This window comes from Saccostrea echinata, unplaced genomic scaffold (genome assembly GCF_033153115.1).
Source record: "Saccostrea echinata isolate AGI-Se365-2 ecotype Australia unplaced genomic scaffold, CSIRO_AGI_Sech_v1 ptg000056l, whole genome shotgun sequence".
NCBI lineage: Eukaryota > Metazoa > Mollusca > Bivalvia > Ostreida > Ostreidae > Saccostrea > Saccostrea echinata.
The window spans coordinates 15,443,439-15,562,737 of NW_026889805.1; the positions used below are offsets into that span (position 1 = coordinate 15,443,439).

The window sequence follows — 119,299 nt, forward strand, 5'->3', positions numbered from 1 at the left end:
ATTTCACCAATGCATTATAATATGCATGTATATTTAATAAAATGAATTTTGAAAATTAACTTGTCCAACCCAACTGAAGATGAAGTTGATAATTTAGACAAAAATTCTTACTGCCCTTCACTTTTTTTTTAGTTATGGTCAAAGACTAATATATAAAACCATAACGCTACAGTTCTGCAGCTAATTTTACAATGGACAAATTAATTTGAATCTAAAACAACGAAATATAAGAAGCTATGATAAAAACCAAATTTTTCCAAGACTTTGGGTATCTTATGACCTTAAGACACGTCACCAAATTTGGTCTTGTGCCTGGAAGTCGATAGGCTCTTCTCTGCAGTCTTCTTTCAGAAGGGCGGGGTAGTGTCCATTTTCAACGGTAAAATTTCTCACTCCAAAAATGATTTGAAATATAGTGAAAATCGCCGAACACGGAAAAAAAACTATTTTTTAAGAAGGGGGTCTAGCTGCGGGGGGGGGGGGGGGGGTAATTCTCTTCCCTATTTTTAAGATCTTGGAATAATTCGCCTTTTCTAGGGGGAGAAGCATCCATGGTCATTTTTAGCCTATGTTAATTTAATAACCCGCAAAATCCAGCGAAAGGGTGTCCAAATCCAACCCCATGGTAGTTAAATATTGACAAACTTGAAACCTTTTAATACCGAATAGACTTCACTCTGCTAATTTCACTCTGCAAATTCAGTTCACTACTTCTTCGGTTAATTTCTGTAGAAAAGTTTAATTAATAAAGTGTTGTATGTCCACAACATTGATCCAGTTGCAGGCATAAATTTGAAATTTGTTTTGATAATTCTTATCAATCGGATCAATGTGTACATGTTCCTGCAGAAGTGGACAGCGCCAACCCCCAACCCCCCCTCTCTCTCTCGCCGGGACTTTCGGAGTCATAAATTCATAGAGTAAAATAACCAAAAAATAACCCCGACTTCCCTTGGATAAAAGAATTTCATGTTAAGATGGTAACACAAGATGAAGGGATGAAAAAAACTGAGAATCCCCCCCCCCCCCGGCCCTTTTCGCACAGAATAGTTTTGTTTTTTTTTTAATTTATTTTATTTAATTATTTATTGTTTTGGGCTCCCTAGGACTATCATCAAAGTTATTAAATATATATATAGTAAAGTAACAAAAATGACTTTGATCCCCCCTTGAAAAGTGCATGAGAAACCCCCAACCCATTCCACGAAATAAGGTTTTAGCCTTAGGTCAGAGGTAGAGAGCTATTGAACGTATTTTTTTTAAATCTACTTATTTTACTATGCTTTATTTTATTTTATTTATTTTTTTATTTTATTTTTTCCGCTTGTCATGGAAATTTTTGTTGGTATAGGTCCCCCTTTCATAGATCCGCCGTTGTCCTGTCACTCATTTATGATCTAAGAGGGATAAGCCTTGTGCATGACTGTCCAAATACAAAATTTCAATTTATTCGCGCTTTAGCTTTATTAATTACAACAAATTTCATATTTCTACTATAACATCGCCAAATTGTCTGTAAAGAGGTACTTATCATTTGGGCAGATTATGACTTCATTTGGGCGTATTTTGTTTGTTTTCTTTTTTCATTTGAGCAGATTTTTATTTTCTCGAGGGCAAAAAGATTGGATATCCTGTAAAAACCATAGAAAAAGAATCAGTAATTTTAAAAAGAAAACTATTTAAGGACTGTACATGAATACGTGATATAGTGTACAAGAGGCAGTTATAAAATACTTTTTTATTAATGTATGTTCGTAAAACATATAAACATTGTACATGAAATACGTAATACAGTGAAAAAGTACAGAAAACTATACACGAATTCAAATACATGTATTAGTTTTGGGCTGGATATTTTTGTAGTCCACAACTTTTACGAGGGTTGTTCGAAAAGTTCGTGGACGATGTCAATCTTTGTTATACTACTTCCAAGAAATTTAAAATAAGCAAATATCATGTGTAAAAATATTTGTTTTGTTGATCTGTGAAATTTCATTCCATTCGATTTGATAGAAATTAATTTACTTCATTTTAAAATCAACATGTTTTGTAACCACGGCGCACACTTAAAAACAATGTAACGTCAAAAACATTGCGTCAAGAGTTTCTTAAAAATTCTATCCCTATACATTCACACAGTTTAGTCCAATACCCACGTATTAAAAACTTTTTTCAATCACTTGACATTTATTTTTCTAACAATTATTCTCGTTTTATAATTTCCTTTGTTAATGTTTAATTTCTTTTACCAGCTGTTTACCGCTTAATTGTGCTTTCACAAGATCAGCAACTCTGAAGCGCCTGCGTCTTTCCATGACGTCCCAACTTTTAAAAGTTTTCGTTCAGAATTTTACAGTTAAACCGTTTCTTCACAGATTGTCCTCGTCCGATACAGAGTCTCTGTCACTCAAATACAGCCTCTACCATTTACACACATGCACTTCTCGCTTGTGGCATATTTTCTGATTCCTCTGACATTTTTAGCGTTTATTCAAGATTTTCCCCGAATATAACACAAAACTGCATCGTTATCTGCTGCGCCGTGACGTTCTACAACGTCATCGTTTTTGTCGTTTTCAATGAGGAATACCTGTCTTCTCAAATTGATTTCTTTTTACCGAAGCAAAATATTAAGCCATAATTTGGAATAAGAATTGATGTAACAGTTCTTATTTTAACCGTCTAGGATTTTTCGTTTTTGCTCCATTTTACAGAGAAGATGACTACAGACATTATTTAGTGTATTGTTTCTAAATTACTAAATTTTGACATGCGCCGCGATCCGATTTTTGCTGTTTTTAATTCTGGATAAGTTTTAAATAAATCATAACATTTTTGAAAAATTTAATACAAATTATTTAAATTTTTTGTTGAAATATTTCTACCAAATTTGGATAACATATGACGTTAAATAAAAAAGATATGACAGAAGTCCACGAACTTTCCGAACAACCCTCGTATTTATTTCATGATACCGCATCTGATGTTGTTTAATAAGGTTCGAACTTTCTCTCTATCCACACGTCCTCATGTTAACACACCTTCATAGGAACGATAAGTCGTAATACAGGAAGAACGTTACTCTATGTGCTTTATGTAGTTGTGTGTTGATTTATTACCTATAAAATATTTTGCCCAAATGATGGTTTGTGTTTATATTTAAAAAAGCGGGGGGATAAAATACATGTATTTAGATTATATTCATGCTTCATATTTCTTAATTACAAAAAATCTGAATTCATATTTTCTCATATGCCAAATTGCCACGGGAGGCACAGACTAGGAGTACAAGTATTGGTTTTACAGTGAACCATTAAATTGACAAATATTCAACCCAAGTTGACTGTTTCCCAGTATGAAGTATCAATAAAGGCAACAATTTTTTGTTGTTGTTTTTTTTTTTAAGTCGATTAAATTTATGGTTTTATCTACACATTTAATCTTTCAAATGAAAAAAAAATATCTTCAATCATTTTGAAACCCAACTTGTTAGTAAAAACATTTCGTCATTCTGTTGTTAAACAAAACTTGAAGATCGCTATTTATGGCTAGCGGAAATATTTTCCAACAGTTAATGTACAAGCAAAACATAAAAACAAACTTGTTATGCCTTTAAAAATTAGTTCCTATATAAATCTATACTTTAAAAAAAGTCTAACATTTCTAATGTTTTACTGAGCGGTCATTAAAAAATCGATGTTTGACCGCAGAGTGAGATATTGGCCCTATGCACGAGATATTGGACCGCTTACGTCACACTGTGGGCGGGACCAGCTAAATCTTATTTGCCATCGTTATTATGGAAGCCAGCAATAGATACATGTATAACAATAAATAATTAAATAAAAGGTATAACGAAACATTTACTGACTGGATTCTAGGGCAAAATGCGTTTTGTCGACCCCTCGAACCAAACTGTTTGCCTTCGGCCTAATGGCCTAAAAAAAAATGTTTATCTTCCTTAAATCCAGACACGTTATCACCTTGTTTCACTCCTCTATTTGCTAAAAATTCTTCGCTCATTTGATTGTCTTTTTTACAGGAGTAATACGTTTTTGTATACATATTGTATAAAAGTTTTTAAAATTTGCCACCTATGCCTTTTTTAAATTAATTTTATATAAAAGTGCAGATCTCCAAACAGTGTCAAAGGCTTTGGAAAAGTCTACAATGCAGGTAAATAGTTTCTTTTTCTTTTTAAATTCATATTTGTTAAGTGTTCTTAAAACATAGACATTGTCTGTAGTTCTATGGTTTTTTCTACAACCCTACTGATATTGACTGAGAAAATTATTAGATTCAAGATAGTAATTTAAACTCCAGTAAAGAGTTTCCAAAGACAACTTGTAACACTAAGACCTCTGTTATTGTTTATTTATAAGAGACCCAAATTCTTGTCCAATATCAACGCAGAAAGAGCACAGGTACTATAGAACATTTATTTATTTCTAATTAAGAGTACTTGAAATAGGGGTACCTTACTCTTCCGCAATTAGACCATTCCAAGTTTTTTCTTTGTTTAGCGTCCACCCTAAATTCGAAAACCCATCTTTCTATCCGGAGAAAAACACACAAACCAAAAGAGAAAAACACAACATTTTAAGCACAATTCTAGAATTTTTCATCATCATTTGAGAATTCTCCTCGCATTGTAACTTAAGTAAAATTCTAGTTTATCGAAAACAAAAATTAATGCACCGCTTGAAAAAACAGAGATGCCGATCCCAAAAGAGTAAATTGCGTTTCAAAGATTTGTATTTGTTGATTTTAATTTGTGTTTGTTTTTAACTTCATAACCTCAAAACCAATCCGTCCGCGGACGCTAAACATAGGAAAAAAAATTGGAATGGCCTTACATGTATATATATCTGAAAGAAATTCTCAGGGCCTTCGCCAAGTTTCTGGAAAGGGGGTGAGAACGAGGGTCTGGGAGGGGTATCCCCTCTCAGCCAGAAATTTTTAAAGAACTGGTGATCACTTCGTTGTATTCTGATGCATTCGTAGTCTTTTTTCAAATATCTAATAAGCAACATTTTAAAGCATTACTTTTAAAAGATATATAATGAATTTATTTCGCCTTGATTCTCCTAGAGAATTTCTTTAGATTGATAATTCTGCATTTCATTTTCCTGAGTTATGTGTCATCAGTCCTCCCGAACAGAAGGATTTGTTCCAGCGAAGAACAAGTAGATAAGTATAGCTCTTGTAGTTATATGATAATAAACAACTTAATATTATCAAAATGCAAACATCGTCAGAACTTTTTATATGTGTACAGAGGTCTTAAGTGATGGATCACTATGATCTAAAAGTCTGTGACAAAGCTAAACAAAATACAAACTTATAAATAAGTACTCCAATACTTGAAAAAAATGCAAATCGCTAAATATGTACAACTGAGTTAGTGTTGATGTTATATTCGAGCATTAATCTATAGTCTTTAAGAGGGGAGCACCTTCGTGACGTTCCGAACTACACGTATAAATATATACACGTCTGACTTTTAGAATTGGAGAAAATGACAGCTATTGTAGGATGCCTCGAAGTCAGGAAAAAGACGTCACGTATATTCCGAATGTCAACCTTTTTTTTTTTTTTTTGGAGAGAAAATGAGGTATTTTAGGTCGATTTTTTGATTGGGAAATATCGAGAACTAGTCTCAGCCTTTATCTATTAATTTCATAATGTGTAGAATGACTATATGTCAATGAAACAAGGACAGAACTGCGCTCGATGAGATTAAGAAAAAAATGGAGAAATACAAAATTATACTTCTTTACAACATACACAATTATATGTTCGACACCATATAATTGCCATTTCAAACGATTTTTAGATCTCAGGAGCCGAAGGCTCAAGTGAGCCTTTCTTATCAAAATTTGTCCGTGGTCTGTCGCCGTCGTTGTCGTAAATTTTTTTTATAATTTTTATCTTCTTCTCCAGAACCAGTGGGCTAATTTCAACCAAACTTAGCACAAAGCATCCTTCAGTAAGGGCCACATTCTCTTTCAAGAGGAGACATATTAAGAATCAAGAATTAATGAAAAATGGCATCTTTCAAAAATCTTCTTCTCAAGAATCAATGGACAAGAGAAGATAAAACTAAAGTAAAAGCTTTATTACTTGTACATAATGTAGATTCAAATTCAAATCATGACCTCCTGTGTTAGTGTGAGGCCACAATGGGCGATGAAATTATTACATAGGATATATAGGACAAAAATCTTTCAAAATCTTCTCATCCATGACAGCAAAGTAATGATTAGTCATATTTATATGGAACTACTATATGACTACTATATGGGACCACTTATACATTGAAACTTTCCAATACTGAACTGATTTCAACTTTCTCTAACCAAAGTGCTCAGGTAAACGATGTGGTCCATGGGCCTCCCATTTTAAAATTATGAGCCATGGGGTTAGTATTAGGTCCAAAATTGTGCTGAGCAGAACAACACTTAGGGGTCACTTTACCAGGTGTCTGTCTGTCACACTTTATACATACATGTATCTCTCGAGAACTGTAAGAGGTATTTTTGTTTATTGTTTAACGTCCCTCTCGAGAATTTTTCACTAATGTGGAGACGCCACCACTTGCCGGTAGAGAGCTACAAATTTTAATCTATACTCGGCACTCAGGGCCATTGAGCAGTGAGGGATCTTTTTCGTGCCATGCAGCACCTACTGCGACACGACCTCGGTTTATACGGTCTAATCCGAAGGACCGGTCTCCACCACAGGTACTTGTGGACAGGACCCCCCCCCCCCCCCGCAGCAATTCAACCCCGAGGTTTGTTGGACTTTCTTTTCACAAATTATATTTATTACACTTATTCATCATGTATACCATAGGAAAAAATCGTGAAAACCCCAAAATAATCGTTCCATACAAAAATACCCCACTATTTCTGTATAGTGGGGTATAAAGTACAGAGAACAGGTCACGATTTACCTGTCTAAAGTTCTGCAAAATGGGGGAAGCTGGATGGAAAGAATTGACCGATGTGAGGAAAAAACTAGGTTGGCTACATGAAAGTTACTCGAAATTTCAGATCTCATTTATAAACAATGCAAATGGCTATATAAACCTTTCCAACAACTGAAGTTCTCAAACTTTTGCCACTGGCTGGGATGGGTCGTGAAATTCAGTATGATTGACTTCTTTCAGTAAAACTTCATCCACTGTTTCGTTTGCATCCATAATAGTTTCTTTGTTTTTGCGGTACTGCTTTACTATTCGAGAAATTTCCTCAGCAGGCGGCGCTACTATGACAACAATTGCCATGACAACAGCCCATGCCTGAGTGAACCAGACCCAAGCTGAGAATTGTCCTTCACTCATCACTGAGTAGCTGGCCATGATGATCCCTGGTATCACGAGTGCCATTAAAACTATACTACTCCCGCCGCCAATATACGCTACCATCTTTGCTTTACGAAATTGAGCAGACATTTGTTCAAAAGTTGGTTTTGTATCAAAATGAAGATCCTTCAGTTCTTCTTTGTAATTTAACTCCCATGGATTTAGTGGATTGTCAATGTCGTACAGTTTTTGCCATTCTTCATTTGCATCTTCAGGACATCGAATTTGATGCGTAATTAACGAACTGATAATACATCCTAACAAACTGCCACCAAAACTAGCACAAGTTCCCGCTAAAATAGCATGATCCTGGACTGTGTTGATCAGGAAATTATTGAGACCTCCCTCATACATAGTTGCTGCTGACAACGTTGCGGTAATACCACATATCAGTCCAAATATCCCTCCTGTAATAAAAAAAAAATGAAACTTCTGATTATATAGATATGTTTATATTAAACAGTTTTCAGTAGAATCAATTAAACCTGAAAATTGCACATGTATCTAAGCAAACTATCCTATCCTCTATACCTGTAATAAGGCCCCTTGAAGTGGCTTTCACCCACATGATGGAGAGAAGAACTGGTGGAAAACAAGGAATCGTAACGATGGCACCGACATAGAAAATCCAATTCAGATCAATCCCAGACTCAAAAACCAACATTCCCAGAGGAATAATGGCGATAGTGACTAGCACAATACACCAGTTTTTGAATTGGATAAGATTGTCCTGATACTGTCGGTATTGCCCGTGGATTGGACACTCGTAACGAGGCTTGATGCAATTCTCAGTGACCTGGTTTCTTCGAACTATATCTTCTGCGCAGCCATGACAGCGTACGACACTGGTGCATTGACAGTGAAGATCATTTCGACTCTCGTAAGTGACAACCAGAGTCCTTTTCTTATTTTTTCCACATAAAACACACTGCCTTCTCTTCATTCCGTCTCTGCAATGAAATTGGAATTGAATTGCAAATTAGCACACTTTTTCATCGCCACACACTAGCATTCACTGCACTAGCTGCAGAACTGTAGCGTTACGGTTTTATATATTAATCTTTGACCATAACGTAATGGCATACTCCATACAGTGTCAATTCTCCGGGACTATTTTCCCTACGAATAATGGAATTGTAGCGTAACGTCGTAACGGAATACTGAGCTGTCTGGAGCTTGACGTTATGGTCAAAGACTAATATATAAAACCATAACGCTACAGTTCTGCAGCTATCACTGCACTTTTTTGAAAACTAAAAAAAAGCACCCTAACCAATTTTTTTCAATGGAAGAAGCTGTATCTACGAGTATTATTAAACAACTTATTACTAGTAAGTCGTCTAATTCACATCGTTACGCTGAAATAATCAAACGTTTGGTTCATGGAACAGAAACTTAATTCAGACAACTTTGATGAAACATTAAATTTAGAAGTTCGATCTTCACTCAAAAATATCAATATTCGTTCTTTCTTTATTCAAAAAGAAAAGTCGGGGGATACCAGAATTTATACTTGTTGGAGAATCTGCTATATGTGCTGGGTACCAATTGAACCAGCAAACAGTATACCTGAACGGTCTGACGTAGGTCTGGTAGATGTCATAGACAATGATGGAGGATATCGCCATTACCTCCCCCGAACCTGTTGACATCAGCGCCATAGCACCCATAGTCAGAATCAATATGCCACCCGAGGAACCCAAAACCTTCTCAGCGATAAGTGGTGTTACCAAACCTACAAAACGTTCAGCCCAAAGTACTCGGCATTGACATATTAAAACAATGTTTTACTTTTAATATTTCCCTATGTTAATTGATGATTACCTTCATCAATCTGACCTGGTGTCAACAGATGTGTTCCGTTTTCCATGCTTAAGGCAAGATATGCCATACCGGTTGTGGTTGCCATTGTGGCAGGAATAGCGAACCACATGAAACCCGCCAAAATGAACCCCCAGACTCCCTGTATTGGCTTTGCAGCAATGCGGCTCTGCCATGAAGCTTGGTCACAATACGTGACCGCTGAAGAAACAAAAACCTCAATGACCCCGTAAAGAATTGCTACACCAGAACGAAAGGTTAAAAAGCTGTAGTTTTCGTTTTCAGGAGGCCCTTTGACGCATGAAATGTATTCATACATCTTGGAGACATCGCCAATGGAATCAAAGGCGATTGAATCATTGTGAAGGATCTTAACAACGAATACTATTAAAAGTATGAATACAAGACAAGCATTAAAGTAAGACACGTAAAATGTCGTCCCAATTCCTCCGACCAGAGAATAAGACCCAAACAGAACCGCCATTACAAACAAGGAGAATTCGTCCGAGGTGTCTTTAGTAAGGGACTTAATGGTAGCTCGACCCGCAAGCAACAACCCAATCATTATAACCAGGTTAGTGACCAAGGCAAACACACAAAATACCACGTGAGCAGACTTGCCGAAACGAGCGTGAATAATCTGAAATGAAAAAAAAAATTATAAGTGAATTGAACTTTAAAATTTTATACATTTTATTTTCATTCTTTGTAAGAAAGTTTAGTTCATCATAATTCAAATTCTTAAATGTGGCACGTGATTATTTTGCTGAATAATCCATCATAAAAAAGACAGTAAAATTACATTAAGATAATCACAATTGCAGATTGTACAGGAAACAAAATAGATAGAATATGGCAGTAAAGAAAGATAGTATAATGCAGTGATCATGATTTCAACACATATAATTCGCCTTGTTTATACAGTTATATCTTTAATGTACCTGTAAATAAGTTTTAGCTCCAGGTGCCCGAGTTTTAAATTGCACTGAAAATATTGGGAAAATAAAGATGTTAATCATGATCCCTACTGCGTACCAAAATGGGCCTGCGACTCCATTCTGTAACAGAAAAATATAAATCACTGAGGTGAGAGGTTAATTGTTTCAAACTCAATAGGTAGAAAGAGTCATCACTTTAAGTTTCATTGCAAATGCTCAAAGAACATTGTATCAAATGGAAACCATTTAATGCATTATATGAAATTCTGACCTTGTTCTTTGACCTTTTGACCCCAAAGTCAAAGAAGTCTTCTTAAAATCACAGAGTTATGATATAAAATTTTATTGCAAAAGCTGAAGCACTTTTGGAGATGTCGTACGTAGAGTGTTACAGACAAAAGGAGGGACTGGCGAACAGACCAAAATTAATGTCATCCACTTTACCAAAAGCTACGAAATTTTTTTTTTGACGATCAACCCTGGGCTTTCAGCAAATCTGAGGTACATGAAACAGGAAAAATTGTTTACCGAAGATAAATTCTCCAATAGCTGCACTGTACGATAAGAACAATACACACCCTAGTGTAAGTTTGTCACACCTTCTAATTTATTTACAAGAATGTCACAACATAAATTTTTAGTCGATTTCTTTTTTAAAGGAAAGATTAAAATGGATTTCAAATATACGTCTAAATAGTGCAGCAATATTGGATAAGTTACAACTTGTTGCAAATACAGTGTATATCAAATGTTCTTAATACTCACAATTAATTATCCAGTTTTAAAACATCTAAAATGAATAGCTTTTACGAATAATTAATAAAAGCTTTTTTTCCGACACTCGATATTTTCTGGAGGATATGATCGTTCTAATTATCGAGAACTCGCTCTGCTACTCGGATGTTAAATTTGTAAAAGAATTTTGATTCCATAAACGACAGAAGGGGTGACGAATTCTTCGACATTTTTACCAATAATGGTTAGACTTTTATCAATCAAATTCGACTTATTTCTTAAGATTTTTTTGTTTCTGATCTTCATTGCTAGAAACACAAAGAACTGCGAACGCTAACTCACGATTCCTGCCTACATTTCACACACACATATATTTCAACATGTTGATAAATTTGCTTTATATAAAAGTTCTTGGAATACAAAGGAAATTTAATTAGTATTTGATTGATAACTCTGATATCAGCTTCAATCAATTAATTGCCCTTAAAAACAACTCTTTTTGACGAGGGGGTGTACAATTTCATTCACTGAAATCAGACTTTAAAATGTGCCCACATTTTAAAATACTCAAGGATATGGATAAATGACCACTCCAGAATGATTAACTTATATAAAATTAACTATATCCGATTCATTTATTAAAATCTTATAGTTATACATCATGTGAAGTTTGTCATAAAATGAACATTTTTGTTGTAATTGATCCGCAAACATTTGCTCCCCTCCCCGTAAAACAATGAAAGTTTTGGTATGAATTTGCTAAATAGCAATTTTTAATACCTGTAAAAACGGAATTTTTGTTTCACCTGGGGAAGGGGGGGGGGGGTATTTTCCGTTTTCCATTGATTTCTTCATGTTTTGTGAAATTCATGAACCAAAATATTATCTCCCTTTCTTTTGATGAGTAATTCACATGAAAATTGACATACATATCTACCAGGTATGTCATATTGTAAATTTTGAATTCACCGGGTGGTAGTAAATACAAAAATTACAATATGACATCTATATGATTTAAAAAAAATATATTGGAATATAACTTTTGAAAATTTTTACCTGGAGGTAGCAATGTTATTGCTCTTCGCTCATTGTTGGTCTGTACCTTTAGTTAGTTTACGTTAAAATATTTTTTTTTCTTCGGCAGCACAAACTGTCTTGGTTAGTATTTATTTTTTAAAGCTAGTGTCTGAATGCGACATGTTGCAGGTGAAGTCCAGGAAGGGTGTACTGTACCGGAAATGAAGCTTTTGAAAACTTAATTAATAGAGAGATAGACTAACAACGTTTGTATACATTTGATTCATGTCCCTATTTTTTAAGGAAAAGCCCATCAATGATGTATGATACAGTCGGAGTTACTAACGATATATCACGTGACAGGCCAGGGTGTCTCACATCACTCAAAGTTTCGGTCTTTAGCAAATCGATCGCGTCCTTATTCGACAGTGTCATCCTCCCAAAAAATCTCGGTTCACTAAGTGTTTAATGTCTGTAATTGGATTACAAAATAACGATATAAAGTGTGAATCAGATAATCAATACAATAGGTCCACTGTTATTCGTGTTATTTTGCTATAAATCTGACGGCTTAACTGTCCCGTAGACCTAGATTCCATGAGTCTTTTAATTACATTACGTACTAATGATAAAAGTTCATTATTCGTTCGCATTTCGTGTGATATTTTATGAATCTTTTTCCCCAATAAAACGTTTTCAATAACATCTATGGACTCTTCACGACAGAAGTTCATAATGGATTTAAGCTCTAATTATTCCTTGGACATGAAACAACTTACGTTATGTGAAATAGCGCTTTTTATATGTCTAAAAACATGTTCTGATATCCCTCTCTTCTCTCTTGTTATAAAAACTGCAAATCATATGGTGTGACTTTAGTAATATCATCCAATTCATTTCTCTCTTACACCGTTTAATGTTTCACCTTACAAATTTGACTGTCCAATTTGAAATTGCTTTCCTACTTTCCAACAAATATAAGGCGAACTTTTTATCATCTAGCGAAGATATATTGACACTTCGTGGCATAATTCCCTAATTTTCTCAAATAACTCTTTTTCTATTTGATTTTCTATTGAAAGTGGGGAAATAATGAAAATCCAACATAAGAGCAAGGTCCTGATTGCGCGCCGATGCAAGAACCTTATCTGGACGAAACAAACCAAGACAGCAGTGATATAGGGACCTAATCTTATTATAACGGGTGGTCAACTTGCAGTGAATTCTAAAATAAATATTCACTTTGGTACAAAACATGTGTCTATTAGAAAAGTTCTTTGCCTCTCGGTTCAATTATGGCGCTCTCAATCTCGGAGGAACTGGACGAAATGAGAGCTTAACGTCAACTTAGCTTAGCATTGTACATTAAACGTGTGCTCAAGTGTCCTCCGTTTTCTATTCTCGACATCTTTATCCTTGGGACACAGTATACAAGAAATATTATCTGACACCTTCTGTCAATACAAATAAAGGAAAATCAATGTTTCCGTACCGCGTGAAATGACGAGGTAGACATCGCCACTCTTGCATTTATAGAGCAGGTAATCGTACATATTTTTGTGCAAATTCAAATATAGAGCGCCAAGCAATCACTAAAAACCCAAACTTATTCACCGCTTTTAATCCAGATCTGATATGCTGCTTAAGGCAAATTAAAAATGATTCCATTTGTGGTGTCGAAAATGGTAGCTATATAATTTCTTTTTCAGCAAATGACCACAGTAACCTTGATCTGTAAAGTTTACGTCAATTCCACAATGTCCTGATCTTTAAGAACCTTGAGTCAAGGTCACTGAGAAAAAAATCTTTGTTCAATATTTTCTCACTTGGATCGGAAATTCTAGTGAATGAACTTACATAATCTTGACCTTTAAAAGATGTGTACGTGTCAAGATCATGTATGATTTCTTGGGATAGGCAAACATAAATTGCAGGCAAGACGATGAACTGACAGACTATCGACAAAGGAAATCCTGTATAGCCCCAGTTAACTTGGAGTGTCCATATTCAGTAGTGTACTATAGTATATTCAAAATCTAAATGTTGAATAACCTTTGTTGAGATGCTATTAAACTATGGTATCCTAAGCCCGATGTCTTTATGGTGTTTTAAACCTTTCTTTCTAACAAGTGGTAGTGCTTGAACATCTGATTTCAAGCACCTTCCAGTATAAATTTGATGAAGCAGGCCCGTAATACGTGTTTTGTTACTAAATTTTGTTTGAAATGGCTGTAATACCTTTGTTGTAAGGGTAGCACTGTGGAGAATGTCCCCGGGCCAGAACAGCTGGGAGGCGACCGTCACAGCCGTAAGACTCAAACTGACGTTACCGCCGGCGTCAAATGTAGTATCTAGATTATGCTCGTCATGGAAGACGTATTTCCGAACAGCATTATGGAGCACTGCTAGCAGTATAGAAAATCCACCAAATCCAAGGATCATAAGTAACGCTGATTCGTATCGCTCAAGAACAGGTTTAACTCTACAATGAAAGATTCCTAGGCAGTTAGACGTATTAGATATTAACACATGATACAAGATATTTTTATTTACCGCACATTATTTTCTTTTTCCTCTTAGAGTCAAATTATTTGTGACAACTTTACTTTCCATGTTATTTTTTTATTATCTTTTAACGAGAAATCAGTATTTTTGTAGATATCGCCATAAAAAGGAGTGTTCCGTAGAATCTGCTTGACATACATGTATATCACCTCGGCTCTCGATTACTTCAAAGGGGAAAGATGTATTGAGTGATAAAACAACTTTCTACTATAATTTAAAGAAGATGGGTGGACAAGCAGAGAAAATGCCCACGGTTCGAAATAAGAATGGACCCTTGGAAACGCCAGAAGTATGATCAAATTCCTAGGTCAGGAGGAAGCATCCCCTGTCGACCAGTCACATCTACCGTGTGCCCTCTGTACTGATTAGGAGTAACCCTTAGTCAAAATCAGTATAAAAACAGTGCTCTAATGATTGGTATGAAACAAGCAAGTCAAAATAAGAGTTTGTATTTCAAATAAGTCATTACATCGACATAGAATTTGCAAAATACTAATCTTTACTAATAGCCAAATGCTTCTGATCCGCTTCCTTGGCCATCGTGTTATACGTCACAGTTTAATTGTGTCATTGACAGAAATAAAGAGCGATTTTAAAAATTGAAGTACATGTATTTAAAGAATATTTAACAAGCGGGTATCGAGCAATGTTTATTTGTTATTTAGGATGCAAGTCTATATCTGCAACATAGATTCAAGATTACATTGGGCATAACTATTTATAGAATAACATGTCATCTTATGTTTGTTTTTCTCTTGACCTCTTGATCAAGTGGTCCATAAAGTCAAAAATCTGGTAAAAATACCCTTGCTTATTAAACCTTTGTACTCTGTTCCCCCTAGATGCCCAGAAGCAGAGAAAAAAGAAATAATGCATTTTTCAACACAGCCCGGCCCACCCTAACACTAGAACACCTGACCCAGGGGCCATGAAATTCACAATTTTTGAAGAGACACACTTGCAAACCATAAGGAGTAGAGAAAAGTTTCAAAGAAAGGATTCATTTTCACTATTTAATCAATAAATTAAACCCCTACCAGAGCCCCATAACCATGGGCCACAAATTTCACAATTTTGAAAAGGGCACCCTTGCTCATCATAACCATGCACTTAGTTTATTTGCTATATACCCAGGAACAGAAAAGAAGATTTTCAAAGAATAAATGCATTTCACTGTACATGTGTATATCAATAGAGACCCATCCTAACACAAGAACCCCTGACCAAGGGGCCATGAAATTCACAAGTTGGGAAGAGACACTCTTGTTCATGATAACGATGCACTTAATTTGTTTGCTTAATACCCAGGAGCAGAGAAGATTTTCAAAGAAATAATGCATTTTCAGTATATAATCTATAGAACCTCATCCAGAACCCTTCACCCTGACGCCACAAATTTCAAAGTTTTGCTAGAGACACCCTTGCTCATCATAAACATGCACCTAGTTTACCTGTTAAAGAATTACATATACATGTATATATTTACATTCAACATGTATTTTGCTTATAAAGAATGAGGAAAGCTACGGCATTCAAAACACCATAACACGGACAGGGGGTCAAAAGGTTAAAGTATGCGTTTTATTTCGACGTCACAAACGTTTATCGCCGTGGGAGTGAAACGTCATAACCGAAAATTAAATTTCACGCTCACATTGAACAGAAGCTGTTGTAATGGCTCTTCCGTTAAATGTAATTTACCCGAAGGATAATACAGGAATTTTGAAATAAAGAACACCTTTGCAGTCAAGGCAAGGAGTTAAACATGTAAATATAAGCATTGAATTATTATTTTTGGAAAGATATAGTCTCATAACTGCAACGGTGTGTGCAAACAAATTGAGTAACGCGCGTTACTCAATTTGTTTGCACACACCGTTGCAGTTATGAGACTATATCTTTCCAAAAATAATAATTCAATGCTTAAATGTCATTAGAGCCTCGCCCTTATTCCAGAACCTATGACACTGGGGCCATGAATTTCACAATTTTGGTAGAGGGTTCAGTGCTTATTACAATCATGCCAACAGTTAGACTGCTTGGTATTCATGAGTAAAGAAGAAGATTTTTAAAGATAGCAATAATTTTGATTTTTTTAAGCCCCACCCCTAAGGCCCAAAGAGGGCACAGACCATGAAATTCATGATTTTTATACCCCTTCACCTATTAATGATATATGCCAAATTGGTTCAGAGCACGTGGTTCAAGAGAAGCTGAAAATGTTCAAAAATTTACGATCGACGTACGTCGCACGATCAATTTTGGACGAAAACAGATAGCAGGGGTCAACCTGAGTGACTCAAATTGTTTCTCTAAAAGTTTTATGATTAACATTTCTGTCTCAATTTCAATTTTTTGAAAAAGTATGCTACAATTCATAGTAATTCGGTTTGGTATACTAAAACACAGTCTATTCTCAGACAATTCATAGTAAAAGCTTTTTATAAGTATGTATTGTAAAGATTGGTGTTGATACTAAGAGTACATTACTGCTTTGGCAGTACTCCTAGAATGCTTGTTTTTAATGCATTTTTAATTTATTTTATTCATTAAGTACATATATTAACGGTGGAGAAAAAAATTTAAGAGAATTCACGTGGAAAACAGATTTCCTTTTACGGTCTACATGAACTACAAATAATGTTTTGTACCTTTTTATAGGTACAATAGGTATACATACACATAATCTATTACTTTGTCTTGTGATCGATAGAAGATTGCAAAAAAGTGCAATTCTTTTTTGAAAATGAAGCTTATGGTTAATCCTATGTTATCTATCTTCCTCCATGCAGAAGCTGTGAGCGCTGTGGTTCATGAACCTAGATTCATGTGAAATTTTCTTAAAGTACACGAATTTTAAACAAAACTGTTCAAATTATACAATTCTCTTAGATTTTTGACCCACTTCTGTTAAAACCCTAAGAAGATGGGGGTGAAGACATGATAAGAAATACAATAGTACAAACAATGTTTGGGGACATGAAAAAGATATGAGGTCAGAGTGCAGGGTGCATTATCAAGTCTGGCATAAGATTTCTTTTGCAGACCAAGGGTAAATGCCTAATAAATAGCTACCAGTTTATTGTTTCACATGATAAAATCAAAAAGAAAAAGGGAAGGACAAAAAGAAACAGACAATAACGCTACTTTAAGATGTCCATTTTTTTTTTAAATATATCTATATATATATATATAGTTAGTTTCGGTGGAATTTTTTAATATATCTATATATATATATATATAGTTAGTTTCGGTGGAATTTTTGTAAAAACTTTCTACTCATAAACATTTCAACCTTTGTTTTCTATATCCCTAATACAATACAGTCCATGACTTGCAATAATAACGATGTATTCACGAGAGAAAAGATTGCATGACTGTCGTTACCTTACTGAAATTAAAAAAAAAACGAGAGAGACTTACCCCGTGGTGCCGGGTGCTGGAGTAAGGGTTGCTGGACATGCTGACCTGTTGAAACCTCCTACAGTGGTCACAAAAAGTCCCAAGAGAACGAAAATTTGACTTCTTACCATATCGCAAGTTAGGCGGTAAAAACAACCACCTGAAGAGGGTCACACGAGGTCGGCAGGTAACGGGAAGTTATCACGGTGCTGGATTCCTGCGCGGGGAATGAAGCTGGTCGTGCCTGTAGAATCTATTATATACGCTCTCATACAAAACACATTACCCTTTCAATAGTCGATAGACCTGGCATAAAGAGGGCATCAACGAACCACCCAAGAATTTATCCTTTCTCAAATTACAAAAAAGTGTATATTGATACCAATAATTCATCACTAGAATGAATAAAATATTAGTTTTTCGCTATACTGTATAGTATAGCATATAGTATAATATGTATATTACATTGAGATATAAAGCATTCAATTTTTTGCTATACTGTATAGTATGTATATTACATTGAGATATAAAACATTCAATGTTTTGCTCTATACTATATTGTATGTATATCACCGTACACTGAGATATAAATCGTTCAATGTTTTCAACAGTTTTGTTTTAGCTCATACCATATATATATATATATATATATATATATATATATATATATATATATATATATATATATATATATATATATATATATATATATATATATTGCTTGCAATAATTTCCTTCGAAAGTTATCTCTTATCAGAGGGACATTAAAACTTAAACAGCATTAACCTCACAAACTGACTAATTACCCCCACAATGTCAATTCGGAGAGTCTTAATTATCTCTGAATAAACTTAAATAGTTAAGAGAAAATGCTAACATTCAGAAATTTTTTTATTTTTATCTAATTGAATTTTCCAGAAAAATTGCGGTCAAAGAATGGAGGCGTACAAGGTGCCGAAAATTCCCCGCTCTGAGACAAAATATTTCTCAATTCCAAAAGTTCATATATAAGTTATAATTTTCAAAAAATGCGTTGTCAGTAATATCATTTACACATTTAATTTCTTTATTTTATTGAATAATGTGTATTTCACACAGGCACTTATTTCGGTAATAAATTTATTAACCTATGGTATAATAAAAAATTATTTTATGGTGTGATTCGACCGACTTTTCCACTCTGCGAGCAGAGTTCTGACGCTGTTTACGGAGATAAAGGAAAGTAAAAACAAACATGCCATATATGGTTGCGTAGATAAATTATCGTAGAAGACAATGGTAAGAAACAGTTTTCCAATACATTTTTTTCTGAAAGTGTAAATGAGTGCGATTCTGGGGAAGGGGGGACTTCGGAGCTGGATACCTTGTGTTATTATTATACTATGGTTTAAATAATTATTACCGAAACAAATGCCTGTGTCATTGTCTACTAAATAAGCTTAACTGTCAACTTCAAACAAATTATCTATCAATAAGTTATTCAATAGAATAAATGAATCAAATTTGTTAAAGATTGATAACATAATTTCTGAAAAAATATAACTTATAATTTTTTGATAACTTTGAAAATTTAGAAATACACAAAAGTATCTAGTCTAAGAGAGGGGGATTGTGATTGTGGTCGTCTTGTACGCCCTCATTCTTTACACATATTTTATTTTTTCCTTCTCTTGCCGATTACCATCTAATTCTGGATGACCGTGTAGTGTAGGGCGGCGCCGCTAGAATTCCATCGGCATCGAAAGCAAGTTTTTTGACTTGCCTAGATGGCCGAGCGGTCTTGCAAGCTGTTCCTGTACTGCTAAGAGACATATTCCATAGGCCGAAAGTTCAACCCCTGGATGGAGCGGAAGTTCCTTAAAAGTTAATTCCTATGTGCTTTCTTTATTAATAATTCTTCACTTAGTGCAGTTATGTTAGTTTTAGAGTTATTGTAAATTAAATGCGCTTTAAGAAATAAAATTAACTTCATTGCAATGTGTTATGGTAGCGATCCTGTAATAAGACTAATGTCCAAATAACTATCTCACTTCCATTCTCAATGACCATGTGGTGTAGGGCGGTCCGCGAGAATTCCACCCCCATCGAAAGCAAGTTTCATTTTACTTACATAAACATGGCTAAAGCTATTTTTGTGATTTTTGAAAAAAAGTTTGTATCATATGTCCTTAAAGTAAGTAAAAGTATCTTTTATGGCTAATATTATAATTCCCACACTTTGGGGTACAAATTCTCTCAATATCTATGACCCATCATGGAAAATATACGAAAATTCAAACTCAAATCGACAGAAATACTAGTGATCATTCAATATGAACTTGTTTTCAGATAAAATTGAACTTCAGTGTCTCGAACACCCTTACCTCGAATACCATGGATATGTCTAATTGATTTGAAAGTCCCAACCACTTAATCTTTAAGTGTTTTACCCTTGATATCTCGAATCCTTGGATATCTTTTTTTTTCTCGGTCCCATCGAGTTTATAGATAACGGGGTTTGACTGTATATAACAATGAATAACTCCGCAAAATGTTTTATAGTATGTTTTAATTTTAATTTGCTGTTTCTTTTCTTGATGATAATGGCTGTTTTTTTTTTTATCTACATTTGAATAAAAGAGAAAACAGATTATTTTGTGTGTACATCAACAATTTATAAAGATAAAAAATTCTTTGGTGATACTTAAAATATCACATTAAATAAACAAGAATAAATATACATAAGGTTGCAGCCACCCAATGCTGCACTAAAACAAAGAGTATTTTTATGTATAACATTTTTAACTTCTCAGGTCTTTCAGGGTATTCTGGCAAGTTATAAAAAAAAATATTTCAAATGCATTAAGACAAGCAGATTTTAGAATATCATAAAAAAATAGATGGATCATCGTGAAGTTACTTCCAGACTGTGGATCAGCTAGTGCAAAATGTGATTTGTTTGCTTAATTTCAGGTTTTCTAGTTGAACCACTTAAAAAATTCAACTTGCATTCAGACAAATAATTTTTTCTTAGTAAGTTCTTTTGTAAACAAGTAAAAGGGGTCATCTATGAAAATCACCAACGTATACATTTAAGGTGGTTTTTCTGCCCAAGATGTGGTAGGACGGTATAACGTGTACAGTAAAACCTGGTTATAGTGAAGTCCTTGGGACCTGCAAATTAACTTCGCTGTATCCGTAATTTGTCCATATAACAAATTTGTTTAAGTATATATATAGCGAACTTGCAGTGTAGATTTTTGTCCCTTTTGTATGACTACCAAATGTATTTAGGGAAGTATTATATACAAAAGTTACCTTGAAGTTCTCAACTTTTCGGATGAATTGAATTTTAAATATGAATACTTACAAAAACAATGTAGTTTAGTATTTAAAAAATTGAGTTCTTTGAAAAAAATATTATAAAAGATGTAAATACATTATTTTTAATCTCTAGGGAACACAAAATCAGTTCACTACATCCGTAAATTCGATATATATCCAAGTTCATTAATAATACCTGTGAAATTTTACAAGAATTCTTACGAATTTTGCCAGGGATTCCAAGAAACTTCACTATATCCGAAAATTTGCTATATACATGTTTGTACTATGTGAGTTTTACTGTAATATGTAATTGGTATAACATGTAATTTGCAACTGGTATAACATGTAATTTGTAACTGGATAACATGTAATTTGTTACTGGTGAAACACTGAAGATGATACACTGATTAACACATGTGTACAATGAGATATGTCAAAAAATCTAAAAATGGAATGCTAAGAAGGAGTATCTGGTTTACTATCATCTTGGTCTTGTCTATGCACATCTACCATAGTTTTCTGTCCAGATAAATCATTCTGATTAGTTAATTCAGAAAGGTCATTCTGATTGGTCGATCCAGTATGAACATTTTCATTGGTCAATGTTCTACCAGTTTGATTGGTCTCTGCAGTGACTTTACCAGCACCCTGATCACTGTTCTGTGTCTCTGTTGTGTTATCCCCTGTTTGTGTGTCTGTCCTGTCCACTTCCTGGTCACTCTCCTCATCCTCAAGGACCACGTAGTTACTCATGCTCGGTGTGGCCTGAGTGACCTGTGGGAAAGGTCGTTCACTGTTCTCCAGGGATGTTGCATCCCAGTCTGCACTGCTCTGGGATCCCAGTAGATCCCTGTGGGAAGAGGAAGGGGGATTCTCCCCTGCTAAGAGAGGAGTTCGTTCATTGTCAGATTTCATCTTTGACTTGCTGATGGTTTTTTTCATTGTTTTGCCTGTGAAAAAATAAATTTTTCTTTGATCTAAAGTTCAATTTTGTTAAGAATAAAAATATGTATGAAGTTGCAGATCAAATAAAAAGGAGGCTTTGAGTCAGATAAGAGTTCCATACTTATTTTCTGAATTATGAGTAAAACTTAAGTTTTTTATGAACTTACATGAACTTTTTACACACTGATTTCATGAATACATTTTTACACAATTTATTGATACAGTCATCTGGTATTTCCAAAACTGGAAGAACTTGAGAGTGTTTTTTGCAACATTTTGTAAAAAGAATATGGCAGGTCTAAAGTTTTCTTATCTATTACCCCAATTACCTTCAGTTGGCATTATCTGATAACCCACTGCAGCTTTACATAATAATTCTTTTCATTTTTTTTTATTTACAAACAAGTTAAACATGTATTTAATAAAACTACTAAAATTTAATTTTTCCATCATCCAAATTAATCCTTGACCTTCACAAATGTATACTTACTAATGACCTTGACATGTTCTATGACATCATCTTTCATATCTGACACATCCCACATAGACAAGAATGAGGAAAAACAGCTGACATTCTCATTTTCACTGCTGATGAAAGGTTTGTGGGAAAATGAATAGTAATGAGCAATGGCTGCCAGGAACATCTCGATGCAGATCAGGAAATCCTGTATTTTGTTTTTAAAAAATCAAGCGTATACCATTTTGCCAGTTAAGCTTCTCAAACAACGGTAGTTGAGCTTTGATTTCTGTTTGTAGTTAAAATATACAAGTCTAAACATCTGATGGCAAATACCTGTAATCCTGTTGCAACATCTTGAATAGAATGGTAAAAGACCCAGGTACCATCCTCAGGAATCCAGCCCAGTTTGACCATTATAGCAATGGCCACTGACTGCCTAGACACACAAAAGAGGCATTTACCTATGTATCTTGTCAAGAATTAGATGTCTACTGAGTAATCTACCTGGTCTACCATTATTGTTATATTTACATCTTGATGATAGCACTTACCAGAATGAGAAGAAGACAACAAATTTAACACAGAGGAACTTTGGTACTGGGTTAATGGGAGCTAACTCTTCCTTCATTGCTTTATAAAACAACACCAGGCAGTACATAGCCCACTGAAAATAATATCTTAATTGTCAAACTTTACGTATATACAAAATGCTGGAAAAAATTTAAATCTGCCATCACTATGATAACATATGTACTAGTTTTAAAATAAATGTAAAGTTTCACAGAGGGGAAATGGTACCTACAATCTGTGAGATGTTGTTGATAATCACTAAATAGGACCAGGCTGATTTAAAATCAAAGTCCCCTTCATTATAAACATCATTTAGCTGACAAATTCTGAAAAATAAATAAATAAATAAAAAGATTTTCAAATGATATTACAAAATCCATAGGAAGTACCTTAACAAAGTTGCAGTATCTTTCCTACTAAAAGTGAACTTGAAAAGTATTACAAAATTAAAATGTACATGTATTTCAATCTGATAGATATAATATTCATGTTCAGTGTAGAATTTATAAATACTCGTACTTTTAAGTGTATATTTTCTGTCTTCTATTTAACTCATCTTGTTCTCTTGGTGTAAAATAAGGAAACAAAATAAATAAGTTTACTTAAAAAAGGCAAAGCATTTAAAAAATTGATTTATTTTAGGTAATTTCTACAGAATAATTATCTCAGATAGCTATTGTGTCAGTATTTGATTACCTGGTAAATATGTGTATATTAGTTTAGTTTAAACTTTATTTCATTTGAATAAGTCAACATATATAGACTATACACTCAAATAGTAATACACACAGGATTCGGAAACAAGTCGTTACAACTTAAATTAATCCATTTCCTTGAATTAACTTTGAATTATAAATGTACATTTGCCCTAGTTGCATGACAAATATGATAAATGAAATAGTATAGAAAAATTACAGAAAAAATGTAACGGTAAATGAACAAATATTTGAAGAGATGTTATAACATAAGTTGATAAACTACATATTCACAATATAAATATACAGACACATACCAGGGTAATATAATGTTCTGAAAATATGTGTATATTGAATAAAGTAAATTCTTTGGTTTATTATCATCTATAACTTACAAAGCTATAATTGTTGTCACTGGTCTAACAATGGTATACTGTAATGCCCCATGTTTACATCTGTTGATGAAGGAGCTGAAAAAAAAAAAACAACATGAATACACTGTATCATTACCCAGCATCTACAAAGAAACAAAAGTATACCCATATAAATTATTTTATAAAAGAAACTAAATACTATTACTTGACATGAAATGATGCTTTAAACCATCAACTGTTAAGTCAGAAAGAAAGTGGTTTATATGCTGTATAGGGGGATTTATTCCACGGATAGTAATTTTCATTTTCCTCTCTTTTGACATGATAGCAGTTTGATGAATTCATGGAATTTGTATGAAATAAGTTTTCTCCCATATTTTGCATAAATACATTGTCTAACAAGAAGGACAACGCTGTATTTAATGTTTTATGAACTATCTGAACAATCACATTGTGTACATTCTAGATCATCATAAACTAATAAGTTTAAATCAGGCTTAGTAGGTTAAAGTGTGGAAAAATTACTTTCAAACCCCCCCCCCCCCCCCTCCCCGGTGATCATGTTAAAACAAAACGAGGCAGACTGTGTGTTTTCTGTAGCAAACAATGAAATAAACCATGGATGAAATTGAACATTTGCTGTGTAAGTTTATAATATTAATAAATATAATTATTTAAATTGAATTACACATAATGCCAATGAGAAAACATAAGCATCAGTGTCCTAATTGGCTATGTTTGTCATGCACAGGTTAATAAAAGTCTACGACCCTTCAAAGATTCTGTAGTAGATCAGAGTCGGTGTTTAACATTAAGTACAGATCATTATCTGCTTATATGAACTTAAAGAAAAAGAGGTAATTGAATTAATTAAATGACAATTACTAATCATCATTACTGATCATGAATGACTCTGTAATACCTAGTATATAACTGCTGGTAGTCTGGACCTCATATTTAAATAAAAAAAAATAATAAGAGGACTTCTATTGAAAACTTCTTCACTGTTTCCTGAATACACAGATTAAGTAACACTGTGAATATAGTGAATATTTACAAAGTGAATTATTTTCCTCCTATACAGTCCATGTCTTGCAATTGGTTATCTAGATAAACAGTAACAGATAAATTCAAGGAAAACTTACTACTTCATTTGCCAGGAAGGAAAACAACAGAATGGACAGATATGTTTGACAGGTTCCTTGTTTCTCAATGTTATTTCAAGGTTAGGGTTTTCTATCCATAAGTAATTTAACAGGTAAGCCATGAAGTTGTATATGACATAAGCTTCATAGCATTCTCTGAGTGTGTCTAAGTAAATGGCAGCTTCTGGAAATCGTAAGGCAAACCACTGAAAAATAACGAAACTTCACATCTAATTAAATGAAGAGGAAAATTCAAACTAAGCTAGTCTTATCTCACATTTGGAAATAAATTATTTATCATAAAAATATCTAACTAAGAAAAATTGTGTACTCACTGCATTGACTGCATATATTGGAACCATCCATAATATTCTGCAAATATAAATTTTCAATCAAATATACAAGATTCATAAATAATTCATTTTAATTCATTGTACACAATATTGTACATATATTTTAAGAAGGTATAACCTACTTGATAAAACTATAATGAATGGAAAATACTGGGTAATAGATGATAAACTGTCAGTATTACTATAAAAAACTTACAAGAACACAGGGGAATAAAACATAAGAAATGCTTAAAGCTTCAATCACTAATAGAATATGAAATCAAATACAGTTCATGAACATGTTAAGTGTTTAAAACATTTTTTTTATTGTTAAAATAAAAGAAATTATGCCAAACAATTCGTTTCTAAAGAAAAATCACTGAACATTATTCTATGGTAATAAAGGAAGCTAGTATACTGCATTAGTGATTTCAGTGGAGATTACACAGTTTTGTTGTTACATATGTAACATGTTAACTACAACCCATGTACTTATAAATAATATTGGCACTGAAATATAATGTATTATGTAATATGACCCTAGAACATGTTGAATTACTGGGGCTCAAATATCTTCACTGAAGATAGGAATCATATAATTGTTCCTTTTAAAATATAGCAGATCCTTGATGCATATTTTTGTTTACCAAAAAATCTTCATCTTAACTCTCATATGAGTATGAGTAAAATCTTTCGGCAAGTAGACTTTTACACTGATGATGCATCCTTTTAATCATTACACATATACCTTATGATATGCCTCTGAAGATTTGGTTGGGTGTAGTTGACTAAGTGTTGAAGTATACCCCATAATGATATGGGAATAGCCATCATCACAAAGATTCCTCCAGCAAACCATGCCTGCACGTGCTTGGGCGCACCCTCTCTATTAAGTTCCACTACACAGAGCGGAAGAGCTATTATTGCCAGAATAAAATACAAGCTGATAACAAACGGTCGAATCCAGTGCCGCCATTGATGAAGAAAATCCATGACCTCGCAATCCTTAACCAGAAAAAATTACTTCATTTCAAAGGTAGAACTAAAAGGAAGAAAACAAAACACTTCTGCTGTCCGTCAATGTTTTCCTCCTACCGTCTACCATGTTTACATCATGTGATCGTCACAAGCTTTTATTAAGTCGTACCTAAAATTACTATTTCATTAACAATTATATTTATTCATTGTGGAAACTAAATACGTTTGAAATCATTTTTATCTTATAGATTATTCATATTTGGTACAGAAACAAGATGTTATGGGTTTGGATCTTTAGGCCTAATCTAAACTGAACTTTTTTGATTGTACGACTTGTTTATGTTTTACCTCTAAAATGAAAGTAGAATTTCAGTCAGATGATCATGGATCATTACAGTTGACGTGTTGTTATTGTTCTTGACAACATTTATCTGTTAGGTAAGAAATATAATTTCATCCAACAAAACAGTAAAATGGGGTATTTATTTGAATTCTTTTACTCAATTACTGAAATTGACAAAACATTTTATTTATTTGGGCTCTTTATTTTTTTTTCAACCTAGTTCTGTGATCAAAAATTAGCCTACGTTTTGAGCACTCCTCGATTTCCTGATTCACGAAATTCTTGAAATTTTTATCGTTTTACTTTTTTTTTTTATCTTATTAGCAATCTGAGCATAGTATTTTTAATATTTAAATATGATGCTTTGAATTTGAATTTTGTAGTGTTTGCATTCAAGAAATTTCCAGCATGGCAGAATGCCAGATCGAGAGAGGTCCTAGAGGAGCAAGACCTCGTCCCCAAAGGCCACCCCCAATAAACCAAAGCAGGGATAGCATAACAGATATAAAGTCATTTCAGAAGTTACATGATTCTGCATTTAAAGCTATCAACAAAGGGCTTGCTTTGGATGAGGAATCAAATATCCCACAAGCTTTATCCAACTACCAGAAAGGACTAGAACAAATTGGGAAAGGACTGGAAGTAAATGCAGAACATTTGAACTGCTCAGAAGATGAGAAGAATGATGTGAAATTAATGCAGCAGAAAATGACAAAAACAAAACTTCAGATTGAGTATCGTGTGAAGTCTTTGACTCAAACCAGAAATGGATCCATGGAAGTTGAAGCTCCTCCGTCCTATGAGGAGTCCATCTCCTCCCCAGGGTCAGTCTCAGAGGAAGCTTTTATTTCCTTGGGAGATTCTATAATGGGTGATCAGTCTTCTGATGATACCCTCTCAGCTAATGCTGAGGAGATATTTAGTATACCTGATGGAGTACAGATATTTTACATTACACCCGAGGGATTTGTTAGTGCTCCTTCTTACCCATCCTCTCTGAAAATGTTTCGGTTTACAGACCCACCTCCAGCAGAAGATCAGAATAGACCCCCAGCATTTCTGAAAGTAGATAATTGGATGTATCCTCTGGTTCCAGGAATGTCCCCTGCACTGCATGCTACAAATGGTTCATACATCTTTCCTGATGTAACTGCAGCCAATGAAGGTAACACCTTTATTTTCTTTTTGAAAAAGAAACTGTTGTAACTTGGTCACTAAAACCAGATTTTTTTCTAGAGGATTAAATTTTCCAATACTTCTATATTAGGATCTTCAGTTGGCTTGATGTTGCCCCCTGATGCAACCCCAAGACAGAGACAACAGTTTGAACAAACTTTGGCATCAATGACAGCTTTGCTGGATCAGACCACACCAACAGCCCCGCCCCTGGAGCAAGAGCCATCTGCACCACCTATGCAAATAGAGCAAGAAGATACCCACATATCTACAAAAGGTTTGACTTGCTCAAAACATTCCAATAAATCTTGATATTAAATAAAGGATTTGGATGAATCAGTCAAATTGAAATCAATAATGGATTTTTACTGATATCTACATTTTTTACTTTTTGATAGGTGGTGTTACTGTGTCAGAATCAGAGGTAACTGTAAGGGAGAGAACTGAGGAAGGAACATCAACCAAGATAGCAAAAGGCATCACAATAGGTAAGACACCCAGATAGCCAAAAAAAATAACAATAGGTAAGACAAGATAGTCAAAGACAACACAATAGGTAAGACAAGATAGTCAAAGACAACACAATAGGTAAGACAAGATAGTCAAAGACAACACAATAGGTAAGACAAGATAGTCAAAGACAACACAATAGGTAAGACACCCAGATAGTCAAAGACATCACAATAGGTAAGACACCCAGATAGTCAAAGACAACACAATAGGTAAGACACCCAGATAGTCAAAGACAACACAATAGGTAAAACACCCAGATAGTCAAAGACAACACAATAGGTATAACACCCAGATAGTCAAAGACAACACAATAGGTAAAACACCCAGATAGTCAAAGACAACACAATAGGTAAGACACCCAGATAGTCAAAGACAACACAATAGGTAAGACACCAAGATAGTCAAAGACATCACAATAGGTAAGACAAAATAGTCAAAAACAAAACAATAGGTAAGACACCCAGATAGTCAAAGACAACACAATAGGTAAGACACCCAGATAGTCAAAGACATTACAATAGGTAAGACAAGATAGTCAAAGACATCACAATAGGTAAGACACCCAGATAGTCAAAGACAACACAATAGGTAAGACACCCAGGTAGTCAAAGACAACACAATAGGTAAGACACCCAAATAGTCAAAGACATCACAATAGGTAAGACACCCAGATAGTCAAAGACAACACAATAGGTAAGACAAGATAGTCAAAGACAACACTATAGGTAAGACACCCAGATAGTCAAAGACATCACAATAGGTAAGACAAAATAGTCAAAAACAAAACAATAGGTAAGACACCCAGATAGTCAAAGACCACACAATAGGTAAGACACCCAGATAGTCAAAGACATCACAATAGGTAAGACAAGATAGTCAAAGACATCACAATAGGTAAGACACCCAGATAGTCAAAGACAACACAATAGGTAAGACACCCAGGTAGTCAAAGACAACACAATAGGTAAGACACCCAAATAGTCAAAGACATCACAATAGGTAAGACACCCAGATAGTCAAAGACAACACAATAGGTAAGACAAGATAGTCAAAGACATCACAATAGGTAAGACACCCAGATAGTCAAAGACAACACAATAGGTAAAACACCCAGATAGTCAAAGACAACACAATAGGTATAACACCCAGATAGTCAAAGACAACACAATAGGTAAAACACCCAGATAGTCAAAGACAACACAATAGGTAAGACACCCAGATAGTCAAAGACAACACAATAGGTAAGACACCCAGATAGTCAAAGACATCACAATAGGTAAGACAAAATAGTCAAAAACAAAACAATAGGTAAGACACCCAGATAGTCAAAGACAACACAATAGGTAAGACACCCAGATAGTCAAAGACATTACAATAGGTAAGACAAGATAGTCAAAGACATCACAATAGGTAGGACACCCAGATAGTCAAAGACAACACAATAGGTAAGACACCCAGGTAGTCAAAGACATCACAATAGGTAAGACACCCAGATAGTCAAAGACATCACAATAGGTAAGACACCCAGATAGTCAAAGACATCACAATAGGTAAGACACCCAGATAGTCAAAGACATCACAATAGGTAAGACACCCAGATAGTCAAAGACATCACAATAGGTAAGACACCCAGATAGTCAAAGACAACACAATAGGTAAGACACCCAGATAGTCAAAGACATCACAATAGGTAAGACACCCAGATAGTCATTGACAACATAATAGGTAAGACACCAAGATAGTCAAAGACAACACAATAGGTAAGACACCCAGATAGTCAAAGACATCACAATAGGTAAGACACCCAGATAGTCAAAGACATCACAATAGGTAAGACACCCAGATAGTCAAAGACAACACAATAGGTAAGACACCCAGATAGTCAAAGACATCACAATAGGTAAGACACCCAGATAGTCATTGACAACATAATAGGTAAGACACCAAGATAGTCAAAGACAACACAATAGGTAAGACACCCAGATAGTCAAAGACAACACAATAGGTAAGACAAGATAGTCAAAGACAACACAATAGGTAAGACAAGATAGTTAAAGACAACACAATAGGTAAGACAAGATAGTCAAAGACAACACAATAGGTAAGACACCCAGATAGTCAAAGACAACACAATAGGTGAGGCAGAAGTTCTATTTAAAAAAAGTACAGTTAATCCTTGTTATTTAAAACTTGATGGGACCAAAAACAAATTGAAACACCACCGTTCAACCGTATAACATGGATGTATGAGGATATATTGATTAGATCAATTGTTGGATTATATGCACATATAATTGTTAATTTAGTTATAAATGAACATTCATTTTAAAGATTACATGTACATTGTATCGGTAGCTTAAATTTCAGTACATCTTATTAATGATATTTTTTTTACAGAGGTTAATTGAAAATTTCATTTGCACTTCCTATTTCAGCTTCTCAGTGGATTTCCTGGGGTCTGGAAAAGGGGTCAGAGAAGGCTGGACACTATATAAAACTAGGATCTGAGAAATTAAAAGGACACTTAGTCCCTGAACAACCAAAACCAGTTGATCCAAAGCTGCAGAAAGGAGCTGAGTATGCCAGGAAGGGAGCTCATGTTGCTGTGTCTGTCAGCTCTTATGTGGGTAAGGATGGATAGAATCAAGGTCACCTTAATTGAATAACTATTGGTTAAGGAGACCAGTCATGCAAATTTGTCAGCAGTTTCAGACTTTAGAAAGGTGCCCTGGAGCAGGGCTCAGCATTAACGTTTGTCCAATTGTCTGGTTCATTTTGTGATTGGACAAGTTAAGTCAATCTTCATAAACATTTGTTTGATCAGACAAGTTACTTTTTTCACAATTATGAAATATGGTGAATGTAAAAAAAACCCCACAGAATTCATTGAACACTATTTTTTTTAAAAAATCGCAATCATTCAATGCAAACCTTACATCTTATGCACTCAGTCTCACCTTAACAGATATACTTTTTACCGAACAAGCATTATCGAGACTAGGTTACAGTCATGCAGTGCTACTGTATAGTACATGACTTTTTTTAATTCCATGATTACTGTAGATCACCAAAGTTTTGCGACATCTTATTTTTGTGAGATAGGATTTGGTATTTATAAGTGACACAAAATTTTCAAGAAATCTGATTATTGTTGTAATGTAATCTATACTAATAAAAATATATGCGGGAATGAAATCTACGTGAGCAGACTGTCTACTGTCTCACATAATTACGTGAAAATAAAGTTCAAATGAATAAAAAGTGATTTACAGTAAAGAAATCTTTCTACGTCAATGTTATTTCTAACTAGTACTTCATTCTTGAGAAAAGAGCTCTACAAATTTCTTTGTTTGGAGTTGGACAAGTAATAGAAGGAATTCGGACAAGTAATAGAAGGAATTCGGACAAGTAATAGAAGGAATTCGGACAAGTAGGGGTTAACAATTTTTTGCAATTTGTTCAATTGACAAGTTATGTTGAGCCCTATGGAGGCAATTTTTAGCATTGTAAAATCCAAAAGTCAAGAAAAATAAATAGGTAATCTTAGACAAGACAATTGGAGTTAAAAGGATGTAGAAAGACTGACATTTTGGTTTGGAGGGGATTCTTACAGCAAAAAGTCTTTATTGTATATGGCTGAGAATATGTATAGTTATTCTTTTGTATGTAATCAAAATATATCTCTTTGTATGTAATCAAAATATATCTCTGACCATGACCTTTTCCTTTCAGTTGATATACTCAATTGTATTTTTAGTGACAAAATTGGGCCAGGCTACTGTGGCGGTAGCTAAAGAGGTGGCACCACATATCCGAAAACAAGGGCAGAAACTCCTTCCAGAATCTGTCAAAAGCAAGGCAGGTGCCCCTGGCAGTAATCCTAAAGTCGACAAAGTCATAGATGGCACTGTGGAAGTGGCAGCTTCTGGCCTAAAAGGTTGGGAATCTGAATCATCATTAACACTATGGAAGAAAAATCAATTGATGTGCATGTATTTTTAAGAAGTACGGTAAGAAATAATGGTAATTTATTTAATCATTTGTTTTTTAAATGTGACAGGTTTTGGGACAGTTTTTATGTCACTAGAGGCAGCTGCTAAAGCCCTGGCTAGAAACCTCGCTAACGAGACTGTTACTGTGGTCAATCATAAGTAAGTACACATGTACTGGTACTCTATGAGATTTTTTTTTATCAAAATTCATTTTTAGAAACCTAGCTTATAAGAATGTTTGTTTCTCTGGTTAATCATAAGTAAGATTTTAATGATTTTTTTTTTTTAAATTAAAATCCATTTTATGCCTTTTTAGATAAAACTGTACTTGCACCTAGTAAAAAGATTCCCACATTTTATATCAATGTCTCCAAGTTTGAACTTTTATATTCACCAGAATTATCTGTTGTGTGTACTTCTGGCATACATGTTAACAATATTATATTAATATTTGTAATGCCACTTAAAAGAAGAATAATGTGTTAATTATCTTTAAAAGTCGGGTGCACAGTTATTTAAAACACTGCTGATAACCATTTAATTCCTACAAACCATGGTAAAATGTTATCAAATATGGAATAATTGCAGGCCAAAGAAATTATACCATGGACATCGCTTAACATGAAAGCCATTTAAATCTCCATTTATTGAAATATTTCCACACTGATTTAATTATGTCATTGACACAAAAATTAGCAAATTTCAGACTCATGCAGGTATTCCATGATTCCCACAAATCCTAAAACACTTGAACTGTCCAAGACATACTTTTCAGGCAAATAGCACTGTTTTTGAAAGGAGGAGCAGGAAAAAGAATTGACAACTTATTAAAAAATCTTTGAAGGGAAAAAATATGACGAAATTTTCCCAAACACAAAAATTCTATTTCTGGGGAGGGGGTAGGTTCCAACTTTTTTGATGAGAAAATTTTTTAAAAATACATTACCATGCAAGAATTAGACTATGCTGCGACAAAAAGTGGAGGAAGTCTTTTGTACTTAATTAACAGTAAAAAAAAATTTTGAAAAAAAAGATGAGGGGGGTGCATTCCCCCTTTCCAATACTATGTGCCTGCTTTATTTTTGGACTTGTCCATGTCCTGTTGTCTAAATTAAAGTTAAAATTATGATTGTAAAATCCCTAAATAGATTTAAATATGCCGGTTTCCTTTTATTTCGAGTCTACATCCAGTTCACGTGAAAAAGTCTTCAAGATCACGTTCGCATGAAATTCTAGGTTGAATTCAGTTGCACTCAAATTCATGTACACTACTAATGTCCATCATGTTTGCTGCATGTTGTGTGACACACTTTCAAAAATCTACAGATACACAATGATATCCTAGTACACCACTTGACCATTACAAAAGGCTGAAGGGTATTTTTAGAATCCTTTAAACCTCTTAATTTAACAATCTTACTTAGTGTCAGTCATTCTAATAAAACTATTTAACAAATAGAAATTTGTATAAAAGCATTTATTTGCCAAGTAATTGCAATAATTATTGTAGTATAAGATAGTAAGATCTATTTAAAAAAAAAACAACTTTATTTCATTTCCTTTCCCCACCTCTTACATTTTCCCTAAATCCGAGTACCGGTATGATGCAATAATACTGAGTTTTAAGTATATTTTAATCAATTAAGTTTCAGATCTATGGTTTAATTAATTTTTTTTTTTTGATTCTCAAATTATAGGTGAAAACAGATTTACCATACATATTTTACTGTTTTGTGGTGTATTGTGCATAATACTATGGTTTAGGTTTCATGACCCCTAGTAACTCTCTAGACTTTGCCTTGTGAGGTCAAACCCTGGACCATGAAACCCAATCCATAATATAATTAACAATACACCACAAAAACAGTTAAAATTGTGTGGTACAATGTATATCTATTACATAAACTCATTGATCTCCATTACACAAACCCTTTTCATGTCTGTCATGTGTAGGAATCTGTTACAGATATGAATCTTATATAAAGCCTACACCATTGCTCTTTGTTCATTTAATATACTGATACAGAAAAAAGGAGAGTGATGATGATACATTGTAATTATCAGGTATGGAAGTGAAGCTGCCAAATTATCAGAAAATGCCTTGTATACAGTAGGAAATGTTGCCATGACAGCTTACAATGTAGACAATCTTGGTGTGAAGGCCATCGCAAAACGAGCAGCTAAAGAGACAGGCAAGGAGTTAGTGAAAGACATTCATAAGGAATGGAAAGATACCAGCAAAAATTCAACTTACCAATATTCCTCATTAAAAGACCAGCAGGAAAAACATCCATAAATTTACAGCTGTGTAAATACATGTACTGTAATTATATCAGTGTTATTTATATTTGGTGTGAGAAGCATTCGTTTAAACAAACATGTAGTATCAGTACATGTGCTGTATAGGAATCCTTGTCATTAGTTTAAAATTGAAAACCTTGTCATCAGATACTTTTTCTGAGACAAAAAGGGCTTACTTGTAACTGTGATCTCTCACAAAAGAAGGCTGAAGTAGAACCTACCAATAATTTTAATTTAATAAAAGCTTTAGATATTTTATCAAACTGAATTTTAAAAAAAAATGTTGAATAGTTTTCAAAAAAAAATCATTAAGATAAAATTGTTGAAGTCTTCACTTACATTTGACAATACATTTATTTTGATATAAAATATTCAATAATTTTTTGCAGAAACTGACCTACTGTATTCTATCTTGTTTGCTTATATATATTTATTTGTAAAACTGCTCTACTGTAACAACAAAATTATCTAAATTTGTATTATGTACAGGATGATGACATAATTGTATTCAAATGATTTTTTTTTCAAATCAAATGACATACAATCACTGACAGTTGTTGCACTTGTAGTCAGAGCAAAAGAGTATCAATATCATAAAGACTCTCTATTGACTGGGGTATATTGTGAGGAGAAAAAGAATCATGATGTGTCAGATTTCTGAAAATTATCACTTTATATCATGATAGATCAAGATTTACCTTTTTTTTCTTTTCCACACTTATTTTTGAAATTAAGGAAGGAAAATGTATATTTTTATTAGGCCAAAAAAAAAATTATTAGTTTCTCAGGCACCGCCGCATTGATCTATTGAAAGGGAAATAACTCAATTTTCTATTTTTCCAAGTTTTAAAAAAAATGAGTTATTCCCCTTTTCACAATGCAAATGATTGGAATAGATAAAAAACGCAAACTTTTTCCAGAAATCAGCAATATTTGTCAGTATTTCAATATTCAGATAGGTAACCTGAATAATATTTTCCAGGTAAAGTGGGAGAATTTTGTAAGATTTTGTCACAGTGTCAAAAATATGTGCAAAATTTTGTAAAGAATTACATAGAACACGATACAAAGTCGCATACCTAAGCATCAAAGAAAACTTAGGATTTCTTTATATTTTAGGGATTGATTATTTGTCATTTCCATTCAAAAACAGTCAAAAAATATATATCAATCCATGCATCAAATTTTTGTTTGTGTTATGTATCCTTAAGGACATACGCAACGTACCTTACCTACTGATAATTTTTCAAGATATTCTTAATTTAAGATTATAGTGCCATCATATGTTCGTAGACAAAAAATCAGCATGCATTACCAGGGGTTTTGAAAAGATATCAATTGATGAAAATTCTTGTATAATTCAAAGAAAAATGTACAAAAATTACTAAACATATATTCTAGATATTTTGTTTATCCAAACTTGTTTTAGAAGAAGTGTACAACAGCATCTATAGACATTAAAATGTAGCACACAGTTCCTTTAAGTATCGGAACTCTTCAACTCAGGGGAAAAAGACAATAAAGTTCAAACTACGTTGCGTATGTCCTTAATGCAAGAGAATAGAGAAGTCAGAATCAGTTGATTTCATCATTTTTTTGAGCGACTGACAAGGAAAAAAATGTGATACCTGTTTTTAAAAAAAGAAAAAAAAAGAACATGCATGCCATTGAATTTTGAAATTTTTGGCCTGAGAAACTAAGGCTTGTTTTTATTTTTGGCTTTATCATTTCTTTTTCCAAAAAAAAAATCTTTGACAGTCTTCTGTACTTTCTAAACCAAGATTAAAGCAAAAACAGATTTAACTTTTTTAATTGGAAGAACTGGAATCTTTTTTGCTTTGTGATTTTTAATGAGTTTTGCCATATTGTTTATGCAAAAACTTTAATACCAAATCATTCATATTACCAGTATATACTTTCAGAAAGTTTTCAAAAAATGATGGCTCATATGATGTTTCTATGTAAGAAATCGATCCCCCTCTGCATCATATCAATGTATTGTTACAACCCCTACAAATATAATATTTTGGTTATTTCTGCAACGGAGAAATAAATGAACATGAAAAATGTTTACCAAATCTGTTAACATCATCAAATCTAAACACGTACAAATTACCTGCCAAACAGGTTAAGCTGTGGTAAGTAAACTGGTCTTATTCACAGTGATTTCAGAAAGTTGACAAATCAGTTTGATAATTGTTTAAAAAATTTGACATTTGTTGACATACACCTAGTGCATGTTCTTGTTCTTGAAGCCTTGTGTCCCAAGTTTTCACAAGAGTTGTTCCTCTTGTGCTGTATATAAAACAGAACTATCCACTGTCTTAGGTAAATTTATTATGAGTATAAAAAGTGACAATTCATATACAAATAAAAATATTAATCACATATTTGCATCTATTATTGTTTACCTGTGAGTTATTGCAATGACTGAGCTTAAATAATGTACAGATTTTTATAATACTTTGGCATATTTTTGTTCTTTTATCAAAAGATTGAATAAAAAAAAATCTCTTCTCTCTCTCTTTGGACAAGATAGCATAAACTTTATTGATCAAACCATTTTATAAAATGTAACATCATAAAGTATTTAAAAAATAAATGCCTTTTTAAATGGGTTCTCACCCAAACTGTCACTGTAACAAAATACGTAAATAATCAGAGAAAGGGACTGGAAAAATTAAGTAGAGAATGAAAATGATAAAATATATAAATGCACACTAGTCAATATCACTCTCAATCTGATGGTGTCAACTTGGTTGACCATTTATAAAAATAGACACTGTCTCAGAGACTTCTGGGAATGTTTGGGATGTAAGGACTTACGTGAAACAGTAATAATATTGCCTTAGCTCTTTCCTGGGACTTAAAAAAATTTATACACTGGAGACAAAACATGGATCTTATGTACTTCTACACACACGCTTCACAATCAAAAGGTACATGTACTGTCTACAACAACAAAAGTCTGCACCAAAGAAATAGAATATAAACATAAAATAATAACGATAAACACTCTGTACATCTTGATTCAATCATACATTGAATGTATTTACAAATTCATATCATTGTTCAAAATCGGTGCAGTTGCATATTTTATAATTGCTGCAATAAATAAGGGAATGTTGAGAGGTAAAAATATCACACATGGACACACAATCACACATATTCCTCACAATCTGCTGCAACTTCATCTTCTCGACTCTCATTCGTCTCACCGTCAGGCAGCGAAGCAATGTCTTTGAACACACCTACAAGTTTTTCATAGCTGGGACCCCAGTTCATTAGGTAATCCCAGGCAAAATGACCATTGAGTAACTTGTGGTCAGTACGAGGACCCTCCTCAGAGGACCCCACCGTGCTGGCAAAAGAACCTCCATTTGAATCGAGGCCATCTGACTGTGAAGTCCTATTTTGATGACTGGAGTCCTCGTGTTCATTGTCCGCTTCTGACACTTTAGAAAATATCATTGCATTTGGGTCAAATTCATTTTTAGTCTTCTCATTTTCATACTCAAACTCTGAGCAAGTGAATGAGTCATTAGCACTATCCTCCGAGCTAGACTCGGGTGGTACCAGCACCACATCACTGTTTATAGTGCTCATTCGTATATGAGCTATATGACGACCCTCTTCTGATGATGACACAGCCTCCAACAAACTGACAGGGCTGGGTCGACGCGGACGGGCATTCAGTTTTTCAATCTCCTCTACCGTGAGGCCTTTAACCTGACGAGAATTAGAATCATAGTACTTGTGCTTACTGGACTTTACATGTCCATTTGGCATCACTGTTCTAGGAACTGATGAACTTGTGGAACTTTTACTATGATGACTGGCAAGACTGCGGTCTGATTCTGTTCTATTATGATGAATGTTTGAAACAGGTGTTCCTCGTAAATTAGAATGAGTCAATGGACTGGCCCGGACTTGCGGGCTTTGGCGTGAGAGTTGATTAATGGGACTATTGCGCATTGCTACGTTGGCAGGACTACTCCTAGCAGAATGACTAGCAATCTGTGGCACTTCTAAGTTATTAGCAGGACTACTTCGTAGTCGTCCTGATGTTTGAAGTTTCAGTGCTCCTGGTCCCGGACTTTCACGGGACTTAAATCCACTAGATGGACTCTCTCTGTGACGTTTGTGGGGACGCTCTCGGGATCGATCAGGATAATAACCAGATCGGAAACCTCTATAATGCATGTGAACATCTGTATCAGATGGTGCTATACTGCTGGCATTATCAAGGTCATAATGCTCTGGCATATCAGTAAGCTGGTTCATATTCACATCTCCATTGTCAATAATTACAGTGCCATCATCTATTTCATATGGTCTTCGTTGTGTTGGATCAGAGTTGATTAGGTCAGGCCTATGCAGTCCATTTGGAGCATAGGGTGAACTGAGGTTATTTTGTCTGTTAAAATCTTGTTCTCCATATCCAGAATCCTGATAACTAGGAGGGCTGTTATTATAACTTTTGTTCACATGACCATTTTCATTTGGTCTGGTTTGACTTTTGGGATCTTTTTTCTGACGGCGCATACGGAATAACACAAACACAACTGCGATAACAATTAACAGAACTCCAAAGAAAACAATCACCACAATGATGCCAATGCTGAGACTATCGGCCTGTTCACTCACTTGAGCACACACACGAGTTTCCAAGTTGACAGAACAAGTTCCTCCTCCACATGGATTTCCTGTGCACAGCGCTGAGCAGCCAGACTCGACATTCTCTGTGGGTGTAATGATGAAGCGTTCTGTAGAGCCATTAAGTGGAACTGAAGATCCATCCATTTGAAATATGGAGATGCAACCTGAGAAAGCTACAATAAAAAATAAAATTCATTCATTTATTCACCCTTTTCTTCATTGAAGTTCATTTCCCAATTTTTAAAAAAAAAAAAAATTAATTAATGTCATTATTTAAAATATTTTTACCTTTGAATTCTTTGTTGTCTGCAATGATGGTCGATTCACTGGAACCCATCACCATTTTGGTGATCCTAACATCTGAGAACTTAACTACGCCATTCAGAGTCTGCGTGTAATCCTTGTCATCCAACCTCAATGTTACTTGGTCTCCTATAACGAAAATGTATGATAATATCTTGTATAGTAAATTAAGAAGGATAGGTTTGGAAAATTATTATACAGCATAAAACTCCATTGCAAATTTCTGACATTTGATAGCGAGTAGAGGAAAATGTGTCTTACCAGTTATTGACACACTAGCATTGTGCCAATCTCCATTGTGTACGCTTTCATCACTAAGAACAATTGACTTGGATCCAAATGTGTATACCAACTTTCCAGAATCAACCTGTAACAAGATTGGGTAATTAACTTACAAGAACTTGATTCTCAACAACCTTTCCAAGGAAAAATACTTCTGATGTTGAATACTTCCTCTAATATATCGGTAAAACATACCCAAAGAACACCCTGGTCATTAGAAGTATTCAAAACTAGCAGAGGTTCAGGGTGGGTAGTGGTACGATATCTAATCATCACTGATGATGTGTCAAGAGCCCGGCGCCTCCTTGAATTTGATTGGTTAATTATCTGATCTCTTCTGAAAGACTCCTTCTGAACAAAAGTTACCCGAGAGTTGGAGCTGAATCCCAGTGGCCCAGGTGCTGCATTGAAAATAAATGAAATAAATATTATTCTCAGAATACATGTGTGCAATAATAAACAGTAGTACATGTGCTTCTTTCTTTTCTGTACACTGTGTTCCAAAAATCCCATGCATAATATACGTCTCTTTTCAAAATATCAATGCATTTACACTCATCCTTTATGATGGGAAATGCTTTGAACTATTGAAAAGATTTTCATCATTGAGGACATTACAAATTACAGTGAAACTTGTCTAATGTTGTATAATCTGAAATCTTGCTTAATATGATGTTTACTTTAAGTCCCTTTCAGTAAATTCCTTTGTTTAAAATGTTGTCTTATCTGGAGTGTTGTCTTATCCAGCTGTTTTCTTTGGAACCAGTGGGGTCCGGATTAGACAACTTTTACTCTATAAGTAATATGTTGCCTTTTTCATCATTTCTATATTTTGTTTTAGTCAAGTAGAATTATTTCCTAAACATCTATTTACCTATTTCACAGTGGGCTCCTGCGTAACCTCTGACACAGTGACATGAAAACCCCTCCCACTCTTCAACACATTGTCCCTGATTCTTACAAGTGTCTGCCCGACATTGACTGCTGGAGGAGTTCCGCGGACATTTGTCCAGAATGTTCTTCTGACTGTTTGGGGTTGGAGGCTGAGTGAGGTGGTCTACATTGTTAATTTTGAATTCTCTGATACACCCAACAAAATCATGAGAACTGATTTGTCCTGGGCGACTCTGGATGGTTTCAATGTCTCTGAGACCACCTATGTACATTGGGTGTCCATCTAAATCCAGATAGTAACTGTAAAGGAAGAAATATATATATTAATTCTTATTAAAACTAAAAAGAAATACTTCGGAGTGGACAACCTTTAATAAGTTTCGAGACAGTTTAGTAATGGAAGGTTCCTGCAGAAACTAAATTATTCAATAAAACACATTTACAAGATTAAGTAACACTGAAGTGTCAATTGAGTTACTGAGGATCAAAAGGTGTGAATCAGAACCAAATTAAAGTTCATTTCTTTAGGATATCCTTACACACCTAAAACTTCACTTATTTTAAGAGGAGATAAAGTCAGACCAGAGTGTTTTACTAAAGTGTTGAAGACACCCTTATTTACATATAGTACCACTTAAAAGTAAGCAAAGATTGATTGATAAAAGATTGTATCTGGTTTTACAGTACTGGTTTGATCATGTAATTGACAGTGGTTGTGTTTGTAAATATGAGGAATTAAATGCTTAGGAAACATAAAACTGCCATATATCTGTATTGATTTCAGTGTAACGACCATAGATCACGTAAACTTTACCTCAATCCACCCCACGGCACTACAAACCACACTGATGTGGGTAACTCTATCTACCATGAAACTGTGTGGACTTTTTACAAGGGTGAAAAACCACCCCTAGAAGTTCAACGCCATTTATCTTGTATTCAGACTTATTGATTATTGATTGTTTTTCTTTCTTGTGTACAGATGGTTTATTAATTAAATGCCTATTTTTTGCATCAAGACTGGAACAAAGAAACATTTAAACCATTACATATAATCAATAACTTATCTTTTTTGATTTGATATTTGACAGACTTAATTGTTAAGATGGACTCCTACACTAAACATTTATACATAATACAATTTTGTGGGTTTTATATACAAAATCCAGCAGGGAGGGTTTTATTTAGCCAAAGCAATGCAAAATTCGATCAAGTTACAAATTTAAATGGGAATGTCTAAATGCAACACAATGGCTGCCTAAATGTCCCACAATACAGCAGAACTGCGGTATAATCTACACATCAATGAATAATAAACACACTGCGTACCCCAATCTACCCAATACTAACATTGAGTTTTATAAATAAATGGCAATGATAAGCTTACACACCTGAATGCCTTTACTTAAATCAGACAGGCATGACAGTTTCAGTAAATTTAATCTTAATAGGACTCAACGTATCAAACCACGTAATCTGAATATAAAAAAATGTCTGCAAATACCTCCTTAATATGGAATTCTGAGGATATTTCGATCATGACTGTTGACAAACACAAAGAAATAACCACATTGATGAAGTCGGAGCTTTGTCAACTAGTGATAAATCCGACTTAACCCCAGATTATCAACAACACAGAATTCTTTTTTAGATTTCTCAATGAAATTTGCTGATTAATAGGAAAGGATAATTGTCTAATTGTGGATACATTGTTACAAAGTAAATATGTGAGACGTTTAGCGAGACCTACTTTGATTGGCTGCCTTTGCTGTAACAGGAGGTATCCCCCGTCTGACATATGACACATTCTGTACTGGTAACAGGGCAGTGGGTCACCCTCATTTCAGCATCCTAGAACAAAATCCCAAATGTCAACCAAACAAAAAAGGACAAGTATATTGTGTAATACATGAGCTTATCTTGATGTTCCAGATTCTTAGAGCTCTATTAATAAAAATCACACTTTTCCTATTCATAAATTCTCAAAAAAAAAATTTTTACTGCACATTAATCCTAATCATTTAGTAACTCTGTATAGGTTGACATCAAGTTTCAGTCATTAAAGATGTCCTACACCTTTAAATTACTAAATTCTGACATAAAATCATTGTTAATTCTAGCTTCCTTTCACATTATACCAGACAGAGACAAGCACTGGCCATAAATATCTTATCATTACTGCATCATCATAAACATTAAAGCTGAAGGCATCACGCAATCTTTAAGGACACTTTAGAAACTTAAACTTACCTTCAGCTGCCTCCGGACTTGAACCCTGAACCAATCCCCAGTGGACACATCCTTTAGTACAGTTAGAATTGTAGCTTTTGCATCACCAAAATTGAATGAAAATCTCACATTTCTGTTAATAATCTCCAGAGCTATGAATTTTCCAGTATTGCTAGGGTTATACAGCAGAAGACCTTTTGACCTGATGGTTGAAAAGGTCATGTCAAGGTCAATGTCTTTCTGGTTTTGGTCAATAGAGTTGAATTCCATGTAAGACAGCTCTGAGAACCCTTTTGATGTGTACTGACACTGGTTACCCCAATACTCAAATCGACACTGACAAAGGAAGCCATTCAATTCATTCTTACACTGACCACCATTTTGGCAAGGGTAGGAAGCACAGTGATTGGATCCTGTTTCACAATGCTTGCCAGTGAACCCATCTGGACAGGTACAAGTATAGGACCCCTGCGTGTCCTCACACGTGCCTTCATTCTCACATGGATTTGTCAAGCATTCATCCTCATTCTCTGTGCAGTACTGTCCTGTCCATCCTTCCTCACATTGGCAGACTCCATTTTGACAAAATCCACCATTACTACAGAAACCCCCTCCACAGGGCTGGACGGGAACCTCACAATGTCTGCCTGTATACTGAGAGGGACAGATGCAATAGAAATCTGGCACCATGGCTGGAGAGGACAGGACAGAAAGTGGGGAGTCCACTGTGTTCATTCCAGATCCAACAAGAATTCTATTTAAACAAGTCCCAGAATTACATGAGGAGGTTTCACAAACAGAGAACCCAATTCTAATTCTATTTTCTGGATTTGCCACATTTGGAAATATGGCCCTTGCAATATTTTGTTTGTTGGAGCTCAGCTTTTGTTTAAGAAAGTCATACAAAACTACTTTTCCAGAGGCTTCGGCCACACTGACGTAAACTAAAGTCCCTGTATCTTTGGAGTCCACATTCAATACTGTAACGGTATGATCACTACTGTATAATTGGACAATGGTACTTTGAAAACTATTTAACTTATCTTTCACAAAGTTAGATTTTTCAATTCCATCGACATAAATTATGACAACATTATCCAATGTCACATTATCGAAATAGACCAATGTTGATATGACTTTGTATGACACCATGATATTTCCATCTGATCCTTGCACATTTAACGTTCTGGATGGTGGTGTATGAAAGTTCCTTAGAGTCAAGTTGCATCCTGATCCTTGGGTAATTGTGTAAAACTCATCCGTCACAGTGCATGTGTATGTACCAATAGTGTCTGCATCCAGTGGTCGAACATCTGCCACAGGAGAAGTGGGAAGAGTGGTCTCAAAAATACCAATCTGGACACTCATATTTCTGGCTTGTGGTGGTGAATCATTCTCGTCCTGGACTATGACCTTGAATGTAAAGGTAGCAGATTGAGTGGGTGTTCCAGCATCCCTGGCAACCATTATGACATTATACTGACTCCCTTGTAGTGCCTCCCTGTCTAGGGTCTGTTTGGTGAGCACCTGTCCATCAGAGGAGACACTGAAATAGTTGTAATGATTTCCAGGAGACATTATGTAAGTATATGGACCTTGGTTTCCAGGTTGTCCGGCGAGATCTATGTCCCTGTCAGAGGTGTAGTCAGCTACGTTTATCACTCTGGTTCCTGCTGGCAGGTTCTCTCTGACATATGCTGTCAGGTTGGAAGGAGACAAGTATGGAGAATTGTCATTCTCATCCAGCAATGTAATTCTCACTGTTGCTGATCCTGTATAAAAAAAAAGAAAGAGAAAATCCATTTATTCAATGGAACATGTTTGAATCAGAAAAGAAACCAGTAATTTGAGTTGTAATCTAAATGGTGAATACCAGGTATACTGTTATAGAAAATGGCTTTTATCTGGAATGAGCTCATTACAAGTGATGGGTTATGGATTTGAGACTGAATGTGAGAAATGACTCTTTTTTACTTGTGAAAGAAGGCAATTTACCTATTTCAATAACTTGTTTATCTTAAAACAAAAGAATCAGTGTAATTCAGATCTTAGAAAATTATATAAAAAGTTTTTAACAAGGCACAAAAGAAGATAATAAAAGTACTGACCTGTAGCAGGTGGTGTTCCTCTGTCTATGGCTGCCACCACCACGGAGTGCGTGGGCGTGGTCTCCCTGTCTAAGCTACCTCTCCCCGTGGTGTGGATACGGCCACTGGCGGAATCAATTGAGAATTCCCCACCCTCATTTCCACTGAAAATTCTGTAACTGAACTGTCTGTCCTCTGGCAAGTTGTCTCTGTCAATGGCTGTTACAGTAGTGACACTGACTCCCCCTGCGGAGTTCTCCGCTACACTGGCTAGATACAGGGTCTGTGTAAACACGGGTGCATCGTTAGCATCTTCCACTGAAATCGTCACTGTACAGGTATCTGTGTCATTTCCCTTTACACTTTCCCAGTTTTTGGCCAAGACATTCAGAACAACATGTGGAGAACTCTCATAGTCTGGTTTACCAGACACATATATACCCCCTGTTTTATAATTGACACTGAATCCTTTCACATTGCTGGATCCAATAAGATAGTAATATACAATTCCATCAATTCCTTTGTCACGGTCAGTGGCTCTCACATTGCCAATAACACTTCCATTGGCAGCTGATTCTTTGGTAGAAAAGGCGTAAGTCTTCCGCTCAAATTCTGGATAGAATTCATTCACGCTGGTCACATGTACAGTGACTATTGTAGAACTTCTCATATCATTTGGATTCCGAGCAATAACAACCATTGAATATTTGGTTTGAGTTTCATAATCTAAATTTCCTTTGGTCATAAGTATTCCAGTTTGTTTGTCAATTTTAAACAATGTGAGAGCTAGCTGATCACTTCCAGATTCACTAATATAGTACTCTATTTTGGCATTCTCCCCTTTATCCCTATCTTTGGCCTGGATTTTAATGATGCTGGTGTCTGAGCGCGAGTTCTCTGGAATGTAACCATCATAATGAGATTGTGGGAATAATGGAGGATTATCATTAACATCAATCAATTGCACAGTTAGAATGGCTGTTGCTTCACGATAATGCAGTCCAGAATCCCTTGCTGATATATTTAACAAATGAATATCCAAAGTCTCATAATCTAGGGCCTGAGCAACAGAAATGACTCCATTCTCTGAGTTGATCTGAAAAAGTCCTTCTGAATTTCCATCCATGATGTAATATGAGACTTTTCCATTAGGACCAGAACCATCTTGATCTGTGGCTGTCACCCGTGCAACACTTTGACCAATAGCGGCATCTTCACGAATACTATAGGAGAAACCTGTCATACTAAACACAGGGGTATAGTTGTTGTCTACAGTGATGGAGAGCTGAACTGACACTGTGGTAGATTTGGGGGACAAGCCTTTATCTTCTGCTCGAATGATGATGGTAAAATCCTGGTTCCTTTTGCCATTTAGTGGCTGTGCCACAGTGATCAAACCTGAAATTCATAAAATATGAATATAACATAACCCTAACCAATCCTGGAAAATAATGGGAACAACAAAAGAATTTTCTGTAAATTGACCTACCTGTAGTTTTGTTGACAAAGAAGTGGCTTGATCCATTTCCACTCTCAATAAAATATTCCACTTCAGCATTCTGACCGAAGTCCTGTTCATCCTTTGCCACCACAGTCAGTATTCTCTCTCCTACAGAAGAACTCTCAGGCACTGCAGAAAAGTATAGGTTCTGTTCAAAACTTGGGGCATGGTCATTGGCATCAATTATCTCTATAGTTATGATAGCCTCTGAAGATTTTGCTGGGGTGCCCAAGTCTGTAGCAATGATTACCAGCTCTCTTTGGTTCAGAGCATTAGAGAAGCTTTTATGGTAGATGTAAGTCAGTTCCTCTTTAGATGTGATTACTCCAGTTTTGTCATCTATAGCAAACTCAGGTGAAGGCAATTTGAAGGAGAAGTAGAACTGGTTATTGGGACTGGACACATCTTTGTCGTCTGCTGTTATTGTGCCAACTGTTGAACCTTTTGGTTGAAGTTCCAAGAAGTTGAAAGTTACTGGAGGTTGGATCTGTGGTGCATTGTCATTAACATCTGTGACAAAAACATGCAAATATCCACGGGTGGAGAAAGATCCATCTTCAGCTATCAGTGGAATTGTTATCCTCTGGCTTGACATGGTTTCCCTGTCAATCTGAGACTTCAGTGTAATGTTACCCGAGTCAGCATCAATGCTGAACATGGACGCTTGGCTTGCGGTGGGATCTATACGGTAATGTGCCTTGGCATTGACCCCAATGTCTCTGTCCGTGGAGGTGACCTGAATGACGAAGCTGTTGACAGGAAGATCCTCTGGAATGTTTACAGAGAAGATGGTGGTGAATTTTGGAGAGTTGTCATTGACATCGATCAGTGTTACTCTCACTGTGGTGGTACCAGTCTTGGGTGGTGATCCCTGCAACAGAAAGTATTAAACATATTGCATCAAAGACATTTAATGTATCTGGCAAATACTTCATCTTTAACTCAAGAAACTTGTTTGCTTTTTTTAACATCAAAATACTTATATAGAACATTGTTTCGAATTTTTCACTTTTGCTTACCGTATCTCGAGCCTCTACAATAAGGTTATATGAATCTTGAGTCTCTCTATCTAGATCCACTTTTGTTTTAATTTCCCCAGAATTAGAATTCACTGAGAAAGTATCCTGAATGTTATCCACGCTTCCTCCTGCTAGAATATAAACTATTCTTCCATTGTCACCACTGTCTGCATCAGATGCACTCACAGTAAAGACACTTGTGCTTATAGGAACATCCTCTCTGACTGAGGTGATGTAAACACCCTCTTGGAACCTTGGAAAGTTATCATTCTGGTCAGAAACGGTAATGACAACTTCCTTATAAGCAGACAGTAATGGATTAGATCCTTCTGTTGCCTGGATCCACAAGTGGAAATCAGGTGTCATTTCATAATCCACTTCTCCAGCCACACGAATAGTTCCGAGAGTCTCGTCAATACGAAAAGTGTTGCCGACATTGCCTCCTGCGATACTGTACTTGATGACACCACTGCCAGATGCAGGCTGTGCTCTAACAGTTGCGACTACTTGATCCAATGGTGATCCTTCTGGTAGTTGTGGGTTATTAATGGCATCAAAAAGTGGAATATTGGAGCTGCCAACGGAGGAGACCTCCACCTGCAGAGTAGTGGTGGATGTCTTCTTTGGGGAGCCCTACAAAAAGTTCCAATGTATTTAAAAGATTCTTTAACGACTTCGTGATGTCATATAATCTCTTTTATTATCAAGACCTATTTTTCTTCAATGTTGCAAATAAATTTAAATTTAAAACTCCATTAAAACCTCACTCACATGGTCTCTGGCCTCTATGGTACATGTAAATTTGCTTTCAGCCCCTGAAATGAAATCAGCTGTAGTGATGACACCTCTCTGACTGTCCAGATTAAACTTATTACAGTTTTGTGGTCCCTGAAGACTATATGTGACTCTACCGTTCAGCCCTGCATCCCTATCTACTGCCGTTACTCCCACCACAAACTGACCTGTAATAGTTAATGACAATACATGTGCATTATGAAAATGTTTTTCATACAAAAAAAAAATATGCACTTAAATAGCAAATTAATTTTGAAAAGAATATTTGACATTCATTTAAACACATCTACTTTATCATCTTTCAGTTGTTCTTTTTCTTTCTTTTTTTTTTTTAAATTTTATACCTTTGCTGTGCAAAATGCATTTTAAAGGGAGAAAAGGTCAGGTAGAATACTTTCATAATTAGTTTTATTGCATTATTTTTGTGCTTCTTTATTTCAAACTTTTGTTTGTACCTGAAGAGGTTGGATTATTCAGGGTTCGATTGTAGGTTTGTTTCTCAAACAAGGGGACATTATCATTAACATCATCAACATAAACAGTGATGTTAGCATTAGAAGATCTGGCAATATTCCCATGATCCTTTGCTACCACTGTTAAATGGTACAGGGCTGTGTCTTCTCGATCCAGAGGTTTTTGTGAAGTCAGAACGCCACTAGCTGTATTGATGACAAATTTACCCTCTACGTCATCCACCAGGCTATAACTGTAATAAAGACAACTCTAACATCAGAATGAGATTTAAATACAAAGTTTCCAATTGTCCTAAAATGACAGATGTGACGTATAAGAATTGTACCCTCTACTCAAAATTCTTAAATCAAATACATTCTGCCATGCTCTGATACATTCCAAATTAACGGCTACCTGTAAAAATACTGTGTCTATAATAAGCACCTTCACGTAAACTTGCAAACAAACAATTCAGATGCATTAAATGAAATTTATCTTGCTCTTACATTTTCGGTTCAATAAAATCAATTAGGTCTCTACTAGTCAATTTCTATTCATATGATCAGAATGCTAAATCATGATTGTGTACATAGCCCACAAAATGTACAAAGTGATGATTCCTTCATGTGACAGATCAAATTGAAGAACTGTCAAATATATACTCAGGCTCATATAACTTAAGGACAGTTCTGTAGAGGTCAACCTCTTAAAGTCATAATACATCTTCTAAAAGTTTTCTAATCATGAATATACATAATTTTTCATTTTGTTTCATATCTGTTCATCAGAAAATTGATTTACTCAAAATACTTAATGTCATTTTATAAAATTACCAAAAAAAAATAATCAATTATAATTGTCTGAATTCATTGCAAAAAATTTTCTATAGAGTTAAACAAACATTTTTAAAAAAAATCAAAGTATTGATTGAAATTTCATGATAGTAAATGCTATGTCTACTATAGAACTGGAGAAAGATGAACATTCTGTTGTGGTAAAGAAGTGGTAAAAAGAGTGGATGTTAAGTTCTCCAAACATGGCCCTGATGGTGAAGACAAGGGCAGAGGGCTTCCCATTCCCACCCACTTCACACGTCTTAACACGACATCCACTCCACAACAAGACGCAGTGGTCCCCCAATCAAGGTCTCTCAGAAACCAGGCAAGGGAACTTCTTTGTTTTAGTACTTAAAACTCTCCTAGCAGTTCAATCAAACATTAATCCAGGTCTTATATAAAACTGCCTGCAGTATTTGCTTGCAATTGCATTCAATGCCTTTGTAAATAAAGTATATTAAATGCAATTTGATTGCATACTATTGAACATCATTCTATTTCTTTCTGCCAAGTCATTCAATAAACTCTCCCACATTTTATGTTTGCACTGTACAAAATGGAAACTACATTAAGGTTGTTGTTCCCTTAAAAAGCTGGCTGTCATAATCAAACATATATTAATAAATAAGCATGTTTTTATAATTTTTTGTCTTGTAAATAAATTCCTATGGCATGTCTTGACAGAGAAATGACTCTTATTGGTTCGAGGTTGACGTAAGGCCTCTAAATGATTCCTTTCCTTGGACTTTATGAACTTTGGTTACATTGTTTCAATCAATGCTTTGTGAGGAATTTTATGTTCCTCATTCATTGAAAAATACAAGTGAATTTAGCCAACCAATGATAGTGCTTCCCAATACTTTTGTAGGTACTGGTGTACCTTAAGTCAGCTAGTACTAAGGTCATTCACAGGAGATACATTTAGTTGGACAAAGAGAGCACTAACTCTAAGTAATCAGTGGTCGTGAAGATTCAAACCACCGAATTTTACCCATTGTGAATGTTTTAGATCATTTTATGACTCACTAGTATGTGTGTTTACCTGATCTGAGCATTGGCCCCACTGTCATCATCTGTGGCAGTGACGGTCAGTATGTCCACCGGACTGTCCTGGTTCTCCTGGACGTGACCTACATAAGCAGAGCTCCTGTCAAACAGTGGTGTATTGTCATTCACATCCTCTACCTCTACATGTATCGTCCCTGTTCCTGTCAAACGATTCATTCCTGCAAAACAGAAGTATTTTATACATTTATGAACAATACTTTTAGAACTCTTTCTTCTTCACACATCTTTAAGAAACCAAAAAAATTTTTTTTTAATTCTCTTACTGAGAACTGAATACTTTCCTAACAAATGCTGAACATTTTTGTATTTTTTTTAAATAGTATTTTATTGACCACTTCAATTGCAAATCTTTACCAATCATAAGTTTGTGATCATATATTATATGAATTATGAAAGGAATAAACATTTTGTACACTTGACACATCATTAACCCAATAAAAGTATAATAAATCTAATACATGAGTACTGATTATTTCATCTTTAAAATGGTGAAGATGGCCTTTTGTCAAACAAAGTGGATAGGCACATCATGGACAAACAGCACACAAGAATAAATGGCATGATAAGAAGTCATATTTTTGTGCTTTTTTTTCTGTCATTTCTGTGGAGAATACATTATGAACATAACCACATTATCTTATATCTGATTCACATCAGTTGAGCTGTATTCACCCCAAAGATCAAATGCCAACCTGAGCAGCCCTATTTGTGAAGGCCAGGTATCAAGTGCCGTCTCCATGAACCAAATGAGGGAAAGAGAGAACCTCAGAAACAAAGCGAAGAAAGACATTGAAGCCAAGAGACAGGGATTCCAATTTCTCCCTTATGTTTAAAATGAAAAGGTAGTATTATCTCTTAATGTACTAAACAGTTACCATAGTTGAAGTTTTAACAATGACAATCGGCTAATCTCTTTTACACAATGTTGAATGGCACCTACTTTGTGTATCGGGAGATCTAGAAATATATCTGTTGTCAGAGTGGGAGAGAAATCACGGTTGTTTTTTTTATCTCCCCTCTCTGTGAATCATCTCTTGTACCAGTGTGAATGGTTCTACGATTGCGACAGTAAACCTCCCTTTTAAACAAACAGTTGAAAAAATATTTGGACAAATACCTTTATGAATTTGAGATAAATGTACCCATGTACAAGCCTTATCAAAGAAAAATGCCAGGTTATAGACATCCCCTTATACAATTTTATTAAAAGGTAATCAGAATTCATCTCTCTATAGGTAAAGAGCAGTTCAAGAAACTTTTTTTGGGGAGGAATAAAAACATCAATGCTCAATAATACTCATAAAATATTCCCCAGTAGTTGCAAAGATATGAGTAATTTAATTCATTTCTCATAACTTGGAAATACATAGTGCACCCTTTATCATACAGAATGCAGCTTCTTAATAGAAAAGTTGACTCCTTGTGCCCTTCACTGAAGGGAATTTCAATCAAGTTGTCAAGGAAGACTGATGAGTTGACGACTGAATCAGGGTGCTGATGGATAAAGCTTACAATCCGTACATACCACCCCAGCAAGTCATGCTAAATCTGATGGCCAACAAACACCAACCTAATCACTTGACGATAAATCATCAATTTCTCCTGATGGTCATTTGTCATGAGAAATGATGAATGACCCACAGATCACCAAACGAGGATGTCATCAGGTGTGGGGACTGACTCTTTACATCTCACCTGTTCCGAGAGTCAGGTGGACGGGGCTTACATCAGGTACACTTAATTTACAGTGAAGTATAATCAGGGTGTGTTAGAACAGTATACATCAAATCCACACTTCTGTCACCATTCAGTTGACACAGTTACGTGGAAAAACTTCAGCATGGAAGATAAAAATCTCCACACGATTCTTTTGTTAAAGAAAACTGGTATACACCAGGCATTCTTTTCACCCAAAATAACAGTAAAATCAATCTGGATTTCTTATAAATTTCAGCAACAACCAATTTGGTGTTTGGCTTATCTGTTTATTAAATCAGACCAGGACAAAATATATAACATACTCCCAGCCTGGGGGTCAAAGAAGAATTTTTTTAAATTGATTCAGTGCTTTATCAAACCTATTCTTATTCTGTGTTATCTCTTCCTATCGCCCCTAAGGCTATGATCAGTGTACCACACAAAACACCACTGTCTGCCCAAAACAAACATTTTCTACACCTAAATTGATATATCTCCATAAAAAAAACATCTTAATCTGCATTTATTTAATTCTAAATTATGTTCCCGTTGAATGGATATTGTAGGCCTTATCGTTTGAAGTGACAATGATTATTTGCATACAGATGACTAAATTATTCTCTAATTTTATAATGACAACACGTGAGATTTATATCACAACTACAAGAATTTTAAAATAATTTCTATATCAATTATACCTGCACGTTCAGTGAAGACTTCACCCTAATGACGTATATATTATTAAAAAAAATTATACAGAACTTCCAGAATTTAAACCTGCACCATGGCTTACTAATTACAAGAATTTGACCAATTAAAATGCGTTACTATTATGCCATCAATTATCGTGAAGTTTACCGTTAAAAATCTTCTTTTTTTTAAAACCTGTTTCAAAATATGTTTGTATTGTTAAGTTCAATTTGTCTGTAACATTCTAATTACATAATTGTGTTAATTTCATTCAACATTTTTTTCTGCCTCTAAAGCTATGAATTTATGTGAAAGGGGGACCAAAGAACCTTAACTCTGGGAATCTGGACACCTGCAATTCAAACTTCAAAATGATGTGACATTCTGGAAGACACTAATCACACACTAGCCTTGATAAAATAAAGAAGTACAATTGTTTGTTCTTGTAGGTGTAACAGTTGAATAAACATGGGAAATGAAATTGAATATGGCAAGTGTCATGAGTATAATTGCTACAATACATGCTTGGAACTCATGAAAATACTAATTTTACTGGTTCTCTTCACTATTAAACAATAAATGTACTGGTAGTTTTAAAGACACAAGGTAGAAATGAAAATGAACTAAATGGACAAGGTATACTTACCAGAATCAATGGCCACCACTAAGATTTTGTACTGGGGCACCTGCTCTCGGTCCAGAGTCTGGCTACAAGTTACCACCCCTGATGTTGAATTGATCTGGAAGATTGAGGTCACACCCTTATCTCCCTCCCGTAGTGCATAAGTCAGCTGACTGTTAGGAGAGGAGTCCAAGTCCAGTGCAGACACTGTAATCACAGGGACGGGAGGAGAATCAGCCATATTCTCCCTCACAAGGGCATAAAATGGAGAATTCTGGAACACTGGCTGGAAGTCATTCACATCATTTATATCAATAGTGACAGTGGCTACAGAGTAACGGGGATTCACACCCATATCCTCGGCCTGAACTGTCAGAGTATATCTGTTCACTCTCTCATAGTCCAGATTTTTCTGTACTCTAAGAACACCATTACTGGGGTCCATACTGAAGTCTGCATTGTTGTCTCCCCTTATGATAAAGAATCTGACCACACCATTCAAACCAGTATCAGCATCTGTTGCAGTCACTCGAAGCAAAGTGGTACCGATCTGAACATCCTCTTGGATATCATGTCTGTAAGATGAAGGAAAAAACACTGGAGGGTTGTCATTTACATCCTCAACCAAGATTTGAAGTTTTTGGGTGGTGGACTGTGATTCTGTTCCCTGATCAGTGGCGGTCACCTGGAGGGTGTAGTTTTGGATGAGTTCCCTATTTAGTGGGCTCTGTAAAGTTATTTCCCCAGTAGAGGGAGAGATTTGGAAGACTGGGTGGGACACCAGACTGTACATCACATTAGCATTCACCCCTTCATCAATATCCACTGCCCTCACAGTGTAAACAACAGACCCCAGGGTGGCATTCTCCTTCACCCAGATCTGGGGTGGTGTCACAAACTCTGGAGCATTATCATTGATATCTCTCACAGCGATAATCACCTGAAACACAATCAAGAGTTTTACTAAGAATATCAGAAACAGAGTTTAAGTTCCTGTACAATACACGTACAGCAAGTTGTTTTTTGTTTGAGTTACAAGACTATAGAATTTTTTACTAAACCTGACCAAGATCAATATGGTAGGAGATATTTTAGCCCGTTTATTCAATTTTCCCATTTTATGTTTTGCCTGTCTGTTTTAATATTTTGGTTTTTTGTGAAAACTGACCTCAGCTGTTGTACTCTTCCTTGAACTTGGTGGCTCAGCCTGATCAGTTGCTATGACAATGAGAGTGTACTGTGATTGGGTCTCTCTGTCCAGATTTTGGATGGTGTATATAGTTCCATTTTCTGTCCCAATGCTGAAGTCCGAGGATGAATTTCCCTCCAGCAGGGTGTATTCAAGCTTACTATTGATTCCTACAAGAGTTAAATTTCCTTTGAATAAATAAATACATATGTAGAAAAGTTATTTTTCTTGTAAATAAATAAACTCAGCATTATCAGCCATGTTAATATATATATCTGATAAAACATATGTTCAATTTAATAAATGAGAGTGTAAATTTGATTTGGATCTTACTCAAAATAAAGTAAACTTGAAGGCTCCCACAATAACAACAAGAACTAATCTGATTAGCAGTGCTTCAGTATACTAATATGTTGTGAATTAACTGCTGCTAAAAAGTGTGAAACAGCAGTTACAAGTGTTATGTTTTCTCCTGTAAATGTTTACCTACAAATAGGCTGTCTATACAGAACCAAGCTCCCCGAGATTGATGTGTAGGCTTGTTATGCAAGATTTACATTCTATACAGACAACCAAAAAAAATCAAACTTCATAGGAATAGATCCTGAACAATGCAAGTTAATTGTGTGCATCTTAAAGCTTGATTCATGGTACATTTATTTTATTTTTTTCTGTCCCATTAAAATCCCCCCTAGAGTTAATAGTATGTATGTAAGTGTATAGATGGTGCTACTGTTTCTTGTTTTCTGGATGTCAGCTCCATTTGTTCCTTCACACAGAAGATCTGTTTCTTATAGTTGACATGGTTCTCCTGCCAACACCACCCATTACCTCCAAATAATTGATAAATTATACCCCGTCCCTGTCATTGGCACATCACGTTTAATGCCAAAAAAGAACACCTTTAGGAAAGCCAGCATTAGACCCCGTTTTCACACTGGTATTCAAATCTCTCGCCAGCCATTGTTGTTATGTTTTCAAAGCTGTGCACAAAGTCTTGGGTCTTTCTTTTCATTACATTTAAATTCATTTATCGAGTTTTAGTGAATAGAGGGATCATTTCAAAACACAACAAAGGCATTTTATAATGCATGATTAACACTGCATATTATTCAGGTTTTTGAGGCATATACCCAGTCTGTAGAAACTATTTAGTTTGCATTGCATCGTCATCCATCATGCCGAGTTTCAATGAGAATGTGTATGATTATCTCCGAAGATCTTTGGGGAAACTCAACACCTTCCACAGGTTTCACTTTAGTGTTTCTTTGTTTTTTAAGTGTGTTTGGTAACAATTCTTAAAAATGGTGTTAGATCATAAAAGAGAACATTTCAGAAAAACAAAACCATTTATCTCGAAACTTTATGAACTTAGGTGCATTTTCTTTTGTTCCTCGGAATGCAGGTAAAACCTCTGACGCTGGTCCTACACAAAAAAAAAACACCGACAGGGAGTATAGTTGGGACAGCACGAGCCATTTGATCACTTAAGCAATCTGAGGCACTGTCACTATTTATCAACCTGATTCATTGCTTTCTTCTTCCTTTTTTTGTTAGTAATGACTAAAGACATTTTTTCGAACACTACCAGACTTTATCTCTTAAATTTTACTGCATAGCATTTCCTACAAAGCCTTTGTGAACAGTTTCATGTGTTAAATAACAAATCATTTTTTGCTTTCATTTAATTAATAATATATATATTAATATGTAAAATATGTATGACTCTCATTTTCAAGACCTTTGCTGGTGTAAATACATGCTACTCAACTTAAAATAACAATGACTGTGACAATTAATAAAAATTTCTCTAATAGGCCTCATAACCTCAACAACATAATATTAAAGTCCTTCAAAGAAATTTTCAAATATATATATTTTTCTTTACAAAAGCTCTGTTTAAAAGTCAAGTTCTATGCTATATCTGGTTAAAACGTACAGTTGAAATTCGGTATCTCGAACACTGATATCTTGAATACCATGGATATGTTGAAGTGATTTTGAAGTCCCAATCGCATATTCCTCAAGTATTTTACCCTGGATATCTCAAACCCTCAGATATCTCGAAGTATTTTCTGGGTCACATCGGGTTAGAGATAATGAGGCTTGACTGTAATTCACTTTTTGTAGTACTGACTGAGAAAAAATGTCTTTACACAACTTCACTATACACAGATTCATAACTTATTAGAATTAGACATCAAATTCTACCTCTATGCAAGCTACCTTATTTCCTAAAGATCCTTGGATTATTCAAAGTGTCTAGTTTGTCCACAGAACTTTATGTCTGAAACCCTGAAGTACTGTCAATAAACTATGTCACACTAGGAACTAACCCGAGTCTATGTTTATCAACATTAGTCAGTTAGATCAGTAGACTGTGTTACACTAGGGACTAACCTGAGTCTATGTCCGTGGCTTGTACTGTGAGCACACTGGTACCAATGGCAGCGTTTTCCAATACCTCCCCATTGTAGGCCTGGTGGTTGAACTGTGGTTCATTATCATTAACATCTTTGATGTTTAGGTACACTAGCACTGAGGTAGATTGACTGGGACTGCCCTTGTCAGAAGCCAGGACTGTCAGAGTATACAGATGATTCTACAAAACAATAACATATATACAATAACAATACAATAATATATATACAATACAATAACATATATACAATAACAATATATCAGGTACATCAACTCAAACATAATCATCAAGGATTCCTCAACTCTTATACAAATTAAACTTTTCAAGATTTTCAAATTCAAAATGATTTACAATTGAAAATTTACTGAAACCCTAATCAAACTTAATTTCATTTTTTAATTTCTTTTTAGTTCTTATTTTTAATTTTTTAAAGTTCACACTTTTTAGGACAGATCCATGAGTATAGTAATTTTAATTAGGCATACTAGTAAATTTGACATCATTGTAAAGATATAATTAAGAAAGGGCCATAGTCACATACACTGCTAGAAGTACATTTTATATTACATCATATAGCTGATAATAAAATGTCAGTTAATTATTCATGCTTGTCAGCTAATCCAATACTCGCTGTTTGAAAGTTTTTCATTAACCATCGTAGAAAAGTAAACTTCATATACAGGTATTCAAAAATTTTAAAAAGTTGGGCCAAAAACTTTCTAATCCTAATATAAAAGAAATAATAGACTGATTTATATGGCACTTTAAAAAATATGTCAGCAATTGTTCAACACTGATAGAAAATGAGATGATAAATGCTGAAATATTAATTTTCGGTAAGCCTTTGAAAAAAGGCTTTCATGAATATTTAGCACTAAGAAAAGAGAACATAACTTGATACAGTCCACTGAGCTATGACATTTATCATGCTGATCTTGTACTGAGTCTAAATGCTGTTTATGTTTGAAAATCAAATTATTAATGGTCGTCTTTTTAAATTTGCCTACTTCCGACTATCTTACTGTGACATTGAGGCTAAAGAATTTTAAAGAATATTTACTCATGCTAAATTGCACCAGATGACCACCTGCTGATAGAGAGAGCGTTAATCAATTGTAAAAAAGAATGAAAAGCATGTATCTACAACGACATTACAGGCCTGCTGACTCTAGGGGCACCTGCCACTATAAAAGCTGAGACAGGAGACAGAAAATGTGTTAACACGCCAGTTCTTGGTTTGTTTTCTCAGTCAGACACTTCTCTGTGTACTGAAAACTGCTGTAGCAAAGTGCATTATACGTTTCTGCTTTTTTTCACGGAAAAGTTTGGCACAACAAAGGAAAACACTACGTGTCTTATCCATTGTAATCACACCAGATCATGTTAAACAGCATGATAGATAATATGTAATAGTTCTAGCAGCAAAGCCCACAGAGATTTTTTAATGGAAAATAACGTTTTTTCCTAATTACTAGGGATGAATGCCTGATCTTTCTTAAATTCTTTTCACAATACCTTGACAAAAATGAATTCACTGTGAACGTTTTACAACTTTTTTTATAATACCTTATCATCAACACTATGCCACACAGCTCAATGGTTTTAATGGGCAGTTTTAATGGCTAAAGATTTCCTCATCCCAGTAAAATACCAGCAGCCATCCCTTTGATAATTTGTCCTTCAAACAATTTGCATACCATTGACCTTGGCAAAATGCAACTTAACAAATAATCTTCTCTGGATGTTAAGGTTATTCACTAGGAACATTTCACTAAGACAAATGTATGTACAATCTCATAAATTTATACATCCATATGTCAGTTCAATTTGTGCCTTTTTTACACAATGAGAACTTGTATCTGTGCAGTAAATATAAGAAATTATTACCCACCCTCTAAAAAAAATAAGAATATTATAGGGAGCTAAAAGTCAAGACTTAATCTGTAGTACAAAATCAAACAACATACCTGTTCAAAATCCACTTTCTTGATGAGTTTGATTGTTCCCATTTGTGGATCCAGGTGGAAGATGGATTGACCCCAAGTGGAGACCAGACTGTACACAACCTCTCCATTCAGTCCTTCATCTGCATCCACCCCCTCAACCAAAGCCACGGTGGTTTCAATGGGGGTATCCTCGGGAATGTCAAATGAGTAGAAGACATCGGTGAAGACTGGGGCATTATCATTAGTGTCAGTGATGAGAATTTTCACTGTGGCTACAGCTGTGTTGGTGCCATCAGAAGATTCGATGGTCAGTCTGTCTGTTGAACGAACTTCTCGGTCTAGTCTTTTTGCGACAGTCAATGCTCCTATAATGGAAAAGTCATATATATAATACAAAAGTATTTTTTGCTGAATACTTTTCTTGGGAATGAATCAATGATTGAGGTAACACCTGAAGTTTTTTACCTGTCTGACTATTCAGGGCATAGTTTCCATGGCTTCCATTGACAATCTTAAGACTCTGTGTCCCAGTAGTAGTATCCGGGTCAGTCACTGTGATCCGCAGGATCTCTGACCCGACCGGTAGGTCCTCTCCCACACTCTTTACAAATGAGGTGTTGGTAAACTGGGGAGGGGTATCGTTGATGTCGTTGATTGTAATCACCACCTTTAAAATATAAAAAGAATCGATTTTTCATCCAGTTTACCTCTAAAAAGAGTGACAAAAAATCATATATAGAATGTTATTAAATGTCCAGCTAATCAATTAAATATGTGAATGCTGCATCTTTTAAACAATACCTTTTTATAAATCTGAATGTTCCCAGTATCAATGGGTATTATAGTCAGTTTACAACCAGGAATTTAACACTTTTTTTTTAAACAAAAACAATAAAGACACAAAAACAGATTAAAAACCTCTCTCATTATTTTGTAACATGTTCAGGTTTTAATCATTTTGATTCAATATGCTTAGAGTGCACATATTCAAAACATTGTATCAACATCAAATATTTATCAAATAATACTATTTTTTTTTAATATCTGCACTTTTATTTAATTTTGACCACTGTTTAGAAAAACATGCATCTTCAGAATTAAACAATTGTTTCATAATTTGATTTTATAATTCATATATAATAAACAGGAATGAATTTATGTACATGTATTGATTTTTGCCATTCCCTGTGGCCTAATCATATACCGGGACCCCCTCTATACCTGCCATGCAAGTCCAGGGACTGGCCGATAATTAATCCATGTAAAAAATAGGATTTTAATACTTGCCAAAATTAACTTTTTGTTATATAATCAATCTGTGTAAATTTCTATACATTCTGCCAGTTGATTCTACTCAACAAGGTGCTGAATTCTTTCTTATTTGAAAATTCTAATCTTCTTCTAGATATTATGACACCTCTTTATTCAAAAGGCAGGATAGTGAAATTTCACACCATATGCCTAAGAGCAAATTAATTCTTACAGTTTTGCTTCTGTCACCAATCTTAATGCATCTAATGATTGCCAAAGTCAAACATAAAAGGTTCTGAAAATAGCACTTGTCAAAACAGGCCAAATTGATAAGTTTTCAACCCCCCAGTTTCAGACTGCTGTCTTGGTTATCTGGGGACACTTCACAGCGTTAATCTTGTTGTTTTATCAACATTCCGTCCTCTCCAAAAATCTCAGTCACACAAAACACACAGAATAATGTCCATCTTATCTACTGCTCATGTACACCAAGGGAGATAATTATCTACTCCTTCTCATAAAGGGAGATAAACATTTAGGCTAAACTGCAATTAGGAGACAGTTGATCATTTTATGAGTTGTAATATGACAGTTAACAGTTAGATCACTGCCGTACTTTTATTATCCCGTCATGTAAACACAGTAACACACTCTCCATTTCTGGCCTAAATGTGACAGATATAATCAGGATAATCAAGAAAGTATGTATTTCAAGAAAAAGAAATACAAACTTTCTTAAGCAGTATCAATCTTCTTTTTTTTTTGACAAACTCAATCAGAAAAATTTTGTAAGTCATGTAATTTATTTTTATTGCTGATATTTTAACTTGATAGAGTATAGATTGTGTCCACAGATTACAAGATCAAAAAACTGGGAAATGTTTAAAATGCAAGACAGCTCATAAAAAAAAAAAAAATACATATGAAGAAGTAAAAATAAAATGATTGACATTACGTAGATGTGTAAAGCTATGTAACAGGTGAAAATTTGATTGTGTCCATGATAACTCATCCATCTTCCATTACAAAAACCTTAGCATGAACACTACATTTCATTGAAAAATTATTTAATCAATTTCCATTTTACACAACCTCTTACTTAATTCACATATAGAGTAAATACATGTATTTCCTCTTGCAAATGAAAGAAAAATTGAGTGATGTATAATATATGTTTCTCTGCTACTAATAGTTCTGGTTGATTAATCTTAATACATTAAATATATGCATATATTCGTTTGCCATATCAGGAATTCAAATGTTGTCAAGATTGTTTTGGCTAAAAAAAAAAATATTGAAAATAAATCTTGTGTGCGTGAAGATATTCCTAGATCAATACACAGCACATTCAGATCAAGTTTCTAAATAATACACTTTAGATGGCAAGATAATACCGTTTAAATTTCTTGTCAAAAGGGATACACATCTGTGTCTGAAAAAAATATAGTATACATGTACATCATGTACCAGCCTCCAGCAGAATAATGTTTGTATTTTGTGGACAAAGTTGAAACATCACCTAAATTTAATTCCTGTGTTATGCATGTCTTGGCACTATTTCCCTGTAATTATGTGTAATTGTGGGCAACTTTTTTTCCCCAGTATCATATCATTCAAGTATACAGGCAGTAGATGCACTTTACAAAGCAATCTGCATATTTTATTTGAAGTTTAATACAGCCCTTGGGCATGCAGAGTTGTTAGAAGTTGGTAAAACAACCAGACACCTTACGGAAAAAGAAAGGTTCAAATCTTATTGTAACTATTGTTTTGATAGGAAAAAATCATATCAGTGTCACCACAAAATATTTTCTTTTATTAAAGACATGTCGATACCGAAGAAATATCTTTGCGTTATGGAAGAGCAATTTTTGGAGAGTGCTCTTGACATGGAATTAGATCTGGGTTTTTTTATAGTATAATTGCGCAACTTTCTCACAACTTTTCCTATCCTATTACAGAATAAGCTAGGTGGAAAAGGGATTAAGCAAGAAAAAATGTTTTATTAATTCCATTAACAAAGGTCAACCTAATCCAGCACCAGCAAAGTCACCTTACTGTTTAGTCAGAGTTGCTGTATTATCCCCTCACAAAGCGGGACTTTGAGCTGGACTTGGAGAGAACCTATTTCTGAATGACTCTTCATTTTTGCACTGCTCAGAGCCAAAACAAGGAGAACAGACATATAATCTCTCTCAGTGTGACGAGATTAAGTCTCTGAAAGACCAATGCCATGAGACCAATTAAAACCTCGTAGCTAAGAATCCCGCATAATGAAGAAATAAAAGCCTTATAAATCCACTGTATACAGACTCTTATTGATATGTCAAGCTAAATTATCCTTCAAATTTTATTTATTTTAACATTACTTCAGTCCCCATATCTAGGATGTATAGGAACATTTAGGTAGAAAGGACCCAAAGTTTAAAGTCAGGAAGACAAGAAATTGATTTATAGCTATGAATCAGGACTCTATATACTTTATTACAAGTTTCACCCATGTATAAAAACATCAACTTTCCTTAAAATATGAGCTCTCCAGTCCTCAATAATAACTCGGTTTTCAGCTTAAGAAGTGGTTGGCCAATTTGGATAATGGCTGTAAAAATTCCAATGTGCCTGTCTCTGCTCACCTTCCTGTTGTACGAGTCAGTGCTGGAACTTATATATGATCACTAATATTTTCTTTGCATACTGCAAACCATCAAGAGCTTTATTGTACAGACAGCTATTCCGACTATTAAAAAATTGGGGGGAAAAAATCCTACCACATGCATTAAAATACAAAAGATTTTCCAACACCATTGCAAATAAATGAAACTAAGGAATAAACTTCTGCAAAAACCATGTGAGCTGACAAGCTTGATGTGGAATGACTTTGTACAGGTAATTGGTTTTATTCTCAGGTTTCATCACAGGTTTTGCTGTCTTGGTACCAGTATGTGGTGTCTGGAACAATAGAGCTTTACCCCCACCTTAGTCTGGCAGGTTCCCTAGAGTAACTTGATTTTGACACAAAGGATGTAATGAAAGGTGACCAACCAGTGACTACAGTCACGGACTCCATTGTCATCTCAGTTTATAGATAAAATCAAAGCTTAAAATGTTAAAGTTGACAACTCCCCCTCCCCCTAAAAACTAATTCCAAAGACCAGCACTAAAAATGATTAAAAAATGCCAATTATAAAGTTTTAAGTATATTATAAAGGTCTGCTTTTGTAAGTGTTTATTCAAGGTTTTCCTTTCACTTTATGTGGTATTTTTAAGTTCAACCTAGTCATTCTATTGTTACTTGCTCAAAAACTATCAATACTTCAAGTTCACAACCAATAAACTCTCATTCATTATCTGGAAAGATAAAATGCCAACACCCCCTTTTTTTTCTCTTTGTGATTGAAAATGCATAGCTCTTTTCAAAAGCATACTGTCACGTAGTGCATGCAGGCATTGTCTTTACTAGGATTTAATTCACCAAAATAAGAGCTGAGAGTCATTACAACTTTAAACTATATTTGCATAAGTAATACAGTAAAATCCTCCAAAAACTGAATGACAGTGTGTATAAAAAGTAAATATTTTATAGGCTTTTCGAGAACAAAATAATTTGGAGATATATATTTTGGACCAAAACTATAACGATCCATCTCTGTTGTCTGTCACCTATAGGAAAGCTGACAAATATAGTAAACTAAGGATATCTGGAGAGTTGTTCTATTCCAAGCTTCAATCTTCATACAGGCATACCTACCACAACAAATCAGATATATCTGTCATTTGGATTTAGTTATAAGAAAACAGCCACACTTGAGCTTTTGTTTGGATCTTATAAACTGCACAGATGTTTTATGTATTCCACAAGGCCATTAATTTTTTACCCAAAAAAACAAGTCTGGCTTATAACCCCCAAACCTGGCCTTACCACCTGAAATATCTGAAGCACTTCGCAGTCAGAGAAGTGGTATGTCTCCATGTGTGTTACTTTAACTTCAAAGATGCGTTTGAAAACAAAGGCATTGCATGAATTAATGAGTGACTGTACTACAGTCAATGGTATTCAAAAACAATCAAAATTCCCATCTAACAAATTTGACACAAAAAGATTAAACATGTCTCAAAATATGAAGTTTCCTTCAGAACATGCCTAGAGCCTTCATCAGAATGTCACTGATGTTTAAGAATGCATTCCAGAAGCCAAAGGCACATTACAGAAACATTTCTTTTACTCTGGCTGCCTCCTTGACAACAATGAGAATGGCTCCTGGAATTGATTTGACATGTTCTAAACCCTGATCATTTTTTATACTGTCCCTGCATGATTGCCAAATGGTACTTTTCTGAACAAACCTAAAAGCAATTTATCTTTTCACCTTGGTTTGTAATTCTCTCAAGCATCTCATTTATAATCTACAATTCTGACTAAGGGTTGACATCATTTGAAAGCTACCTGCATATATACCTAGCTATCTTCAGTCTATCAAGTTCCCTTAGAAAGATTTGATCTAAAGAATTTGCATATCATGTATATAATGTTCTTAGAGTGTGTAAAATGTGTTTATTAATCTTGAATCAAGTGGAAATTCTGCCAAAATCCTCATATTTAAATGTTCTCTCTAAACTTGACATGGACAAAGCAAACATATCCGAACACTCTCAGCATTTTTTTCTTCCACTGAATTAAAAGCAGTAGTTGTGAACGACAGGAAACACAATCAGTCTGAGCCAACATACACCAATCCAATACCAAAAGGAAAGCAAACACACCAACATCACATATATTTCTATTTCAATATACATGGATATCTTATATTGACAATTGAAATGTATACATAAGACAATTATGTTCAAAAACTTTCTATGTAAGCATAGCTTATACACCTGGTGAAATAAGGATCAAACAAGCCATTTAAGAAACACTAAAAACCAAAAGGTTGCTTGCATAAATTCTTGTAATAGAATTACAGTCATCTGAATATAATGATATTCATTTAAGGACTAAAGAAAGTTATTCAGACCATGCTTTGCATATTTTAACTATAGTGATGATCAGTTACAAATTAAAACTTAGTCCGTAGTGCATTTATGAATGAAAAATGAGCCATCCTCATGCAAATCTCCAATTTCCAAATAACAAATTTTCTATACCTATAGCTATCAATGTAGATCTTGGGTCAGTTTAAATAAACAAACATAATTATTACAAAACATTTCACACATCCTGCCGAGGGTGAAAAAAGAAAAATAAGGTACTTTTCAAATCAGCAAATAAAGACTAACTGTCCATCAACAGGATAATTAAGTCCATAGTTTTCTTTTCGACTGTCACTTGTAAAATTGTCCCAATGAGGTAATTATGAGCAGCCTATCCTAAATCAGACATCTCAATCAAAGAAATATTCATTGTGACACACATTTTGACATGATGATATTATTTAAACATATTTTTGTAAAATATAGGGTCTCACAGATAATTGAGTTCTACTTAAATTTTTGAAGCTCAACTTTCACATGAACTTGGAATCTGTTATGCTGATCATTGTGATTTTTTTTCTTTTTTTTTTTATACAGTTCATTACCAAAATGTATAAATTAATGGATTCCTAAAAACCATATCTATATATACCAATCATGAAAAATATACAGGTCAATTTATCAGAATACTATGTAAAATCTTTATTTGTAGCCAAATATAGAAGTACCTGGGCTTGGTTCATTGACCAATGCCCTTAATCTTAAGATGAATAGGTCTCGTGATAAACTTAAAAAAATATTGACAGTCTCACATTATTAAACTACATTCTTCTAAACCTGATACATTCTAACAGATTTAAACAATTTCTGTCCAGGGAAAGCTGGTAAATCTACCAGTACAAGGGATTAGAGGATCAGCATTTAAAGATTGTTCTGTTGTTCTGTTCCCAATAGCTGTTAACAGAAAACATATACCGTCTATAATGTCTGCCAAAAGCAAACTGAAAATCAGCAAACTCTCAAATTTACAACAATACCCCTTCCTACCCATTTCATGTCATTACTTATGAATGGTAACATCTGTGTTCTTTGGTGAGTTGGTCCAAAAAAACCCCAGCAGGTATCAGGAATATAAAGGCTGTATAATTGGATTTGCACAATGCCCAGTGGGTCTACAACACAAAGGTGGACTGTATGGTGGTCCAATTTGAGCACTGTTTTTCTTTCATCCAGCCTGTTCTCTGCTGGGTATTTCTAACACATTTCCCAGTTTAATTTTTTATGCGTAACAGGTTTTCAGGCGCTAAGGAAACCTAAGGGTCAAGCCCCACACTTAACACTTGTCTGGTCATCTACAGCCTTTGACTCTAATTGTTCAACATCAAAGGTTCAAGAATAGTATATTTAATAGAAACTTGTATTTATCCCCAGGATATGTATAACCAAATTAATTTGAATGCTCATAAAAATAAAACTCATTTTTCTTTCATTCTTTTGAAATGAATGTTTAATTATTCTTATGTAACAAAACATATTGCTATTATGTTAAAGTTGTAAAGAGGAAATGCCTTTTAAATATTGAGCAGGTTTAAAATTCCCTAAATTTTTGATTTCATGTATTTGTAATGATAATAAAATTGATTTTTTAAAGGTGGGACAAATGACTAAACAACACAGAAACTAATGAGTCACTTGTTTGGGGTTTTAATTTACAAAGGCACCAACATCATACCAATCTATAAAATAATACTTTATGAAAATAGTTGGGATTCAGTCCACAACTTCATGGCAACATAAAAAGTTCAGGTATCATCTCATATGGCATGTTTAAAGACAGGTATGAAAATTAAAATTCCACACTGAACACTGTAACAACATATTGAATCTGCATACAAAGAGATCGGGGAGGCATGAATAACAAAGCTGGGGTCCTGCACTAAAATAAGGGGTCATGATTGCAGGAAAACAGCAATATTTGATACTTACATTGATGTATTGCCCTAGGTAATGGATGATGGGAAATCTAATCGATGGAGTGGGATTGATCTGTGACCAATGAATACTTCATTCCTGTGACAATTAACTTGCCATTTCTTGCTACGTAAAAAATTCTCTTACAAGTTATTCTACAGAAGAGTTATGTCTGACAATATTTTCTAAATAGAAAGCTTAGCTACCTAGTCACTTTTGAAATCCACTTTCTTTATTTTTCGCCATTAAATGTTCTTAAAACACCGCATCATGCAAACATGTACAGATCATAAAAGTAACTGCATAAACTCCGAGAGTTTTCTTTACAACAAAGAGCATCAAACTATCCTGTAAATGCATGGGGGACAGACAGGAGAGGCACAATAATCTCTATAACCTATGTAGTATACCCAGCAAGGCCTGGATTTATGGCGAATCAATAGGTTCTACAGACCCATGTCTTTAATTTCTTATCGCAAAGTATTGTCACAAATACAGTTCATTCAAAATCTTAAAATAAAATTGGGTACTGCTAGACCACACAAAAGCCTTTGTCACTGTCAAACTGAAGGGCTGGAAAAATTCTATAGAAGAGAAAAATTTTAATTTATGTTGACATACAATCAAAATGGAAATTTAAACACTTGCAACAGTATATCAGATACCCTCAAGAAATTATCAATTAAACTCCAATTCAGCTGCAGCTAATTGAATTTTTTGCAGTGTAATCATGATGCAGATAAAGTTTCCTTCTAAAAAGTTATTTACAGCTATGTATTTTGATTTCATCCCATGTTTTTTTTTTTTTTTTTTTTTTGTAAGTAAAAGGTTGAGGAAAAGGGTTTCAGAACTGCATACTTGTAAAGTCAAGAACAGGCTGTATCTCTAGACAACAAATAAAAGACTTCTCGTTCCCATCAGTTTATCTTTACAAAGATCACAAGGACAGACTGTTCTGTTTATTGTGGAGTTAATTATAAGGTGTCCCTCTGAGATTAGAATTACTACAATGAATCACAATTAAGAACAAATAAGTTGCCATTGAACAGGTAACAATTAAGTTTGATTTGACTAGTGACACAGGTAAATTTTAGTCATTTTAATAGGCATTGTCTTCTACCAGAATCAGTTTAAATCAATACATGTACTACATCAGGACTACAAGGTGCCACCTGTACTCAGTTTGAGACTTGGCCAGAATTCTTTCGTTTCCAAGCTGATTAAGTTAGGGAAGAAATGACAAAATCTAGTAATAGTTATGAAACCTGACCAATTCTGATTGTTTCTTACATGTACTTAGTAACAAATTTAATAAATGAATCTTCCAATATTGATCCAGCACCAGTTATAGAGTGGCTGGTAATTTAGTTTTAGGAAATCTCCAGGGGGACTTGCTGTATTGTACAGGTAGAATGTGCTTCACCTGGCCAACCAAGGGAGAACTCTGTTATCTTACCCTCACAAAGACCTGATTTCCATTTCACTACCCAGTGATACCACCACTACATCGTAAAACTGTTGGGAGATACTTTTTTTTTGTTTTCTCCCCTGACAAGTCAAAGTTTTCATGGCTGGACTACGGTCCACATTATAAGCACAACTGTTACTGGAAGAAAGTTTGATGGCAACAAGAAAATGTCTATATCAGTTCTTATCTGTGGCAAACAAAGATTTCTGAAATATGTTCTAATCTTTTTCTTATAAATTATCAATAAAGTTTTTAAATACAGAGTAATCTCCCCTTCCCTTGCATACAGGCCCTGCTTTCAGTCTGAATGAATCAACAGTTTTCTTGCGACAATACATTGTTAATCCCTGCGATATGAGAAGCTTTTAATTTCCATTCCCCATATCAAACCTTTTCAGAGAGTCTTAAGACATCACAATATTTTAATTGAGAAATACAAACAACCTACAGAAACTGCTAATTCATAAAGTTTTCAGTCCTGCTTAACATTACGGCATTCCTGGGAAAAGAACTATGTTATAGCTAGAAAATGTGACACTTGTGGACATTTACCTGTCAAAATCTTCACCTGAGATTACAAACCTGGACAACCTGTAAAGCTACATTAACTGTGTTTGGGAACACCAAAATGCTGTGATGGTGTGATATAATTAATAAAACCTGCCACTGGTTCCATTATACATGATTACATATGACACTTTTCATTAAAAGTAGAATTCAGACCATGCATAACATTTATTATAACTTATACACCTGGCTGCCCCCTTCACCTGAGGAAGATACTCATGTATTTATTATTTAGGGTAGATGAGAGGATCAAGTGTTTAGATGAGCATTAGAGAGGTTGCAAACAGCACACATCTTACAGTCAAGTGGACGCCATATACAGCTCTCCCTAAAGAAGACCTACACCACTGGTTCAATCGTCATGCAGAAACAAATTACAGGGTAGACTAGCCATCCACCCTTGATACACACCTCTACTGACTTTGACATTGGCCAGGAAGAACTTTTAAGCTGAATACATGGAATTTTACTTTGATTTAATCACTGTATCATGTTAAATGGACCTTCCCTACCCTGTATCATACGAAATTAAATTCTATGGATGTTTGTGGTCAGCTAGCATGACCAGTGAATTAGAAGGCCCTGTAATTTGTAATCATATCTAATCTAGAAATAACAGGACACACACTAGTGCCTTCTGAGAATCAGTCCCAATCCTTATCAAGCCTTGTCCCATTGTTACCCAATCAACCAAAACAAATTTAAATCTGTCCATCGACATATGCCCCTGTAGAAATTATCATGCTTTCCTTGGCCACAACCCAATGTCTTTCCCTTTAATGAGTAAAATATTGAGAACCAAAATTTGAAAAGAAAATATACCCCAATAAAAGCCCTAACCTAATGGTACCAATCCTGAGCACAGAATTCTAAAAGCAATTCTCCATCTTAACAGTAACAATGCAGACCAAAGTTCTATATTAAAACAATTTTTTCTAAAACAGTATCTTGAGACTGGGTATTAGCACTATAACTTTATGTAACCATAGAAAAATCAATTAATATTTGCATAAACTACTGGTACTCTAAATCATTTTCCCAATCGAAACGGTCATAAATTGAACATTTTCCATAACAGTAGTACTGGAAATAGCCCTACAATTTACATTTTTAGACCAATAAAAAAGGAAAATATTGAACTTACCTCTTCCAAGGATGCCTGAGGAAAGTCAGATTGAGTGTTGACTGCACAGACAGTTAGGTTCACTTGACTTCCTGTCACCTCCCGATCAAGGAATCCATTTGTCCGAATCATTCCAGATGTCTTGTCCAAAATGAAATAATATCCATTGTTGGACAGAGCAGATTTTATTTTCACAATATAATATTCCACACTAGCCTCTGAACTTAGAACAGAATTCACATTGGCCTCTTCACCTTCCCGAACAGAAAATCTGTAAGGAGTATTGCTGAACCGTGGACCAGTAAGAGCATTCATTTGAATCAGTATAACAGTAACAGTGACGATTGTAGTTTGAGCGGGACGTCCTTCATCCGAAATTGTAACAGTCAGCTTGTACATTGTAGGACTCTGAGGCAAATTTTCATTCAGGTAAAGTTTCCCAAGTGCACTATCCAAACTGAACTTCTTTGTTACTTCCATACCACCCAAGAGCTGAAACACTATAGTTCCATTGCTAAGGTAATCTGGATCAGAAGCATGTATGGTTCCAATGTGACCAGTACTTGTGGGGTACTGTATAGTTAGTGCTGGCGCACTGTTCAAAATTGGGGCATTATCATTTTCATCCAGTACATGAATCGAAAACATTTTTTCTGATGTTAAGCGTTGACTGCCATTGGGGGCCAAATCACTGGCAACAACAGTCAGCATATACAAGGCCACTTTTTCTCTATCCAGTTTAGTCTCCAAACGCAGTCTTCCATCATCTTTATTAATTTTAAAATCATTTCCAGGGGGATCTTGGTTTACAAGAAGGTACTCCACTTTTCCATTTAAACCATTGTCTTTATCGCTGGCTGAGATCTGTGCAATACTAGCAAACTGTTGTGTGTTTTCAGAAATGGACAAAACGCTAAAGTCATTGAGAAACTCAGGATAGTTGTCATTAACATCTACAATCCGAACATTCAAATCAGCCTCCGATGACAATCTTGGATCACCTTTATCTGTAGCAATGACCTTGACACTGTACAATTTCTTTGTCTCAAAGTCCACCAATTTGTTGAGGTAGATATTTCCATTATGACTGTCGATTTTGAAAGTGTTATTTGATTCACTCAAGGAGTACTCTATTTCAGCATTGATGCCAAGGTCTGTATCATCTGCTGTGACCTGGATCAACTTCTCCCCCAGTCTGGTGTCTTCTGGGATGTTGACTTCATACACTGTGAGATGGAAAAGTGGGGTATTATCATTAATATCCAGGATGTTAATGATGACTGTGGCTGACGATGTGAATGTTTTGGACCTGCCATTGTCTGCAGCCTGTACTTTCAAACTATACAGATCTAGAGTCTCAGTATCCAAATTCCCATTCAAGGAGATCTGTCCACTCCCTGGATTTATGTTGAACATGTCATCAGTGTTTCCCTCAATAATTGTGTAGGTTAAAGCTGCATTTTCATCTATGTCTAAGTCAGTGGCTGTGACTTTGTACACAAATGAGTACTTGGCCATGTTCTCTTTCACAGACGTTCTGTAGATGTCTCTATCAAAATGAGGTGGGTTGTCATTCTGGTCCAGTATATAAATGTGGGCAGTTATGGTATCCTCTTGTCTTTTAACTCCATTATCCATTACTGTCACCTCAACACTGTAGTAATCTTTCCCTGTCTCAGATATCAGAGCCTCCCTATCATAAGTCCTCAGAGTCGTGATTTCTCCTGTTTGGAAATCAATGGTGAAATTGTCCTGGTCCTCAGATAGTAGAAAAGCTAGTTCTGCATTTCTTCCTATATCAGCATCTAAAGCTTTAACAGCCCCAATCTTCTCTCCAGGAGGCACATTTTCTGACACATAAAAGGAGTAAGTCTGATTCAGGAATCTGGGCCTGTTGTCATTACTGTCCAAAATATGAATGGTTACATTGACTTCAGAACTCCTTGGAGGAATACCATGGTCCTGAGCCATAACTGTCAATTTATACAAATCCCTGGTTTCCCTGTCTAGCGGCTTAGCAATGTACAGCTTTCCATTGGGAAAGATTCCAAACTTTCCATCATCATTTCCCCTAGTTATGTTGTAGATTAGATAAGCATTTCTACCCATATCAGCATCAGTGGCAGTCAGGGTATGGAACTGAGTGTTAACCAGAGTAGATTCCTCTAGGGTGATGGCATAGTCTGTTTTGGGAAACACTGGGTTGTGATCATTGACATCTGTAACATGAACTGTAATATTCATGGAGGCGCTATTTGAAGGAGATCCTGAATCAGAGGCGATGACTTTCAAGTCAAATTTCATACCATAGATCTTCTGGTAAGGTCGTGTCAGAGTAATCATCCCCGAGTTTGGATTAACTTTGAATAGATTGGAGTTTGCTGTCAGTGTGTAAGTCACTAAGCCATTTGAGCCAGAATCCTCATCTTTTGCAAATGCATAATAAACTTCATGGCCCACAGCACTATTTTCTTTAAGATCAACATCAACTGAATTATACTTAAACTTTGGTTTGTTATCATTCTTATCCTGTACAATAACAAAGACCTTGACATTGGCTGAACCACCTTGACCTGTGGCAGTAACAGTAAGTTCATAACTGGGTATATATTCACGATCCAGCAATCTGGTTGTACTAATTTCTCCTTGATCATTTATTTTGAAATTGCCTTCATAATCACCATCAGTGATAGCATAGGATAGAGAAGCTCCACTAGACACTGCTACAGACCCAAGAATCTGGTTCTCCCCTAAATTTTCCATAACTGTAAACTGGTAGTTGTCTTTGGTAAACACAGGTAGAGAGCTTAGAGATGTGACCACTGTTATTTTGACATCAGCATTGACAGATGCCCTATGCACAGTATTTGTATCTCTGCATGTGACTTTTAAGGTGTATTCCTGCTGAGACGATCTTTCAAATTCATATGTTGTACTTATCCACCCTGTGTTGGTATCCAGCACAAACTCTGGATAATCATTTGGAAAGGAGTAAAATATCCTACCACCTTCTCCTTGATCTGGATCCACAGCATTCACCTTCACAACTTTGGAGCCAGAGGGAGTAGATTTTAAAACATTAGCAAAATACTTTTGTGGATAAAACACAGGCACATTATCATTTACATCATCCACTGTGAGGTAGACTGTAGCTGTAGAGGACAAAGGCAGAACTGACTGGTCTGTAGCAATCACTCTTAAAACATAGTGATTGACTTTTTCTCTGTCCAGTTTGGTTAGAGTGATAACCCTTCCACTCTGGGGGTTCACATTAAATGTATCTGGATACAGCTCTTGGACTTCTGGATGAAAGCTATATACCACTGTTCCATTTGGTCCAGAATCTGTGTCTAATGCAGTCAGACTAATCACAACTGTTCCTAACTGTTGCCCCTCTGGCAGATGAACTTGGTAGGAAGATTGATTGAATGTTGGTGTTACATCATTTTCATCACTTATTCTGACTGTCAATTTGGTGTAGCTTGTAAGGGGGACACTTGCTCCATCTTGTGCCGATATGTTCATCACAACTTCTGAGGCCAGATTGTATTTTAGAGTTTTCCTCAGTGTCACAAGCCCAGTGTGTGGATTGATTTCAAACCAGCCATGATTATTTCCAGATAAAATTTTATACGTTAACTTGGCATTGATTCCAGAATCTCTGTCTTCTGCAACCAGGTTAGCAACAAAGCTCCCAACAGGTAAGGTTTCCAGAACATTTGCTACATACTGCCTCTGAAGGAAAGTTGGTGGAAATTCGTTCACATCCGCCACAACAATAATGAGATTTTTGGTTCCTATTTTTGGAGGGGACCCCATATCCACAGCTTGTATGGTTAAATTATACATGTCTATCCTCTCTCTATCTAAACTGTCAACGTTCACTAACAATGCATTATATTTATACTGGAAACTTGAGTGAAGTCGAAAGTGGTTAAGTTCATTTCCTGTGATAATCTTAACAGAGGAGATGTTAGCTGAGATTCCCGTGTCTGCATCACTCACTGTTATAGCTGCAACATAGTCCCCATTCTTCGCTGTTTCATTTACGGATATATAATTTTTTACTGAGCCCTCATGGATAATATTGATGGTTGGTGCATGGTCATTCTCATCCTTGATACTGACTGTCACATAAGCTCGGCCATTCAATGCTGGACTTCCACCATCTTGAGCCTCCAATGTCAGGAAGATACATCCGCTGGATGAACACGGCTGTGATCCTCCGCAATCAGTGTTACAGCGAAGCGGAGTACGGGTGGTGCGAATTTCTCCTGTTCGTTCATCAATTTTAAATTGTTGTGATTCATCGGTCAGTGTATAAAATATATTTCCATTATCTCCAATATCATCATCAGTTGCATCCACTCGAATCACAAGAGTATCTATCGGAGAACTTTCATTCACAGTAGCTGTATACTGACTCATTGAAAAAATAGGTGGATTATCATTTGTGTCTGTAACTTTAATTTTTACAATTAGATCTCCGTATAATGGCATATCACCTTGATCATTTGCTCTGATGGTTATTTCATATGAATCTTTTTCTTCTCGATCCAGTCCACTTGTAAGCTCCAAATACAAAACTTGTCCAAATTTTGAAGGATCAAAAACTGTTCTAAATTTGTTATCATCATTTCGGGCTACTATTTGATAATTTGTAACATTTCCATTTTTGTTTATGTCTCGATCGGTGGCTGTATCTAGTCTAATGCTATATCCAATGTTGGCTTTTTCTGAAATGTCTCTGTTAACTGGACTTTGGGGAAAAGTGGGAGAATTGTCATTTATGTCTAGCACCGTTATGTAGATATCAATAGGAATTTGTGACGAGTCTCCTGGTGGCCGACTTATCACAAGAATATTGAGTCGATCTGATGACAAGAGTTCTCTATCTATCTCAGCTCTGGTGGATATTTCACCAGTCGTGGGATTCAGTGAAAAGTATGGTTGTGGTTCATTGAAGGTGTATGAATATGAGGACTGAACTGATAAAAATCCGACTCGGGTCCCAGGAGGTCGCCCCTCGTATACCGAAAAGTTTGTTCCAGGCCCTTGGCCCTGGGCATATGTCACTAGGAACTGTAGCAGTACCAGAACGATAGCTGTCCATCTTTTCCGTGCTGGGGTATAACCACATTTGGCACATTCGGAAATTACCGATATTTCCATCTTCAGTTCGTGCTATGCATTGATCCCATTATCACTTTCACAAATCCTTGACAAGAAAATTTTCCCAAATACAAACCTCGTTATGGGATTACATTCTTCCTCTTAGTATTTGGTAACAGTAGTTTTTGTTCTTCTCGACAATGTACACATTGCTTTTCGGATTTAGTCCCCTTTTATGTTGACACACACCACGGCATGCCCAACCGCTTACAATATACCTGAGATTTAATGAAACACAGTATTAAGCAACACTCCTTTGGTTATCAGTAATTCCACACTATGAACATCTTTTTTTAAATTATCTCATTTTTCGTATTTCTTGTTTCTTCACTTCGCAAAAATCTGTTAATTTGTATTTCAAACACGTTTGTCGTCTTCGATAGATGTTCAGTCCGTCATGTTTGTTCACATTTCTATACAAAACACAGCTACCTTGCGTGACGTCACAAGTACCGCCTTCAAGGTAAGTGATTGACAGGTGATTCGGTCGAAAGTTTTCTCATCAAGTTATCTAAACAGTTATGTATGTAGTCTAGAGTGTAACAAACCTTTGTGTTATTATGTAACATTCTTATTTATGACAAACTGTAAAGGGGGGGGGGTGTCTGAATTTCATTAAATCGATTCGTTAAAAAACAATATAAATTACTGCCTCTGAAAGTTTCAAGATCATAAACCGCTTTCTCTATGAGAAAATTATTTTCTTTCACTCTTCTAAGTTTCATTAAAAATCGTTAGTCAAAAAACATAAATTATTAACAGATTAATTGATAAAAAAAAAAGTTATAACTGTCCATCTCCGAATACCTATGAAAGCTGAACATTATTTTGATTCTCAACCTTTTAATCTAAATCGAATTTGATCAGATAACCGTAAAAACCAGAAATAATAATAATAATGAATAATAATGAAACCAGTTTCTGATTTTAAAATAATAATTTCTCCTTTTGGGCATACAAGGAAAAGAAACCTTTCGGTCATAGATTTAGAAAGTAATTTGCCACCTTGTCATGGGTCAAATATCTGTGAATAGTAATTAGAACGATATTCATGAAAATGTCAGATTGATGAAATCATTGAAGGTACTGGGTTTAATGAGGTGTCAGATGGGTATTACTACATAGCATTGATTAATGTCTCAATCACTCAATAATCTATCATCATGTGTCAAAATATATGCATTGAAATGCTGAACTAAGATGCAACTATTTCGATACAGGTGTAGATTTCCGTTTTTTACTAGTATAATTATTACAATCTTAATTTCTTTTCTTTATTAATTTTCCATACCAGATTAATTCTTTAAATAAATGGAATTGTCCAAAAATAAGTTATTGTAAATATAAAAGGCTAGTTAGATGGTTTGTTGTATTGTGTATACATGTATGTACAGGATTTTAATAAATAGTTTAAGAAAAAATATGGCTGAGTTGAAATACCTTCAACAAAACCACTCTTATTTAATGTTTTTAGTATCAACTGACAAAAAAATTAAAGATTCTGTCTTTGAAATGTTAATACAGTGTACATTTTTTTTTCATTTTTATTTTTTTTCTTTTGATTTATTTTATTTTATTTTATTTTATTTTATTTTATTTTATTATTATTATTTTTTTTTTTTTTTTTGAAGGGTGTTTTCAAGGATAACACAAACTTTTTTTTTTTACCAGAAACCAGCAACATCTCATAGATTTATTTATGTTCATTTAGGTAACTTAAACAATGTTTGCAGAGTGAGTGTGCAAATTTTGTAAGATTTTGTAAAAATGTCATAAAATGTGTGCAAAAATTTGTCTGGTTTATATAGATACAGGCTCAAAGTCACAGATTTGAACAACAAAGAAAATGTGCATTTTCTTTATATTTAGTAATGTATTATTTATATCATTTCTTTTCAAACAGTCAAAAAGAATATATCAACCCATGTAATTTTTTGGTTTGCTGATTCATACCATAGGGGAACCCCGCAAAAAAAAAAAAAAAAAAGATCCGTCCCTGGGTGGGCTCGAACCACCAACCTTTCGGTTAACAGCCGAACGCGCTAACCGATTGCGCCACAGAGACTTACTTACCAAAGAGTGAATTAAGATTCTATAGCATTTTTTGATATGCTATTTTGTGCATTTTTTTTCTCCTGGTGCGGGAAAGTAAGATTTCGTTATATATATAAAAATAGCCATTCCGTTTCTTACAACTGTAAAGAGAGCTTTTTCTATGTACGTGCATAAAGATTTTTTTTTTTTTTATGTTGTGGTCTTCAAATTTTCTCAGAGCTAGGGAGAACAACTCCTGCCCAAACAACGTAGAATGAGTATAAAATTGTTGAGTTATGTCCTTTACAAGCAAATGAATATAAGAGGAAGAATAGGATGATAGAGTTTGTTTGTCTGTTTGTTTTTTTTTTTTTTTGTTTTGTATTTGTTTGTTTTTTTTTTTGTTTTGTTTTTTTTTTGTTATGTTTGTTTTTTTTTTGTTTTTTTTTTTTTTTTTTTTACACCCATTCAGACTCAGTTATTGTATGAATTATTTTATTACTAGGACATACATGTGACAGAACTGAAAAATCACAACTGGAGATTTGAAAATTTTCAGCTGAAGTTTGGGTCTCAAAGCTGGAGATTTTTTATCGACATTTTTTCAAATCGCAAAAGACCATCCAACCCCCAAAATTCAGGAAAAAAATACCTTCTCCCAGTTTATTACTTTACAAATGTTATTTTATAAAGTTGTTGTCTATAGTTTTAAGAAAAATATGATAAAGTTTTTATTCAAATGACGTGAAATTGAGTATTCAAAATGAAATCAACTCATTTCCTAGTAAATTAATTCAGAGTTAACAGCATCATTAAAACATTGGATAAAATTTTATTTTTGATTTAGTATTGATATATCAACTGGTAAGTGAAGTAAAACATAGCTAGGTTTTATGTAACAAATTCTATGTCAGTAATTTGTTTTTAAATAGAATATGTACAGATGAAAAAAAAGTACCCTCTAAAAAAATTAACTAATTAGAGTCAGGTATATTTTAGCAACACCCTGTAGTGTGATCTATTTTTAACTAGAGTGTGACCTACATTATAACTGTATCTTTTAATGACCAAAGCAGCATTAGAAGAAGGCAACTGGGTATTTTAGCAACTAATTACAATGTTTTGCATTCAGTAATAAACATCAATGGTCTTTTATCAAGTTGATATATCACTAATTTTTACAACATAATTATACGACCCCATGTTGATTCCTACGAAGCCTACCGCTGTGAAAATTTATTGCACTGCCGTTGTTATCTCAATTTCTTTTCATTCTGAGCAATTATATGAAACACGATCAAAAACATATTGCAAATAATATTTAATTTGAAGAATTTTAAAACACGGAAGATTTAAAAATTAATCGGGAGGGGCGGAAGGGGGGTGAAATATCGGGAGATTTTGTCTCCCGCCGGAAGAATCACATGTATGCTAGGAGATCTAGGTCCTAATTCTTGAATTTTAAAACATAAGGACTGGGAAACAAACAAAGCCTAGATATCCTAACCAGACCCGTAGAACGCGGGGGGGGGGGCACCTTTTTTTTCTGAGTATACTATTTTGCTATATTAAGTTTTTCTTTAGATGCAGGTTGCCCTTTTTTTTTTTGATGTTTTAAGATGGAGCAATGGCAAATTTCAGAATTCGGACTGTAAATTACCTTTTTTTTTTTTTGCTTGTCAAATTTTTTTTGGGGGGGGGGGGGAGCTGCCCCCCCCCCACTTTTGAAACCGTTGCTACGGGCCTGCTAGCGCTCTGTACCTCTATAGTCTGTGTGCAAAACGGGAACAAACCGAAGAAAGCAAATCTATGGAAAGAATAGGGAAAAAAGTGATTAATTTTGCATTTAATATTTTGAATTATTTTGAACAGGGTGATATTTGTCTAAATTATCAACTTCATCTTCAGTTGGGTTGGACAAGTTAAATTTTCAATATTCATTCTTTTAAATATATATTTTAATACACAGGTAAAATACAGATACATGTAATTCCAGGTAAATCCCAGGTGGAGATCAGACTATAATTGCTATCAAAACATATTTCACACCTATTGTTCTATACCTAATTATCAAATGTGTGCAAAACGGGAACACACCGCTTTCTTCAAATTCACAACTATGATACAGACTATAGCAATTAAGTTATTATCTTACCTGGACAAATTCCCGTTTTGCACACATTTTTTCAATACCTGAAATTCAAATGTGTGCAAAACGGGAACAAACCTGAAAATATTGGGATGGACGACCAGAGAGCTACAGTGCCACCCACTGAAAAAAAGTGTATATATTTAAAAGTGCGCTGTTTCTCGATTTATTTCTCCAAACATGCAAGTACACGTGTAAGTAAGTAATATATTTAAATATAGTGACAAGTACATTCTTAGACATAAGACTGCATGACTTGAAGCAGTTTTAAAATAAATCAAACACCGAGCCATCGGCATGCCACTTTGAACACACAATTTTACAATACATAGAGAAAAGAAAAGAGCATAATAAAATAATTTTAAAAAACCCTAAAAATATACATAATAGAAGAGCTTATAATATATATGTTACAGTAAATATATCTTATCAGGAATTTCATATATTTCCTGAATTTTAGGAAATACTTGAAATTTCTATTCTGCATAGGAAATACGTGTATTTATTGTTTTCAGTTTACATTTTATTTACTGATTTTTTCAGTAATTTTTACACGTGTTTACTGACTGTATTTTTTGGTGAGATAATTTAAATTATTATACCTCTGTGAATTTTTTCTATATAAAAATATGACAAATAAACCTGCTATTTTTTCTAAACAACCCCTACTGTGGAATAGTTTTTGTGCTATTTGCCCATGGTGAAATAGTCATTAAACTATTCACCGGCAGCATTCCATTTCCCTCATTTTTCTTCTCAAAACTATTGGGTTTGTGGTATTGTGACGTATCCGGTTTGTGACGTAACAAAAGTAAAGTCGGCTTCGGTATAATAAACACCTATTTACTGACTATTCGGACAATAGCAAGTTTACCGTCCCCCTCGACAGCAACTATTTCCCTCGGCTGCGCCTCGGGAAATAGTTGCTGTCTTGGGGGACGATAAACTTGCTATTGTCCTCATAGCCAGTAAATAGGTGTATAATATGAATCATAAAATATAAACAGAGGCACAGTAAATTCAATGCATGTTTACCTTAACAACTTAAACCCAGTGAGTAGAGTTCAAAAACTTGTTGTATATACAATGGTCTTTAATTGATTCACTTTCCATTTAAAATGGTTGATGATAAGAGGAGGCTTTTCACCAAGTAGATCTTTACTTGTATCAAAATGATATTTCTGTCAAACTTTGATTGCAAAAAGAAATATTAAGGAGGAATGCTAAATTTTTATTTAAGGAAGCTCTAAACACTGCACACTAAAGAGTTCTACTTATAGGGTAGTTTTATGAAGTTAGAGTGATCTGCCCTTAGAAGTAAGATTAGAAAAATGGTTATTTACACTTAATCACACAATTTGATATAGATTAAAATATTCTTAGTATTATATAAGCCCAAGACTAAATAATTTTATTTATTATTTCCATTAATTTTCCCAATGTAAGTAAACAACTGTGATTTCTTATCATGAATAGTCCATTGTCTTGAACATTTTTCCTGCGGAAATAAGGCAGATACCCTATGACGAAAATGAACTAAATAATCTCAATATGCATATCTTTATATAATATATTTTTTTCCAAGTCCAAAAAGCATTTTTTTGTTAGTGTTTAGAGCTTCCTTAATGTTTAAGAGATCCCTTTCAAAATATGGTTTTTAGTTCTGAACGACCAATATTAGTTCTGAATTATTTTATAATGAATTTTCATTTTGCATTTTTTCCCCAGAAAATGTAAAAACTGTTTTATTTGCTAATTAAATGCTTTAGAGTTTTATACTGTTAATAAATGCATATGATTATCAAATAAAACATGTCAAGACGAGTAGGAAAACATTTTAATTTTTTATTTAAATTTATTTACTAAAATAAAATACATTATTTGTGAATATTTTTTAAACCCACAGATAAAACCAGGAACTAAATGTGTAAAGGTGACAAGAATACTCCCTACTGACATGCAAGTTTTTAATATATGTGGAAGTCCAAGAGTGTTAAAATACCAGTTGGGTGAAAATGGCACAAAATTAGAATACATACTGATACGCTGCTTTCACTTTCTGGAATCGGTTGTCTGTGTGAAATGGTCATCACATAAAATGCAGTTATTTTTTTAATTTTTTTTTTAAATAAAAAAAATAATAAAATCGCATACTGACATTTCTTCACGTGTTTTATTATTTACTCATACTATGCTACTATGCATGTATTAACAGCAAAATTACAACCCTGAAGCATCTTATTTGCCATCTTCGCTAGCCAAGGGTTTCCGATCCGAAATCTACTCTGTTGTAGAGTAGATTTCGGATCGGAAACCCTTAGCTAGCGAAGATGCTTATTTGCTAATAAAACAATGGAGTTCACTTGGTCTTCGGGAATATTAATGTTTAATAAACTTGTCTCTTAAATAACGAAAAAAACAAGATGTGTTTGTGAAACACTATGCACCCGGCGGCAACAAAGTTCGAAAAAGCTATTTTTAGCATATAGGTCACAGTCAAGGTCACAAGGTCATTGACCTTGGTGTCATTTGAAAGAACTTAATGAGTGGAGTATGCATACCAAATATGAAGTCTCTCTCTCTCATGGTTCAAAAGTTATGGTGAAGGTTAAAGTTCAACAGACAGACAAACAGACAGACAGGACAAAAACAATATGCGCCCCCGATCTATCGATCCGGGCACATAAAAAAAATGGACAAATGAGTAAAAAAAAAATGGAATTCATTCTTAATATCACTCAAATCACATAAATTACATTTCCTATTACCCCTTGTTAAGTTTTCTTACCTTCCAGAAAAACAATCCTTTAAAGAAAACTGTGTACATTTATTAGAAAAATTACGGAAACGTGCTCCCCGAATTAGTATAGATCTATATCTATAATTGTACTATTTGTCTATCGTCATACTCACGCATGCTAAAATTTTGTTTTTATTTGTCATCATTGTTTACATTTTTATCTCTGTATACAATTGTAAAATTGTGAAGAGATTAATAAATTCAGTTCAGGTTTCGATCTTTAAATTATGTGCTGATAATCTAATCTAATAATTATCTGTTATCACTTTTTCTATATTTTACATTTGTTTCCTTAAATAGCCTTGCAAACAAAAATAGTCAACTAAATGCTTATATAAAATGCATTTTGATGATTCACATATATCAGATATAACTTTTTGTTTAAAAACGTCCCACATTTTATTATATTTTATATCTAAAATTATACCATCTTTTTGATTTCTATAATACAAGTCAGCAAAACTTATGATGTGCATTTCATTTTTAAAACTCATATTCCAGGGATCATTTTTTCTCTATCATATATTGATAACATGCACTCAAAATACAGTTACATGTATTACTTTTTCTTAATTTTAGCCAATATTGTAATATTTTTCGCTTTTTAAATATATCTAGTGACATTCTACCTAACTTATGATAAACAGCACAATTACAAGTATTTTTTATGCTCTCTTTCGAAATCTTGACCTCTTGGCATCAACCGAATCGATGAAAGCAATAATTAAAATGATGCCATCATCAAAACAATTATTGCTCTCGTTAATTCAATTGATGCGCGCATCAAATCATCTAAACTAAAACTAAACAAAACCAAACTTAACTAGATTAAATTATGCTAAGCTAAGATAGATTAAACTAAACTAAATCAAACCATCAAATGACTTGATTTGCGCATCACCGAGAAAAATTAATGATTTGATGAGCGCATCAGTTTAGTTATTGTGGGAAAAAATAAAATGCATGTAAATGAAATTTTCCATAATTAAAAATATCTTCAATTTGGTGCTCCATACAAGACAAATATAAAAATCGATAAATGTACTAACAGTCAGTAACAAAGATTCACTACTATGCATAACTAAAAAGAAAGTATTCGAAACCTTTTTTTTAAATAAAGCTAAATGATTGCAGAAAAGATAAACGAAGTTATCTGCACGTTATCTTTATGCGTTTTATTTATTCATTTATTTTTTTTCTACGATATCGAGCATATAGGCACAGTAAAAAAGAAATGTACCATAATTATGTCATCAAACTTTTTGAAAAGTTACTTTGCTTTAGTATCTCCATCAATGTGCATTCCAAATGAAAATATGGTGCCAGAATATTGAAAATATTAATGGAAAAGTTTCATGTAGCTTAGACAAAGACAATATCTTTCGATCAAGATTTTCCTTTATTAATCACGTTGAAATACTTTACATAATTTATCCATCACGCAGCTTTTGAGATGATTAATAATGTTGGTACTCTTTCAATAAATGAAATTTCGGAATATCTTTTAATTACAGAATCATAGTATACTAGAAGTTTTGTATTCCCTCACACCAATTCTGAAACTTAAATTTCGTCATGCATTTTGTAACTCTCTCTCTTTCTCTTAAAAACAAGGCAAGTAAGTAAGGAAATAAAAAAGTCTTTAATTACAAAAAATACCAATTAAATTTTTAAAAAGTATAGAAATTAAAAAAGCATGCCAAAACAAAACCAAAGAAATGAACAACAAGATGTGTTTGTGAAACACTATGCCCCCGATGGTAATACAGTTCTGGAGTTGGACGTAGACTACAGTGCAATAGTTATGGCCAATGTTAAAGTTTTTCAAATGTAGGTCAAAGGTCACAGTTGAGGTCACATGATAAAAAATTTCTGTACCAATAGAAAGGTCTTGTCATAATGAACACTCATGTCAAACATTAAAGCCTTACCCTTGACAGCGCAATAGTTATGGGCTAGGTTAAAGTTGACAACATACAGACAGACAAACAAATAGACAGGACAAAAACAATATACCCCTGGGATCTTTCGATCCGAGGGCATAAAAATTCTCTGAAGTAGAGCGCACTGTCAGGACTATTCGATACGTAGCTAGAGTTGACCGTTTGTAATTCTAGATCATTGTCATAGTCTTAAAAATGAACCAACAATTAATTATTGCATGTTATGCAACAAACCGAAAAGGGTACCCTAAATGGAACTGTATAGTGTTGAAAATATAAGCGTACAACAATGTCACTCTTCTGGTTGCACCTTTCTGGCTCTGACCCAGTAAGATCACACAATGGTGTAGTTTAATCTTAAATATTTAATCCCACATTAATAAACGTATATTGCGAACACTTTCCTTATTAAAGAATGACACATTAAACAAAAGCTTTTAAATTTGGCATCACCAGTTAGAACTAAATTTATGTGATCTCAAACATGGTGGCTCATCGGACAACATGAATCCTCCTTCCTTGGCTGTTCTAAATCTTCACCTTCTGATTTCCCTGGCAGTCGTCTGCTCCGGAACACTGAGAGGTCTGTTTGTCTGATCAGTCTCCAGAAATATGAAATTTTTGTCAAACTATTTAATATGATTTGTGTGTGTTTGTGTGTTATATCAACTGATGCCATCACGTTACCGTGGTTTCTTCTCAGACAGGCTATTTTGCAATATAGCTAACTTTTTTGTCGCATCTACGAATCTACGAATGATACTTGCAAACAAAAACTCACTTTGAAGTGTCACTGATGAAAACGACTTCTGTGTTATTTTTTTTCATTCTCAGTATGAATTGTTAAAATAGCATTGATTTTTTTCTTTTCTATTGGCCTTAGCTTTTACATTTCTCACTTTTGTACAGATGTTGTTTTTGTTCTGGACAAATCAGGAAGTGTCCAGCAGGACGATTTCGATGAAGCAGTAGACTTTGTTTACAATGTGACAAAATGGCTGACTATTGGACCGTCTAACATCCAAGTGTCTGCAGTTACTTTTTCCACAAATGTCCAGACAAACTTTGACTTGAGCGCCCACTCAACCAACACAAGTTTACTGGACGCTATTTCTAATTTGAAGTCTGTGTCCACAGGTGGGGGAACGTACACATTTGACGCCCTCAACCACGTTAGGACAAATGTCCTTACGTCTTCAGGAGGTGCTCGCTCGGGGGTTCCTAAAGCAGTGGTGGTGCTGACAGACGGATTGTCCGCCAATAGTCTTCTGACAAAAGAAAGGGCAGCGGAACTCCACGCCGACAATGTGGAGGTGTACGCTATTGGAATTGGTAATGCCGCGGCTTCTACAAACACTGAGTTATCAGACATTGCTAGCGATCCCGACTCCGAGTATCTACAAACCGTGGACATGTTCCAGTACCTCTGTGCTCTAGTTCCAGAGCTTGTCCCAAAGTTAGGTAAAATATCATTACGTATGTTAATTTTTCATGTCATTCTTTCGTTTTTTTAGTGTATTTTGCATTATTTTCATCTTTTTTAATGACAGACAACGATACCCTGAATTCGGATTTTTTCCGCTGTCCCACCCCTGCTCCCACCACTCCAAGAACTTTAACGTTCCTAAATAAAACCAGTGGCAGTGGAGATTCCACGTCAACTGATGGCGGCTGTAAGGAGATAATTTTCCATAACAATGTTGCTACATACCTATAACAAATAAATCAAATGCTCAAATTTTATCAGATAATTGTTGAAATCCTTCTTTGTCATTTTTCTTTACTGTTTGATTATGCTATTTCTAGCATCAGCCGCAGGAGCTGTCGGAGGCGCGGTGGGCGCCGTGGCTGGAGTGGGAATAGCGGCAGCGGCTGCATACGGGGCCGTGCAGTACGCAAACTTACTGTAAGTAACAGATGACTAATCCTTCAACTGATCTGTGTTTTTACCCAATAATATTAACATTATGGGCTCAGACTACATCTAAGCATCAACCAATGACATATGGATGTACATTTTTCTAAATACAAAAAACTAATACTTTTAAGGAGGAATAAGGCCTTAACTGTGGAGTCCATAGTATCACAATATAAAGAAGCACCCCTTGGTCAGAGTAACTCCAAATTCCGTCCTGTCGAATTTCAGAACACTGAAACCTTCAATATTAACAGTTATGATGTTATAATACCCTCAGCACCACCTTTGACCACCGTATAAGTCACTCAGTACGTGAGCATTCTTTTATAATACTTGTGTAACTGTCTGAAAGCCCCATTTGCCTTAACATGCCACACACGGGAAGTATTAGTGATAAGGGAATAGTGCTGTCATCGTTTCTGATCCCCTACAGTATAAAAACGATGACAACATTATTATTTTTATTTATTTAATTTTTTTGACAGAAAAGCGCAGGCACCCAACCCGTTTGTGGAGTCCATTGTGGCTCAGTACAAGGATGCGCCACTGGGGCAGGGTAAAGCCAAGTGTAAATACAAGTTTGAATTCTCTGGAATCCCGCAAGGACCAGTCGAAACGTCCATGCCTCCAGCCATAACAGCGTGGACTTAACATGAAGAAATATCACTTGATTTTAGAAATATTAAATATTTGTTTAATATGTCGTTTATTGTCTTATTTGTTATATTTTATGCCTGAGTTGTTTAAATATATTTTCATAATTTTAGAAACATAGTTCTATTTTTAAATAAAGGTTTTTTAATGACCTGTCATAAAAATATTATTTTGAATTTATGTCACAAATTTATTTCATTCTTTCTTATCTCTTGCCATGTGTGCTAGAGAAACTTGACTAAATCAAGATGCTACAATTCATATTAAGAAATAACGGTTTTGTTGTTCTTAAGATATATATTTTTAAAGTTTTCCCCTGCATATTTCTCTACCATGTTCTAATGTATTATGCATCTTAATGGTAGAAGTATATATATATGACTGCGTTTATCCGTCATTATTTTTTCCGTGTGTTTGTTCTTTTGGTGTGTCTTTGTGTTGATTCTTTCAGTCCCCCCCCCCCACCCCCCACCCCCACACACACACACAATTCGGCACAGACAGAAACACACAGTTCTCATTATGTTCATCAGAGATCAGCCTTGATTTAAAGCATTATTTTCATAACTGGTGCTAGAATGTTGCTAATATCCTTCAGGCCCCCGTCATTATGTTTGTGTGGATTTAGAGTGATGTACACGTCTGGTTGCTACGACCATGTCACTGAAGCAGAGCAAGATTCGTAAAAGGCTGAGATCTATTTGTCCGCCATATTATCCTGCAATTAACATTACATGTACGACCCATGTACAAGCTGTTCACTTCGTCACACTTCAGTGTAATCAGTTTCCACCGGTGTGAAATGGGGTTCGTTTATATGAGAATAATGACAAACGCCATGCTGTCGTTGTTGATAAATATATTCACTCTCAGTATAATCAGTATTATCACAGCTCTGAAATATATATAAACAATCATAAATATTTTATAACAAAGCATACATGTAGATCACTTGCCAGATAGCACGGTCAAATGAAGAGTTATTTCCCTTTAATTGTGCTCATAGATAAAACATTAAGAGTTATCTTTCTTAATCAATAATATGTACAAAGTATAAATACTGGAATATATAGATAAAACAATGAGATCAAATTATACTGAACTCTTCCAGAATAATATAATTATATTGACAATATACAAAATATATACATCATACCTATATGTGATATAGAGCCATAACTCCAATATATATATATAGCTGAACACAGCTGTACTCTATTCAGTGATCTGTGTATGAATAATATAAATATAACTTTACTATATTACACACTTATTGTCACAGATATAAAATATACTTATTACTCTGAATATTTACAAAGTCATAAAATAATCACACAAACTGAACTTTCATACTTTATATTAGAATATTATTATTTGGTAATTTAGCAGATAAACAATTATATAGCAATAATGAAATCAGTAAAAGTAAACTTACATTCTGTCCTGTCTTGGTCATTGTCATAAATAAGTCATCATATATCAAAAAGCCAATATGTCTGCTCTGACCAAGATATCCAACAAAAGTAATTAACTAAGTAAAAACCAAAAGAGAGGGAAACTAACCAACCAATGAAATCCAAGTTGGCCTGGACACTACACAAGATATATATAGAAAAGGGACAGGGGTTTAAATGACCACTGTGATGTCATACATCTATAAATAACTAAATAAACACAGATTGATGTAAATAATTCCATGTGGATTTATTCAATAAATGAAATGCTGTAAAGAAATAAATATGACAATTTAACTGAATTAATTTAATCCTGAAATATAATAATTAATATATAAAATAAATCACTCTATCACATACTTCCCCTCTTCGTGAAATGACGTCCTCGTCATTTACTATTTCATAAAGAAATAACGACTGTAAAATAAAATAAAATCATATGAAACATAGAATATCACTGAAAATTTATTTACACTTACCAAACTGACTGACTGGCTTAATGTACTTATCTTAACTAATTCTTACCTGTAATAATATCTATCAGAGCCTTTTCTACGAGTTCTTTACTGTTGTTGGAATGAAATACATTGCTGGAAGCTAATGTCTGCAAATAATCAGCCCTTGTTTTCCAGTCTGGTTGTTGTTTTGCTATCTGTTGGTTTACTATATAGTCTCCACTAGTGATCCATGATGTTGTTTTCTTTACTCTTTTAGATCTTCTTGGTACAGTCTTTGGTATCTGTTGTTCATCAGCTGAGTCTTCATCAGAATTGGTATTATCCAAATCGTCATTACCAGCTTCTGCTTGTTGTTTTGTATCTGTAGACTGTTCTGTTTCCTTCATATCAGTGTCTTCTGTAATGGTAGCTACTGAAGTACCTGTGTCATCAACATGTTCAGCAGGTGAAGGTATTCCGGAACTACCCTCATCTTCAGCGCTCTCTTCTTCATTGGCCAATGTATTCTCCTGTGGGTTACTTTCTATCCCAGAAGCAGGTGTACTAATCTTGCTGTGAGCAATAGGTGCTGCTTCATGTACTAACATTTCTTCATTACTGCTCTCTGAGTCACTATCCTCATGTTGTGAGGTACTCTTCTGTTTGGATCTTCTTGTGACTCGAGGTTTTGTTAATTTCCTAGGTGCTGGCTTAGGCTTTTCTGTCAGTAATTCAAAATCTAAGTGTCCAATTGGTAGTAAAAGGTTCCGATGTAAAGTTCTTATACAGGTGTTGTTGCTTTCTTTTCTTACAATATACACTGGAACTTCTTTGTTTGGTTGACTCTGCACTATATATGGCTCTTCCTCCCATTTATCAGATAATTTATGAGTGCCTTCGAATGCAACTATCTTGACCAATACTCTGTCTCCTGGCTGAATGACAGCATCTCTTGCCTTGATGTCATAATTCTTCTTCTGTCTTCCTTGGGCATTTTGGATAGATTTCTGTGCCAAATGGTAAGAATGTTCTAGTTTAGATTTCAAAGATTTTATGTAGGAATTCAGGTTTTCGTGTTGATTTGGTCCATCTGTTTTGAAAATGAGATCTATTGGAAGTCTGGGTTCTCGTCCAAACATAAGAAAGAAAGGTGATTGGCCTGTTGTTTCCTGTTTCATCGAATTGTAAGCATGAACTAAAGTTGAAATGTGAGACTTCCAATCCTGTTTTTGGTAATTTTCAAGTGTTCCTAACATCTTAAGAAGAGTCCTGTTGAAACGTTCTGTTAAGCCGTTGCCCATTGGGTGGTATGGTGTTGTTCTCGACTTGCTTACTCCAAGAATGTTGCAGAGCTCCTGTATGATTTTGGATTCAAAATTTGCACCTTGATCACTATGTAGCCGCAAAGGTATCCCATAATGGACGATGAAATGATGAAATAATGCCTCAGCTGTGGTTTTGGCAGTCTGGTTCCTTGTAGCTATAGCCTGCGCAAATCTAGTAAAGTGATCGGTGATGACCAGGATGTTCTCATATCCTCCTTTTGATTTTTCTAATTTAAGATAGTCTACACACACCAGTTCTAGAGGTTGCGATGTTCTGATATTAATGAGTGGGGCTCTGGTTGGTGTCGTTTTTCTTAGAAGGCATCTCCTGCAGTTTGAAATGAAATGTTCCGTGTCTGCTGTCATTCCTTGCCAATAAAATCTATCTCTAATTAAACTGATGGTTTTCTCGCGGCCAGGATGTCCCATGTCAGTATGAAGATGGTACAATACTGTTCCAATACATGATCTAGGTAAAATTATCTGTGATTTCTTTTTCTCATTCACTGTTGTTTCTCTAATGAGGATCCCATCTCTTAATCTAAGTTTGTCAAAATTCTTGTGAAGTAAAGCATGGTACTGGATGTTGTTGTATGGTAAATGGTGTTTTGCTGGCTTGTACCTATCTCGCACGTATGGTATCCAGAATCTTAGCACTGGGTCGTTGTACTGATGACGACGAATATCAACCTCTGTCTGATCACTCAAGTCTGGTAGGTTGTCAACTGAAGATGGAGATATGGACAAGCATTGTACATAGGGATCATTGGATACAGTTGAGTTGCATATGGTCTTAATGGAATCGGATGTTATGATTTCTTGGTTTGGTATCCTGCTTAATCCATCTGCATCTGCGTTGTGTGATCCAGGTCGATATAATATTTCAAAGTTGAAGTTGGCGAGATCAGCAATCCATCTTTGGCTTGTCGCATCAAGTTTCGCAGATGTTAAGACATAGGTGAGTGGGTTGTTGTCTGTATAAACCTTGAATGTTCCTCCATATAAGTAATCTCTGAATTTCTCGCATACAGCCCACTTTAAAGCCAGAAATTCCAATTTGTGGACAGGATAGTTCTTTTCTGATTTGGACAAACTCCTGCTGGCATAGGCTATAACCCGTTTGAATCTGTCTTGCGGCTGATATAATACAGCGCCAATGCTTGATGATGAGGCATCTGTATGTAGCTCAAAGGGTAAGGAGTAATTTGGAAATCCTAGAATTGGATAGGTTGTAAGTTTCTCCTTTAGTGTCTTGAAGGCTTGTTCCTGTTCACTTCCCCATCTCCACTTGTCTGATTCTTTTGATGTTCTTATTCCCTTTCTAGATTTCTTCTTGGTATTTGGTAGAAGGTCATTCAATGGGCGTGCTATTGTTGAAAATCCCTCAATGAATCTCCGGTAATAACCAACGAAACCCAGGAATTGGCGAACTTCATCTGAATTTCTTGGTTGCGGCCAGTTCTGTACCTTGCTGATCTTTTCCGGGTCTGGTTCTATCCCCTCTTCACTAACAATGTTTCCTACATATTTTACTTTCCTTTTGAAAAATTCGCATTTCTTTGGTGACAGTTTCAGATTTACTTCCCTTAGTCGCTGAAATATCTTTTCCAACCGCTCTAAATGCTGTTCATATGTTTTGGAAAATATTATCAAGTCATCCAAATAGATGAAGCATATATCAAGGTGGAGTCCTTCAAAACATTCTTCCATAAGCCTTTGGTATGTAGCAGGTGCGTTGACTAGACCGAATGGCATGCGATGATATTCGTAAAAACCTAAGGGTCCAACAGTAAACGCAGTTCTTTCCTTGTGACTTTCATGTAACTCAACTTGATGGTACCCACTTTTCATATCTAGTATGGTAAAAAATCTATTTCCTGCTAACGCATCCAAAATTTCTTCGATTCGTGGTAATGCATATGAATCTTTCTTTGTCCTAAGGTTTAACTGTCGGTAATCTACACACATGCGCAGTTCGTTGTTTTTCTTCCGACAAAGGACAACATTACTCGACCAGGGTGACTTAGACTTCCTTATAATTCCTCCCTCTAAAAGCTTCCTTAAATGATCTTTGACTTCCTCAAACATGGCGGGTGGTATATGCCTTGGTCTTTGCTTAAATGGGGTATCGTCATGTAGCTCAATTCTGTGTTTTACAATGTTGGTGTGTCCTATGTCTGTGTCTGATTTGGAGAAGACATCTTCATACTTTCTTAATAAATGTTCTGCTCCTTGTTTTTCTGAAGGTGTAAGCCCATCTTCTTCAATCTTTACTAAATTCAGGACATCTTTGGTTTGCTGGAGGTTAGAACAAGGAATATCTGTTTGATTTGGTTCTACTTTCACAGGTTGTAGCTCGCAAAGTATAGATTTAGGTGGAACTTGTACTGTCCTTGTAGTGATGTTATCAATGTCCACTCTTATCACATGATTAGCTGGATAGGTATAGTCTGTAAGTGATGGTACAATATCCAGGTCTGATGGAATTACAGAGCAGGATGTGGCTTGTAGAACAGCTGTTGTAGACTGATATGGTATAGCTTTGTCGACATATCCCGATATAGAAACCGTTGAATTAGGTGGTATAATAATGCAGTGATTTTCAGCTGATTTTACAATTCCAAGTCTGTTGTTGTTGCGAGCAAGTTCTTTTTCTCGTATTGTCATTCCTCGAAAAGCTAGATACCATGGTGTGAATAATGCAGCATCCTGTAGATATCTGTCTCCATATTTGTCTTTGACATCATCTAGCATATGTTGTAGTATATTTGTTCCTATAAGTAGTGGTACTGTACTGTTGTAATTGCTTGTTGATACAACGAGTAATGGAAACTGTTGTTCTTCTGATGATTGTGGTAATCCATTACTGATGATGGAAGCCTCGATGTATCCATGATATGGTAATTGTTGACCATTAGCACATTCCACTTTTAAAAGTTCTTCTATTGGATGAAGTTCTAAGTGACTAAGATGTTTCATATAAAAATCATAGCTAACTGTTGACACAGTAGATCCAGTATCTATCAATGCTCTGACTAAGTTTCCTTCTAAACTTGCTTCAACTTCTGAAGTACTCCCTACTAATTCACTGGTTCTACTCCTATTAGGGCTTCTCCTATAATGACCTATCGTCTGCCCCGCAACGAAGGTCTCCTGGTGTTTAAATGTCTTCTGCTGTGGTCCAAACGCACATGACATCTACGTGCTATATGTCCAGGTTGTCTGCACCTATAACATATAGGTTCTCCATCCTCTGTCTCTTGTAAAGCAGAGTCCTGATTGTCGCTATATCCATAATCATAGTCGTATCCCTGATTATATCTTGGACCATTGTAATTCCTGTATTGAGGACGTCCACTGTATGAATTTCCAGATCCATAGTTTCCTCTTCTGGACTGTGGCTGAACTCTGTCATATGGTTCACCAAAATCTTTGTAATTCCTGTTTGTGCGCTGTTGTCCTGATCTCTTATTTCCTTCTTCCATAGCACTGACTTTGGTAGTAAGCTGTTGAATCATTCCTTTAAGTTCCTTAATCTCATCTCCTTTCTCAGCTTCACTTGATGCTACAGTCATATTAGATTGTGCCTTCTTCGTTTCATGTTCCTTTTCTACAAGTCTGATTTCCTTCCTAAGTTCATCAAAATTGGTCAGTGCATCAAATTTGTATCCAGTAATATCCTTAATCCATTGATGTAATCCATTCCAGAATTTTGATCTTAATTTCTCATTTGCATCCTCCTTGGTTGCAACTCCTTTGATAACAGCTTTCCTATAAATCTCCTCTAACCGACAACTCCAACTCATGCTATCCTCTCCTTTTTCTTGTCGCGCACTGTAAAATTGCTCCATGATGGTTTCTCCTCGTTCTATAGTGCCGAATACACTCTCCATCTTGTCCAGTATCTGGGTGACAGTGGCTCCAGGACCAAGTCTCATGGCAACCTTTCCTGCATCTCCTCGCAATGATCTCCTAATTGACTGAGCAATTGTTTCCTCCTTGTACTTCTCCTTGATCAAGCAGTCAACTTCATATCGCCAAAGATCATATGTGGTGTCATTCTTGCTGCCATCTCCAGAAAAGCAAGAGATCTTTGGGATGTGGGAACTGATGGTGCTTCCTGATGCTGATGAATTTCCAGTATCCGTGTGTGGTTCTGTCTTTACATTGACAAATTCCTCCTCATTCATTTGTGCAACATATTGAGTCATCCATTGTTTGAAATCCTGTGCTGAATCTGCTTTGGGTTTTACATTTAATTCTTTAAACACTGATGCAATTTGATCAAGTTCCTCCTGTGAAATTTCTACTGACATGATGATTTGTTGTTGATTGATTTCTAAATAAAACTTCTCTAATTAACTAAATACTAGCTAGGTACCTAGTAACTAAATCTACCTTAATTATCTTAATAAATCTAAATTATGTAAACTACATCCTCTGAAGTTGAAGAATCCAATGTGTAAATCCAATCCGAAGAGTCCGAAATAAAGTTGAATAATTAAATCTTACTAATGAATTAAACTTAAATTCTAAATATCTACTTAATTAAATTTTAATTCTATGTAACACTAAAATTCACTGAAATGCAAAAGTATTATACACCTGAAAAACAAAATTTAATATTAAATTTCTAAATAAGCTGAAATGAAAATAGTAAATTAAATATCTTAATAAGTTTGATAAATATAAGTTTAAAGAATATACTAACTAAATCCTAAATAAATTTAACCTTAATCTAATACTGTATTCTAAATAACTACAGTGGTTTTAAGTAATGAAGGATAACTCTAACTACAAACTTACACAAGGAAGATAACTCTGTTCTTCAGTACATCGTGTGCGCTCAAGCGTGACGAACTCTCGACCAGGGGTCAAATACCCGATGTAAACAAAATAACGCGAAATCAAAGTAAACGGAACAACAATGCAAAAAAAAATGAAAAGGAATTCAATGGGTAAACAATAAATGACGGACAATGGTGAAAACCACCAACACTGATTACTCAAAGTAATGTGACCTTAGGAATATGTACTTAAAAGTACAGCAATCTGAGTATTAAATGAAAGATTTCACATATTTACTACAGGGGTGATATAGGGGTGATAAAGCAACTAAATACTGACTAGATCGACAAATCTGATCAAAACAATTAACTCACTAGACACTACCTCAAATCACCTGTAAACAACCTGTACCTGAAAGTCTAAATGTAGGTCACTAATGTCAAGGTCAGCTGATCAAGAGAAAAGATATTAATGTAGGGTGGAAACAGGTATCTTAGATTAATAGAATTAATTTCTCGCACACTACAATTGTCTTTTGCTCAAAAATAAATAATATTTACATTTATATTATATACAGGAAGGATATAGCAGGCTATTTACTTTACACTAGTATGCCTGTCTGACTGGTCAGTCCAAAATACACGTGTTTTGAGCACAACAATAAAAAATACCTTACCGTGCTGGCAAGCTTCTAAACACCACAATGAATAAATATTGTCACAAAAAGTTCAATTATGTCACTTTCACTGAAAGTCCAGCGTTGAATGGATTACGCAATAATCACAGTCTCTATCTGTACACACTATACACCACGTCGGTGGATCCTAGATCCTCCTCGGCGTGAGATCCTCACGGTCAGTCTCGCAATGGGCAGTCAGCCAATCCCACCGTGGATGCCATTGAAATGGGGTTCGTTTATATGAGAATAATGACAAACGCCATGCTGTCGTTGTTGATAAATATATTCACTCTCAGTATAATCAGTATTATCACAGCTCTGAAATATATATAAACAATCATAAATATTTTATAACAAAGCATACATGTAGATCACTTGCCAGATAGCACGGTCAAATGAAGAGTTATTTCCCTTTAATTGTGCTCATAGATAAAACATTAAGAGTTATCTTTCTTAATCAATAATATGTACAAAGTATAAATACTGGAATATATAGATAAAACAATGAGATCAAATTATACTGAACTCTTCCAGAATAATATAATTATATTGACAATATACAAAATATATACATCATACCTATATGTGATATAGAGCCATAACTCCAATATATATATATAGCTGAACACAGCTGTACTCTATTCAGTGATCTGTGTATGAATAATATAAATATAACTTTACTATATTACACACTTATTGTCACAGATATAAAATATACTTATTACTCTGAATATTTACAAAGTCATAAAATAATCACACAAACTGAACTTTCATACTTTATATTAGAATATTATTATTTGGTAATTTAGCAGATAAACAATTATATAGCAATAATGAAATCAGTAAAAGTAAACTTACATTCTGTCCTGTCTTGGTCATTGTCATAAATAAGTCATCATATATCAAAAAGCCAATATGTCTGCTCTGACCAAGATATCCAACAAAAGTAATTAACTAAGTAAAAACCAAAAGAGAGGGAAACTAACCAACCAATGAAATCCAAGTTGGCCTGGACACTACACAAGATATATATAGAAAAGGGACAGGGGTTTAAATGACCACTGTGATGTCATACATCTATAAATAACTAAATAAACACAGATTGATGTAAATAATTCCATGTGGATTTATTCAATAAATGAAATGCTGTAAAGAAATAAATATGACAATTTAACTGAATTAATTTAATCCTGAAATATAATAATTAATATATAAAATAAATCACTCTATCACAGGACGTATTCTACATAACTATTGTAAATCTCTCGGTGGCGACAAAAGTAACTGTGTGCTTCTTCACAGCAGAAGAGAAAGATACCACAGAAACTTACATCAGTTGCACAGTTCAGTGCAGTATACAAACAAACACAAATACACGTATTAAACTGCGATATAATGTAAACAAAGGTAATGTAAGATAACCAACACGATCACCTGTCGTCCATTCCACGAAGGTACCCGTGACAAGAAAGCAGTCAGCTGGAGGATATACCCCAGTGCTGATATCGGAGATAGTAAATCTAATATGGCGTATACCTATATTTACGATTCGTGTTCAGCTTTAAAGCAGAACACGATTCGTAAAAGGAACAGGGTTATCTCTGTCCGCCATATTTCTTTCTCTAGCTTTTCTCCTCAAGGACCTATATAAGCCTCAGCTTTGTTCACGGTTCAATGTACTATCATTCCAAAAACAGCGTGTCACTTTGTTTGATGGAGCGTGCTAAAGTTTTAAATGTTGATCACCATATTTCTCATCGATTGGATATTCGATTTCAATGAAATGAATACTACTTTGCATATGAAACAGAGAACCCAGCAATACACTGATAATACTGACCAATTACAGTGGATGATTGTTTACGAGTACGACATTTGTAGTAAACAGCAACACGTGGTCAGTCAAATCCATAGTTCATATGCAAAGTAGTATTCATTTAATTGAAATGAAACATCCAATCGATGAGAAATATGGTGATCAACATTTGAAACTTTAGCACGCTCTATTAAACAGTGACACGCTGTTATTGGAATGATAGTATTTCGCTCCACAGATTTTACCTGTGCAGACTGGGCGTCTCCTTCATCTTACTGTAATATACTTGGACGTGAAAAAAATTACTTCGCTATGCCTCTGCCACGTCAGGGAAAAAGCCAAAGAAATTCGATATCATATATTTGCACAGGTCAATAAAATAAAACGTAAAAAAGGACAACGTAAGATATACATGTACTGCACGCCGCAGCGACCAGCTAAAAGCAATCTGGTGTAACGAATGCGAAGAGTTCTTATACCTCAGTTCTTATATAGGAGATAAGAAAACTAATATGGCGTATGCCTTTTACGAGCTGTGTTCAGCTTTAAACCCACAATTAGATATAGGGTGTTGCTGTTATTTGTCGCAATATAAAGATTTTGAAAAGGGAAATTCATTACCGTTGTAGCTTTTAGCATCTTCACCATCCCAGTCTCCCAGTAAATAAATTGAAATCAATATTTCGAAATCCGTGCCAAAGGAGGCCCGTTGTGAAACTGCGCGTGTTCGATTTTCACGAAAATGTTGTTCGATACTAATATTACAATGGGCCCCTTACCATAAAGGTCAAATTAGGAATGACACAGTTGTGGGTGGAGCTTACTTTCGAATCATTAATTTGATTGGCTAGTTCTGTTCTAAGACGGTTAGATCATATGAAGAGAAATCTTCGCATAAAGAATGGGCTCCTCTCCGCCCATTCTTTATGATTTCTCTCAATACGATCCAACAACTACTTGCATAGTTGAAGTCGATTAAAGGTCATTATCCCCCCCCCCCGCTTGAAAATTGGGGGTATATAGTGATGGGGTGTCCGTCCGTTCTCCGCCCGTTACACTTGGGGGTAGTCTTCGGTATCCGCAACACCTCCTATACCACTGAATAATATTTAATGAGAGTTTCACAGAATCTTTATTAGATATTGCCATTATGCACCTCCTATTTCACATTTTGATCCAACAAACCTTTGGGGTTTCCCGTAGCAAAGCATGGACATTGCCATTTTTTCTAAAATATTGATGATCCATATCCATTATCCGGAAGTCATACTATACCACTGAATAAAATTTCATGAGACTTTCACAGAATCTTAATTACATAGTGCCATTGTGCACCTCCTATTTTATGTTTCGATCCGACTGATGTTTGGAGTTTCCCATGGAAAAGCATGGACTTGGACATTCTTGGAACATTTGGGGGTAGTTATCACATCTACAACTCCTCATTCAACACTCAATCAATGCAATTTTATGATTCTTCAATGACAATTTATTTGCATATGTAGCTAAAGAATTGCTCAAAGGAAGGAAGAAGGTATGATTGGTTGGAAATTTAAATTTGTTTTTGAAGCTTAATGATTATATTGTTTAAATCACAGAAATACCAGACTGCAAGTATGCTTATTATTTAGGCACATCAACAGACTTGCCTTAATTGGACACCTGAGTCACTCAGGTGACTTATTGCTATCTGTTTTCGTCTGTCGTCGTGCGGCGTCCGTCATGTGTTGACATTTAAACATTTTCAGCTTCTCTGGAACCTTGGAACAAATTTCAACCAATTTTCGCAAAAAGCATCTCTGGGTGAAGGGGAACAAATATTGTGAATTTCATTGTCCCCGCCCCATGAGACCTGAGGGGTTGGACTAAAACCATCAAAATTAATACAATCTTTAAAAATCTTCTTTAATTCTGGACATCCAAGAAGTTTAACTCTTTGAAAATCTTCTCTGCTCCTGGGCGTCTAGGAGGCAAACAGAGTACAAAGTTGTAAGGAACAATGATGTTTTTACTAGATTTGTAAAAATTTACACCACTTGGACAAGTGTTCTGGTGTTAGGAAGGGCTCGTTTGATTTTGTAGGGAAATCTAGTCTTTACTTAGAGAAGTTATTTCCAGTTGTTATTCACGTATGACAATTAATCACCGTAAATAATGGAGTTGATGGTTCAAATGAATAAAAAATATATATTCAAGAATTATTCATTGTGTAATGCAAAGGTACTTTCATAATGTGAAATGGTCAGATAAACTAATTGTTTTGTATAATCTTTTATTGATCCTTTACAGTATTGTATTATACTTATGTGGCCGTTAAAGCCCTTGGGCCTCTTACGGTTTGAAAATTGACCCAGCAATTTTTCCGCCATTTTCAGAGTGATTAGATATGTAAAAACAAGGTAAAAAGAAAAATTATCGGAAGTAACAGAAAATGAGAATGTATACTACTGAAAGGAGGATACATAGAGGATGAAACAAAGCAACAAGCATAGACTAAACTAGAGTGTACCAAGGAACGCATGTGTCACCTGCTTTGTAGCTTCATTAAAGGTGTAAATAAATCTAAGAGGTCAGCTTTTTACTTACTACTAGCATGATAGTTCAATTGCATTTGCCTGCAAAGAAAAAATAGCATCCGTGGATAGTATGACTGCGATAGAATCTGATAATCAAAGAAAATATGGTTCCCTAACCCTCAAATGAATATTTAAATTGAAAGTATTAGAAATAACTATTAATCATTTTATTTATGTTTCCAACAATCCCCCAAAAGAGATTTCAGTCTGGCTTTACTGCAATCGTGGTGACCAGTGAGTAGCAAGATGACAAAAACCAGACTGACAATTAACCAGTAAAGAATGTAGTTGACGATAAACAGCCAAATGAAGTGACTGATGATAAACATCAAAAGAAAGGGACTGATGATAAACAGGCAAATGAAATATAAAGAAAACGATCAATAATCAAGCTCAAATGTCCTTTGGAGCAATACAAATTGGGAAGAGAGCAAACAATTCTATAACCAACAGAGGTGGATCAGGTACAATGGGGGAGTAAGCATCCACTATCTATCGGACACATCCACCGTTTATTCCTTGTCATGATCGGACAGACTGAAGAGCCATAGAAAATTAGTGTGAAAATAATTTGCCTAACAATTTGTATGAAAAATGTCATTCAACATTTAACTTTGTGATAGATTGTATTTGTTTACAAGGTCATTGTATCGACCATAGAATATTCGAATTGTCGATTTTAAACGACTGTTTATATCCTTGTATCATCAACTTATTTGTCAAAAGTTGCCTCTTTTTAGAAATTGTTGGTACGTAGACCATGCTCTTCCGTATCGAATCAACCGGGAGACATAAACTGCACATGCAGATGATAAGGGTGTATTGCTACATAAATAAGAAAAGTTGATGATAGGAAAGTTGAAGTCATCACGTTTATCATAGAGTTTTGTTGTTAGTTTACCATTAATGTCTTTTTCCAGTAAATGTCCAGATATGAAACAGATGAGCTACACTCTGTGTTGTCTTCTATTTCGAGTTCAAAGGGATATATCTAAACGTCAAATTGAAAGCCAAATCAAGAGAGTTCTTCCTTTCCTGTAACAGTTTCTGAATACATTCTGCTTCATATAACAGGGCGCAATTAGTATTCATAGGAATTCCAACAGATTATTGAAAGAACTTGATCTCCAAAAACTACATCGGAGTACTGATGTGTACAATCAGAATGTTTTTTAAACAAAATAATTATGCAGATGACAAATGAGAATGGTTATATAAAGTGTTGAAAAGTCATATGTTTTGATTCTATGAATTTTGATAACATTTTGCGATTTAAGATTTTCCGATAACTCCTTGGAGATTTTAAGTATCCCCATTTGATTAACACAACCTCTTGGATACTCAATATGTTGTTGTACAGCAAAGAAACTAAAGATAAACTGAAGATAAACAACGAGAGAAAGTGACTGATGATAGACCACGAAATCAGGAAATAATGACAAAAAACAAATAAAGAGTCTGATACTAGGGTTGATCCAAAGTAATGTTTACTATAAAATCTTTAATAATCAAAAGTTTTCATCAAAACTTATGTACATATATATACTAATACCTCTGTCTATTTTTACTTTTGACCTAGAATATCATTCAGATATATGCAATTCTTTATGAAATATAAAAATAAACACCACGTTGGGTCTCGACTATTGCCGCACGGCAAGAATGTACCGACGTCGTTTTACGCAAAAAGTATTTAGAAATAATTTAACATTTGGACAAAGTTCAAATAATTTTAAATCCATAACTCAAAACAAGACGGTTTATAGCAAAATTACAGTAAAGATGATTAAAAGGAAGCACGTGAGAAGTTGAAAGAAATATGAGGATGAAATGAAAATGAGTGGGCTGTGCCGAAGAGTAACGTCTAACGACGTCGTTAATATTCGTGCCGTGCGGCGATAGACAAAAACCTAACATTGCGTTCGTCTTGATACAGTGCATTTTAATGTATTCTATCAATGAAATTTTAAGAAAAAAATCAAAATAGATAGGGGTATTCGTAAGTCGAATTTTGTTGATAACATTTGATGATTAAAGATTTTATAGCAGCTGTGACATGACATTTGGATCATCCCTTGTAATAAACAGCCAAAGAAAGTGAATGCTTATAAACAACAAAAGAAAGCTAGAAATGGTGAGATTGAATGGAAAATTGTGAAGAATTGTAAGAAGAAGAAACAGAAAATGACTAGTGAACAGAAATTATAGAGACAGAGACAGAATATTATGTATGGAAGCTTTTTAGTGACCATGGAGCTGACAAATATTTGCATTCTATGTCTCAGCGGTCAGAAGCAGATCAGAATAGAACAGATGAAGACAAAACAAAGAGGTATAGAGAATCAGCAAGGAAAAGAATGGCTAAGTATAGAAAAATCCTGTCAGAAGAACAGAAGAAAAATAAGAGATGGATAAAAAGAACTTATCCGATGAAACCAAAGATACCATCGAGGATCAGATATAAAAAGAAAACAAGACAAAAGAAAACACTTACCTGATGAATTCAAGGATGCTAACAAGGCATCAGACAGAAAAAAAAATACGACAAAAGAAAGAGTTTACCTGGTGAAAGCAAGGACACCATCAATGCATCAGATAGAAAGAGAAAACAATAAAAGGAAAGTTTTCTTTGTAAGGAACAAACTATGATAAAAGCAAAAGAAAAAAAAAAGACGACTGTCCAATTATCGTCAGAAGATGCCTTCTGATTTAATGGGCTCTGTTTAATATCAAATAGAAAAAAAACAAGATGTAAGAGAAAACTTACCTGATGAAACCAAGGATGCCATCAAGGCAATAGATAGAAAAAGAAAATGAGACAAGAAAGAGCACTTACCTGATGATGAAGAAAAGAAGAAAAATCAGAATAAGGGATCAGCAGAGGAAATCAGTACATAAAGACTTAACCTGCAAAATCTGATATTTCTTCACTACATCCAATCTGGACCCTCCTTTGTATGCATATGTTGTAATCATTCCTCTACGAACAGACTATAAATAAGGTTACTAAGAATACGTTCAGAACAAGCCAGACATGTTGGCTGAGACACTACCTGGCTGGTTTTTCGATGAGAAAGAGTTTACTTGCATATGTGAAACGTGTATTGTGTTCACTGTAGAAGACACTACCAGTACAAGCAACTCTAAATGAACCACACCTTACTGAACTCAAATAACTTTTGATATCATCCACTGATTTTGAGGCTGGATTAATTTCCTAAAGACTCATATTCATGAAGATATCTGATAAACAGAGAGCTGTACACGGCTCCGTGGTCATTGTTACTGTAGGTAGATCAGAGACATGTACTTTGTTACCAAGACTTCCCACCAACTTATGACTCATTCCAGTCAAGCTTAAAAGAAAGCCGCAATACAGAGGCTATGTTTAGTTCCAGCATATATCTCTAGTCTTAAATCATCATTACTAGTACTGTTTTTGATGAAAAACAATGACTTTTACGAAGATATCTTTGTCTTAGAAAATTGGCTAGAATTGGCTGCTAGAGATGATCCATCATTGTGGGAAAGATTGACAGGATCACATACAATGCAGAAAGAATGACAATGACAAATGATTCTGATGAAAGAACCGAGTCGGTGTTCAGGAGGCAATTTATCGAGTGTTGTCACTTTCATTATGCTATTTTTACAGGCAAAGGATTTTTTTTTCAACGAATGTACCTACAGAGAGAGTGAGTGAAGTTACTGAAATTCAGGGCTGTCATAGAATACTAGTAAAGGGAAGATGATGATGAAGATATCTACCAAGCTAGCCTTCTTGACAAATACTCTATGCGACCACTTCGTCTGACAAATATATGCTTAGCAGAATTTTCTTAAACATTCATATCATAATCCAAATCAGAATCAAATTGACAGATCACCAGTGGAGAGAGCATATCCACTCGCTGAATGAGGAGCAAACTCTGGTTCACAATTTCTTCGTCAGTTGGTGTAACAGGTTAAGTTAAGGAAGATGCCTCAAAAACAAGATGCATATCACATATTTGTTAGCGGCGGAGCAGGAACTGGCAAAGTCTCATCTCATTGAAACCATTCAAGAACCAGCTTTCCGTCTACTCCGAATTGTCACAGAAACCCTTGGTGAATTAACAGTCCTTAAAACAGCTCCTACAGGTACAGAGGCTTTTAAAGCGTTCAGCATGACCTTACACACCTTGTTAAGGGATTTTCCAGATATAAGCTTCTGATACGAGAAAAATTGAACACACTTAGATGCAAACTTGGTTTACTGAAAGGTCATTATTATAGATGAAATATCAATGGTTAATGCTGATATGCTTCTATTCCAACACCGCCATCTTCAAGAAATTACAGGCAGTTCAGAGATATTTGGCGGAGCCAGCTTTTTCACCTTCGAAGATTTATTTCATCTACCTTCACCTGTTTAGCAAGCTCTGTTTGATCAAACTTCGGACGAGATGGCAAAATTATCTGAAACTTTATAGAGAAGTCATTTTAAAGTTGTAGAACTTAATGAGACAGAGAGGTTACTGTGGAATAATTTTAATTCGTGGATGTCAGTCTTCGTGCGCAAGCAAAATGTTAGTTGTAGGGAACGTTATTTCATGGGTTACTCATAAATACAGAAAATTCAATTCATAAATATGCTGACAAAATAGTTATTCGTCGGGATGTAAATTCGTGGGTAAATGTGACCCACGAAATCCACGCACATTGGTTACTGAAAGGTACTTAAATTCTTCCACGTATTAGACAAGATTTCGGAATACACAACAACCGAATTAGGCAGGTTTCATTGTATTGAAATTGAGTAAAAGAGCAACATATACCCCCCCCCCCTGAAATATAACCCCCCTCCCCTCCTGAAGACATCATCCATGTCTACATCACAAACAAAGCAGTAGACAACATCAACAAGCTGGAATCACTGTCAACAACAAAATTTATTCTGAGAGAAGGATGCTACAACAGGTACCATTGCACTAAAGTTAAAACCTTTCGGATAATGCAACAGCTAAAACAAGCGGGTTAAGCTTGTTTCTTTCTTTAGCTGTTGGAGCTAAAATTATGCTGAATTACGATGTCAATACAGTTGATAGTACGGTAAGTGGAGCTAAAAGAACAGTGAGAGGATTTAAACCAACTCCATCTAGTACTGAAGATGTCTATACACCGAATCTTATTCTTATTGAAGTTGAAAGCCCAAATATTGGAGATAAGACCAGGCTTTTATACTGAATCAACTTCAGCGTCAGTCAACTGTTGAACCTATTGTTCGACAATAGATTAAAGTGCAGTTTGGCAATTGAAACATGCAACTGTGCATGCAGTCCAGTTTCGGTTTCGACTCACACTTGCTTAGGCACTACAATTCATAAGGTACAAGGAGAGACATGGACAGCATTGCAATCCATGCAATGGTCAGTTTGTTTGTTTGTTTGTTTCATTTGGATTGGACACAAGTTCCGAAAACTTAAGTAGTTCTCACCAACCATTGCTTAGACGATTGCTGAAACAGAGAGACCCACAAACTCCATGAAGATTTTTCCTCTTGAAACCTTATCATACCTGCCAGATTCCAGCTCCATCATCAACATATCAGCAGTCAATGCATTCATTGCACAGACACTTCTATGTTGTAATTAATCACCAACCTGCCAGATCTAGGAGTTACAGAGACATTCTGAATGTCTTCTGACAGTGACAGTGATTATGATTGAACATCACTTTGTATTATGCAAAGACGGATATCATTTCATAAATGGTTTATTTTGATTTATGGTTTAATGATTTATTTTAAAAGTCAGTCATTGATGCTGTCTAATTCTTAGACATTGTGGCTAAGCCTGTACGGCGGAAAAAGTAGGCCTAATGTTTACCTTCTTGAGTACATTTTTACAAAGATACACAAGTGAACAATAGAAAGTTATTTGAAAGCTAAAAAAAGCCCAGAAACTCTAAAATTATGCAAAATCAAAGTTTAAATCTGCCAAAAAACGAAATGAAAAGTACTGTTCGGTATGCTCAAGTAAAATCTACGATTGGTCTTTAATATTATAGTTATACTTCTGTGGATATTGAGTGCAATTTAAAACGAGGGCTCATAATGTGATTTCATGCTCAAAAAATATAAGGTGTTCCAATTCATTTTTATATTCTCAAACGTGTTGCAGTTTTGAAGAAACTCAAGGTCATTTTTTTGGTGTGTGTAAAATGTGCACCATTTTTTTCTCTTGATGCTAAATACATGTGAAAATTGAGAAGTTCGGATACGACTAAATTAGTGATTCACAATAAAAATTATTAGAAAAATTCTCTATTTCAATGATTTACAAAGGGGTAATTAACAATCCTTAAACGCTGTATCCTTGAAAAAATCCCGTTTGCAGTATTCTGAAATTTTATTTATTTTTTTGTTAAACAACCGTTGTTCCTAATTTTGTTCCAAAGAGGCAAACATGTCAGGCCATTCCAAGTTTTGTTTGTGTGTGTGTGTGTGTGTTTTGTGTGTGTGTGTTTTTTGTTTGTTTGTTGTTTTTTTTGTGTGTACGTTTAGCTTCCACGGACAGATTGGTTTTGAGGTTATAAAATTAAAAACAAACACACATTAAAAATGAACAAATACAAATATTTGCGCAAAACAATTTACTCTTTTTTTTAGCCTTTTGTATCAAAAGCTTTAATTCTAATTAATTAGTATAGTTTATCATTTTTTAACAATGCAAGTAAATTCCCAAATGATGATAAGAAATTCTACAATTATTCTTATAATATTTTTTTCTTTTGATTTGTGTGTTTTTTCGGATAGAAAGATCGTTTTTTTTATTTTAAGGTGGACGCTTAACATGGGGGAAAAAACTTGGAATGGCCTCATCTTTTTGGCATTCGGAAGTCGCTAAAATATGAAATAAAACAGTCTGAATGTCCTATAGGGGCAAGCATCGGCTTTAAGCAACACCTTCTTTCTCAAGCATAAGCCTGATAAAGTCTTTACATTATCAGTATCCATTACTTCCCTTCACCCACAGGTGCTTTTGGATGGGAACCCCCGTCTCCCAATATGCACCCCATGTCTAAGGATATTTTATTTTGCTTTCTTTCATAAATTGTTCTTCTAGCACACATTTACAATATTGAATATATTCCATGTGGAAATTCCAAAAAGTAACGTAGAATAAACGTTATATTTAAAAAAAAAAAAATACACCCATGGTATTTTATGATATATGCCTCCTAGGCATCTGATCCCATCTCTGGAATTTCAGGGGTCTGTGTTTTATGTCCTATTTACAGATTTGTATTGTTTGTATTTTTTTTTTTTTTTTTTTAGATCTATTACTGTTCGTTATCTTCACCTATTTCACTACAATACATATTCCATTTGCCTATAATTGATCTGCACTAAACATACAATGATACATAAATTTTGCAAATCAAATGTCGGAGTCGACTTTAATATGGTAAACATGATGCATGGCGAAACTTCGATTGCTTGCAGAGTTTTAATACACCATCAAACAACGTGCGTTCATCTTGAAAAAAAAAAAAAAAAAAAAAAAAAAAAACAAGAGGCCCAAGGGCCCTAACGGTCACCTCAGTATAACACAACAATTTAGAGGATCCGTAGACTCTGAGTATAAAATAAACTAATAGATGAAGCTTTGTTGCCCAAAAGCAAGAGAAATAGGATGATCAGGATCAATGAAATAATTAGTCTTGTATTTAGTAACAACGCATACATTAAATTCTAATCTATCTCCCATTTAGCACTATCACCATACAGACTATCAACAAACTATTAGTGCTTCTGTACTACTTTTAACCCCATATTGTGATTTCTCACATTGGCCTCTCTTGGTCTTTGAGAACATTTAATAAGTTATTTTTGTCTCATTTTTATTTATTTACTATTTACAAGTCTACCTGATCATTAAAACTATGAAAGTACTTTTTGTATTATACAATAAAATTATCTGCATAATTTTCTTATTCTAATAACTTTAAAATACGTTATTTACAGTGGTTAATTATCAAAAGTGAATGGCAAAGGGTAATAACTTCTCTCAGTTGAATACAAATTAATGGAGCCCTGGCCAGGACCAGAACACATTTAACCAAATGGTCCAGATGTTCAAATATCTGGTAAAAATATCCTTGCTTATTGAAAATTTTATTAAATTTGCCTTCAATATGCCAAGGAGCAGAGAAGATTTTCAAAGAAATAATGCATTTTCACTACAGATTCAACACAGCCCTACCCTAACACTAGAACCCATGTCCAAGGGTCATGAAATTCTTCATTACAAATATGCACTTAGTTGAAGATTTTCAAAGAATTAACACATTATCAATATATCCCCTCCCCCAAGCCCCGAAAAACACCAAAACCTAGGGACCACAAGTTTTAAAAAATTTGTAAGAAGCAAAATTGTTCATCAAAACTATGCACTTTATTTATCTTCTCAACACTAAGGAGCAGTCAGGATTATTTAACAGAATTAATGCATTTTCACTATAATATCAATAAAGCCCCACCCTCACACCAGAATATCTGACTTATGGGCCATGAAACTCAAAATTCTGGAAGAAGCACTCTTGCTCATCATAACTATACACTTAGTTTCTTTGCTTTATAACCAAGAGCAGAAAAGAATATTTTCAAAGAAATTTATGCTTTTTTCACTATATAATCAATAGAGCCCACCCTTACACCAGAGCCATTGACCCAGGGGCCAAGATATTCATAATTTTGGAAAAAGCATCCTTGTGCATTATAACCATGCACTTAGTTTGTTTAAATAATACCCAGGAGCAGAGAAGACGATTTTTAAAGAATTAATGCATTTTCACTATATAATCAATAGAGCCCCGCCCTAACACCAGGACTCCTGAATCAGGGGCCATGAAATTCACAATTTTAGAAAAGGCATTAATGCTTATCATAACCATGCACCTAGTTTGTTTTAAAAAGTACCCAGGAGCAGAGAAGAATTGATGCATTTTCACTGTATAATCAATAGAGTCCCACCCTTACACCAGAGCCCTTGACCCAGGGGCCATGAAATTTTATTTTGGAAAAAGCATCCTTGTGCATTATAACCATGCACTTAGTTTGTTTAAATAATACCCAGGAGCAGAGAAGAAGATTTTCAAAGAATTAATGCATTTTCACTATATAATCAATAGAACCCCACCCTTACACCAGAGCCCTTGACCCAGGGGTCATGAAATCCACAATTTCGGAAAAAGCATCCTTGTGCATTATAACCATGCACTTAGTTTGTTTAAATAATACCCAGGAGCAGAGAAGATTTTCAAAGAATTAATGCATTTTCACTATAAATAATCAATAGAGCCCCGCCCTAACACCAGAACCCCTGACCCAGGGGCCCATCTTCGCTAGCCAAGGGTTTCTGATACGCTACTCTCCTCATTAGTCAGCCCACGGGCTGACTAGTTACGGTGGGATGAAACTGCAAGTGCGCTTGCGTAATTTGGAATTCTGGGAAAAAGATGTACACGATTTGTCCTAAAGAAACTCGTGCTATTTGCTCCAACCAGAGGGCGTGATTCTTCACAAACACGACGCGACCTCGATCTATTTCTAGACTGCATTGTTCTTCGTCGTTCTCGACGAAAAATTAAAGAAGAGATTGTTCCAAGTGGGTAATATGATACTATGAAAATATTTCAGTGCTTCTTATAGAAGATGAGAAGTTTATATGCAGAGCACATTTAACATTTGATATAATACCCTCAATCGCCGTTGCAAGTTCACGGATTTGTGTGTATTCCTTTGAATGCCTGATGCAAGACTCCCTCGATCAATACCTTGCATAGGACATGTACGGGTCGGAATTCACACAATAATCCACTTGTACAAAGGTCCCAAAACAGTGAGAAAAAAAAGAATCTTTTTTCACTTTAATGATGAAAGTTATGAAAACGTCAGAAGATCACCTAAGATGTGTAAAGTCTTATAATTTACACGATGATAGACATTACAGGGTGTTTCATAATATTTGTCACACATCTAAATGGGCATAATCTGAATATCAAGCATGATACCAAAAATACCAAAATACCATAGACAATCATATTAATCTAAAATTATGATATTGCAAAAAAATCGGGAAAATTATAATACCATGAAGTCACTGATGATGTAATCAGTGATGTCATAATTTCAGCTGTTCTCAAAATGGAGTAGAGCTTGCAGCAAATATTTGAATTTGTGAACTTTTATTATAAGCATGGTATCCTAAATATTGTACAGGATGTGATGAAGAAAAATATCCAGACTAGAAAGCCCTGTCTAGTTTTTATTTATAAAAGATAATTAAGAAGTTTGAACAAAACATATTATGTAAAGATGAAAGACAATTAAATCCTGGCCTCAACCCCCCCCCCCCCCTCCAACAAAAAAATGAGAACATTGTCAAATTGAAGGCAATCATTGCGAAAACCTTAAGAAAGTCAATTAGATCTGAGTTTAGGGAAATGGATTGTAACAATGTAAGTGTATCAAGTGTATTTAGAAATCTTCGATTTGAATTGAATGTGTGTCTGCATATAAGATTTCAACATTGCAGCATTTAAAGCCAACTGACATTCAGAGTCGGTTAAGTTTGCTAAATTGATTGAAAGAGCGAAAGAAGTGGACGTCAGCACAGTTCTGAAATGACACATTTATTTAAATGCATTTTATATATAAAAAAAAAAAGTATATGCACTTTTGGGGTTCTCAAAAGCTCAATATAAAACAAGAAATTTGTCAAGTATCCCGTGAAACGTACGAAGCAGTGGTCAGAAATTTCTGAACACGAGGTTCTTAAGTTATTTAGGACAATTGTAAGGAAAACACTTAGAGTACAACATTTTAGGAAATCTTTGCCATAGAAACTGAAATGGAGAATGTTGGATACTTCTGACTTAAAGTAATAATTTTGAATAATTTAATTTTGTTTGTATTCTAGCCTCTGATTGGTTAATATCCAAAAAGGAACACAAATTATTTCTGTATAACCTGGTTTGGTATGGGGACACACCCCCTTGACAACCAGCTGAATCATCTGTATCCATACAATCCTCTCATTTCCAGTCCTCGGGATTGATGGAAAATTCCAGATTTAATAAATGTACCTTTAATTTCAAACGATAATTCGATCTTACCACATGTAACCAAACAACATGGCTGCTAGGCCTATGTATCAGTTTTTACCTCCCCTCGCTTCCCACCACTTCCGTTACTACGGTTGTATTATTGAGCGGAAAATTTGAACTAATAAAAAGTAACGAAATTTTACACCCATAGTTATTTAATGATTTTAAAATTAAATTATAAGGAATGACTCTAATTCTTGGCCAAATTATTCGAGTATAACCTGCTTTGGGTCAGTTTACGCTGTTTTATAATCCACTTCGCGGATTATAAAGCGTAAACTGACCCAAACCAGGTTATACTCGAATAATTTGGCCAAGAATTAGAGTCATTCCTAAAATATCTGCTGATTAAAATGATATATAAAATGTATATGTAACCTTTGTTGTAATTTTTCTTTCTGCCTTTAGATGTGTGACATATATTGTGAAACACCCTGTATGTGCCGCTTGTGCACGTGAATTTACCACGCCCGCAGGTGAGAAACTGACGACGGACGACGCACGTCGCACGACGACGGACAAAAACGGATAGCAATAGGTCACCTGAATGACTCAGATGACCTTAAAAAATCGGTGAATTGTAAGGTTATGAAGATTTTTTTTCATATTTCTTCATCGAGTCCTTAAAGGTAATGTAAGGGGTAGAAGCTACATTCACATGGAAAACTGTCTGTGCTTCAGTTAACAATGGTTTTCTTGGGGGTGAAAAGTTAATGTCAACCCAACTACAAGCAGCATTTATATAAAATAAAAGTATCAAAGTAAGATCAATAAATCCACATACTCTCTTAGTATAACGTATTTTTGTAATGTTATTATTTCATTAAAATGCCAAAATGCAGTGTATCATACACTACAGTAAGCGAGGAGCGGCGGGTATACAGTAATCAGTTTGAGATAAATCCAATATTTTAGAAATTGTACACTTAAAGAAAAAAAATCAGATTTTGCTATAAAATAACGATTTATGCATCTTCCAATTTGGTTCTCATAAATTAATAGGACTTGAACATTATTCAACACTTCCCTGAATATATGCCAGGAAACAGAACCCCCCAAATATGGAATTAAATATGTTATATATACATGTACATGAAACACACATTTCTGACCCAAACACGCTTCCATATAAGCTTTGTAGAGCTTGAAAAATGGTACATGTACATACAATAAGAAGATTTTTAGAAAATTCCAGGAACATGATAACCATTTTTATACACATTATTCATTTTTTTTCTCATTGTCTAGGATTAAAGTGAAACGATTAGCTTCCAGACTGTTTTAGTGTTTAGCGAAACCGAAAGTGCGGCGGTATCTACCATCAACAACATTTGTAAAGAAAATGGAAGCCCATGTTAATATCTGCGTTGAGGATATCAAAGTATATTGTAAGCCATTAGTCTCGAATGATTCATACAAACGTCTGCATAAAAAGTTATTAGCCGAAGCAAAAAAGGTAAATTAATATTTTCTTTCGTCACTGATTTTATTTCTGAAAAAAGAAAAACAAAATTCTGTCAGATATCGTATTTCATTTCAGTTTGATTCAAAAGAGGTATCGTCGCCATCTGCAGTATTAGAAGCATTTTCATTATTTGAGAAATATCTGAGAGAAAAATTCGGAGAAAGATTTAGGAAAGCAGAGCGATCAAAACGTTACAAATCATCGAGTGAATATATAAAAGGAGCATCGTCAGCTATGTGAGTTGCAATTAAGAAATGAATGACAGTTGATTAAGTGTACACCCAATTTAAAAAAATATATATATTGAAACAGGAAACTGCATATCTGGGAATTATATTTGCAGTAAGACAGTGTCACAAATTTAAGAAAGCATGATTGATTTCAAGGCCATCGGAAGGGGGTTGCTTTTGGTTGATCGCACCCTCTTATTTTCAAAATTAAAATCATTTCACTATTCCTCTGTAAAACATATAATGCTGCTCGATATTGTTTATTTAATATAGAAAAATGACTTCCAGAATGCAGTCAAAACAGCGGTAAAATAACTATTACATGTATTTGTCTTTTAGCAGTGTAGAAATTTCAACTAGAATGTTTAGATGGCATTACATTTTTGATTCGAAGCAATTTAACACATTCTCTTTGGATCTTGTACTGTATCTTACACAGTATTCTTAGTGTTAAGCAACTGTACATCCAGAATGTATACTTTTCAACGTGTTGAGGGACAAAACATGAAGTTTTATAAAGCAGAAGACAGAGACTAGGTATAGGAAGTGTTTTGCAGTGACGTGGAGAAAGACGAACTACACAAAGACAAAGTATGATTCAGAATGGTTAAGAATATCGTCGAAGAAGAGAAGTTCAGACTGACAGGTTTATCAGAGTGCACGAGAACGAAGAAAGAAAACTGATGAAGACATATTAAAAAGATCAGTTCAGAACATGCTTCATACTAAGGACAGTGTCTGGCACCTGGCACTCTTAAGGAATCTGCAGAAGGCAAACGAAGGTACTGACAGACCTTGGTGACATTGCTGATTTAAAAAGAAAAAGCATCGGCGGTTTAAGCAGAATCATCAAGTTCGTGAGAAAAGGAGAGAAAGCATAAGAAAGGCTCAATAACATACAAAACTGACCGGAAAGTTTGCTTAGATTGTGAACATTAGCTCAATTGGTAATAGAAAGCTAATGTCTATCGAATAAACAGACCCTTGAGAGAAGAAAATTGAGAAAGTCAACAAGCAAAAGATTCAAACGCACGACAGCAAAGTGTAGAAAGAGCGTGGCAATCACAGTATTTAAAAAAAAAAGATTCCGTAGTCTTCACAAGAATTCAATTTAAATTAGGGAGAGTACAATGAGATAGAAAAGGTACCGAAAGGAATTTTATTTATTGGTTTTGGCACCATCCAAATGATTTGTGCCGAAATTCAGAAAGAAAGTAGCATTAATGCTAGTAGCTTGGTAGCACTATTGTATATGTTTCTTATTTGTTGTTCACTATATGAAGGTGTTCACTTTCATACACTTTGAACAGACTATGTATATTCATTGTAGCTCTGAAAGTGCAGCGGAAGGGAGAGGCGGAAGTGGTAGCAGTAGCAGCTCTAAACAAGGAATGCAAGAACAAAGGTTAACTTCGTTTCTTCTTTCTAAGTTTATTGCAACTATATCCGTGCATTTTCCTTTCGCTATTTGAACGACAGACTGAATTCTTGGGAAATCACTTGAAATAACTGAAATATTTTCAAGAAACTGTTCACTGTTTCAAAGATCATTAGCATTTTCGCTTTTTAATTTCGTTATATAAAACTTGCACTTCTCAGCTTACCTCAAGAGATAACATCTAGTGCTAAGAAAAAAGTGCTGGACAGAACAAATAAAGCAGGACTGAGAGATGGGACAGGTACTCCAACGTCGTGAGTATTTGATGGACTGTGATTTTCCAATAATTTTGTTTTTTGTCCCCCGCTTTCACTGAAAGTGGAGGATATTAATTTGGGTCGGTCTCTGTCCGTCCGTCCGTCTGTATTTCAGTCTATCTGTAACACTTTCGTGTCCGCACGATATCTCGAGAACCCTTTGAGCTTTCGCAATGAAATTTTGCATAGCAACTCCCTATGGCCTAAGGAAGAACTCTACTTATCTTGAGGTCAAAGGTCAAGGTCATAAATTCTGTCTGTTTTAACACTTTCGTTTTTGCGCGATATCTAATTCTTTGAGCTTTTGTAATGAAATTTTACATAACAACTCCCTGTGGCCTAAGGAAGACCCCTATTGATTTTGAGGTCAAAAGGTCAAAGTTCAAGGTCGTAAATTCGTAAATTCCGTCTGTGTGTAAAACTTTCCTTTTGGGCGATATCTCAAGACGCTTTTGAGCTTTTGCAATGAATTTTTTACCATAACTCCCTGTGGCCTCTCTCGCCCCTCTTAAAGTGTCCCGCCCCGTTTTTATTTATTGTATTGAAAGTCGCTTGACACTATTTTTAGCACAGGGACACGTGGAGAGTTATTATTTATAATATATACAGGTTGTCGGCGGACTTTATATTCTAATTACATCTATTAGAACTGTTTAGTAAAGGCTAAATTAGACACTAGGGCTGTATCAATATATCGATACGTATCGATATTCAAGAATGTATCGTATCGAAATAATAACTTCCAATACGTATCGGACAGGCAGATTTTCTCATAATTCTGTGAAAAAGTTGGGAATTTCAATCACCAAAGGTTATATTTTCACTGTTTTTAACTAAAATTGATCAATAATGATATAATCATTAAGGGGATACCACATCTTAGATAAATATTACAAAATACATGGACAACTTTATTTTAACATGTTGTTTTTACTGTCGTTAAAAGTTTGAATTTAAAGTGTAACTTGTAGAGACAGTGAGACAAGACCTTCGAAATGGATTATAAAACAATTAGTTTTTATGAAATTCATGCATTAAATGATTTATAAGACATTTTTGATAGACTTGTCAAAGAATGCAACATATCGGATATCGCATTTTAAAATATTGTATTGTATCGTATCGATTTTTTTTGCTCAATACACAGCCCTATTAGACACCGTGTATTGTGTAAAATTTGGATAACATCGAACGTGAATATAAACATTATGTGTGGCCTAATGTTTGCATATAATTTGCTGTATAATCAAGTGCTACCGTGGTCTAGGGGTATGATTCTATGACGTATGGCGTGTACAAACTCATACAATCATTTTCACAGTGTGATAAATATTCTATATAAAAAGAATCTTCTATACACATAAGAATAAGCAATCAAATCTTTATATCCATATTGCTTCAATATATATGTATACATTTGATAATTCTACAAATCCAGACTCCCCCCCCCCCCCCCCCGAACTGCCTATGCTCTTCTTTTTTTCCTTAAGCGGGGGACACAAATTCTCTGCATTAGCTTGTTTTTTTTATATAAATATATATATTTTTTCATAATTCCCAACTGCCAAAGAGCTATATGCGATATATGGCTGTATTTGCCACCACTAAAGTCAAATTCTGAAAAATTCCTGAAATTTGCTGAATTGTATATGTTGTATTTAAAATCTGCATGATAAAAAGTTTTATAGTTCCGAAATATGTTACTGGCAACTTTTGTTTCTATGACGTCACAAACTATTTGGATTTTGTGTTAGGCCTATTTTTCAGAAAGAGGACAAATTTTTTTAAATTTTAAAATACATAATTTTAGAGCGCAAACCTTGCTCCGTAACAATATTAACAAATTTAATTGATATTATCATTCTGCACGTAATATAAAAACATTGACTTTTGTCACAATTTGTGATAATGTCATGGAATTGCATATATGAATGGCATATTCCCTCGCTGTAACCAAACCTTTGAAAAAGGACAAAGAGTACGTGCAAGCAAATTTATTATAGTTCTCAAAAACAAAATGCAAAGAACACCTGCACACCTGCACACACACAACACGCACACCTACAACACTATTTACACTAATACAAATAAAATAAAAACAAAATAATAATAAACAAACAAAAAAGAAAAATAATGATAGTATCAATACACCGACTATAATATCGTCATACCAGAACCGACAAATGTTTCATTACCATGTGCAAATAAAATCAAAATCGGAAACACTGAATGGCGAAACCACAGAGCTTGACCCAAGACGTTACCGTATACTGTTCATAGACGCACGGTCGTTGGTTAGAGCTGGTGGAATCACCGTTTCGACACTGTCCAGAGTTCACACGTCCCTCTAGCCTTCAACGCCTTAGTACGTAAGATTTTCTCGAATGTCTCATTGTGCCATTATGTAATATTCACCTGCTACTTCAAACGCACACATACACAACTGGTCACCTATAATAACACATTATTTATAAAAGGTCTGGGTTTCCATAGTCGGTAATTAACGCATTCATAGGGAATACTTGAATATAGTACAAATAAAACTTTGCAAAGTAATATAGGCTTTTCTATGCAAATAAGCTAATAAAAACGCATAAGAGGAATGTTTATTATTCAGAGAATTCAGAAAGTGTTGATTTATTACGTGACATTTTCTACAGTGAAATACTGTAATTTAATTACTGAATAAAAGTGATATTCTGACATAGTGTGAAAGGATATCAAAATGGTATTCTCACAGTGTGAGAATATCAGAAGTGCGGCAAAACTTACGTTTTATCTTCTTTTCACGAAGAGTGTTTTAAAAAAATCCCCGATCTGTTATAAGATAGAGTTAAGGAGCCATCCTGACAGAGACTAATAGTTATACTGCCAAAGTTTTTCCAAATATGTCGTTAAAATTCCATGTTTACAACGTTTTTTCCATCTCGCAATTACTTAAGAAATAAGGTATCATTTTTAAACATCTATCGGGATATGAATACGGGTTGGTCACGAGATCAAATTCCATAGAGCCCGAAGGGATTTATGGTAAATTTGATCTCGTACCAACCCGTATTTATAGCCCGATAGATGTTTTAAAATGATACCTTATTGCTTATATTTACATTTGTGACTTATTCATATTTTATATTTGCCTGATTATAATCTTTAACGCGTGAAACGTTTTATTTTTCAAACCCAACGGCACGTGTTTGATCCACTGATTGCGCGTCGACCCTTTATGACGTCACTGAGAAATTACGTCGAACGTTAATGACGGGATATAAATACGGGTTGGTACGAGATCAAATTTACCATAAAGCCCTTCGGGATTTATGGCATTTGATCTCGTGACCAACCCGTATTTATATCCCGATAGATGTTTAAAAATGATACATTATTTCTTAAATAGATACGCCTTGCTTTTAATAGTGTTATATAAAAGAGAACATTTGCAAATGTAAATATTTAGCTATGACGTCCCAACCGATCAACTATGACGTCACAGCCTATGACACTGTGTTACGAAAAGACTCGTAAGCGACATAACGTTAAAAAAGGAGCATCGAGGATCTGATTTTAATCAGATTGGGGCAAAGGGAAATCTATTTCACTCTTAAGACAGGATTTTTTTGTTTTCACTCGTGCTTCGCACTCGTGAAAATATCAAAAAGTCCTGTGCCACTCGTGAAATAAATTCCATATTCATCTACAAAACAATGAATATCCTCTATATATTTTCTTATATTTACATTTGCAAATGCTTTCCCTCATTTAACACTATTGAAAGCAATGCGTATCTATATCCGTATAAACACGGGTTCCTCGCGTCATAAACGTTCGACGTAATTTCTCAGTGACGTCATAAAGGGTCGACGCGCAATCAGTGGATTAGACACGTGCCGTTGAGTTTGAAAATTAAAACACTTCACACGTTAAAAAATTATAATTAGGCAAATATAAAATATAAATAAGTGACAAATGCAAATATAAGTAATAAGGTATCATTTTTAAAC

The 119,299-nt window shown here is 34.8% G+C and overlaps 5 protein-coding genes and 1 non-coding gene across 7 annotated transcripts; 2 read left to right on the forward strand and 4 right to left on the reverse strand.

The window, feature by feature from the left end:
* Positions 1–6,793: 6,793 nt before the first annotated feature.
* LOC133173037 (uncharacterized) lies at positions 6,794–17,975 on the reverse strand. Its single transcript, XM_061307943.1, has 7 exons — positions 17,866–17,975; positions 14,116–14,359; positions 10,129–10,245; positions 9,191–9,827; positions 8,936–9,101; positions 7,898–8,316; positions 6,794–7,773 (listed from the first exon to the last, which is right to left on the reverse strand). Exons 1-7 carry the CDS (start codon positions 17,973–17,975, stop codon positions 7,112–7,114), a joined length of 2,355 nt encoding a protein of 784 aa, XP_061163927.1. The 3' UTR covers positions 6,794–7,111.
* Positions 17,976–21,604: 3,629 nt separating this feature from the next.
* Positions 21,605–26,763, reverse strand: LOC133173044 (transmembrane protein 184C-like). Its single transcript, XM_061307954.1, has 9 exons — positions 26,420–26,763; positions 25,675–25,711; positions 25,340–25,545; positions 24,216–24,290; positions 23,358–23,451; positions 23,107–23,219; positions 22,889–22,991; positions 22,586–22,760; positions 21,605–22,100 (listed from the first exon to the last, which is right to left on the reverse strand). The coding sequence occupies exons 1-9, from the start codon at positions 26,662–26,664 to the stop codon at positions 21,607–21,609; spliced, it is 1,542 nt and encodes a 513-aa protein (XP_061163938.1). The 5' UTR covers positions 26,665–26,763; the 3' UTR covers positions 21,605–21,606.
* Positions 26,764–27,014: 251 nt separating this feature from the next.
* On the forward strand, positions 27,015–35,206 carry LOC133173041 (spartin-like). Of its 2 annotated transcripts, none has more exons than XM_061307947.1 (8): positions 27,015–27,087; positions 27,376–28,157; positions 28,260–28,445; positions 28,585–28,656; positions 31,117–31,308; positions 32,439–32,618; positions 32,742–32,832; positions 34,738–35,206. In XM_061307947.1, the coding sequence occupies exons 2-8, from the start codon at positions 27,401–27,403 to the stop codon at positions 34,967–34,969; spliced, it is 1,710 nt and encodes a 569-aa protein (XP_061163931.1). In that variant the 5' UTR covers positions 27,015–27,087; positions 27,376–27,400; the 3' UTR covers positions 34,970–35,206. The 2 variants fall into 2 exon arrangements, with proteins under 2 accessions (XP_061163931.1, XP_061163930.1); XM_061307946.1 differs by having other exon boundaries at positions 28,567–28,656; positions 34,738–35,205.
* A 2,088-nt stretch (positions 35,207–37,294) lies between these two features.
* Positions 37,295–76,366, reverse strand: LOC133173026 (protocadherin Fat 4-like). Its single transcript, XM_061307905.1, has 19 exons — positions 71,037–76,366; positions 60,133–60,334; positions 59,689–60,032; positions 57,700–57,901; positions 55,279–55,469; positions 54,135–55,050; positions 51,075–51,258; positions 49,199–49,449; positions 48,720–48,910; positions 47,949–48,581; positions 46,918–47,800; positions 45,450–46,826; positions 43,363–45,113; positions 42,863–42,963; positions 41,093–41,412; positions 40,414–40,619; positions 40,198–40,303; positions 39,922–40,065; positions 37,295–39,806 (listed from the first exon to the last, which is right to left on the reverse strand). Exons 1-19 carry the CDS (start codon positions 76,185–76,187, stop codon positions 38,134–38,136), a joined length of 14,826 nt encoding a protein of 4,941 aa, XP_061163889.1. The 5' UTR covers positions 76,188–76,366; the 3' UTR covers positions 37,295–38,133.
* A 1,812-nt stretch (positions 76,367–78,178) lies between these two features.
* Trnan-guu (transfer RNA asparagine (anticodon GUU)) lies at positions 78,179–78,252 on the reverse strand. The gene has a single exon. It is a non-coding gene; the product is annotated as a tRNA-Asn (tRNA).
* Positions 78,253–85,617: 7,365 nt separating this feature from the next.
* LOC133173902 (collagen alpha-1(XIV) chain-like) lies at positions 85,618–87,331 on the forward strand. Its single transcript, XM_061308968.1, has 5 exons — positions 85,618–85,696; positions 86,023–86,574; positions 86,664–86,786; positions 86,920–87,019; positions 87,163–87,331. Exons 1-5 carry the CDS (start codon positions 85,618–85,620, stop codon positions 87,329–87,331), a joined length of 1,023 nt encoding a protein of 340 aa, XP_061164952.1.
* Positions 87,332–119,299: the final 31,968 nt, after the last annotated feature.

What these genes read in the sequence shown, in the direction of transcription:
- LOC133173902 (XM_061308968.1), top strand. Translation starts at nt 85,618, where the DNA reads ATGAATCCTCCTTCCTTGGCTGTTCTAAATCTTCACCTTCTGATTTCC. An exon ending in AGAGCTTGTCCCAAAGTTAG is followed by an intron (nt 86,575 to 86,663) that starts GTAAAATATCAT and finishes TTTTAATGACAG; the next exon opens with ACAACGATACCCTGAATTCG. An exon ending in CACGTCAACTGATGGCGGCT is followed by an intron (nt 86,787 to 86,919) that starts GTAAGGAGATAA and finishes TGCTATTTCTAG; the next exon opens with CATCAGCCGCAGGAGCTGTC.
- LOC133173037 (XM_061307943.1), bottom strand. Translation starts at nt 17,975, where the DNA reads ATGGTAAGAAGTCAAATTTTCGTTCTCTTGGGACTTTTTGTGACCACT. An exon ending in ACCAGGTCAGATTGATGAAG is followed by an intron (nt 9,102 to 9,190) that starts GTAATCATCAAT and finishes AACGTTTTGTAG; the next exon opens with GTTTGGTAACACCACTTATC. An exon ending in ACCTACGTCAGACCGTTCAG is followed by an intron (nt 8,317 to 8,935) that starts GTATACTGTTTG and finishes ATTTCATTGCAG; the next exon opens with AGACGGAATGAAGAGAAGGC.
- LOC133173041 (XM_061307946.1), top strand. Translation starts at nt 27,401, where the DNA reads ATGGCAGAATGCCAGATCGAGAGAGGTCCTAGAGGAGCAAGACCTCGT. An exon ending in TACCCACATATCTACAAAAG is followed by an intron (nt 28,446 to 28,566) that starts GTTTGACTTGCT and finishes ACTTTTTGATAG; the next exon opens with GTGGTGTTACTGTGTCAGAA. An exon ending in AGCAAAAGGCATCACAATAG is followed by an intron (nt 28,657 to 31,116) that starts GTAAGACACCCA and finishes TTCCTATTTCAG; the next exon opens with CTTCTCAGTGGATTTCCTGG.
- LOC133173044 (XM_061307954.1), bottom strand. Translation starts at nt 26,664, where the DNA reads ATGGATTTTCTTCATCAATGGCGGCACTGGATTCGACCGTTTGTTATC. An exon ending in CAATATATGCAGTCAATGCA is followed by an intron (nt 25,546 to 25,674) that starts GTGAGTACACAA and finishes GTTATTTTTCAG; the next exon opens with TGGTTTGCCTTACGATTTCC. An exon ending in ATGTTGCAACAGGATTACAG is followed by an intron (nt 22,761 to 22,888) that starts GTATTTGCCATC and finishes AACAAAATACAG; the next exon opens with GATTTCCTGATCTGCATCGA.
- LOC133173026 (XM_061307905.1), bottom strand. Translation starts at nt 76,187, where the DNA reads ATGGAAATATCGGTAATTTCCGAATGTGCCAAATGTGGTTATACCCCA. An exon ending in CTTTGTCAACAAAACTACAG is followed by an intron (nt 46,827 to 46,917) that starts GTAGGTCAATTT and finishes TATGAATTTCAG; the next exon opens with GTTTGATCACTGTGGCACAG. An exon ending in AAGTCCGGAGGCAGCTGAAG is followed by an intron (nt 42,964 to 43,362) that starts GTAAGTTTAAGT and finishes ATTTTGTTCTAG; the next exon opens with GATGCTGAAATGAGGGTGAC.